This window comes from Nelumbo nucifera, chromosome 5, assembly GCF_055504915.1.
Source record: "Nelumbo nucifera cultivar China Antique chromosome 5, China Antique-T2T, whole genome shotgun sequence".
In the NCBI taxonomy this organism is placed as follows: domain Eukaryota; kingdom Viridiplantae; phylum Streptophyta; class Magnoliopsida; order Proteales; family Nelumbonaceae; genus Nelumbo; species Nelumbo nucifera.
Window position 1 is genome coordinate 57,248,270 of NC_142653.1, and position 135,875 is coordinate 57,384,144.

At 38.5% G+C, this 135,875-nt stretch overlaps 3 protein-coding genes and 1 pseudogene across 4 annotated transcripts; 3 read left to right on the top strand and 1 right to left on the bottom strand.

The window, feature by feature from the left end:
• Nucleotides 1-23,857: 23,857 nt before the first annotated feature.
• LOC104596826 (uncharacterized) lies at nucleotides 23,858-33,248 on the top strand. The gene is made up of 4 exons (XM_010258135.3): nucleotides 23,858-25,525; nucleotides 25,634-25,681; nucleotides 25,848-25,920; nucleotides 32,848-33,248. The coding sequence occupies exons 1-4, from the start codon at nucleotides 24,999-25,001 to the stop codon at nucleotides 33,043-33,045; spliced, it is 846 nt and encodes a 281-aa protein (XP_010256437.1). The 5' UTR covers nucleotides 23,858-24,998; the 3' UTR covers nucleotides 33,046-33,248.
• Nucleotides 33,249-44,656: 11,408 nt separating this feature from the next.
• Nucleotides 44,657-46,084, top strand: LOC104596927 (F-box/kelch-repeat protein At5g15710-like). Its single transcript, XM_010258242.2, has one exon. It carries the CDS (start codon nucleotides 44,657-44,659, stop codon nucleotides 45,755-45,757), a length of 1,101 nt encoding a protein of 366 aa, XP_010256544.1. The 3' UTR covers nucleotides 45,758-46,084.
• A 24,515-nt stretch (nucleotides 46,085-70,599) lies between these two features.
• Nucleotides 70,600-104,899, bottom strand: LOC104596827 (TMV resistance protein N-like). Its single transcript, XM_010258140.3, has 9 exons — nucleotides 103,858-104,899; nucleotides 103,650-103,754; nucleotides 103,357-103,450; nucleotides 102,596-103,227; nucleotides 95,642-96,749; nucleotides 74,303-74,578; nucleotides 73,316-74,215; nucleotides 72,686-73,245; nucleotides 70,600-70,879 (listed from the first exon to the last, which is right to left on the bottom strand). Exons 4-8 carry the CDS (start codon nucleotides 103,138-103,140, stop codon nucleotides 72,712-72,714), a joined length of 3,363 nt encoding a protein of 1,120 aa, XP_010256442.1. The 5' UTR covers nucleotides 103,141-103,227; nucleotides 103,357-103,450; nucleotides 103,650-103,754; nucleotides 103,858-104,899; the 3' UTR covers nucleotides 70,600-70,879; nucleotides 72,686-72,711.
• LOC104596928 (uncharacterized) lies at nucleotides 104,173-105,339 on the top strand (annotated as a pseudogene). The gene is made up of 3 exons (XR_016076315.1): nucleotides 104,173-104,505; nucleotides 104,585-104,770; nucleotides 104,893-105,339. The product of XR_016076315.1 is annotated as an uncharacterized LOC104596928 (transcript).
• The last annotated feature ends 30,536 nt before the right edge of the window (nucleotides 105,340-135,875 follow it).

The following is a 135,875-nucleotide window of genomic DNA, read 5'->3' on the forward strand; positions in this document are numbered from 1 at the left end:
TATCAGTGAAACCATGGCTCTAACTCAGAATCCCCTTTGCATCGCTCTAACTTGAGTTCTTTTACCAAGTGTTACATATGTTAAAAAATCTTAAAGCTTAGTTTGGAAGGAATACAATTAGAATGCAAAACCTTGTATTTTGTGCCAATTGATGGTGGCTCAGTTGGTAGGTTTTCTGACTTGTTGGAGTAGAGACCTGGGATAAAATCCTGCTGGCACCAGGGGTTGGGGGTTAGGGGAAAGGGATGGGCTACCCCTTGTTGTGTGTAGCCCCATGAAGCAAAATTCAATCTTTTGGGACCGTAACATACTACCATGTTTACATAATTGACATCTCAACCATGATTTTGAAAACTGGACTGGACCGGACGGTCAAAGTGGAAAAATCAGGAACCATGGTTTTACCCCAGAACCATTATTTTGCCAAAAACTATTGATTTGGTCAGCAAAAGATTGTGCTTTCCATGATAACTCTCATTTTGGCGGTAAAAAGACCCTCACACTCTAATGACAAGTAGTTCCTTCCCTCTAGCAGTTCCAATCTACTCCAAGTAGCCCTTTCCATAATTTGAACTTGAGACATGGTCATAGATTCTGTTATATATATATATATATACACTGAAAGTCTTAAGACTATTAGAATAGGTAAAGCCCTGTTATTTATTAATTAGAATGGACATCAAAGGTTTCTAGGCATCCCTTATGTTTTCCTTGTTCCTATTCTTAGTTGAGAGTTCAAGGAGTGCCAATGGTATGTCAAGACTAAAAGGAGTCGTGAAATACATTGTGAGAGTTAAGAGTAGATCAAGGGGGACTCATAGTGGAAGAAGCTACATTGAAGAATATATGTGGATGGCTATGTCTAATTTTTATATATAAAATTATAATATTCTTTTATTGTTTACAACTAAATATGATATATGGAATAAAGAGAGTTGGTTTGGTCTTATAACAAACCAACCCTATAAACGTTGGAAGGGCTTTTCACTTAGGGGGTGTTATTTTTTTGGATTTTGAGAGAGGGGAAAGTTGGTCAATGGGATTTTGGTTCCCATTGACCAAGAATCCTATGTTCTTTTTTCATCTTTATGTGAGGATCAGGGAAAATTTATGATGCTGAGAAGAGGGAAGAGATTGAGAGAGTGTTCAGACGATTCGACGTGAATGATGACAGTAAGATATCCTCCAAGGAGCTCGGCGACGTCCTACGAGCCCTCGGCACCGAGGTGCCAGCGGATGAAGTTAAACGCATGATGGAGGAGATGGACACCGATGGAAATGGATTCATCGACCTGAAAGAATCCAACTTCCTGAGCACTTTTAGGCTGTAGCCCAAGGTGGTAACAATCCAGGTTCTCTTTCGACCACGTCAATTAATAAGCGCCAATTCCTCAAGTCCGGCAATCATGGCCGTCCCAAGAGTCTTGAGTCCTTCACCTGTGACAAGGCAGCAACTTTGGAGCCGAAGGCTGACACCATGAAAGTTCTTCGCAACAGCAGAGAGGTGGTCGTTATCGAGGTCGAGAGGCAAACGCAGGTCAAGCTTCTGCAGGGTGGAGCTGCATCGCCTTATAAATTGGTGGAGATCCGCTTACCCAAGAAAGTGATAATCATCTCCTAGGTGGGTAAATAACTTTCCCACATAGGGGAAAAATTGTCAACACTTGAATATGACAAAAAAGCGCCTCTTAATAATGGATTTCTATGGCTAAAATAGCCATTGCTTTATTCACATGGGAAATAAAAGAACATGGGTAAATACACTTACCCGGGTAAGCATTTCCTAGGAAAAACTTGCCCAAGTAATTGCTTTTACTTGGATAAGTTACTTATCGTAAAGCAAATAGGGGCTTAGTGGGCATTCTTTTTTTGGATTTTGAGAAGATGAAAAGTTGGTCAATGGGATTTTGATTGCCATTGACTAAGAAACCCATATTCTTTTTTTCAAATTTATGTGGTGACGAGGGAAAGTTTATTTTTCTGGGTAAGTGGGTAAACAAAAGAACATGGGTAAAGTAAATTTACTTGGATAAGTCTTTCCTGTGAAAAGCCTACCCGGATAAGTAACTTATCGAAAAGCAAATGGAGTCTTAGTAGTGATAAGCTTAGAAAAATATTTTAACATATCTAATAAATTCATAGTGTGTACAAGTAACTTTATAATTAGGAAATAATTGTGTCAAATAAGAGTTGCCCAATGGGACTTCACCTATTTATACCATATGTAGGGATCTCAAGCCTAATCCAAGGCATCCATTAGAAAGGAAACCTACTAAATTAACTGCATTTTTTATCCCCTTGTCCATATTACCCTCTTTTTTCAAGGATCAAGAAAAGAAATTTTATGAAAAATAAAAGAGAGAAATACAACTGAGAGAACTACAGAACACTCAAAGGCTAGTTCAAAAGGAAAACCAAGATTTTCGAACTTCCAAACTGAACCAACCTCCGAAAATACTAAGAAACTGTTAAGTCGGGGGCTCAGTCAAGCACCCAACATCGGCATGACTAGGAGCTAACCTTATCTCTTCCACCTCTCCCCTAAACCCTCACCGACTTCTTCCCTCTAATATCTGCTGACACTGAAGCATCCACGTAAAAATCCACAAGCCTTCGTAGCTTTCAACTCAGACTTGGAACCCTCCGATTTTAATACCCTGCTCCTTCCTCCCCTTCTTCCATCGCCACCCATCAGAAGCCTCTATGGGATATGGAGATTAAAGATTTCAGGCCTTCCACCACAAACAATTCTCCAAAGACCTCCATTATCAATGCCTTAGGGACCTCGTGTGGTGCTTCCGCCAACTCAAACCTGGTCCATTGGCACCTATATATATATTTTTTTTCTATCAATCGATCAGATATTGGCTCAATCCAATATAAATTCATTATGAACGGACCGGGTTCAATCCAATATGTCATATTGGTTCGTCCAGTCCATCCATATTCAATATGTCTTATTGATCCATCCAATCTATCTAAGCGGATTTTGATTTAGATGAAATCCAACCCAAAACCGAAGTCCATTGACACCCTTACTTAAGGTCCCTCTAACTGAGGTTGTCCTCTACAACTCCGGAGAAACCCTTAGTAGTGTTTCCTACTTCCTTGAAAGTTTTGAGACACCAGACATGGGGCAGTAAACCAAAATCTCATACCCTCCATCTCTGGCACTATTTACCGTTGCAATCTCTCTCCAAGCCTGGCGTCCAATTGAACAAAGCCAGATTTCTACCTTCGAATTGGTACGGACTTTATTCTGCTATCTTCATAGCTTCTAATTCCTATTCCAACACGAGTAGAAATTGGCCACCTGAAACAAGCCTGAACTCCGGTTCACCGAATTTGCAATCAGTGGCCCACCGAGCTGAGCTCACCATTCTATTCGGTGGCACACCATAATGAACGGTGGTACACCATTTGCAAACCACCGATTGTGGTTTGCTTAACTATGAAGAAAATTTTTGAAAAACCCCATTATAGTCTTAAGCTCAAGTATAAATAGGGGTCCCCCCTATGTTATTTCATTATATACTCCATTTCATTTCAGTGTATAGTGTATACAGTGTGTTGAGAGGAGTACTGTGTTTGGGTGTATTGAGTGTCGGGTACAGGTGTGATTCCAGTAAGGCTATCTTTGTATTTTCTCCTATTTATATTAAGAATGAAGCTCCGAGTTGCTGCCCGTGGACGTAGGCATTTTGGCCGAATCACGTAAATCTGGTGTTCTCTCTTCTTTCTTTCTTTATTGCTATCTGCTTTTATTTTGTTTCTGTGCACGTACAGATTACATTATTTCCACTGTGCAATTCCAACAATTGGTATCAGAGCCACACGGTTCTGTTCTGGGATTCTACCGAAATCTGTATTTGTTGTTCCGATATTGCAAGTGTTGAATATGGCGAGTTCGAGCTCTACCCGATTCGACATACCAAAATTCAACGGATCCAACTATGCAATTTGGAAGCTGAAGATGCATGCTGTGTTGGTGAAAGAAGATTGTGCAATTGCCTTACAAGCAAAAGAGAATAAGCCTGTTAATATGAAAGACGAAGATTTTGAGAAGAAAAACCAGATAGCCATGGCTGATATTCTTCTTGCTTTAGAAGATTCGGTTCTATTCAACGTGTCTGAGGAAACCACTGCCAAAGGTTTATGGGACAAGTTGCAGAATCTCTACGAGGGGAAATCGATGTCCAACAAAATCTTTCTCCGACGATAACTTTACAATCTGAGGATGAAGGATGGAGCCTCTTTGCAAGTACACTTGAATGGGTTCAACACTCTAGTAAGCAAATTAGCAGCTGTAGAGGTACGTATTGATGACGAAGAAAAGGTTGTTCTTTTGCTTTATTCTATGCCAAACTCTTGGGATAGTTTGATAATAAATCTGAGCAATACTAAAGATCTGTCATTAGAATCTACTATATCTATGTTGCTTACGGAAGAATCTCGTAGAAAATTTGGTGAGAATTCTTCAGGTGACGCAATGATGATACGAGGTAGATCGAATGAAAGAAACGACTCTATCAAAAATCAAACGAGAACCAAGTCAAGAGGCAACAAGAAAGGACTCAAGCGTTGGAATTGTGGTAAGAATGGGCACCTTCGAAAGGATTGTCGGCAACCCAAAGCAAAACAAAATTGGCCCAACTCTGACAAAGATCCGGCTTCAAATAATTCCCAAGGAAACATCGTAGAAGGAAGTGATTCATTAGAAGATGGTGAGATATTGTCTATTGATTCTTGTGAAAATTTAAAGCATAACTGGATATTAGATTCTGATGCTTCTTTCCATATGACGCCATGCAAAGATTGGTTCTACACATACCAATCATGCAATGGTGGGACTGTTTACATGGGCGATAATAGCACATGCAAAATAGTGGGAATTGGAGACGTTAGAATTACTATGTTTGACGGCATCACTCGTACAATATCTGGTGTACGGTATGTTCCTAAACTGCAAAAGAGTCTCTTATCACTGGGAAAGTTTGATGAAGACAGTTACAAGTTTTCTAGAGAAAAGGGCCAATTGAAGATCAGTAAATGAGCTATGGTAATTGCAAAAGGCAAATTACAAGGGAAGTTATACCACTTGATCAGGGATACCATGGTCGGTGATGCCATCGTTGCAAATGTTGTGACCGATTCCGTCATGATTTGGCACAGACGTTTGGGTCATATGAGCAAGCAAGGACTTAAGGTACTTCTTGATAAAAATCTACTTCCTGGTTTAAAATCTACTGATTTGAATTTCTGTGAAGATTGTTTATTTGGGAAACACCACAGAGCTAGTTTTCCCAAGTCTAAAGCTAGGAGTAGAGAGGTATTAAATCTAATACACTCTGATACGTGGGAAGCTACTACGGAATCTCTTGGAGGTTCATTATACTTTGTCTCTTTTATTGATGATTTCTCTAGGAAAGTATGGGTATATTTACTCCAACGGAAAAATGATACTTTTTCCTATTTCAAGAAGTTCAAAGCTCTAGTTGAAAGCCAAAAGGGAAAAAGAATTAAGTGTCTGAGAACCGACAATGGGAAAGAATATACCTTGAAAGAATTTGAAAATTTTTGCAATGAGCATGACATTCTGAGACAGTATACAGTTCCACGAACTCCACAACAAAACAGAGTTGCAGAACGGATGAATCGTACACTTATGGATCGAGCTAGAAGCATGTTGAGTACAGTTGGGCTGGAGCAATACTTTTGGGCAGAGGTAGTCAATACGACATGTTACCTAGTAAATCGCTCTCCCACTACAGCACTTGATTGCAAAATTCAAGAAGAGGTATGGTCAGGAAACCCTGTTGATTATTCTTTCCTACGTACCTTTGGTTGTGGGATCCTACTGCCCACAAGATAGTTGTTAGCCGAGATGTTGTCTTCAATGAAGATTCGATGCAGAAAGAATCAAGCTCTAAGACAAGAGAGAAAATTGAAGTGAAATCTTTTCAAAAGATTCAAGAGCAACAAATTGATACAACTGTTGATGTACCTGAAGAGCACGTTGACAATTTTGAAGGAGAGACTCACGGTGATCAAGGTCGATCGAGGAGAGCTACAAGACCTCCTATCTGGCTTCAGGATTATATAACAACTTATGCTTGCATTACAGAAGAGCACGAGCCTTGTTCATACCAAGATGCATGCAAATGTCTAAATCCTCGTCATTGGCAAATGGCAATGGAGGAAGAAATGGAAGCTTTGAAGAAAAATAAAACTTGGGACTTAGTCAAACTACCTAAGAATCGAAAGGCCATTGGTTGTAGATGGGTGTACAAACTCAAAAAGGACACTAGCGGGAATATCGAAAGATACAAAGATCGACTAGTTGTAAAAGGATATGCTCAGAAATCAAATATCGACTTTAACGAAATATTTTCTCTTGTTGTTTGATTAAGTACTATTCGTATTCTATTAAGTATAGTTGCAGTACTTGACTTGGAGCTGGAGCAGTTAGATGTTAAAACTGCATTCTTGCATGGTAATCTTGAAGAAGAGATTTATATGACTCAACCTGAAGGCTTTGTCAAGGATGACAAAAAGGATCTGGTTTGTCAGCTGACCAAATCACTTTACGGTCTAAAACAGACGCCAAGGTGTTGGTATAGCGATTTGATTCCTTCATTGTGAGCTTGGGCTTTAGCAAACACGAAGCAGATCATTGTGTCTACACATACTTTGGTAATGATCACTTCATCATTTTGCTGTTATATGTTGATGACATGCTAGTTGCAGGTACTGATAAAGGAAGTATCTCAACATTGAAAGCTCGTTTAGCTAGGGAGTTTGACATAAAGGATCTAAGGGCGGTTAATCAGATTCTTTGGATGACAGTATATCGGGACAGAAAGAACAGGAAAGTCTAGATAACTCAAAAGAGTTATGTTCAAAGGGTCTTGTGGTGCTTCAACATGCAAGACTCCAAACCAGTCAGTATCCCATTTTCTGTTGGTTGTAAGTTGTCTTTGGAACAATCACCTAGCACTGAAGCTGAGATGACAGAGATGTCCCACATACCATATTCATCAGCAGTAGGGAGCCTTGTGTTTGCCATGGTGTGCACCAAACCAGACATTGCACAAGCAGTGGGAGCAGTCAGTAAGTTTATGGAAAATCCAGGAAGAGATCATTGGACTACGGTGAAGAGAATCCTTCGGTATTTGAAGGTACTTTTGAAATCTCAATTTATTATAGTAGCCAAAGCTTAAAACTAGTTGGTTATGTGGATGCAGACTATGCAAGAGATCGCGATAATAGAAAATCAACTACTGGTTATGTATTTCCTTTAGCTAATGGTGTAGTGAACTGGGCATCAAAATTGCAATCTGTGGTAGCCTTATCTACAACAGAAGCAAAATATATGTCAACTACACAAGCATGCAAAAAAAGTATTTGGCTAAAGAGGTTGCTTGAAAAATTCCACATCAAGAAAGAAGTGGTGACTATTCATTGTGACAGTCAAAGCGCATTACACTTAGCAAGAAATCTTGTCTTTCATGCATGGACTAAACACATTGATGTACGGTACCACTTTGTTCGTGAGGTAGTTGAAGATGGGTAGATCTCATTACAGAAGATCCACACTAACAACAATGTTGCTGATATATTGACAAAGCCGGTGATGAGAGAGAAGTTCATCTAGTGCAGAACTTCTCTGGGACTTGAAGCCACATAGCAAGAGATGATCGACAACTATTCTCGAGTGAATTTTTCACTATGAAAATTGTCTTCAAGTGGGAGAATGTTGAAAAGCATAAAAGGTGGGCTAGTCGGTGGCTCACCGAATTTGCAATCAGTGGCCCATCGAGCTGAGCCCACCATTCTGTTCAGTGGCACACCATATTGAACGGTGGCACACCATTTGCAAACCACCATTGGTGGTTTGCTTAACTATGAAGAATTTTTTTTAAAAACCCCATTATACCCCTCAACTCAAGTATAAATAGGGGTCCCCCCTATGTTATTTCATTATATTCCATTTCATTTCAGTGTATAAGGTATACAATGTGTTGAGAGGAGTATTGTGTTTGGGTGTATTGAGTGTCGAGTATAGGTGTGATTCCAGTAAGGCCATCTTTGTATTTTTTCCTGTTTATAGTAAGAAGGAAGCTCTAAGTTGCTGCCCGTGGATGTAGGCATTTTGGCCGAACCACGTAAATATGTTGTTATCTCTTCTTTCTTTCTTTATTGCTATCTGCTTTTATTTTGTTTCTGTGCATGTACAGATTACATTATTTTCGGTGTGCAATTCCAACAGAGGGTTATCCAAGGGATTAGTCAAGGTAGCAAGCATGACACGACCCGATTTAAACCTCTATGCATGATTAAAAGTGATCTTATATTGTAATTTTTCTCAGATATATGACAAATGCTAATAAAACAATTTTCCCATGAATAAAGAACAAGAGGATGTATCATAAGAAGTCCTTTTGAATTCCATATTTGTTGATCTTATGTGTTTTGATGATAATAAATTCATTGAAAGTACTAATGTTGAACTAAGATTGTATCTAATCCAAATAAGCTTGAACTCTAATCTTCTTAAACATATCATGACAAAGAAAGTGGGAGATTTACTTGTGATTAGTTGAACATCACCTCTCTATAAGAAAAAGGAAGCTTCAAGGAAGATAAAAGAACCATAAAGAATAAGAAAGAAATGAGCAACCTTTGAAGATTTGTTAGTTGTTACATCAACTCAACAAGAGAAAGAAAGCATTAAGTCCATAAGTTTAAGTGTCTTATTCTTTTTAGGTTCTTAATGCATTTCTTGAAATGCACAACAAATTAAACTCAACAAGACCAAATTCAATTAAACCAATCTTACTGATCAATGGTTAGAATAGGTTTGGTTTACATGTTGGCACTACCCTTGGCTGTCAAGGGTAGTCGACTATAGGTTTTTCAATAGTCAACTAATGATAGTTTAACACTTAGAAACCTTAGAATTTTAGTTCAAAGGTTTTGGGAACTTTCCCTTGACTTTCAAAATTGATTTTCAACATTTTAAATCTAGGAATAATGACTAGTTTCATATTTGATATGCCTTCTATCTTGTTGGGAGTAATTTTGAACATTTCCTATTGTGGATTCAAGTCTTCCCAACGGCTAGAATATAGATCACTTGCACTTTAACCTCTATAAATAAGAGGTTTTAATTTAAAATCAAACAACAAGAACAAGAGCTTTGATTGTATATATTGTATAGTTGTAGAGAGCAATTTCATATTAAGAGTTCCATCTTTTCTTGAAGAGGTTTTTGTGCTTCATTAGTACAAAATAGTGAGAAAAAACTGAGTAATTGGTAGGCTTATATGTTTCTCACTAAACTATTTTGAATCTCTTCACTGAATTGAATTTATGTGTTGAGCAATCTCTTGCATTTAAAATAGTTTTAGCTATATTTGATTTATCTACCTATGTAAGATGAATTTATTGTATTTGAGCTTCATTATAATATCGTTTGTGAATAGGTGGTATTCAAGGTTTCAACACCAACAAAGGTTTTGATTGTGACCTATAAGACTAAACAAGGTTTGGTATAAACCTACAAGGTCTATCAGTTTAGATTGGGCAAACACTTGCAGGTTTTGCCATGGCACTGTAGACACCTAGAAGTCCTATTGTGTTGAACTTTGAAGAGGGTTCTTGAGAAGAGAACATAGGTCGGGATTGTCTGAACCTCTATAAAAATCGTGTATGCATTGTTTATTTTTCTTTCTTTGTGCTTTACTTTCTTTCTGCAGTAGTTATTTGTTTATTCTTGCTACATCTTGTTAATTGCACCAACAAGTACTAGTAAATAGTTGTTTTGCTTTCATTTGCACAAATGGCATACTTGTAGTTGTTTCTTACTTTTTTGTTCATTTACTTTTAATTCTTCAACATATTGTTATTTGAATTTATTTGCTAAACTTACTTGAATCTATTGACCATCTGCTTTATATAAATGCATTATACTATTTTTACAATCACTTTAAAGCAGTTACTTTACTTTCTTGTTTGTTTATATTTCTTAACCAGTTTACATCATTATTTGGATCTTCAGTGTTGTAGTTATTTGATTTACTTGTATATATATTCTTCACTTGACTTCATCTTTTTTAAGATTACTTAGAGCAATTAATTAGTTATAATGGATCGTTGTTGTAGTTATTTGATTTACATTTTGATGAAGGAGAATTTGGCCCGACCTCGTGATAGGGAGACACGTGAACGTGACTCAACACGGGTGATAGCTCAGCATGAGTCAGCTCGCTACAAAACGAGCTCGGGTAAGTTGGTACCCAGAATTAAAGTCACTTCGAACTAAGATCGTCTCGGTAACAAATCGCGAAAAACGAAACCAAGTTCGTTATAGATCATGCCCAGACAGACGGATCACCTCGGTCCCAGGGCACTTCGGCATTCGTATAAGGGCAGACCTAAGGAACACAAGCTCGAGGAGCTCGCTACCAGTCAGCTCGCCATCAAACAGCTCGGTATCCTACAGGCGACTCGCCCACCGTTCAGATCTCCGAATGACAACCTCGAGGAGCACACTACAGTACTCTACGTCCTACAGGGCCGTACCTCATAATGGTCACACTAGTTCAACAACTCCCCAGTTTAGACAGGAATGGACAGTATTACCATTTGACGGGTGGGACAGTATTACCGTTTGACGGCGTGTGACAGTATTACCGTCTGACGGGTGAGACAATATTACCGTTTGACGGCGTTTCGCCCACCTAACACGCAAGCAAGTCCCGTCACAACTGGGATCCGGTGACTATTCCACCAACCCGCATGGACACCAGTATATAAAGACTCTGCCCCCCCCAGGGGCAAGGTACGTTCTATTCTTATTGTTGTGTGTGTAATCTTCGCTCTCTAGCTCTCTCACTGTTATCATCTTCAAGCTCTCTATTACTACTGTGCTCTAACTTAGCCATCGGAGTATTCTCGCCGGGTGAGCCACCCCGGGATCTCTGACTCATCTCTTTCAGGAGCCCAGTCCTCGTCGTTGCTAACAACCAGATCACATCCAACATGGAACAGTCAGATTACGACACATCATTTGGCGCCGTCTGTGGGAACTTGTTACTAAAAGCCTTTTTATCTCCATTTCAAAAACCCCAAAAGCTCAAAATCAAACCTATGGCTTCTTCCAGCAATGCCGGACAGCATAGAGAAGCAAATGCCTTGGGGGGCAACCTCAGTTCCCAACTGTCTACATAGGCCAGTTCATCATACCGCTCCCTGCGGGTGGGATCCCAACACCTGCTATACCTCAACCAATTGAGCCTATGAATGCCCCACTTCCCCCTGTAGTGGGTGCAACCTCCGTTGAACCTTCCTTAGCTCCCCCTGGAGTAGGACAAAACCAACTAAATGACCTGGTATACTGCGTACGGGTTATTCAAGCCCAAATGCAACAGGTCCAGCAGTTCCAACAGTACCAACAACAAGTTCTGCACACATGTACCAGCAGCAGTTCCCACCGCTACAGCAGAACCAGCAACCTACCCCACCTCAGTGTCCAATCACCCCGAGCAAGCCTCGCCACCAAAGCAGCCATCCTGGCCGGGGAGAGATCTCCCAGGTCTCATCTCGTGGCAGGAGAGAAGGACAAGTCCCTCCCATTTCTCAACAAGTAAGTAGGTCGAGAGATATTCGGCCCAACAGAATTAGTTCACCTCGACCTTCGCAACCTGAAGGCACTCTCGCGGGAAACCGGTTTGAGGTCTTAGCTGAGGACTCCAGGCAAGAAATTTTAGTCCGTAGTAGTCGGCAGTCCGAATCACTTCCGACCAAAGCACCACTTGACAGTGCGGAGGTCAGCAGCACCATTGTGGAACCAGTTGAGCAATGGTCAAGGAGGCATGCTGGAGCACCCAAGTGGTATATCCAGGCCAACTCGCGCGACCTAGCCGACCCGAGCAACCTAAACGTAAAATGGAGGTAAGCTCAGGAGTCACAAAAACTACTCCCCTCCTCTCTGTACCCTCTCCACTATCCCCCGAGCTCCTGGCCTCCCCGATGCCGACGAACTTCAGGGTTCCCCCCCTAGACAAGTATGACGGGTCTTTCGACCCAAACGACCACGTAGATTCTTTACAGTCCTAGATGCATCTCGTTGGAGCTGACAAAGCCTGCATGTGCGTTGCCTTCTCCACGACCTTCGAAGGGGTATCCCGCACTTGGTATAGAAACATTACGCCCGGGACAGTTAAAAGTTGGGCGTAGCTCGTACAGTTGTTCACCTCGCACTTCATCACCAGTAAGAAGTGTCCTAGGTCATAAGAAAGCCTTCTCAGTATAGTCCAGAGGGAAGGAGAGTCGATCCGAAGCTACATCAAACGCTTCAACGACACTTGCCTACTGATCCCAGACTTAGACCCGGCCGTGAGACTTGCAGCAGCAACAAAGGGGATCACTCACAGAGAGTTCAAATTGCATGTGGTGGCGAACAAACCCAAAGACATCACAGAATTCCTTAAGCTCGCCGATCAGTTCATCGGGACCGAGGAAGAGATGAACCAGCGGACTGAAGCCCCAGTAGAGGAAAGAAAGAGGGAGGACCACAGCTCGAACAATGGCGACGACAAGAGAAAGAAAAGCAAGTCCCCCACCAGGGGAGGGAACAGGTTAGATTTTCATCTCTGAGCTCCCCCGGTTGAAAGAACGAGCTTCACACCCCTCAACACGAAACGAGGGAAAATTCTCATGGCAATCAAGGACGCTTCCTTCGGGAAGTGGCCACCGTGGATGAGAAGCGACCCGACCCTTAAAAACAAAAATGTATATTGTCACTTTCATAGAGACCACGGCCATAGCACCGAAAACTGTAAAAACCTCCGCGACGAGATTGAAGAGCTCATCCGTCGCGGGTACCTGAGAAACTTTGTACAAAGAAGCAATATAGGCCAGACGGATCAACAAGGGGAGCAAAAGAAAGATGTTCCCGGTGGATCCGTTGTCGCGGGTGGGTCCATTGTCGCACCAGTGGGTCCGTTGTCGGATCAACACGATCACCGGTGGGTTGTTCAACAGCAATGGGAAAAGCTTCAGCTCGCGAACTAGAGCGTGAAGAGCAGAACCCTCCGAAGCGGCCGCGGCTTGAGGACCCTATATTCTTCACCAAGGACAACGCGCGCGGGATTCAGTACCCTCACGACGACGCACTGGTCATAAGAATGAAGATCAACGACTTTGAAGTCAGGTGCATCCTGGTAGATTCAGGGAGTTCGGCTGACATCCTGTTCAAAGGCACCTTCGACAAGCTACAGCTTCGAGAAAGTGACCTCCAGCCCGCAAGTACTCCTCTAGTGGGCTTCAGCGGAGAAGAAGTCAGTCTCCTCGGGCGAATTACTTTACCCGAGGAGGTTGGTACATGGCCCAACATCACGAGGTTTGAGCATACCTTCCTAGTAGTTGCAATGCCTTCCCCATACAATGCCATTGTGGGATGGCCCGTCACTCAAGCGCTTCGCGCGGTGGTATCTACTTACTACCTGGCCATGAAGTTCCCCACGGACTTCGGGATAGGGGTAGCTCGGGGCGACCAGCTCGAGTCTCGAAAGTGTTACGTTGTCGTTCTCAAAGGGAAGGCCAAGTCGGCAGATGACCTCGAGTTAGAGCAACCTGTGGAGTACTTCGAGGAGCGAGCTACGCAAACCGAAGGGACATTCCACATCCCGACCTCAGCAAAAGATCTAGCCAAAACTCTCCATATCGGAGCCACGATCGAAGAGCCTCTCCGCTCTCGACTGGTAAGTTTTCTACTCAAGAATTTAGATTTGTTTGCCTGGTCTACGGCAAAAATGCCGATATAGATGCTAAGGTTATAACTCACAGGTTGAACACCGATCCTTTAGTCAAGGCAGTTAGACAGAAAAAACACAACCCAACCCCGAAACGCTGGAAGATAGTCGATGAGGAGATCGAGAAACTCCTCGCAGCCGATTTCATCAGGGAGGTCCACTACCCGAGCTGGGTGGCTAACCCCGTTCTGGTAAAAAAGGCCAACAGTAAATGGCGCATGTGCGTCGATTACACCGACCTGAATCGAGCTTGCCCGAAAGACTGTTTCCCTCTCCCTAAGATCGACCGTCTAGTGGACGCGACCTCAGGGCACGAGTTGCTGAGTTTTCTGGACGCATACTCAGGCTATAACCAGATCAAGATGGACCCCGCTGACGAGGAAAAAACAACATTCATAATCGAGCTAGGATTGTACTATTACAAGGTTATGCCCTTCAAGCTAAAAAATGTCGAGGCAACCTTTCAAAGACTTGTCAACAAACTTTTTGAGCCGTTGATCGGTGATAAGGTTGAGTGCTATGTAGACGACATGGTCGTCAAAACCCAATTCTTAGACTGTTTAATAAGTGACTTGCAATGTATTTTTGAAATTCTACGCAATTATAGTATGAAGTTAAACCCTAGTAAGTGTGTCTTTGGTGTCACCTCGGGCAAATTCCTGAGTTACATAGTTAACCAGCGTGACATTGAAGCAAACCCCGAAAAAATCAAGGCTATCCTAGAAATGAAGCCACCTTGCAAGTTGAAGGAGGTTCAAAGGCTGAATGGCCGCATGGCTTCCCTAAGCCGCTTCATGTTCAAGTCGACAGATCGCTGCCTGCCCTTTTTAAGGCAATCAAGAAAAGTAAAGACTTCGAGTGGACTGAAGAGTGTTGGCTCGCCTTCGACGAGCTAAAGAAATACCTAGTTAGTATCCCGGTTTTGACCCGACCCGAGGAGGGTGATGTTTTAAAGTTGTACCTCTCCACGAGTGATGAGGTAGTTAGCTCGGTATTGATAAAAGAAGTAGATCGGGTCTAATGACCTATCTACTATGTGAGTAAAGTTTTACAGGATGCAGAAACTAGGTACCCAGAAATTGAGAAGTTGGCGTATGCACTGGTCACGGCAGATCGGAAGCTTCGCCCGTATTTCCAAGCCCACACTATCGTGGTCCTCACAAACCAACCTTTGAGGCAAGTCTTACTCAAGCCTGAGGTATCTGGCAGATTGACGAAATGGTCCATCGAACTCAGCGAATACGACCTCCAGTACAAGCCTCGGATGGCGATTAAGGCCCAAGCCTTAGCCGACTTTGTAGCAAAATGTACCTTCACCACCGCAGCCCTCAAAATGATGGAGCTTGAACACAAAGAAGGAGCTTCAACCAGTACGGCGCCGGTCCCGGTCAAAGCAAGACCAACTTGGGATGAGGAGCCCTGGATCCTCCATGTAGACGGCTCGTCCAATCAACAAGGAAGCGGAGCCGACGCTGTTCTACACGGACAAAGCGGGGTGAAACTGGAGTACGCACTTCGGTTCAAGTTCGTGGCATCCAACAACGAGGTAGAGTATGAGGCACTACTAGCCGGGCTTACATTGGTGAAAGAGGTACGAGCAAAGCACATCATCATCTGTAGTGATTCTCAGCTCGTGGTCAACCAGGTCACCAGCGATTACGAAGCTTGCGACCCCACCATGGCTGCTTATTTAGCCAAGGTCAAGGAAATTCTACAAAGCTTCCAGTCATACTTCATTAGGTAGATACCAAGGTCCGAGAATGCTGAGGTCGATGCCCTGTCCCAGTTAGCCAGCATGAGCAACAACAACATGAGGATTGTGCACATAGAGAACTTGCCTCGGCCCAGCATTCTCAGGGGGGTAGAGCTCCCGTTGCACAAACAGAGCCGAGCTGGATTGACCCACTCGCAAGCTACCTACTTCATGGAACTCGACATACAGATCGCAACGCAGCCAGAAGGGTAGAACGACAGGCAGCCAAGTATGTCATGATAGACGGACGATTGTACAAAAGATCCTACATGTTCCCCTACTTGCGCTGTTTACGACCTTCAGAGGCTGAGCTCGTCCTCCACAACACCCATGAAGGCTTATGCGGCGGACACTTGGGGGGCAGGGCTCTCGCCCAGAAAGTGCTACGGAAAAGATACTACTGGCCCACGATGAAGGCGGACGCACTCGAGCTCGTCAAGAAATGCGACAAATGTTAGAGGTACGCCAACATCCATCACCAACCTGCTATCGATCTGAAGTACCTCACCAGCCCATGGCCCTTCGCACAGTGGGGGATCGACCTCCTTGGACCATTCCCGCCAATGACAAGATAGAGGAAATTCTTAGTAGTACCAGTAGATTACTTTACAAAGTGGGTAGAAGCAGAACCCCTAGCAACAATTACAGCTCGAATCGTGCAGAACTTCTTTTGGAAGAGCTTAATGTGCCACTTTGGACTGCCTCGAGTGCTCATTTCTGACAATGGTAAGCAGTTCAAAGATATCAAGTTCTAGAGTTGGTGTGCTGAGATGGGGATACAACAGAACTTCACTTCGGTAGCACACCCCCAGGCGAACGGATAGACAAAAGGCACAAACAGAGCCATACTCCGTGTACTGAAAGCCCACTTATCCCGAACTAAGGGGCTATGGGTAGAGGAGTTGCTCAGCGTACTATGGGCTTACCGAACTATTGTCAAGACCGCCACAGGAGAAACCCCCTTCAACCTCACCTATGCCACGGAATTGGTAATCCCAACCGAAATCGAGGTACCTACATTACGCTTGGAAGCCTACGACGACGAAGGAAACAGTGACGAGCTCCGCACCAACCTCGACCTATTAGAAGAGGAACGGGACCTCGTGTACATCCAGACTGCAACCTACCAGCAAAGAGTGGCCCGATATTATAATGCTTGAGTCAAGAAGCAACACTTCCGTGTAGGGGACCTGGTCCTCCGGAAAATTATGGTACCTGAACCCGGTGTAGGTAAGCTCGGACCAAACTAGGAGGGTCCCTACCGAGTGAAGCGGATACTTGGGGAAGGTACGTACGAGATCGAAACCCTAGAAGGAGAGCGAGTACCTTAGGCATGGAACATCAGCAATCTAAGGCGATACTACCTCTGATTACGAATTGGAAAGGCGCCAACCCTAGAAACAAGTAAGTGAGCTCTAACTCTCAGATTGTGATTTCTAGCTCACAGTCTACTATGAGAGTACTAACTTAGCCATTGGAGTGACCTCATCGGGTTGGCCACTCCGGGTCCTCTGACATTTAGTTCCTTACAGGTCTTTAAGGAGCAACGAAAGTTTAGGAGCAGACTACGAGTCTCTCCCAAAGCCTAAGGGCCACAAGAAGACCTAGTCACCTCTACGGCATGGGCAAAAGTTAGGAGTGGATTACGGGTCCCTCCCAAAGCCTAAGGGCCACAAGAAGACCCAGTTTCCACTTCGGCGAGGGCGAAGTTCAGGAGTGAACTACGGGTCCCTCCCAAAGCCTAAGGACCAATACTACTGAAAGACCTAGTAGCCTCTACGGCATGGGCAAAAGTTCAGGAGCGGACTACGGGTCCCTCCTAAAGACTAAGGGCCACAAGAAGACCTAGTTGCCACTTCGGCATGGGCAAAATTCAAGAGCAGACTACGGGTCCCTCTCAAAGCCTATGGGCTGAAAATGCCGAACTGACAAGGACCTAGACGCTGCATAAGACCTGGATACCTCGCTGGCATAAGTAAACTACTTCTAACACCTAAGGTAAAGACAACTCAGGTATAAACCCTACGATGTCTATTCCACCTCGGTTACCCTTACTTGTTGCCAAACTCGGTAACTCAATAGTTTGGGGTAACCTACGCAGTTCGGAGCAAAACACAATTTATTCTTTCGGTAATCCCTACTCGTTGCCAACTCGGTAGCTCGGGTAACCTATATTTTAAATTGCCCAGCTCGGAACTCACTTACACTTAGAATTATTTTGCACTCATGATTACTCCGAAAACTGTATATTTCATTAGTAAAAAAGGTTCAAGTACAAAAATTTTAACCCAAGCTCAACGGCCCAAGAGAGTATATCCACAGTTCAAAGAAGAAAAAGATAAAGAACAAGAAGTCATCACGCAGAAGGGTCCACCACTTTGATCTCTTCATCACTCTCCTCCCCTGGAGAGTCGGGCTCCTCATCTGCCGCCTTGGCCACCTCGGAGTCTAAGCTTGTCATCGTGATGCCGCCGAGATCAAGATCGGGGAACTTCTTCCGAACCAAGTACCGGCACAGCTTGAACACAGATCGATAAGAGCCCGAGCCGTACTCGACCTGTAGAGCCTTGAACTCTGAGGACTTTTTGAAGCTCTCGATGTCCTTGTTCCTTTCTTCCGCGATGGAGGCCTTGAGGTTCATGACCTACCGCTCAAGTTGCGCCTTCTCCTCAGTCAGCAAGGAGATCTGCCCTTCCTGGGTCAAGATCAACTCCTTCTGGGCCTCAGCCCCCTTCTTGGCTCTAAGTACCTCGCCCCAAGCCAGGTCTAGATCGTGGTGGAGCTTCTGTGCCTCCATCTTGGCATCATGAGCTTCCTTCGAGTGGATCGCCGCTTGGTAGGCCAGCGCGTGACCAACAGAGTTAGCCTACCAAAAGAAAACTGAGGTCAGTCAGTCAAAAAAAAAAAAAAGGGAAGAGAGGCAGAATTCTTACCACCATATAGTGGCTACCGATTAATCCCAAGAGCCAGCCTATAGACATCTCTGCCCACTTCGCGACTTCATCTTGTAAGATGGCACCCTGGCTCTTGCGCATGGCCAGAACGTGGTCCATGATGCTTTCTTTCACGCTAGGAAGAAAGCCCTCTGGTCCAGCATCCACCCCCATGGGTGTGGACGAACTCTCGGGCTCCTGAGGGCAAGCTCCCTCGTGATGAACCTCGTCCATGACCGCCTCGGGGGCGGCAGATCGGGCCTCTTCCTGGGGAGGTGCAGTGGAGACTGGCTTCACGATTACAACTTCGAAAGAGAGATTGACCTCCTGGCGCGATCTCTTCGCGGTCCTCTTCTTTCTCTTTTGGGAGCTCCTCAAGAGGCTTTCCGCGTTGACCGTCATTGTAGCTGCAAAAACAAAAAGTAAGATTAGCCATGAACTAATCAGAACCTTGAAAAATCAAAAACCCAAGGTGACCTACTAGGACTCAAGCCAGCCTGCACGAACTTGTCTTCAACAAGGTAGTCCGAGCAAAGGAAGCCAAGCTCCGCCCAACACTTGAGTGTCTCCCTTGTCTTCAGGCCCAGTCTAACACCAGGAACCTGAATCGGCGGCCTCCAATGAATTGGGAAAGGCCACCCCTCGGGGCTATGGACCATGAAGTAATCCCGTTTCCAGGTCGGGATCCTATTGGGGAGTTCATGTAACAACTTATAGCCCGGGCGAGGGGACAGGTAATAGGTTCTCCTATGCTCAGGAAGAGCACAAGAAGAGTTTTTCTTTATTGAAAAAATGGTAGAAAAGATATCGAGGTCAAGGGGAAGACAATACTCATAAAAAAGCGAAATGATCCCTACTACGTTGCGGATGGAGTTTGGGTGTAACTGATCTATGGTAATGTCAAAAGACTTCAGGACCTCTACGATTAAGGGATGCAAAGGAAGGCGAAGGCCAGCCACGAGCTGCTCTTCAAAGATCACGATCTCGTTATGATCGTGTTCCCAGGGGAAGTTACCTGAGGGGAGACTGTAGGGGAATTCTCTCGGAAGGTTGCACTGGTGTACTAAGGCCTAGAGCCGGTTCAAGGTCTTCCTCGAAGGGCCAAAGTGGTCTGGCACCCGACCTTAGTGAGAAGTGGATGCCTGACTACCTGAGGCCTCTCGAGTCTCCCGGGGTGCCTGTACCTCGAGAAGGCCACAGACTACCTCTAAACCCAAAGTAGCCCCATCTCGGCTACCGACCTGAGCCGAGGTACCCGCCTCAGCCTCATCTAGAAGACTATCAAAGCTAGAGGAAGACATGAAACTTAACAGAACTGAAAAGAAAGGTGAAGGGAGACTCACCAAAGTGAGACGACCAGATTAGAAGGAAATGGTGAACTAGAAAACCCGAGCTAAAGAAGCTAAGCGCGACCTCAGATCAAAGACTAGTAAGCTTGTGGTGAAGGAAATGAGTCTCGGGTCTCCCTATTTATAGCCACTATACCGGAGAAGCAACGATCAAAATCAAAGCAATCCAACAGCTCCTGAGAAAACCGGTTGCACGACCCTCGAGATCAAAATCAGTTTAGCGCATTTTTTGGCATCCGCAGAGCCTATAGATCGCTTGACATCCGCGCATAAACTGCATGCGACCCATCTGATAGCAGCAAGACTTTGAGCCAAATCTACTTGGCACATCGTGAACTCCTCAAACCAGGTCAAGACCCCTAACTCAAGGAGTGGGGGGCAATTGATGAAGGAGAATTTGGCCTGACCTTGTGATAGGGAGACACGTGGACGTGACTCGCATAAGCGACAACTCGACGTGATCAGATCAGCACGTGGACGTGACTCAACACGGGTGATAGCTCAGCATGAGTAAGCTCGCTACAAAGCGAGCTCGGGTAAGCTGGTACCCAAAATTAAAGTCACTTCGAACTAAGATCGTCTCGGTAACAGATCACGACAAACGAAACCAAGTTCGTTACAGATCATGCCCGGACAGGCGGATCACCTCGGCCCCAAGGAACTTCGGCATTTGTATCAGGGCAGACCTAAGGAGCACAAGCTCGAGGAGCTCGCTACCAGTCAGCTCGCCATCGAATAGCTCGGTATCCTACAAGCGACTCGCCTACCGTTCAGACCTCCGAATGGCAACCTCGAGGAGCGCACTACAGTACTCTGCGTTCTACAGTGCCATACCTCGTAATGGTCACATTAGTTCATCAACTCCCCAGTTCTGACAGGAATGGACAGTATTACCGTTTGACAGCGTGAGATAGTATTACCGTTTGACGGGTGGGACAGTATTACCGTTTGATGGCATGTGACAGTATTACCATCTGACGGGCGGGACAATATTACCGTTTGACGGCGTTTCGCCCACCTAACACGCAAGCAAGTCCCATCACAGCTGGGATCTGGTGACTATTCCACCAAACCGCATGGTCCCCAGTATGTAAAGACTCTGCCCCCCCCCTAGGGGCGAGGTACATTCTATTCTTATTGTTGTGTGTGTAATCTTCGCTCTCTAGCTCTCTCACTGTTATCATCTTCAAACTCTCTATTACTACTGTGCTCTAACTTAACCATCGGAGTATCCTCGCCGAGTGAGCGACCCCGGGATCTCTGACTCATCTCTTTCAAGAGCTTAGTCCTCGTCGTTGCTGGCAGCCAGATCACATCCAGCAGGGAGCAGCCGGATTACGACACATCACATGTATATATTCTTCACTTAATTGCATCTTATTTAAGATTACTTGGTGCAATTGATTAGTTTAGTTGTTAAATTAATCATTTTATAAAACTACTCTTCTTGCACACACACACAAAGTTTCCCATTCCGCTACATTTATTTTCAATGTTTTGAAGAAGGCTTAGATACAATTTTTGGGGAAGTTTTAACACATACTCAATTCACCCCCTCTTGGTATTATTATTATTTTAATAAATACTTCTGAAATAATTTAGGAAAATTATTAAATCTATCCACACCAGTGTAGACCACTTGATTGACTTCAACCATACTTGGTTTTACATTAATTAACATCAAATGATTTACTTTTAATTAAAATTAATGTAATTTGCCATAATCATATTAATTTAATATAATTACATCAATTTTATTAATAGTAAATAATTTACATTAATTCATATTAATTTATTGTTATTGTAAATAACTAATTTAGTATACATTTTTTCCAATCAACAACAATTTCAATAATTTTTGGAAATTATTATAAAATATTATAATTTATTGGTAATTAATTAGTTATAGAAAACTATTATAATTGTAGGGATCGCAATTTTCCCTATAAAACTAGGGCCCTACCTTACCCCACCTCGAATGGGGTAAGTTTTCTCGAATTTTAAATAGGGATGAGGAAGAGACAAGGTGGAGATGGGGAAAATATTTTTGCTCCAAATCATGGACAAGGAAGGGATGGGATTTGCATATAATTCCCTAAATCCGATGGTAAATTAGTAAAATATCAATAGATTTAATATTGATTTTTAAAATATCTCTAAGTTTTCCTCATATTCTTATAATCCTTGGATCCCACAATTTTATTTATAAAATACCCCTTGTTATAATCAAATTCCTAAAATACCCCAGATTCCCATATTGATTTTTAAAATATCTCTAAGTTTTTCTTGTATTCTTATAATCCTAGAATATCACAATTCTATTTATAAAATACTCCCAAATTTCTATAATCCTATTTGTAAAACATTTACAAATTAGATTATTTTAAGGTAGTTGTCTCGAAATGCTTGATTGCTCATACATTTTTCGCAAGGAGCCTGTAAATCTGCAATCTGAAATCAGATTGCTGTTTATATATTTTATGTAAAATACATTGACCAGGTCAACATTTCTTATTATAATCAAGCATTCCGAGAAAACCATTTTTGCTTTCAAGCCCCCTGAGCTGATGCTAAATATTATATATGGGCTGTTGGCAATCAACCATGGCCGATGTCGGTATACTTTTGATTTCTTGCAGCCAGACTTTTAATGGTAACACATTTGCCTGTATGATTTGCCTTGGCTTCACATCAAAACCACCATTTCCATTTATCTTTCCCTCTCTATCTCTCTCCTACCACCTTGATCTGCACGTACCTCCGCTGCCTTCTGTGGTTCTTGCCTGTTGGAACTTAAATCTCACGTCCCATCACCAAACAAAGCCCCAAACCAAAGTCTAAAAGGGGTTCCATATTTTCATCTCATCCCAAGGAGAATACCCACGGAGAGAACTGTTCTCCTCAGCAGGATTCCATCACCATTACTCTAGGGCTTCAACCGAACTAACTCCTCCTGGGGAGGGACGAGAAGAAGAAAAAGAAGGAAACCATCAATTTCGCATGTCACCCAACGTCAATATCAACACTCCATACACAATTCATCTCTCTCTCTCCAACTCTCTGTTACAATCTCCTTCTCTTGTCTCTCATCACAGTCATCCAAAGCAAAGCCTTTGGCTTTGGCTTTGGCTTGTGGTAGGGTTAGCAGATCGCAAGAGTCCTGCCCGAGTCTTAACTCCGTCTAACTCACGTTAATGGTACGGGCAGAGAAAAAGTCACAAACAATCATCATCATTGCACATTTTGACAGCAAGCGTTGCACGCCTTTTCCTTCTCTTCACTTTCCCACCCTCATCCTCACTCCTCGTGTTTCTCTCCTCCGTCACGGTCTTTCTTGTGAAGACGTACGTCCTTGAGAATCCGTAAATCACTCTGTCTGTTTCCTTTCTTTCTCGGAAACGAACATATCTGAAGCTTCTCCATTTATTTTCTTTCCTGTCGGCTCGAACCCCCCCCAACCTTTCCCTTCCATCCATTTTTTTTCTATTCACCCTATTCATGCATGTTTGTCCTTTGAATTTGCCACCTGGCGCTTGTTGGACGTTGCTATCTGTCAACTTTCTATGCATACTTCTTCCTTTTGTGGGACCATCTGTTTTCCAAGTCAAACTGCCCCTTGAGTCAAAGTCTCCCACGTGCCACCAGGTGAGAGGCTGAGAACTTGCATGAAGCATGATCATTTCCCGGCCGATATTTTGAACAAGGATTATCTGAACTCACTTGGGGGTTGGGATTATCATGTGGGATTTTTTTTTATCGTCGAGTGGGGGCCACTCATGTAGCTCGTGGGTCCTACTTCCCTTCACGAGGTCGGAGGTGTTATGATGATGATAATGGGTCCATATGGGTCACCAAGCAACCAAGTGAACTGTGGAGGGAGTACTATGTCCCATGGGGTTGGTGGCTATACGTCTCTGATTGATTTTCTGCAACGCTAGGGTTACGAATTTTTTTTCTCTTTTTACCTCTAGGAGTAGGAGATTCATCTTATAACGTACTACGTCTGGAATATTAAATTACTTCGCAGTGGGTTCCTCAAATATTTTGTTTAATTAGGAGCTGCAACGATGACTATCAATGTTCCAGTTACGTGATGGATAATGCATTTGTAGGGAAAACTGGAAAATATATTCGTGTGCTTAGCTTTACACAAAGATCAAATCATCGACGACTCGATGTGGGAGTGGGTCCCTTGGCTCTTGCATGTTGGCCACATTTACCGGTAAATTGTAGCTGAAGGTTGATTTGGTCCACTAATCGCTTCAACTGACGACTGATGTAGAGAAAAAGCCCTGAACAGAATCAACCATCAGATTTTATCGTTCTTTTTGACCAATTTTATTGATTATATTTCGTAATCTTCAGATGTTTCTGAATCTAAAAGACTACCATGAACCCATCTCATCTGCACAAATATTTCAACGTTATTTCTGTGCTTTTTATAATATTTTGGGACTAAAGAAAGACTAGATGATCTCTGGCTCGTTCTCTTTGCTTTTTTTCCTTTCCCATCTTTCTCTTCTCTTTTCATTCTCTATGTTAAAAAGTGTAAACTTTCTCTGAACTTTCTCTGCATCAACTCTTCTTTTTTTCTTTCATTTTTCGTTTTCAACCTGGGTTCCGAGGACATCAGTCCCGAAGGAAACTAAGGAAGGAATGTCTCGGAATGAATCGATGCAAAGCGATTCGTCCAAATTCAGAACGCCCCACTCTGCTCTTCAGACTCTAGAGGTACTGGGAATCTCTCTCTCTCTCCAAACCGTAGTAAACCCTTATATCTGAACAGTGCAGGTGCAACTGTGCAACGACAACAGCAAACCCACCAAGAAAGAACAAATTAAGCCTCGGAAACCAGCGAAAACTCCCCCAACTCGTCTACAATTCCGTGCTGGTTTTAATCCCAAGACACAAGCCGAGCAAAGCAAATTAGATAAAACGTTACAAATAAATATTTTTATTTTATTATCTGTATTCTGAAATAAATAAAAACTAGAAAAAAAGGACTTTTGTTTTGATTTTATGTGGTTTGGTATGAACAGGAAAGTTTTCTTTTGCCGTTCCATAAAGGGCCAAACCGGACCCAGATCCATCCATCTTTTACCAAGCAGGTGCACAAAGCAGCACCGGCGTAAAGTAGCATGCATCCATGGCCTCTTCATGTCCCAACAACTTCCCCCTCTACCACCACCATCACCAACTCTCAGACCAAGACGCAGAAGCAGCAGCAGAAGAGGACGAGGACAACATGCTCGAGCTCGGTCTCGGGCTTGGCCTGGGCTTGACCCAGTCCCGTACAGAAGACCATATTGGGTCAAGCTCGGCTTCTGCCTCTGCCTCCGCCTCTGCATCTTCTCCTTCACCATCATTTCAGTTAGGGTTAGGGTTAGGGTTTGGGAATGAGGCTGTCAGAAATAGTAGTAATAGTGGTAGTAGCCTAGCTATGCAGCCGGCTTGTAATCATGGTGGATGGTGGAATCAGCCTCATGGTCATGACCATCATCATGATGGGCCATCATTAACGTTGCTAACATCTCCAGCATGGCCATGGCGCCTGGATTCAGACGGATTTCTGCACCCAGAGAACCTGCAGCTGCCTGTTCCCAAGGCCACTCATGATTACCGCCGGAGATCGGAACTGGGGTTGTGGTTTAGCCTCCGTTCTTCTGTTAACCAGTGAGTGGTTCTTAATTTCTTATCATCTTATCATTGTTTATTAGTTTTTCTCTGAGAAAAAACAAAACAAGATAGACTACTTAGCTTGATCATGGTTCACACTAGCAGGGAAGGAGAAACGCTGCCACAGATTCCAAAGGCGTATATTAGAGTCAAGTAAGTTGTGCGAATTAGAATTTTTATTTGTATAATCATGTCTTTGGGTTTTCTCTTTTCTTCTTCTTAATGATGATATTCAGATAATTGAGCTTAAAGCTATCTATTTTTTATTTTATTTTATTTTTTTACTTTTCCTTTTCTTCTTTTCTGGCTGGAATTAAAGGGACGAGAACGTGACTGTTTTCATGGTGAAGACGTACCTGGTTACAAAGCTTGGTCTTACCAACGAAGCTGAGGTAAGAAACCATACAGAGAGACTGGACGCTTCTTCTTTGCTACATGCATGCTTGATGTGTTTAGATCGTTATTATGTTACGTGGGTTGTTTTTAGTCTTTGTTTAGACTTGTTTACACGTGGAATACATGCAGAGGTGGTAGGGTCCATAAATATGAGATCGTAGCCGTTCATTCTACTGCACTCGATGAACTTATAGGGTAGGACTCTGTATAAACACCCAGAGTTATGAAAGAAGGAAAACGAGATGAAACTTCAATGCTGGGAGCAAAAAACCCAGACCCCATTTGTCTCCACCGTGGTTGGTTGAGATATCGAAGTCTAGTTGTGATAATTACAGAAAAGAAAACACAAACTCAAGCAAAGAAATGTAAAAGAAAGAAAAGAAAGCACAACTAACAACAATGATTTTCCTGCACTTGGACTTACTTGGAGAGATGGGTTTAAGTTTTAAGTATTCGTGTTTGATTTGAAAGCTAGAACTCAGTCTAGCTAGTTGGGTGGGTATGATTATCTGCTTAGGTGTGGTGTTTTGGAATCATCGACTCTAGTTGGGTGTGGTTGGTCAGTGGCTGTGGAACCAATAAGATGAGTTCCTGGAGTGTCACCTTTCATACGTTTGTGATAGTTTCTACTCCAAGAAATGTGGTAGTTGGGTGTTTTTGTGATCACAATCTAACTACAGGAAACCTGAATGACTGTATTCGGGTGAGGAACCCACTTGGGATATATTCAGAAGATTAATGTATACTTCACACCATGAACTCTCTCTCTCTCTCTCTCTCTCTCTCTCTCTCCTATACTGGGGTAGAAGGGTTGCAGAAACTTTTACTGTAATGAATGATTCTGATGAAGAGCTTCATCTAATACCCCATATACCTAGAGCTTCATCTAATACCGCTCAGTCTTTTGCATGAGTTTGGTTCCTCTTGAAGCATCATTTTCTCAAAAAATCCATAAATTTTGAGAACTGGCGTTTTTAATATTTCTTAAGCGTGCGTATCAATTGTATATTTGTATACCAAAGGCAAAGCTATAAGATTCAAACCCTGGTTTGAAGAGTAAAAACATGAGATTTCCACCAGTTAACCACCAAGTTTGTTTTATGAATTTTTGTTCTATTTGGCTTTCCTTATTGATACGTACCGTTAATTGTTACTCAGAAACATTTGATGGATAAAAGGGGTCCGACCAATCTAACCATGGAGAGACCTGGGTTCTACCTATAATTGCAACATTCAATTTATCTGTCTGACTTTTAAAATATTTAGTTTGAGCCTTCTGACTCTTATCTAATCATGTATTCTGGCCATTTAGTTCTCATTGGGACTCCTCAGGTTGGACATACACATTTTTGAATAGTTGGTTAGGTCTAGAATTTAGAAAGAGTATAAAACTCTAGAATTTTTCAAAGTAGCATTGCTACTATATAATATTTAAATTAGGTTCATAGTCTTATACTCTTTCTATTTCTCCATATCTAATTCCATTTTTTTATTAGAATTAGAATGACATAAATTAAGTTGGTATTCCTAGTTGGCTTTCTATTTTTTTAATCTCCATAAATCTGCTGTGTTTAGTCCAAAGTAAGTAGGCTTATGTTTCCAAGTGAGATATTTAATAGTGTTAGAGCATGCTTATTGTTTACTTTTTGTTCACTCTTCCTATTAGATAGTACTCCTTTCCATCCTTGTTCTTGGCATTTTATTTTTTTGTTTTACTTGTTATTCCAATTCTATCCTTTATAATCCTTAATGTTAATAACTACCATTATGATGATAACCTGGTTTCTTTTCAGAAGATTCTGTCTAGTTGCTCATCTCAACAAGTTGTTTCTTTCAACAGACTGCTTAACCAAGTGTTCATCACTTGTCCATATATATAATATTAATAATTTCCATATAATATTCATTGTTTATATAATAACCTGAATAGGGTTTTCTCATGCATGTACATATGTTTCATTTACCCAAGTTGTCAAAATTCTCTGAGTCCCTTAGATTCACCTAGGCGCGGTATGGAATTATTGGCCTCAAGCTGACTATTTTGTTTTATAATAATTTAATTTAGTTTTCTCAAGATGGTACTAGTTGTGAGAACTTTTGAAATGGCATAAATATTTTTTTCACCTAACCAAGGTTCAAAGTATCGATACGTATTGGCCCGTATCAACCAATATGTATTGTGCTGATGGCTTTCCGATACGCCCCTCCAGGGGTTGTATCGGTCAGACACTGGTTCAGAGGGTAGTTGGGACTTAAACCAACCCCTCTGAACCAGTTTAGAAAAATAAATAAATAAAACCTAAAAAAGAGTACCGATACCGGCTGATACGCCCTGAGTATCAGGGAAAATGTGACGCTACTTGGTTATTATCTGAATATTCAGTAACTACTTTTCCACATGATTAAAATTTGTGATCTTAAATGAACCTCAGAAGTATCTATTCTCCCTATTGGCTTTGAAGGGTATAGTTTAGGAATGTGTTTTCATGTTATAGAACTTTTGAATTATGTTACTGGATATATAGAAACCATAAAATAAAAAGATATATATCAAGAGAGTCTTGAAAGAAATTGCTTAGAAACGAGAATTTTCCATGATCTAACTAAACATTTATATAGTATATAAATACAAAAAGAAAATAAATGTAAATAATATGAGTACTACCAACAGTCATTGTGAAGATAACAGGAAGTGGCATGATTAGACTATACAGAAAATGTCAAAACCAAACACTAGGAAGTTCTTTTTGTGACAGTGGAGATCACCCTATGAGTATGTTCATGAATAAAATGCTTGTGTTTGTGCCTTTGGCTTTGGTCCAAACATGTAGCAGAATGCTTTGATCATATTGTAATAATAAAGTTTAAGATGAAGTGGAGCTTGTACAAACCACAGTTTTTAGAATTTTATAAAACCTAAAGAAACTCAGGAGCAATGGTGTTCAAGCATAGATCAGTTCTTAGCTACCGCGTGCTTGATATACTAAGGCTTCATTTGGCATTCCTTATTTGAAAGACTTGTCTCCTTTCTGCAGTTAAAAATTCATTGTTCATTAGGGGTGTTTTAACTGCAAAATGGAGATAAGTCCTTAAAATAAGGAATGCCAAATGCAGCCTAAGTACTGAGCTGCTTATAAATAAATTAATGTCCCATGGTGGCTTTTTCTGTCTTGGAGAGACTTGTCTGATGTAAGTAAGGTCCCCATATTAAAAAAGTAGACAAAAGAAGCTGGAATCAGTGAAAATGCCAGGAGCTGGACATGGAGTTGATTGAAACATCTTATGACTGTTAAGAGGGGTTGATTAGAGGTGATCAAATGAGATGAAAAATAATTGTATTTAAGTTGTAATATACCATGATATGAAAGAAAATGTATAAAGATTAAAATCATTGAAAGCAGGAAAAAAAAAATGAGAGTGGGATTCTCCATTAATTAGGGTCTAATTTTTAACATGAAAACCAATAGGAAAGCTTTGTAACACAATACAATAATAGATTAATTAACTATTCAACCCTTAGCATGTGCATCAAAATGTGTCTGAAGAGAATTTTAGAGATTTTTACAGTGTGTTTGGTTCAAAAGAAAAAGTAGGGAAAGGAAGGGAAAGGCAGGGAAACCTATACAAGGTTTGTAAGGGTTTTTCTATCTATCCCTTTCTTTTCCTGGATTTTCTTTCAAGCCAAACACAGCCTTGATAATGAGTTTTCTCCCATTCTTATTGAAAATAATTTACATACCTTTGCTATATATCGACATTTTTTGTAAAATGGTGCTTGTTGGAAAAAGGTAAACCAAAAAAAAGAAGAAAAAGAGGAAAAATGAACAGTTGCTTTGCAAATGAAGACAAATTGCCAGTGTTCTGGGGACAATTTATTCCTGACATTTTCCTTTCACTGAACGTAAATGTAATGGACTGATGAACAGTTGATACAGAAGAGTAATCATTTTGAGTATGACTTCGCTGTCATAAAACAGAAGACAAAGAAAGAAAAAGGAAGGAAGAAAATAGGGGAAAAAAGTAATTGGACTACTCTGTCGAAAATAAGAATTTTCCCGTTTGGTTTCTAGATGTAGCATATTCGATCATTCTATGATACAGGAAATCTATCGAACAAATAAACTTTACCGAGGAAGAACACGAGGAAAAGGTGAAATTCTGTTAAAGCTGTCTTGCTAATTTCCAGCAAATCTGTCATTTTGTACTTGGGGGAAATTTGTCTTAAATGCATTAGTGACTAAATGTTCTCTCTCTTTTATCTTTTTTTCTTTTTCCTCGTTTTTTTTTTTTTTTTTGTTAAAATCAGAATCTTATGACGGGAAAGTATTCACATAGGTGAAAGAACTTGTATGTTTCTTGCAGTTATCCGGTTTCTTATTCTAACCAAAGAGCAAATAAAATTACTACAAGAAAATCAAAATATTTTGTTTATTCAGATGCTGCATAAGCATTTTCAATAACTCCATTTTGAATAGTTCTTTTTATGAGTTATTCGAGCTCAGTTCATGAATAGATTTGGTCTAAACCTTGATTTGAGTTAAGCTTGAACCCTATATATATTCGTGTTTGCTAATTTAGGTAATTAATATTTTTAAAATTTTATATGTATAATAATGAATATTTTTGTGGATAGTTTTTTTTGTTTAATTTTTTATTTTTATATGAAACTTGGTGCCTTGTCAAGCTCAAACTCAAGTTTACTTTTGTCGAACCTCCTGTTCAATGTCAAACTAAGATTCAAAATATCGATATGCCCGATATGCTGATAGAGGTGTATCAGGCTGTATTCTTAGTTTTTTTTTTTTTTTTTTATACACCCTTTGTAAGGGTGAATTGGGAAGTTCTCGTTATGATACATATTTGCCGATATCAGGCAGTATCAGTAGTTTTTTTAATTTTTTTTTTCAAATTATGTTCAGTGGGGCCGGTTTAAGGCTTTTCCACCCCCTGAACCGGTCAAAACCCCGATAAACCCAAGACAGTTGAACCTTGGGTCAAACTGCCTTTATTTCTTTTGTATTTAATAAGAAAAGAGTATATTGAAAGAAAATATAATTACAATCAACCCTAACTCACGAAAAAAAGAATCGGGCAGCAAGGTCAACACACGCAACAAAAGGAATCAGGCTTTATCCACAAAGAAGCCACAGTCAGCCCACTTCACACAACAACCTCCAAACTCGAAAACAAAAAAGAAAAAAAGAAAAAAAAAAACACAGACCCCCTTTAGTCAAGTGAAGTTGTCTACAACCTATTCAATCGTTGGCCTCATTTTTACTGTCTGACTTGCATTTCATTATAATCTATTGTTAAGACTGTGTCACAAATTCTATATATCTGTTTAATTGTTCTGACATTGCTTTTGCTCCTTGCTTTTGTATAAAATCCACGTATGTAAATCACTGTTTTTTAACTTAACACAATTTCTTCCTCACATTTCTGTATTGTACATACACGCGCCTAAATTGTTTTAATAAAATTTTCAACTAGAATGTGAGTAATTAAATAATGTATATCACTATTTGTTTTGTTTTTATATTTCAAAGCGCTTCCTCCATTGGTCATTCGGTCCTTCTTGTCACCATGTGATCATAAAAAATTTCCTGTGCTACAACCGAGGTTTCTATTTTTTTTTTTCTTAACTCATATTTTATGGGGTTCAAATTAGGCCTAGTTTGGAAGGAATACAATACAAATATGTAGAGTACGCAAAATAATATAAAATATAAGGTTTTTCGTTCTACATATTTGTATTTGTTCTCCTTCCAAACGAGTCTAAATGTCATTCAATGATTTCTGTTTTTGAGAAAAAGAAAGAAATTGAAAGGTGTATCTGTGAGCTGTCGATATGATATTATATACCCGATACAGGGTATCTTATTGAAACTTGGAACCTTAACTGGAATTAGGAGAATCAAATGAGCATGCTTTCCCTAGAAGTTCAATTGATCCTTTTACATGGTGAACATAGGGCTCTGGCCCATTGGGAAATTTACGAACTCCAAGTCTAAACTCAACCCGACTCAAATCGCACTCTTAATTAACCATAAGGCTGTGTTTGGTGGCAGTGCAATTTTATTTTCACTAGTATAAATGCATGGAATCAAGGTTCAAAGTATAGATATAGGGTTGGGCATATCGGCCTGTACGGTTCAGAGGGGTTGGTTTAAGGCCGGTCTACCCCCTGAATCACTTGCCCACCTGAAACATCCCTTGTAGGGGGCTATACATACCATCCTGATATCAATACTTGAACCTTTCATAGGAGTGTAAATGAAGGTAATGCAAATTTTGGTTTAATTTTGTTGTGGTGTTGCATTATTTTGGTGTGAGTCTTGCTTTAATTCATTTGTAGTGCAAAATCAAAGAAAATAAGGTAAATTTTGAAATAAATATAAATTATAATTTGCACGTACTGCCATGGTTTTGCATCAGTGCAAATAAATGCACAGTAAAACCAAACACAGCTTGATGGAAATGTAGAAACAGGAATTTAGTAGGAATTAATCTGCCATAATATGATTTCATGTTGAAAGAATTTATTGTAAATCTATTTAATAGCCAATATTTTCAGTGGACATGCAATTTCATGTTTGTAAGTGGTATTTTGGTAACAGCTGCAGTGGTTGAGTTGAATGACTTGTTGCTTTGTCTCTTGACAAATAAATTGTGAGGATGATTTTGAGCTTCTTAATGCATGACTGGAACTGAAATTGAGTTGATTATTATAACATTTGAATATTTTTATTTTATTAGTTGATTACTCTATCCATCAAAAGACATTATCAAACATTTCCCAATTGTCCTTTCGTTCTACTAAGATCCAAACTGACCTCCCATTAATATTTCATGGAGTATTCTTGTATTAAGCTCTGATACAAATTTCCTCATCAATTGAATTGTTATTTCACCCCTGGTGACAGATAGAGATCTCATGTGCTGGGCTGGATTTGCTGCATTCACAAACGTTGAAGAGCGTTCGAGATATTGTATGGCTCCCTAAATTTTTAGATGAAGTGGCGCCCATGAAAGAAAAATCTCACAACTATTTAATGTGTTTGCACTATAGAAAGTGTTGTTCCCTGGAGTACCAGAAATTAATCAATTCCTTCGGTCAATAGCAAGATGTGTGTATCAGGGAGAGAGAATTGTTGATCAGGGTTGGGTTATTCTTGGTCTGCATGGAAATTTCATTCACTATATATACCTGTTGGTGACTTTGGTGAGACGTGAGGGCGTAAACATACTGTGTAGCTATCAGCAGGTAGCAATGTAGAATTGATGCAATGCAAATTTGTATTTCTACGGTGGGTGGCAATGTCAATTCAACAAGGGGTCTTTTTCCCAAGGGAATGTACCAGCCATAGGATCGGTATCAAAAGCTATCATTATTACCATTTGACCTTTCAGTTGGATGATGTTCTAATAAACATCACATCCCTTAATTAACCTGGGATTAGACCTCTTCGCATCCTTTGAAGTTTGAACCCATGGGTACGCCGGAAGCGTGAACCGGCAAAATAAGAATCGGGCATGTCGACATTCAAATTTTGTTCTAATGTTAACGGGCATTAGTAGTTGGAACCTGGTTCTGGACATGGAAGGTAAAAATATCCTTACGGTTAAACTCACTTCTTTGATTTTATTTTGATCTCCTATTTTCCTCTCCTCCAATCCCCAACTCTGAGAAACATCCCATGGGCCATCTCACTACACACTGAATTTTTACTAGCTTTAGTTTGTGGTGGGTCAGATATTGGTGGTTTCATAGGCTTAGGGGTATTTTTCGGTTGTGGTCCTATATGTTCTGCAATTGTGACTACATCTGGTCGTGGAATCGCTGTTTTATCGGGCTTTACGGCCTTGGATGGAGGATCTGTTGGTAGGTGGGTCAGTCTTGGTTGGCTTCTCAATGTTGTACAAATAAAAAATAGAAGGTAGAATGGAACTTATTGGTGAATGCTTTCCAAACCAAAACTCGACAATGTTGTAAAGCTCCACTTGGTCATTCTCCTTAAAATCGTGTTTGCTCTCCTATGGTGTAGTGTAATAAGGTAAATGCAAATCGGATATTAAGATAAAACAACTCATAGGCTATTAGTGGATGTTCACTTGTTTATTAAACCTCTATGAATCACTTAAATATGGATGACTTATAAAGAAGAAATTGTGTTTTGTTCACTATTTTCTATTACTGGGTAGATCAACACTTTATTTATAGAGAGCTTTCGGTCACCCGAACAGATCGTAGATAGAGTGATGTCTTTATCATAGTGCACCTATTCAAAGAGACACAAAGAGGAAGAGGCACAAAGAAGAAAACGTTTAACAAAGAAAATTCAAATTTAAATGGTCAAATCGGTTACAAACAAAACAGTAAAAGAAAAATGATAGAGTGTGGCGCACACGTGCACCCGCACTTGGCTCGGCACAATGCGCGTGTATGAAAAGCACCCCCAACCCCCCCCCCCCCCCCCCCCTCACATGCATGTAGTGATAGTAATATACAATGCTTTCCTCCTATTGGTCTCTACCATAGAGGAAGCAAGATTACTAATGTACTCAACTTTATCTCTTTTCCAAACAATGTGGGACAAGAGCTCTTTACCTATATGAAAGAGAGGAGAAGAGAGAAAAAACAAAAACAAAAAATGCAAAGAGAGAGATGAGATTCTTGAAATTTTGTATCTACGTCTAATAATCCCCCACAAGATTCAAAATTACAAGAATGAACAGATAATCTAAGCATCATTGTGAAATAAGTATTCATGGTGATGTCTTTTTGACTTCAATCAACACTTAGGTTTGACAAATTATTTTAAAGTGTACAGGTAGAGTCACACTCCTTCAACCTTTCTTTTGTCATAACTAGCTAATATACTACCCAACTCAACTCACCATTCCTTAGTGATTCTTTTATTTTGGAATATTTCGGCATTATTCCCTCTTTGGAATCATGAGTGTTTTAGAGAGTCAACCCTTAGAGCTATCATAAAAGTGGTCATACTTCACACTCACTTAGGTCAATTATTTAACTACACTGCACACATTGTTCTTAACCGATTAAAAATCTTAGACTTGCTCTTCTCATTCTGTAGTGAGCACTATCTTCGGCATTTATAATGGGGCACAAATTGATAGTGCTTCCCCAACCAATGATTCGTTCTTATCTATTGAACCTAATTCTAGGGATCTCCTTTCACATAGGTTGAGTGTCCATCAACAATGACTTATGTAACAGGCCCCAACCCCATTCCTATTGATGCCTCATAAACCACTTCAGAAGTCTGTGGTTTGGTTAACAAATCATCAGTGTTCTTTTCAAACCTTACAAAATCCAAAGCGATTGTATTTTCATTAAGGTATTATTTTATGAAGTTGTGTTTTAGGTAGAAGTGTCTTCTCTTACCATTATAAGTTTTATTCTTTGTTCTGACTATCGCTGCTTGACTATCACAATGGAGAGATATAGATGAAACTGGTTGTGGCCAAAATGGTATATCTGTCAATAGGTTCCTTAGCCACTCTTCCTTAGACCCTGTCAATTCTAATGCAATGAATTTGGCCTTCATTGTTGAACATGTATTACAGGATTGTTTTACTGATTTCTACGATACTGCTCCACCTCCTAGGGTAAAAACATATCCATTGATAGAAGTACTATCATTTGAACCTGTAATCCAATTTGCATCAGAAAAGTCTTCTAAAATAAAATGAATACTTGAGTAATATAAACCATGGTTTATGGTCCTTTTAAATATTTTAATAATACTAGAGCTTCCTAGTGTTCATATATAGGATTATGAGTATGTTGACATAGTTTTTCTACAGTTATTGCTATATTCGGTCTTGTGCAAATCATTAGGCTTAGTTTGGAAGGAGTACAAATACAAATATGTAGGGTGCAAAACCTTGTATTTTGTATTGTTTTACATGTATTTGTACTATACATATTTGCATTTATACTCTTTCAAATTGAGCCTTAAGTAGGACACAAAACCAATTATATTTGCATACTCCTTTTGTGAAACAGGTTCCCCTACATGTTTTCTTAAGTAAACATTATAGTCAAATGGTGTCTTAATAGGTTTACAATCATAGTGTCCAACCTTTGTAAATAAAATTTCTACATAGTGTGATTGGAAGAAAATGAAATTTTCTTGTTTATAGATTTTAATCCCTAGGATTACATCAGCCTCACCCATGTTTGTGGTGTCAAATTTAGACATTAAGAAATGTTTTGTTATACTCATTTGTTACTAACAGATCATGTCTCTTTTATCATTCATAAACTTGATATAGACGTATCTATCAGAATCATTTTTGTTATACCCATTTGTTACTAACACATTATCAAACTTTTCATAACATTGTTTTGGATCTTGTTTTAAAATATACAAAGACTTGATTAATTTGCACACTTTGTTTTCTTGTCCTGGTACTATGAAACATTTAGGTTATTTAATATAAATTTCTTCTTCTAATTTTCCATTTAAAAAAGCTATTTTTTACATCCATTTGGTGAGCCACAAGTTTGTATTTGGATGCTAAAGCAAACAAGACTCTAATTATAATTAACCTTGCAAACGAGGAATACGTGTCAAAAAAATCTACATATTTTTTTGTCTAAAACCTTCAAGAACTACTCTAGCTTTAAATTTATCTATTGTACCATTTGACTTTAACTTCTTAAATATCCATTTACAATCTAATGCCTTAGTCCAAATGGAAGATCAACTTATTCCAAATTGTGAGTAGTGATCAAAAAGTCTATTTCACTTTTTATGCGTTTTTTTTCCAAAATACTGCATCAAGGGAGGTTATGGCTTCTTAATAGGTTATTAAGCCATTGTCCACAAGAAATGTGAACATTCCATCACCCCTAGTTTGTTTCTTTCCTTTGTTTTTTATTTCTCTTTAAGTCTGATTCTTAGTTACTAGAATCAACATTTTCTTGACTAAGTTAAATACTTTCATCTTTAGCATTTAACTCTTGTTCTTTGTTTCTATTAAAGACATGGGGTGGTTTCTTATTTATTACTTCATTTTTCAATGGGAGTATATTCTCAAAGAATTATACATCTCGGGACTTAATTATTGTATTGTTTTCTACAACATTCTTTATTGTTTTAATTATAAGAAATCTGTAAGATACATCATTTTGTGCATATCCAATAAATATATAATCATAGGTTTTAGGTCCTAGTTTATTTCTTTTAGGTTCAGGTATTCTAACATTTGCTAAACAACCCCAAACTTTTAAATAGTTTAGGTTGGATTTCCTGTTATGCCAAAGTTTAAACGATATTTGTCCTTTCTTCTTAGAATGTATCATATTGTATAGGTGACAAGTTGTTAGGATTGCTTGCCCCACAAGTTCAAAGGTACACTTGAACTAATTAACATAGCCTTCATCATTTCCCTTAATGTTTTGTTAAGTCTTTCTACAATTCCATTAGATTCAGGTTGGTAAGGGGCTATAGTTTAATGTATAATTCCATTTTTTTCAAAGAATTTTCTGATTGTTTCTCCATCATATTCAGTCCCTCTATTAGTTCTAAATCTTCTTATTTTCTTCCCTAGCTAGTTTTCTACTTCAGTTTTATATGTTATAAAAGCTTGTTCAGTTTGATCCTTTGATTTAATAAGAATACTTTTGCATATCTTGAGAAATCATCTATGAAGGTTATATAATACCTTTTTACTCCTCTAGATTCATGAAATTTAAGATCCCTAAATGACTATGTATAAGTTGTAATAATTTAGTTTCTCTTTCTATACATTTATGAGGGTTTTTTGCTTCTACACTTACTTGGCATTTATCACTTGTAAAATCAATAGGGAACATTCAAAAGTCCTAACTTGTATAATCGTTTTAAATAAGGAGAACTACAATATCCTAGTCTAGTATGCTAAATATCAAAAGATTCAACAATATAAGTAGAAGAAGAATCATTTTTATTCATAATAATGTCATAAATATTTAGTACAAATAATCCCCTAGCATTATATCATTTTCCAACAAATACATTGTTTTTAGTTAACATAGCTCTGCTTCAAATGTGAGCTTCAATCCTATTTTGTTAAGGAGTGCACCTGACACCAAATTTCATCTAATATTTGGTACATGAAGCATATCATTAAGCATTAGAATCTTTCCAAAAGCTAATTTTAGGAGCACATTTCCCTTATCGATGACCTTTGAAGTTTGTGAATTTCCAATGAAAACTTACTCTCCTTCAGTTTGAGTTGTGTACTTATAGAAGGAGCCACAATCCCCACATGTGTGCTTAGTAGCACCAGTGTCCACACCCACTCTTTTAGTTTATCAACTAAGTTTTCCTTGGTTACGTGGCTGCAATAACATACTCAATCAAGTTGATTTTTGGTTTTCTAGAGTCTTTGTTCTTTTGGTGATAACAATTTTTCTTGTAGTGCCTGGGTTTGCCACATACATAGCATTTTTCTTTCTTTTGCTATTTTTTGATTTTTTTTATCATGTTTTACATCCAAGCTCTTTTTGAATTTTGTAGTCACTTCCACCACACTAGATTGGTTTTGAAAATCTGAACTTCATCATTCTCTCTATTCTTTTTCTTTTATTTTGATTCAAACCACTATTTGATCCAAAGTATGCCCTTTTTCTTATGCTTCATATTATTTTGAATTTATTCCATGTATGTGGCAATTTCTGTATGAGAGAACCGGCAACAAATGGTAGTACCAAGCCTTCTTTAGCTAGTTCCCCCACAAGTACTTGAAACTCATTTATTTGGGCAAACACGTCCATGTCTTCCTTAATGGTAAAATGTAGGAAATTAGTAATCACATATTTTTTATTTCTAGCATTTTGTAGAGCATATTTGTTCTCCAAAGCATTCTAAATTTCATAGGAAAAATTGTAAGAATAGTAGACATTATATAGTTCATTAGACAAGCAATTCAAGATGTGGTTCTTGTAGAGGTGGTCAATTGTGAGCCAATGTTTTACAACAACAGAACGGTTTGGTTCCTCCATATTCAATAGGCTTAGTTCTATCAAAGTGGAGGCTATCCCTAACTGTTCTAAGGCAAACATAAGGCATTGTCTCCAACGCTTGTAGTTGGTTCTATTGAAAGGTTTAATCTTAAAGAATTGGGAAATGTTGATAGTATCCGGTTTCCCATAAGAGGGGTAGAAGAGATAGGTTGCATAAATATGGTTTTAAGATTGTTGTACAAATAATAAATAGAAGGTAGAATGGAACTTATTGGTAAAATCTTTCCAAACCGAAACACGATAGTATTGTAGAACTATGGAGATGATACTAAGAATTGTAGTGAAAAAGAGGGTTGAATTGTGCCACTTGGTCACTTTCCTTAAAACCGCATTTACCCCCTATGGTGCAGCCAAGTGAATGCAAATCAATTTCCAAGATAAAATAGGCCGCAAGCTACTAGTAAATGTGCACTTGTTTACCAGACTTCCGTGAACCACTCAAAGGTGATGCTCAGATATGGATGATTGACAAAGAAGGGACCTTTCTGCCTATTTTCAGATAGAATGATGATGTGCTTCTCTAGAGTAGTGCACTTTCTCGAAGAGACACAAAGGAAGAGATACGAAGAAGAAAATGTTTAAAAAAGAAAATTAAAATTTAAGGTGTGTGGCGTGCGCATATAATCCTGGCCCGGCCCAACCCATCTCAACGCATGCATATGTGAAAAGCACCCCAAAGCATAGATGCTAACATGACCAACGAAATACTGATACAGGTCAAATTGTAAAAGCTAACATGACCAAGGAATACAAACACGAGTCAAAGCACAAAGGTTTACATGACAAGTAGAATATAGATGGGAGTCAAAGCATAAAGTCTTACATGACCAATGGAATACTGACATGGGTCAAAGCATAAAGGTTGACATGACCAACAGAATACTGACGTGGGTCAAAGTGTAGAGGTTGACATAACCAGTAGAATACAGAAACAGGTCAAAACATAAAGGCTAATAAGACCATTGGAATATAGACGCTAGTCAAAGCATAGAGGCTGACATGATCAATGAAATATTATTATGGTCAAGCATAGAAGCTAACATGATCAATGAAATACCGACATGGGTCAAAGCATAGAAACTGACATGTCCTACGGAAATACAAACATGAGTCAAAGCATAGATGCTAACATGACCAATGGAAAACTGGCACGAACCAAAACATAGATGCTGTCATAACTAGCAGAATATAAACGGGAGTTAAGGCATACAGGCTGAATGACCAATGGGAAATATTAATGTGGGTCAAGGCATAGATGCTAACATGTCCTATAGAAATACAAATGTGGGTCAAAGCATATAGGCTAGTATGACCAATGAAAAAGTAACGCGGGTTAAAGCATAGAGGCTGAAATGACCAGCAGAATATAGATGTGGATTTAGGCATAGAGCTTGGCATGCCTAGATGTCAACATGATTAATAGAATACAGACGTGAGTTAAGGCGTAGGGGCCAACATGACCAATGGAAAACTAGCGTGGGTTAAAGCATAAAGTCTGACGTAACCAATGGAAAACTAACACAGGTCAAAGCATATAGGCTGACATGGCTAACAGAAAATTAACATGAATATCATCAATGATGTTGGGATTCAATTACTTTAATCGAAAATATTTAACCAAGTTAATTGTTTGGGGATCCTTTGAGAACACCAGAATGTGACAAAAACACTCGAAGGGATTTTAAAAAAATGAGACAATGGTTTGAACAAAAAAGTTCAGAAGATCCAAATTATATAATCAATTAAAGGATATGATGCGATGGTAAAGCCACAATATAATTTGAGAATGCACTAGAATGGTCAAAACATCTTCTCAAACTATGATACACAAGGGAGTATTCAATTATTAGACAATGCACAAGAACATGAAATGCAGAAATGGTAACAAGGAAAAGCTTCAAAATTTAAGGGTATAAGAGCTTTCAACTTCAACTCATATGAGAGTAATTATGTTTAAGTGAGACACACCTAGCCTACATTAAATGAAAGCATGTATTCTTTGAAAGTAGGGAGTGGTTAGGCTAGGGAGTGGTCTCCCTGAAGGACAAAGGAGGGCCGGGAGTAGGGACTCGACTCAGAGGTTAGGGTAAGAGGAGTAGAAAGATGGTTGAGGAAGTTTGGTGATGGGGTTGATTGGGGACTGAATGCCTCATTTTCATCATGAGAGGAATCCCTATTTAAAGGGAAGGATCCTGAGATTCTGAAAGGAAGTAGCCAAAAGCATTTATTTTTTTACTAGGAAGGAGAGTATTAGATTCGTTATTGATCATTAAGAAGCATTGCTTAGGTTTCGCCACGTGTTCTTATGAGATCTTTTGAAGGTTAACTTTCATTTCTCCTAAAGATCCCCATAACTCACGTGTATTATTACCTTTTGCTTCTGATTTAACTGACGTGGCATTAGTGATGTCATCGCCTAACGAATGGTGTTTTATTAAGCCTACGTGACTCCTGGTCACGCGTGCAACCAATACTCAGTTCCGATTTTAGTGAACCACGGCTCCATAACGACCCAGGATTTATCACGTGGTCGGATACGTGTCAATCCCTTTGCGGGCTCAACTTGTATTTGCTTTGAGCTTGAGCTGGGAATGGGTTCATTGCAGACCTGCGATGCACCATAGGTTCATCGTAGACTTGCGATGCACCATAGGTGTAGGTAGGGTAAGGCTTGGATGGGGAATGGTCTCTTTGAAAGTTAGAGAAAGGCTAGGAAGTAGGGAGATTGGCTTTCGGGTTAAGGGTGCCAGGAGTAGAAGCCAAAGGGTGTTCAAGTGCTAGATGCTGAATGTTGAATGCCGAATGAATTCCAATACAGAGAGGATATCTATTTATGGGGGAGATCCCAAGATCCTAAAAGGTAGGAGATAAGGTGCTTGTCTCCTATAGGGAAAGGGAATATTGGATTTGCTATCAATCATTAAGTGCACCACAGGGGTTTCGCCACGTGTCTCATGAGGATCTTTCTGAGGATCGGCTTTCCTTGCCCTCAAGATCCCTCATTATTTACGTGTGCTACTACCTCTTGTGTGCTTAATTTAATTGACATGGCATTTAGTGACATCACTGCCTAGTGGGTGATATCTTGTTAACCTTATGTGGTGTCCCACCACATCTTTTGATGGTGTAGGTTCCTCATGGATTTGGGTACGTACGGGCCTCGTCATGGGCTTAGCCCGAGTTTCTTTTGGTTTGGGTCACGAATAGGGTCATAAGCCGTGGGTTCATTGCCCGTTTAACGGGTTGTAAGTTTTATCTCATGTTCGAACAAGTGTAGGGCCCTGTTGCAGGTTTGGCCATGGTTTCCTTTGGTTTGGGCACCGAGTGGGCTCGATGAACCACAGGTTTATTGCGGTTCTGTGATGCGCTTTGTGAGTTCATCGTAGAACTTGTGGTGTGTTACGGGTTCATCACATCAAGAAGGTTGATTGTGGGTTACTCACATGCACCCTTGTGGTGATAAATTTAGTGTTTGATGTTCTCTGAAGGTCTGAGTGAACACTATATACCTATATTAGCCCCCCTGCTTATCGGTAAGTGAGAGCTTATCAATAAGCACATTGTCCTCTCATTTTCGGGTTTTGTAGTGAGTTCGCTTGTGTGCATTGGGTATGGGGATTTTCCTTGTTTTGTAGCTTTGTATAGATCCTGCATGCCTTGTGTTCGCAGTGGTAGTTTCTTACATTCCACAACTTAGCTCCCCTGTCTTTTGGTAATTTGCTTCTTATCAATGGTCAATGCCATTATCTATCTGTGTATTTTAGCCCCCTTGATCGTTGATAGGAAGAAAATTGGCAAGAGACATTGGAAGGAGGAAAAAAGAACTGTTTCTAATCAATTCCCTTTACTAATGGTGGCACTCATGTTCGGTTTGTGAAGTTAAACTTGCTTGGTCATTTGCCGAGTGATGTTTGTTGGAATGTCAAGCCCCCTTGACTATCGTCAACGAGAAAGGGACTGTGGGATGGTTCTGTTTGTGTGACGGTGCGTAGACCATTCGATCGATGAAGGGGTTTTTGAACTACTAACGTGTTATGTTAACGATGGGGTTGGGATGGCCATTGGGTGATGCCCACGTGGCGGGCATGATTAGTGATCTCTTCGTTAGTTAAGCGGTAATTAATGTGGCCTGACTGCTCATATGGCATTGTTTCATTACCTGGTATTTAAAATGACGGTAGCACACGTGGCACCAGGTTTGAATGAATGCGTCGTCTTATCCTGCCTTTTAAAGGGTGTTTATGTAAATTACCTGGGTTACTTTTCCGCTAAGCATCATTTCGGGGAACCGCATTGGCTCTCCTTTTTCCTCTTGCTATTGTCTTCGTAGAGTTCCTTGTGCCCTAGGTTGTTCCACAAAACACTTTTCAGTTTTCTTTCCTTGTCTCTTGTTTCTTTGTTCTTCATCTGTTTCTTGCCCCTCATGGGTCATGGCTACTTGTTAGGGAAAATTAGATTGTCCTTTTGTTGACTTCGTTAGGGAAGTCGATACTGCTGAGTTGTTAGCGGAGAAAGAGGCGGCCCTAGCGGTCGATGATGGGAGGGGTTTCTAGCCTCCCATGCCGATGTCCAGGGGTAAGGGTGGCTCTTTTGATATTGTCATCGGCACAGAACTAACATGTCTCTGTGACCGTTCCGAAGTGTCCAATAATTATCATTAATTATTATTAAAAATTAATCATTATAATAATTTTTAATATTGTTTCTTTATTAAATTACACAAACAAACAAAAATTCTCATATGTAGAATTAAAATGGATATTTGACAATTTTTAGAATTCTGAAATCAGAGTTTAAAGTTCAAAAGAAAAAATAATTCACCAATACCAACATACCTCTTAATGTAATCATTACACTTTCAGAGATTAGACAAGCAAACAAACATGCCCTAGTCTAACCAGGTTATGAGGCCATCTCCACCACCATCCACAACTCAAGTGAGTCATTTGCATTGTTTTGGGTTTGTTGCCTGACTAGACTTTTCTTGTGAGGACCAAATCCGAATTAGATGTGAAGCTGGATAGTATTCGGCCAGTGAGTCATTTGAATGGGTCATTAGTTCATTTCATCAGGACCTTGTTTTTATCGAAGGGGATACCTTGAAGCTTTGCGAGGGCATTTTGATCAGCTTTAGTTGGGTCCCTTAGAAGGCAAATGTGGTACTTCATAACTAGTCTAAACTGGTTTTTCTGTGGTGTTTTGGTTGGAGGATTCCTTTCCTTTTTGGTTTTCTTCAATAGTTGCTAGGTCTGTTTATCCAGTAGTGGTAGTTTATTTTTTTATTCTTCTTCTCTACTGTTGTTCCGTTGCTGTTGGTGTCTTGCTGGTCGTTCTTAGCTTTTGTTTGGATCGATGGTTGTTGCCTCCGTTTGGAAGGAGTACGAATATAAATTTGTAGCAACCCGATCCAACCCAAGGCCCAACCCGAGTATGTTAGGGTTTAGCTCGGGATTCTAGGGCTGGGCCTGAGCTGCCAACTTCGGATTTGACCTCCTGGGCTAATGACCCTATTCTTATGGTTGGGCCTGGGTTGAGCCTAAGCCCGATCCAATCCGCCCGAGTTGCATCCTACTAATCGCATCATATGACGGGTGGTTGTGTGAACGTTAAGGCTTCGATGAGACCGTGAGAGCGACGAGCAGCAGATTGTTCTTAACAAGCTCCAACTCCCTCGAAATCACCAAGAAATAGCCATGGAAAACGAGTCTTCGCTGAAGAAACCAGAGGGAGATAGAGAGAATTTTGAGTTTGGTTTTGCATGGCATGTTCTTCCATTCCATATCTGGGAAACTATTCTATTATTTCTTCCGATTTCAAACTTGCTGAGGATGAAATCCGTTTGCAAAGCATGGAGATCCTTAATCGAATCCCAACCCTTTATTGCAGCTTACCGACTGGTGAGTCACAACGATCTCTACTTCGTTCTTTTTGCTGATTTCGTCAATCGAAACGTAGCTGCTGCTTATAACCCAACAGAAGACAAATGGGTTTTGATTTCTCTGTCGCATATATCATCTTCTTGTCCCAGCACTTGCTGTAAGCTCCGCCGAGCCCTCATCTCTGATGGAAGCCTCGTTGTAGCGGAAGACCGAAAGGGTTCAATTGTTGTATCAAATATTTTCACCAGAGCTTACCGGGTTTTGCCCCCGATGTTGCCTTCAATTTGGCCTTATGCTTTGGCAGTGATTGAAGGGAATTCGTCCTATCAGGTTGTTTCCGTTAGTACAGCGGATAGAGTGTTTTCGCAGGTTTACGATTCAAGAACTGAGCGTTGGGAGGAGAAGGGTGAGTTTGATGGGAGGTTTGCCATGTTGGGTAATGCTGCTTATTTGGATGGGTTCTTGTTTTGCTTGACTCATTCCCCTGATAAGCTTTTAGCCTTTGAGTTGGAGAGAGGTAGGTGGAATCTTGTTGATGTGGTGATGCCTCCACTGGTCTGTTCTTATATCTTTGTGCATCAAGGGGCGTTGACCTTGGTTGGGGGTGTTGAGGAGCTTGGAGTCCTAAAGAAGATAGGGTTTTGGGAGTTGGACAGATTGGCAAAGCAATGGCATCCTATTTGTTTCATGCCAGATCATTTATTCTATAAGTTTGGTAATGGTAATCTTAACCATTTTACCACCGTGGATCGATGCGGCAAGATTTGCTTTTGTAGGAGCATGTCGTCTCTTGTTCTCATGTATGATTTGTCAGAGAATAGATGGTGGTGGCTTCCTCCTTGTCCACTAGGGAGTTGCTTGAAGCATGAATGGTTTGGCCAGGCACTTGAACCTCGCATTAATGTGCTTGTGTGATGTAATAATCTGAATTGGTCACCTTTGCATTACTAGCCGCCACTGGATAATTGTGCTCAGGATATACATTTAGTCGTAGGCAGATCATGATTGTTTCCTGAAAAGGTATTTTCTGTTCCATGTGAAAATGATCCATTTATCAACCAATTCGAAGTTTATTTGTATAGGTTTGTTTTTCACAGTTGTAAAATAAAAAAAAATTGTTCAGAATTGTACTTATAAGTTATAAAGACTGATCAGAGTATTGCATACATTGATACTACCAAGCTTCTGTTTAATCTTCTTTGTACTTCAGTGTCTTAATATATTCAATTTTTTTGTTATTAATTCCTTTTTTAGTTTCTATTTCATTTGCTTTCATCAATTTGGAACCCATTATATAGTTTATATCTCCCACAACCCCACATCTATGTGCTCAATTTTATTCATTTGGGACTTTTGTTCAGTTTTCTTGTCTGTCATTCCTATCATCAAATTTGGTGTATTGATTATTAACAAAATGAATAGTTGTTCTTTTTGCTATGTTATAAATGGGGTTCGTACTCACACAAGCAAAGAAGCATGTAAGTATAATAATGTTCCCACTTCCCATACATATCATGCACACATATGTATATATCCAACACCGATCCTTGCTATCATCTGTCTTGGGAGAAGTGGAATGGGTACAGAAATATTTGCCTTTTTTATTTTTCTTTTTTGTTTTTGGCACAAAGTGGCCATTTCGGACTTGAATCCACATTCTTATGCATGTTAGCTTGAGGCTTTACCATTGCACTAAGCAATGACCCTAATTTGGATATAGGACCATTTTTTATCTTTAGGTCCGAGGATTGTTTTTTGGTTAACTATAGAAAGCCACCAGATTGAAGAATAGTATGAACTATGAAATTGGAAACATGGTTTGTAATTTTGATATTGTAGAGTTGGAGAAATTTCGGAGATATTTCACTAATTTTGCTATGATATTTGGAAAATCTAAAATATCAGTAAAGTTTTCTAAAAACATAGAATTAGTTAATAAACCCTCAAGAGATCATTAGAATGAATACGATTGAACATTTAAGGCTCAAAAAAAATAGCAAAGAACTATATAAATTATATAGGAAAAATTAAGAGACTGTAATATGTATATTCCTTGTTTTCTCCCTTTTGGTCTTTAGCCATCTTTTCTTCTTTATATATGTCATTTATTTGCCATTTTATCTTTTGCCTCTATTGTTGCTATATGTTTTGATTAGACTGATAATACTTTTTTGTAGTTATATGCATTTATATTTTTCTTTTGAATTATAGTGACTTAGGGGGTGTTCTGTATTGTGGATGAGAAATTGGTCGGTGTGGGCTGGTCCACACCACACCTTGTGGCAATGACCAATCCACACCACACCACTGTCCACAGTATTTCTGAGCTGTTAACAGAAACTGTCCACACCCACAGGGGTGTTCTGTAAGTGTTGTGTGGACCAGTCCACACCCCACCTATTGATTCTATACATCTCACATACAGTTTGTGAGATAACACAGTTGATCATGAATGAAGATGAAACCATAATTTAAGCCAATAATTTGAAATAATAATGGATAAAATAAAACACCAATACATAATTACCAATAAATATAAAATAACTATATTTGCCATTTATGTCAATTATTAGAAGTTAAAATGTATATAATATGAATTTAATAGTAATAAACCAATTTCATGAGCAAAAAAATGGTGATAAAAATAATTAAAAATGGTTCAATGTTTAGAAAAATCATTATAATATTATCTTCAGCAGTAAACAATTTAAAAATAAATGAAAATCTGTTAAAAGATTAACAAAATGAGGGTGGTTGGGCTAGTGTAACACAAGTGCACTACGCCAAATCCTTCTCACAAACTGTCCATGCCATGGTGTGGAGCATCCACGATAAAATACTGTTGCTGATAAATTGAGGTGTGGCCTGTCCTTGTCCACACTATTTTGTGGACAGTGATGGTCCACACAAAACTGAACACCCCATTCTATCGTGGATGGGACCAAAACGGTCACATCCACGATATATTCATAGTACCGAGTACCCCCTTAATAAGTGAATCATATCAAAGTAGTAAGCCAATTATCTAATCACCAATTCCCTATTGGTTCCTTTAGGAAAATATTTTTTATGAGTTTTTAGGAAAATATTTAAAAAAATTATTATGGTTTTAATGAAATATTGAAAATTTTTAATAATATTCTAAAATTTTAATTTTAAATATATAGTCTATCAACGAAATCTGAAATATCACTGACGTGTCGGAAAAATAGTCTCCTAGAAGATTTTGTATTGCCACCTAGCAAATGGAGATATTTCAGGGATATATTGCTAAATATCATCAATATTGTGAGCCACGTTTGGCAATAAAATTGTAGATATGTGGAATAAAGGTATTATTTTCTGCTAGTGGCCTAGTGGGCACGATTACCACTTCGAGCCAAGCTCAAAATTCCTTTTAAACATGAAGTTAAATCTTAGTTTTTATTTGTGCAAAAGATTATTTGGCTGATCTATTAGAATCATATGCATTTTCTATGAGTTTGAATTTTTCTTCAATTTACTCTATCATGTAGTTTACAGGACAACTTCACAACATATTATTTTCTCTACTAACCTTAGTTTCTTAGTTTTGTTTAATAGTTGAGAGCAAGACAATATTTAAAAGGGTGTACCTATGCTTCTTTTGTTATTTCATAAAATATCATTCTATACTTATGCATATTTCAACAGTGCTTTCACCATGTCTATGAATTTTACATTATTTCCATTCGACATTTTCAACATGTTTCTTATATTCTGATGACCAATATTTCAACTGACACCAACATTTTAAACCTTTCTAGACATATTGTTTGCTTGCTGAATCAAGCTGAATCAGGTGCAAAATGACAATAAAATGACCCCCAAAACTGTAATTGCACATTTTCCAGATAAGCCTCAAATTCAACTTGTTTTTTTTTTTGATAAGTAGCCTCAGATTCAACCTTCTATAAGTCCTTTTTTTGCATGGGACATTCCTGTGTTAGTTAAAAAACATTGGTTGTAGAAATTGGTTACAAATTGTGCTTCTTAAGTCTTAAGAGCAGAGTGTAACTGGAAGTCCTTTTCCTAAACAAAAAGGGAAGTGCTCTCTTGTAGCCTTCTGTTGAGTGGTGAAGCTAGTTATTAGATAAAAAGATGGTTACCTTTCCAACAGTTGTGCCACTTCTATAATATGAAGGTCAGCTTCCTTTTTTGTTCAATGCAGGACATTTTTAGTGCCTGCAGAGCATATCCTCACTTTCCCTAAATAATATAACCCCCATGAAGTAATACTGCATAAAACAAGATAGAGATGGCACCATAGGTTTCAGAAAGCTTCATTATTGAAGTAATTTAGAGTGTCTCATCTTCTTTTGCTGAAGTGAGACAAATTTAAAATTTACTACTAGATATTTCAGATTTTATTTTGAAGGGATTAACCCTGGCCCTGCCAATTCCTATTGTCTTCTGTAGAGAACACTGATGTGGGCCCCACAGCAGTGGTCCCCACTGTGTTCGTAGGACAGCATGTGTAGTTATTTGTTTCAGTTATAGTAGTGTTAGTTTGGGTCAGTTTGTTAATTCAGTTATTATTTATTTCAGTTTTATTTACTTTATTTATCATGTAAAGTACTAAGGGCAGATCTGTCATTTCCATTATGTATTGAACATAACCTATAAATAATAAGAGAGTGGCGGTGGCAGATCAGTTAGAATCTGTCCCTCCTTTCAACCTCTTGTGTTCTCCTGTTTCTCTTCTTCTATTCCTTCTCCTTTCTCTCACTTTTCTTCTGTTTTGTAAACCTAAAACCTATTAGGATTCAAGACTGATTACAGTCTTGATCTTCTACTTGGTATCAGAGCCTATTTAGGGCTTCTCATGTGTGTCTAGTCCAGCCGACCACATGAGGACTAGCTAGGGCTGGAAGCTTATGAAGAAGTATTCGGCAGCTGAATCTTGGGGATTACCAGGAGAGGTTCGCAGTAGTTGAGGACTTGCCGCGGCTTGCAGAGAGCTGGTAATCAGGAAGAAGCAGCGATTAGGGTTCAGGTAACCCTGGAAGGCAGTAAACCGACATCCATAAGTAAGTCTTTTTTTAGTTTCAGAGACTGCAATCAGTCGAGATAGGTTGGACCTATCTAGGAGAGGCCGAACTGTTTTAAGTTTGTTTCTAGGGTTTGACTGTTGGGCCGAACCCCCTCTCAGAGGTGATCAGTTTTTAGGGTTTCATATTGACCCTAAGACAAGTCCCACTTGTGCGAACTGCTTGGAGAGTGCAGCTGAGCATTTTTTTTCAGACCTACAGTTGAAACCCTAATTCTGCTCTTGCAGCAGTGGGCCCCATAGTAGTGATTTCAGAAAATAGCACCTCAGATTGCTCTTCTAGAGGATAAAACCTTGACAGGCTGCTTGGTATTGTGCATGCCGATTGATTTCAGATCAGATTTGAGTTGATTTCTTGCATATACTGTGATAGGCGATTGATTTCAGATCAGATTTGGGTTAGTTTCAGATCAGATTTCAGATCAGATCAGATTTCAGATAAGATTTGTGTTGGTTTCAGATCAGATTTGTGTTGGTTTTAGATCAGATTTCAGACTTGCTTGATTTCACTTTGTTTTCTGGTATAGTGGTTCTAACAGTTTGTAGCCACTGATTCTTGATCAAAGATGGAGTTTAAGGGTCAGGGAGAAAGTAGTTTTGGAAACAACAGTTATGGTAGTGTATCTGAAACAGGGTTTCAGATTACAACTATGAGATTTGATGGGTCAAATTACTTGGAGTGGGCTCAATCAGCCATGATGGCTATTGGTGGAAGAGGAAAACTGGGTTACCTCTTGGGAGATGTGAAAGAACCTTCCAAGGAGGACCCAACATACACCAAGTGGGTTCAAGAGAACTATTTGGTTATGGCATGGCTGTGTAATTCTATGCAGTCACATATTAGCCGAAATTACTTGTGGGCAAAGACAGCCAAAGAGATATGGGATGTTGTGAAAGAAACCTATTCCCAACTCCTTAATGTTGCCAGAGCCTATGAACTGAAGTGTGAGGTGAACAACCTTAAGCAAGGAGAGAAGCCAGTTTCTGTCTACTTCTCTACCTTGAAATCCTTGTGGCATGAGATTTGACCATCTAGAGACACTTGAGTGGGAGAGTCCCAAAGATGCACAGACTCACAGAAAGCAAATCGAGACGAATAGGGTATTTGAGTTCCTGGCTGGTTTGAATTCAGAATATGACATTGTGCGACAATAGATATTGACAAGAGATAGTGTGACCCTTTCTCAAGCATACTCCCTGGTGCATAGTGAAGGGACTAGGAGGAAAGTCATGATGTAGCCTCAGCCCCCTTTCCCAACCCTGACAGCTATTAAACCTAAGTTAGGGGGTGATCTAGAGAGGGACCGGAAGAAAGAAGATAAACGGGATCTGGTATATGAACATTGCAAGAAACCCAAACACACAAAAGATACCTGTTGGAAGCTACATCCTCACTTAGTCCCAGCAAAACTGAGAAATAAGAAGGGTAATGCTCATGTGGCCGTGAACACTGATTCAGCATCCTCATCAGGCACATTCCTAGAGGCTTTAGCTGCTGTTCGGGCTGCCCTCATACAGTTGGAAAAGGAAGTTGGGAGTTCAGCTCAGTCATCTCAGTCATCATCAGCTCCTGCCACATCTGCGTTTGCACATTCAGGTACTCGAGCCTCAGCTTACCATGCTTCAGCTCCAGGTAATACTGACCACTACTGGGTAATAGATTCAGGTGCATCCGACAATATGACTAGCTTGCCATCATTGTTCACTTCTTATCACTTGTCCTCTGGCCGAGATAGAGTATCCATTGCTGATGGCTCTCTTGTTCCCGTTTTAGGCAAGGGGGACATCAAGCTATTGGATACTATCTCTTTATCTTCTGTCTTGCATGTTCCTAAGCTTGATACTAACTTGCTTTCAGTTAGTAGTATTACCAAACACATGAACTGTTCAGTAACCTTTTTCCCTGACCGATGTGTTTTTCAGGACTTGGAGACGAGGAAGGTGATTGGGACTGGCCGTGAGACGAACGGGATCTATCTGCTTGGAGAGAGTTCTCGTCGGGAGGAGTCAGTGGATAAGAAGTCTTTTGTTTCCCAGTCTGTGAGTCCGGTTATGCTTTGGCATAATCGATTAGGTCATTTGTCTTTTAAGTCTTTGAAGAGTTTGTTTCCTGCTTTGAGTCTGTTGAGTTATCAAAGTTGAGGTGTGAGAGTTGTGAGTTTGCCAAACATTGTAGAACCTCTTATTCTTTAAGCAATCAAAGGAGTAATTCCTCTTTTGGTATTGTGCATACTGATGTTTGGGGGCCATATCATATCTCTTCTATGGGTGGGTACAGATATTTTTTACTGTTTGTTGATGACCATACCCGCTTTTTTTGGGTCTATCTCATGCGTTCTCGGGATGAGGTTCCTGCTTTGACCCAAAACTTCCATCAGATGATTCTCACTCAGTTTGGGGCCAAAATCAAAGTCTTTAGATCTGATAATGCAAAGGAATACTTTGCTCAGTCATTGACCTCCTACCTGCTTAGCCATGGAGTTATTCACCAGAGCACTTGCCCTTATACACCACAACAGAACGACATTGCCGAAAGGAAGAATAGGCATATCTTGGAGGTAGCTAGAAGCATTATGTTTACCTCCAATGTACCTATTTGCTTCTGGGGTGATGCTATCCTCACGACAGTTTATCTCATTAATCGAGTTCCTTCCCGGGTTCTTGATATGAAAACCCCTTTTTCCCTTCTATACCCAGTCGAGGAGTTGTTCATTGTTCCACTCAAAACCTTTGGTTGTACTTGTTTCGTTCAACTTCTCGGGCCTCATCATTCCAAGTTTGAACCTAAGGCCTCCAAATGCATTTTCCTCAGTTATGCACAAATTCAAAAGGGCTATTGCTGCTATGATCCGGTTTCAGGGAAAAGGTTTGTCTCCATGGATGTCACCTTCTTTGAGGAGATACCCTATTATCCTCGGGTTTCTCCTCAGGGGGAGAGCAGTGAGAGTGGGGCTGTTTTGAGTTTCTTTCCTCAGGGGGAGAGCAGTGAGGGTGGAAGTGGGGCTGTTCCTTTACCTATTCCATTGGGTAATGAAGGCTGTAGTGGTGAGGGTGGTCAGAGGGAGCAGGAGTTGAGAGTTTATCACAGGCGATGCAGGTAGGTTGATCCTAGTCATCGGCAGTCCCGGCCAGCTCCAGTTCCTTCTGCGGCTCCAAATCCAGAGCCTACTGAGACACCTCCCACTGTTGCCACTTCCCCCCTTGTTGATGACCTTGATCTCCCTATTGCCATTCGCAAAGGGAAACGACATTGCACCACTTCTACAGCTCACAGCATCTCACAGTTCTTATCTTATGACCGTTTATCTCCCTCTTACCGGTCCTATCTCACTTCCATTGCCGATGTCCCTATTCCAAGAACAGTGCAAGAAGTCTTATCAGTTCTAGAATGGAAAGATGCAATGTAAGTCGAAATGGATGCCCTGTTGAAGAATAATACTTGGGCACTGGTTGACCCACCAAAAGGAAAGAAACCGGTGGGGTGCAGATGGGTGTTCACTGTGAAGCATAATGCTGATGGCTCTATTGAAAGGTACAAAGCCCAGCTGGTCGCAAAGGGGTTCACTCAGACTTATGGTATAGACTACTTGGAGACCTTTGCCCCAGTAGCCAAGATGACCACCATCCGAGTTCTGTTATCCCTTGCAGCAAATCATTCTTGGCCCTTGTTCCAGATGGATGTCAAGAATGCCTTTCTGAATGGAGACTTACAGGAAGAGGTCTACATGCAGTTGTCTCCTGGATTCTATGATATAGAGACAGGTAAGAAGGTTTGCCGATTGAACAAGGCATTGTATGGTTTGAAGCAGTCACCTAGAGCCTGGTTTGATAGGTTCAGATTAGCCCTTGGAAAGTTTGGTTATGTACAGGCCCAGTCAGATCATACACTATTCATCAAGAGGGTGGAGTCCTCTCTGACACTACTTGCAGTATATGTTGATGACATTGTGGTGACAGGAAATGACAACCATGAGATCGAGTCCCTCAAACAACTCCTTCATCAAGAGTTTGAGGTGAAAGATCTTGTTTGACTACGGTACTTTTTGGGTATTGAGGTTGCTAGATCCAAGCAAGGGATTTTTATCTCTCAGAGAAAATATGTTCTAGATCTGTTGGCGGAAACTGGAAAGTTGGGTGTTAAGCCTGCTGATATACCCATTGAACAAAATCACAAGATTAATGCAGAGGGCGGGGAGCCTCTTGAAGACAAAGTTATGTTCCAACGGTTGGTTGGAAAGCTCCTATATCTCTGCCTCACTTGGCCAGATATCAGCTATGCAGTTAGTGTTGTTAGCCAGTACATGCACTCCCCTAGAACTTCTCATCTTCTTGCGGTAGAGAGAATATTAGCATACTTGAAGAGATGCCCGGGTCGAGGTATACTGCTCAAGAACAATAATCACATGAGGGTGGAGGTCTATACAGATGCCGATTGGGCTGGGAGTGTTGATGACAGAAGGTCTACCTCTGGATATTGTGCCCTTGTGGGAGGTAACCTTGTCTCTTGGAGGAGTAAGAAGCAGAGTGTTGTTTCCCGCTCCAGTGCTGAAGCAGAATACAGATCCATGGCTAACGGAGTGGCTGAAATCTTGTGGCTTAGGTCACTACTTGAAGAGTTGGGTATTGACTATGAAAAGCCCTTAATGCTGTATTGTGATAATCAGGCAGCTATTAATATAGCCTACAACCCAGTGCAGCATGACAGAACTAAACATATCGAAGTTGATCGACATTTTGTGCGAGAGAGGGTCACATCACAAGAAGTGTGTCTTCTGTATATCACATCTAATATGCAGCTTGCGGATATCCTCACCAAGGCTGTACCAAGGAAGAAGTTAGAGACAGACCTATCCAAGTTGGGAATGATAGATATCTACTCCCAACTTGAGGGGGAGTGTAGAGAACACTGATGTGGGCCCCACAGCAGTGGTCCCCACTGTGTTCGTAGGACAGCATGTGTAGTTATTTGTTTTAGTTATAGTAGTGTCAGTTTGTTAATTCAGTTATTATTTATTTCAGTTTTATTTACTTTATTTATCATGTAAAGTACTAAGGGCAGATCTGTCCTTTCCATTATGTATTGAATATAACCTATAAATAATAAGAGAGTGGCAGCGGCAGATCAGTTAGAATCTGTCCCTCCTTTCAACCTCTTGTGTTCTGCTGTTTCTCTTCTTCTATTCTTTCTCCTTTCTCTCACTTTTCTTCTGTTTTGTAAACCTAAAACCTATTAGGATTCAAGACTGATTACAGTCTTGATCTTCTACTTCTTCAATAACCTTGTTGCCTGAAAGTGAGACTGTGAGAGTGATGGTGTTGGACCTCCTCAGTGGAGCTGCTTAGATGATGACTGGTTGGTCTCTGAATTTAGGAGAATGATTTCAGACCTATACAATTCTTTGGTTAGTAAGATTGACTGGATTTTCCTTAAACTTGTAGAAGTTGTATTGACTGAATACTACGACCATCAAAAATTAAATGGTCATGGAACATTGAGCTATTTATGGCTTTTGCATAGAAGTTGAGGCTTGTGTTAACCTCCAAGTTCACTTTGATGTTAGGCTTATCCCAGTAATGGTTGTTTGACGATTCCTTGAAGTCACAGTTTTTTACCTTTTGAACTTCTCCAATCCATCCTTTTGAAGCTAATATGTCATTTGCTCAAATGACGTTCAGTTTGGTTTAATGTCCCAATAAAGAATGGTCCCATCACATGTTTGGCTTTCGTGTGATTATACACATAAACAGACATGATCCTTGTAGCAGGTGAATAGGAACTCATTTGAGAACTTAGGTAAAAATTGATGATCTTAATCTTCCAAAGAGACTACAGAAAACAGAAATCAAATGCTGTAAATGACTGAGAAGAACCTAAATCTCTATCCTAAAGGTGTCAATTGCATTGTAAAAATGAATGCCCAATATGGTGTATATTCTTCAAATTGGGTACCCGACTTGCACCCCTATTCATAAGAAGTTCATGGCTGAAGAGGAGATTCTAAATGAGGGGAATTTTGAGGACGTTGAGAGGAAGGGGAGGGGTAATGAAGGGAAAAAGTGAAGGGCTCTGAAACAGACATTGCGGAAAAACCAGAAGTGACAGATGTTAAGGAGGGAACTGAAACTAGTAAGGGTTGTCAGGGGGAACTGGAGACAGAGGATGGAAAGGGTGTTGGAGAGGAGGGGCGGTGAAGGAAGGATGATTTTTGAGAACTCTTGTTGAAATTTTTGTACAAGAAAAAAGGAATTACAGAACTAAGGCATTGAAAGGCAATGAGGTAGTTGAGGCTAATTCTGAGGATGAGGAAGAAAATGATTCAAGTGAGGATGATATTATTCTTGATGGAACTCATGAAATTGAAAAAAACAATTGGTTTGGAGACAGTGGTGAACAAAGATGTGGAGGTAAGTAAGATTTGGGGCTTATATTTTGCTGTGGGGGAGGAAGGAATTTGCAAGGAAAGCTTTTAAGGAGTTGGAAGAAAAGTCTTGTAAACCTTAGAAGAAGGGGGATAATGACAATTTGGTTCCTATGGCAGAAGATCTAATGTTATGAATGAAAATGAGCAAGATAGGTTGAGATCTTCTAGAGCTACAGGGGATAGCTTCAAAGAGGGTGTTAATATGGCAGCAGAGCAGCACTTTGAAAAGAATGTGACCTTGAAGTCATAGAAAGAATCAATCTGATTCGCAAGAATCCTCAAGTTTTCGAGAAGCTTCCTAATGCAGTTAGGCATTTCAGGAGCAAGAAAGACCATATAACCAACTGTTCAGGTGTTGACAGATCGAAGGGGGTTTATTTTTTTTATTTTTGGAGTGGGGAGGGGGGCGCATTAAGAAGGTGAAGAAAATAAAACAGCAAATAAGAGAAGCAACGAATATCCTGTTTATATTGATGGATAAAATGAAGTAATCAGGCAGAACAATTGTACAGGGTTAAGTTGATGTTCACATATTGGTGGGTCTTTTCAAGAGTGGGAAGGTTTTGATTTGTTTGTTTAAGGGTTAGGCTGTTGTCTGGTGGATGGTTTGGTTGTTTGGTTTGGGTGTGTTCCTATTTTCTGCCAGGGTTGGAAAAGGTTGTAATCTAAGGCTAAGGGGCGAGTTTGATCTTTCTTTGGGTGGGTGATTTCTTATCACCATTCTTGTACTTTTCCTCTTCATAATAATTTTTTATTATGAAGAGGATGGGATGTGATAGTAGATGGGCAAGAAGTGTATGGAGAGAGAGGGAGATTATGGAGGGATAGTGACATTGTGGAAAGAAGATGTGTTGGAAGGGATTGAGGAATTAATAGACAATTATTCATTCTCTCTGAAATTTAGGCAGGTGGATGATAGATTTGAATGGGTGCTAACAAATGTATATGGCCCCAATGATTACAAGGAGAGAAAGAAAATGTGGGAAGAATTGGGAGAGATCAGGGGTTTGTGGGAAGGACCATGGTGTGTGGGAGGGGATTTTAATGCAATCAGGTTCTCAAAAGAAACCAACAACCCTAGGCTATGAGGAAACTTAACCAATTTGTGGATGCTCCTCATGCACAATCATTTTTCTTGGTCCAATCTCTAATCAAATCCAATATGCTCTAAGTTGGACATGTTTCTCCTTTCAACTGATTGGGAAGAACATTGGGGGACTATAACTTCTAAGACACCCCCTAGACTCACCTCAGATTATTGTCCCATAATGATATGTAAGGAAAGTTTAAGGAGTGATGAGCCTGCTCCCTTTAGATTTAAGAACATGTGGTTGCTCCATTTGGGCTTTACCAAGAAGATCAAAGAATGGTGAGAGCAATGTAACCCCTCAATGGATTGGGAAGGAATGTAACCCCCCGATGGCTTTACAAGATCAAAGAATGGTGAGAGCAATGTAACCCCTCAGTGGATTGGGAAGGAATGAAATTTCATAAAAACTCCAATATTTGAAACTTAGAATTAAAGAGTGGAATCTATTGGAGTTTGGCAGATTAGAAAGAAAACAAAATCTGATTGAGAATATTGAGGAGTTGGATTTGAAGGAAGAGAGGGGTTCTTTTGGAGAAGGGAACAAGGAGCAAAGATGGAGTTTGAGGAAACAATTGGAGGATCACTTGCATAAGGAGAAAATTAGTTGGAAACAAAAATGTCATTGTTAATGGTTAAAGGAGGGGGATGGTAATATACTAGATTCTTCCATACTGTGGCAAATGGTAAAAGAAGAAAAATTTTTATATCCAGATAGCAGGGGCCTTTGTAGACTACATCAAATCTATATTTAGAAGGCCATTAAATGAGAGGGTGTCTTTAGAGGGATTGGAGTGGCCAAATTTGGGGTTAGAATATAGGGAGTGGCTAAAAGGAAGTTTGAACCTTGATGAAATAAAGGAGGTAAGGTTTTCAATGGATAAAACAAAGTCTCTAGGTCTAGATGGGTTCACAATGGCATTCTATTAGGATTATTGGGAAATCTTAGAAAAGGATCTAGTGTTAGTGTGATAAAAAGGGAGTAACACAGGTCTGAATTCTACATTTATTGCTTTGGTCCTAAAGAAGAGAGATGCCATACAACAAAAAAACCTTTAACCCAATCAACTTGGTCAGTAGTTTGTATAAAATAATTGCAGAAGTGTTGTCAGTCTGGATTAAGCAAATTCTTCCTTGCACCTAACCAAGGAGCCTTTGTGAAGGGAAGACAGATTTCTAATTGAATCTTAACTGCGAATGAGAGTGTATAGAATTTCAAGAAGACTAAAAAGAAGGGAGTGGTGTGCAAACTGGATTTAGAAAAGGCTTATGACTTGGTTGATTGGTCCTTGTTGCAAGTAATGGTTAACATTGGTTTTAGGGACAGATGGTTTAAATGGGTGTGGGAATGTTTGAGTAGCTGTCATTACTTAGTGCTAGTAAATGGGATAGTGGTGGATTTTTTCCTAGCATTGAGAGAGACCCATTTCCCCCCCTTTTTGTTTACCTTGATTGCAAATGTTTTAGGGAGATTGATCCCATAATTGTCAAGGTGTTGCCTAAGTGACTAGGTGCCTTGCCTAAATGCCTTGACTTTTAGCAAATAGGCGCCCTTCTAGGTGACTAGGCACCTACTTAGGCGACTAAGTGCCCGCCTAGGCGACAAAAATGAAAAGGTGGACGCCTTTTATAATATCATTTATATTGGTGTGTGTTATTAATGTACGAGTTAAAAGATTTTATTATATGCTATATATCAATTATACCGTATTTTAATATTTTATTATTGAAATTTAAAAGATCAAAGGGTTTTGAGGAGAGAAAAAGAAAGAAAGAAATAAAAAAAAAGAAAGAGGAAAGAGGAAAGAAAGAATAGAATTATAAAGAGTTTTTTTTTTCCTTCTATTCTCTCTCTCTAATTAAATAAAACAGAAACTCCATCCTTGTTTTTCTATTTTACTTTCTATCTTGAATATTTATTGTTTTTTTTTTTTGAAAAAAGGTAAGGTAAATTTATTAACTAAAACAGAATCATACAAGTAAACCCCAAAAGAGGAGCAAACACTGAGAACAAACTCCCAGTTTACATTACAACTCAAAAATACTTCTGGACCTCAACTGAGCTCCAAAAATCCTAGGCTGGAAGCCTTTTACACCTGTAGTCCAAGACACTAATTTTCCCACAGCGTAGGAGATAAGACGGTCTACATTCTTAGCTTTATTTTGGAATATTCTTCTGTTTCTCTCCAATCAAATGGAACTGATCACAGCTGCAGGGATGGCCCACTAGACATTTCTAGCCTGCTTAGAGAGGCCTTGCAGGTCCCAGCTCCATAGCAGATCCGAAATTTGCTTTGGCGTGAGGAAAGACCTTCAGAAAGGAAGTGATCCCAAAATGCCTGCTGAAACAGGACAATGGATGAAAAGGTGATTATTATCCTCTTCTGCTTGACCACACAGCTCACACATCATGTTCTGAATCAGGATTCCTCTTCTAGCCAGATTTTATTTAGATATATTTCTATCCAAAACTACAGTCCAAAGCAGAGCACTCACTTTGAAGGGGGGAATCTGGTTCCAAATTTTAATAGCAGGAAAATTTTCAATTCCTCCACCTGCTAACCTTCTGGCAAAGGAATTCACAGTGAAGCTTCCATCTGCATTCCACTTCCAGATCCAAGAGTCTTCTTCCAAGGGGTTCAACATCTGGTTGGAGAGCAAGCCCATCAGCTCCACTACTTGATCCACTTCCAGTCTTGAAAAGGTCTTTTAAAAGCAGGAATCCAGGCAAATCTATTTCCAATCACTTACACAACAACCTGCCACCCTTACCTCTTTGTTTTCTGCAAGTTGAAAAAGCTGGGGGAACAGCTCTTAAAGGGACCTGCAGAAATTCAAGCTCTTCTAGATGGAAGCAACTTAGAGCGAAGGAATTCAAGGGTTAATAATAAGAAAATAATAAAATAACAAAATATTAATAAATTAATAATAACAAACAATGATATTAATTATTAAGTATAATATCAAAAAGTATAAATAAAATATTAACACAATATAATAATAATAATAATAATAATAATAATAATAATAATAATAATAATAATAATAATAATAATAATAATAATAATAATAATAATAATAATAATAATAATAATAGTAAAATATTCATAAAATAATAATAATAAGCAATGATATTATTTATTAAATAATAATCATAATAATAATTAAGTACAAGTAATATATCAATATGATATAATTAAAGTAATAATAAAATAACAATATCTTTGCTTTTTATTAAATAATAAAAGGAATATTAATAAACAAAAATAAAAGAATATTAATAAACTAATACGAAAATAATAATTAAAATATAATAATATAATGATATGTTAATAAAATATTTATAAATTAATGATAAATACTAAGATATTAATTATTAAATAGTAATAAAATAATAATAACAAAGTGATAATAAAAAGAAAAACTTTTATTTAATAATGAAAATATTAATAATTATAATAATCATTAAGTACAAATAAAAATATTAATTATTCAATAATAAATTAATGATAATTGATAAATGATAATAAACCAATAGGAAATAATAATAAAATATAGTAAAAAAATATTATTAATGTAATTATATATTAATAAAATATTCATAAATTAATGATGAATACTAATATATTAATTTTTAAACACATAAAATAATAATTATATATTCATAAAATATTAATAAAGTAATAATAAAATAATAAATAGAATGATACAAAATTAAAAATTTTCAATTGATTCCAATTCTAACTTTCAATGAACCAAATAGCAATAATCGGAATTAATTTTTAAATAAAAATAAAATAATAATTATATATTCATAAAATATTAATAAACTAAGAATAAAATAATAAATAGACTAATACAGAATTGAAAATTTTTTATTTGATTCCAATTCTAACTTTCAATGAACCAAATAGCAACAATCGGAATCCGATTTTGATTATTGATTAAACCAAATAGGCGTCAGGAATAGGTGATTCCAATTCTAATTCCGAGGGATTTCAATTCTGATTCCAATTCTGGTTTGTCTGCAAACCAAATGGACCTTAAGTTATTTTGTTCCCCATTAGTTTGTTCCTTTTTTTTGTTAATAAGTGCCATATAAATTTGAAAAATGATTTTATCCTCTTTTCTATTTAAAAGTAGTTTTATGGTAATGAATTCATTGTTTTTTCTATATGAAAAATTATCCATGTAATAATTTTATTTGGATAAATTTGTCTTTTGGGTAAGCTTTTTATATAAAAAGATAATGTTTAGTGTGTGTGTGTATGTGTGTGTGAGGGAGAGAGAGAGAGGTTTCAGCTTGTTAATTGCAGCAAAGCATATAGATCTAAAAAGTTGGAAAGCCTAAGGGTAAGGAAATTGGAGGAGGGTAATACAAGCTAAGTATGGGACAAGAAATAGAGGTTGGGATCTCGATGAAGTAAATCAGCCAGCAAGTTATTCTGTTTGAAAATGTGTTGAACAGATTCACCAACAATTTATAAAAGGTACAAGGTTTGAGATTGGAGATGGTCAAGGAGTAAAGAAAGATTTGGACATGGGAACAAAAACATCCCACTTGGGCTTTCTTTGTGTCGAGTGCAAATCTGAACAAGATTCTCACAAGAGACATCTTAATGAAGAGAGGTGTAAATGTTCCAAATGATGGTTGTGTGTTGTGCGTTGTGTGCATCTTTCTCCGATATGGCTGATCACGTGTTATTACATTGTAGCTTTTCATATTCATTAGATTGAAATCCTTGGCCTTTTTCCTATTAAATGATACTACCCAAATTCAATCATGAATTTCTAGAGAAGTTGGAGATTGGAGGGCCTAAGCAAGAGTGAAAAATTTGTATGGGAGATTGTTGTAAAAATAGCAATGAGAAGGGAGAATGGAGCTTATCATTCCATGTTTTTTAAACATGGAGTGTAATAGTGTTTCAAAACTAGTACCAAAAGCTTGACAATAAACTGAGAAATTGCAAACTTAAATAGGCTGAGTCGTGCTACTTAATCACTCTTCTTAAAACTACATTTTCCCCTTATGGTGCAACTGAGTAATTGCAAATTGGTCTCCAAAATGAAATAGCCTAGAGGCTTTTAGTAGACATGTTCACTTACCAATCCTCCATGAATCACTAATAAAAGATGCTCAAATATTTGATAGACAATGGACGGAGAAGAAAGTGGTGTGTGTTGTGTTTTGTACCACTGGATTGATCAACACCCTATTTATAGAGTGCTTTTAGTCACCCGAATAGACACAGAGGAGTCCTTATAGAAAGATGTCTCTCTAGAATGGTGTTGCAGGCCACCCATTCGAAAAGACACAAATAGGAAGAGAGACAAGGACATGAAGAGACACCAAAATGTAATCATTCAAAATTAAAGGGTAAACGATCAAAACTATTAAGTTAAATAAGTTCGAAACAAATGGTCAAGACCAAAAGAAGATATAGTGTAGTGTGCGTATACACCCATGCCCACGCCTTGACCCGACCCAGCCTAGTCTGGCTCGACGTGTGCAAGTGAAAAGCACCCCCTAAGCATGTGAATAGTGTATAGTGTATCTTCCTCCTATGGATCCCTACCCATAGGGATAGTAAGTTCAGAAACATAACTTAAGTCCACATCTTTTCCCAAACAATGTGGGACAAGATGTATTCACATGTTTAAGAGGCTACAAGAGTGCAATATCAAATAAAGACAAAAGACAATAAATGGAGGAAATAAAAAATTCTTGTCTTATGAATCTTCCATCCAAAAAACAAGAATCCAACAATCCCCCACAAGATTCAAAATACTAGAATAAAATTTGAGCATTGAGGTAAGAGAAGTATTCATGTAGATGCCTTTTGGACTTCAATTAACATTTAATTATGACAAATTATGCAAAGTATGTGTAGAGTCAGGCTCCTTTAACCTTTCACCTTTAACATAACTAACTAATCTGCCAACCAACCTACATCACTAGTTTTTTAGTGATTCTTTTATTTTGGAGCATTGTCTTGTTCCCCTCTTGGAACCATGATTGTTTTAAAGAGTTAGCCGTTATATCTCTCATGGAAGTGGCCACACTTTATACTCACTTCGGTCGGTTAGTCAATGTGCTCTGCAACACACTTTATGTATGAATCAATTAAGAGTCTTACACTCAACCTCCACATTTTGCAGTTAACACTATCTTACTTCAACATCTGTAATGGGGCACAAAATGATAGTGTTTTTCTAAGTCATCCATTGACTCGTTTTTCCCATTAAACCTAATTCCAAGGATCTTTCACATAGGTTGGGTGTCCATCACTAATGACTTGTATAACGAGATTCAACCATATTTTGCCGATGCCTCATAAACCACTTTAGAAGTCTATGGTTTAGTTAATGAATCTGCAAGGTTCTGTTTAGATCTTATAGAGTCCACAACAATTGTTCCTTCACTAAGGTATTATCTTACCAAATTGTGTCTTAGGTGTATGTGCCTTTTTTTACCATTATAGGTTTTTTTTCTTAGCTTTGGTTATGGCATATTGGTTGTCAAAATGGAGAAACAAATGGAATGGTTGTGGCCATAATGGTATATCTGTCAGTAAGTTCCTTAGCCACTTTGCCTCAACCCCTATCAATTCCAATTAGAGGTGTAAAATGGGTCGTGTCGTGTTGACCCATGGGTCGTCATGGGCTGTGCCACCCTGGTGGAAATTTTGGGGGTCGGTCCAACACGACCCACGGCCCATGCACGTGCCATGCCGTGCCGTGCTGCGGGCCTAGGCCAGGCCAAGCTGCAGGCCATGCCATGGGCTTGGGTCGTGCCGGACTGGGCCACAGGGCGGGCCTTGGGCCTTGGCCGAACCGGGCTACATTGTTTTTTTTTTTTTATTTTGGGAATTGGGAACTATTTAAAAAATTAAGAAATGAGAAATCTAAGTTATCTAACACACAAATGAAAAAAAATACTTGATCAAATTGAAATAAGAATGATGGAATAACAAATTGGAATAAAAATAAGAATTTTATTTCATTTAAATTTGAATGGTACAAATTACAAATAAATGATTGGATCATTGGATACTTGGATGAATGAAATATGAAAATGGAATAAATTAATAAAATATAAAAAATACAATATAGTTACAAATTGAAAATACAAACTTATATTGTTAAAAAATAAAAAAAATTAAATAAGATTAAAAAATATACAATAATTTGAAAAAATAAAAAATTCTATACAAGTAGTAAACTTCATGAATCATGACTTTCATCATCTGCTTCAGGTGAAATATCTGATGCAGTATCATGCCCTCTTTTGTCTTGTAGTCTATCTTCTGCATCTAGCCAATCCTTGAAGCAGATGCATATCTCTATGCTTTCATCATTCATGCAGCTTTTCTTGTCATCTAGTACCCTGATACTTGCACTAAAACAAGACTTCGATGGAACTGTAGACACCGGAGGGGTTAGTAGATCACATGTCATGGCAGCGAGAACTGAATAATGTTTCGAATGTTCACTTCACCAGGTTAAAATATCAAAATTATTTGATCCTTCACTTAAATTAGAAAAATTTGCTTGTAAATAAAAATTAAGTTCAATAAATGAACTTATTGTAGAAATGGCAGATTTTTGCCTTTTACTTATTAAATAAAAAAGTTTTTCTCTTCTACTATTGGGCTCAAGGTCAGAAGTAGAAGATGCTGTACAAGTTGTAGGAATATAAACTGTACATTTCAAATAACAAATTATTAATTTATTCTTCTTTTATTTCCTATATGAATATTCATATTTTCACAATATGATTCAAGTAAAATATCTAAACCATCTTTCCTAATCCTAGGGTCTAATATTGTAGCTAAACAATAAAGGGGAGAAATGTTCTCCCAATATTTTTTTAAATTTATTTTCCATTATTTCAACAATACATTGAAATTGTGGATTATTTCTATTTTTTGCAAAACAATCATTAATTACCATTAATTGGTAAGGTAAATTACAACTAGTTGGATAATAAATTCCTAATAATTCATTCATTGCATCATAAAAATGTTTTAAAAAATCCTTTATACAGACTGCCATTTCCCACTCTTCCTCAAATATCATATCATTAGGCATTTTTGAATTATAAAAATCAGTAAGAATTTGTTTATGAGAAATACAACTTTCTAACATAGCATAGGTAGATTTCACCTATGTTTTACATCTAATATAAAATGTTTATATTTTAAACCATAATTTTGACATAAATATTTAAATTCTTGTTTTCTTGCCCCTAAACTTTTAATATATATAATACAATTTCTAATTTAGAAATATGAGTAGAAATAATATTCAAGGCATCTTGAATACATAAATTTAAGATGTGACATGCACATCTAAAATGAAATAATTTACTATTTAAGCATGGTCTTAATTGAGATTTTAAAATATTTATTGTAGATTCATTATTGCTGGCATTATCAAAACTAATAGAAAATAATCTATTCCATAAACATGCAAAGTATTTAAAATACTTGCAACAATAGCTGGGCCAGTATGTGGCCATTCAAGCCTAATAAAACTTAAAATTCTTTTATTCAAAAGCCAATTTTCATCAATGAAATGGCTGGTAACATAAATATAACTTATATTAAATTTGGATGTCTAAATATCTGAAGTAATTGCAACTTTAGAATTAAGATATGATAACAAAGAAATTAAATTTTGTTGATATGAATAAAAAATTTTTAAAGCATCCGACCTAATAGTATTCCTAGAAACTTTTTTATATTGTGGGTTTATAGAATTACGCAACCATTTTTCAAGCTTTGGATCTTTAGCTAATATAAATGGTTGTTCTGCATGTACAAAATACTTAGATAATTCTTGTCTCATTTTTTCTTTTGAATATTTAAAAGTACCAGAAGTACTCCCCCTCCCAATTTGTGTTTGAGTTATTTCTCTCCCTTCTCATGTGTGAGAAGATGTTTGGTCAAATGACCCGTACCACCCTTGATATAATAACTAAAGTCCTTCCTACATTTTTGACAAACTGCCCTTTTCCCCTTCCCCTCAATATCCTCTACTTTGAAAATTTTCCAAACCAGGCTACTCAACTTAGAGGCCCTCCTTTTTCCCCTAGTATCAGTACCGAGGGTGAGTTCCACTTCCATTGATATCAATCGCATCAGTGCTAACACTATCATGATGTGATTGAATATCGTCAATGGTGAATATGTTGGGGAATCGGTTTTCGGAAGAGCAACCATTTTTTTTAATTCTAAAATGATAAAAATTAATTTACCCGGATTGTCGGTTCAAAATCCCAACTTGATTACAACGGTTAAAGCCTTTCAACGTCCAAGCTTCCCAAATTGAGATACTTGAGTCGGTTGAGCAAGCCTTCTTGTTGAAAGTTGAAACTTCAGTAAAGTTGAGACTTGAGAATTGGAGAATGCAAAATCAGACAATCAGCTAATCAAAACTACTCAGATTGTAGAGAATTGAGAATGTATGAGTATGAGAGAGGTATAGAAGAGATTAAGACAATTGTTGAATTGGTGTGAAGATATTGGTGGAGGATAAGGCTATTTATAGGAATTGAACATAATTCAATTGCCCAAAATACCTAAAAAACTAGCTGGTATTTAATTGTTGGGAAGGGTATTTTGGTCATTGTAAAGTTATTTATTACTTTACCCAAAAAGCCCCCTTAAACTAGTTGTTTATAGCTGTTGGGGGGGCATTTGTGTCATTTTTTCAATCCCTCATAAGCAAAATACACAAATACCCCCCCAATATGGCTGTTTATAGTTGTAAACTAGCCGTTGGGGGGGGGGGGGGGGAGGGGGGCAATGTCTATATTCTGGACGGGATGCTTTCGACTCGCTATGGGCCTTGCGGGCCGTGTCATGTCTGCCCATGACGGGTTGTGCTATGGGACATGAACAGTCATGTCATGCCAGCCCGTGGACCTCGAACCCTTGGCCTAGCATTGCACGGACCTTCGTGTCGGACTTGACATGGCCCGTGGGCCATCGTGCTGTGCCAGGCCGGGTCGGACCACGGCCTGATTTATACCTCTAATTCCAACGTAATAAACTCAACCTCCATTGTTGAATTTGTATTACAAGATTGTTTTATTGATTTCCAAGAGATTGCTACCCTCCTAGGGTAAGGACATATCCACTAGTAGACGTACTATCCTTTGAATTTGAAATCAATTTGCATTAGTAAAGCTTTCTAAGATAGGAAAAAAACTTGAATAGAGCAAGTCATAGTTCATGATGCCCTTTAAATATTTTAGTAGTCTTATCAAAGCTTTTAGTGTTCATATCTGTGGTTATGAGTATCTTGACTTGATTTTCTAACAACTATTGCTATATTAGGTCTTGTACAATTCATTAAATAAGAAACAAATCCAATTATACTTGCATACTCCTTTTGCGAAACAGGTTCTCCTACATTCTTTTTAAAATAGATACTACAATCAAGTGTTGTCTTGACTGGTTTACAATCATAATGTCCACTTTTTAAGTATGTTTTTTACATAATGAGATTGTGAAAGGATGATGTTTGTTTGTAGATTTTAATTCCTAAAATTACATTAGCTTCACCCATGTCTTTAGTGTCGAATTTGGACATTAAAAATTGTTTTATTTCTTATCCTATATCAAGACTTGTTCTCATTTTTAACATATCATCAACATACAAGCAAAAAATGACTCTTTTTATCATCTACATGTTGTAGACACATTTATTGGAATCATTTCTAGCATACCCATTTTTCACTAATACATTATCAAAATTTTCATGCCATTGTTTAGGAACTTGTTTTAAGCCATATAAAGACTTAATTAGTTTACACACTCTGTTTTCCTGTCTTTGTACTATAAAGCCTTCAAGTTTTTTAATGTAAATTTCTTCATCCAATTCCCCATTTAATAAAGCTATTTTTACATCCATTTGGTGAATTACAAGTTTGTATATGCATGCTATAGCAAACAATACTCTAATTGTAGTTAATTTTACTACTAGGGAATATGTGTCAAAGAAGTCTATATCTTTCTTTTGTATGTATTCTTTAGCAACTAATCTAGTCTTTAATTTATTTATTGTACCATTTGGGTTTAACTTCTTCTTAAATATCCATTTACAAACTAGTGCCTTAATTCTAGGTGGAAGTTCCACAAGTTCCCAAGTATAATTAGTGATCAAGGAATCTATTTCACTCTTCTTTCCAAAATACTGCATCAAGGAAAATTACTACTTCTTGATATGTTACTAGATCTTTGTGCACTAAAAATGTGAGCATTCCGTCACCCAAAGTATAAATAGAATTTGTCCATTCTTTTTGGGAGGTATTTTATTGTATATATAACAAGTTAGGATTGCTTCCCCTCTCAAATTCAAAGGTACACTTAAACTAATTAGCATATCATTCATCATTTCTTTTAAAGTTCTATTAAGTCTTCCTACAATTCCATTTGATTCATATTGGTAAGGGTTGTAGTTTCATGTATAATTCCATTTTCTTCAAAGAATTTTCTAATTGTTTCTTCATCATATTCAATCCATTTATCAGTTATAAGTCTTTTTATTTTTTTTTTCCTGACTAATTTTCTATTTCAATTTTATATGCTATAAAAGCTTGTTCAGCCTCATCCTTTGATATAAGTAAACAACTTTTCCATATCTAGAATAGTCATCTATGAATGTCATATAATATATTTCTCTTATAGCTTTATAAAATTTAAGATCACCTAAATCACTATGTATAAGTTGTAATAACTCCAATTAAATTTCTATACTTTTATATGATTTTTTAGTGAACTTTGCTTTTACACATACTTGGCATTTTTCACTTGTACCTTTTATAGGAACATTCAGAACTCATAATTTACATAACCTTTTTATATAAGAAGCACTACAATGTCCTAATCTAACAAATATCAAATGATTCAACTATATAAGCAAAAGAGGAAGCATTGTTATTGATAATAGTAACAAAAATGTTTAGTACAAACATACCACTAGCATTATATAATTTTCTAATGAATACATATTTTTAGTCAACACAATCTTATTTGCTTCAAATGTAAGTTCCAGTCCTACTTTGTTAAGATCATTTATCATTACATCATTACATCATTATTTTTGGCACATGTATTACATCATTTAGCATTAAGATCTTCCTTGAAGTTAATTTCAGAAGTATATTTTTTTATCGATGGCCTTCGAAATTTATGAATTTCTTATAAAGACTTATTCTCCTTCTATCAAAATTGTGTACTCATAAAAGGAGTTGTGGTCCCTACATATGTGCTTAGTAGCACCAATGTCCAACACCCATTCCTTCAGTTTTTCAACCAAGTTTGCCTCAATTGCCAAGGCTACAATAACATTTGCCTTAGTTGACTTTTGGTTTCCTAAAGTCATTTTGGTAACGACATTCATTCTTGTTATACTCGGGTTTATCACATGCATAATATTGTCCTTTCTTTTGTTGCTTCTTAAACTTCTTGTCATTTTTCACATTCACATTCAAATTCTTTTTGAATATTGCAGTTATTTCCTCCACCAATTGGTTTTGGAAATCTATTTTTTTCTACATGATCCTTCTTTCTATTCTTTTCTTCTATTATGATCCGAACCACCACTTGATCCAAAGTAGTGACTTTTCTTTTATGCTTTATACTTATTTTGAAATCATTCAATGTATGTGGCAACTACTCTATGAGAGAGCTGACAATAAATTCATTGGGTAGTATCATTCCTTCCTTTGCTAGTTCCACCACAAGCACTTGAAACTCATCTATTTGAGCAGACACGTCAATGTCTTCTTTCATGGTAAAATGCAAGAAATTGATAATAACATATTTCTTATTTTCAGCATCTTCTAGAGCATATTTTTCTAAGGCATCCCAAATTTCATAGTTAAATTTGTATAAAAAATAGACATTGTAAAGTTCATTGGATAGGCAATTCAGGATATGGTTGTTGCATAGGTGATCAGCCGTGAACCAGTTCTACAACAGAATAGGCTAGTTCCTCCATGTTTATTAGGTTTGGTTCAACCAAAGCAAAAGCTACCCCAACTATTCTAAGGCAAAAAGAAGGCATTGTCTTAATGCTTGTAGTTGGTTTTATTAATTGGTTCAGTCTTAGAAAAATCAAGAACTATTAATAGCCTCAGATTTCCCATGATAAGGGAAGAGGAAATAAGTTCCACAAATGCAGTTTTAAGATTGTTATAAAAATAATAATGAGAAGGGAGAATGGAACTTATTGTTCTGTGTTTTCCAAACCCGAAGTGCAGTAGTGTTGCATAACTAGTACTGGAAAATTGACAACAAAATGAGAAATTGTAGACTTAAATAGGCTGAGTTGTGCCATTTTGGTCATTCTCCTTAAAACCACAATTGCGCCTTACAGTGCAGCCAAGTAATTGCAAATCAGATTCCAAAATGAAACAATCCATGGGCTTTGGTGGCTGTACCAGTCCTCTACAAATCATCAATGGAAGATGCTTAGATATTTGATAGATTGTGGACAAAGAAGAAAGTGGTGTGTGTTGTGTCCTTACAGAGAGATATGTCTCTCCAGAACGGTGTTGTAGGCCACTTGCTCGAAGAGACACAGATAGGAAGACAAAAGGGTAAACAGTCAAAACGCTTAAGTCAAACAAGTTTGAAATAAATGATCAAGACCAAAATAGACATGGTGTGGTGCACATACACACCCACACCCTACCTTAATCCAGCCCATTGTGCACGTGGGTGAAAAGCACCCCAACCCCAATCCCCCACAAGCATGTGAATAGTGTATAATGTATCTTCCTCCCAGGATAGCAAATTTAGAAATATACTCAAGTCCACATATTTTACTAAGCAATGTGGGACAAGAGGTATTCACATGTTTAAGAGGCTACAAGAGTGCAAAAGACAATATCAAATAAAGACAAAAAACAACAAAGTGAGGGAACAAAATATTCTTGTCCTTTGATTCTTCCCCCTAAAAAATAAGAATCCAACAGCTGTGTTTTGGGTATTATGACAAGAGAGTAATGGCAGGATCTTCCAAAAGCTTAGTAGACTCAATGGTACAAAAGATAGTGAGAAATCTACATTCATGGTTGGCGGTTCATAAACTATTAAGGCTGCAAGCTGGGTCGAGTTAGGTCAGGTTGAGGCCAACCTTAGCCCAATCCTAAGTTCTAAACCCCTAACCCTACCTGACATTCAACCCAATCTATCCAACCCTAACTAAATTCCTTCAACTTTAACCCAACCCAACCCAAAGTCTTTGGATTGGGTTGAGTTCATGTTGGGCCCAACCTAACCTTCTTCCCATCCCTTAAAATCTCGTAGAACTTCTCAATCTAATATCTTAACTCAACTTTCGCTACATATATTAGTCCTATGTTCTATTAGTATTTGTTTGTTGATGTTTTTATTGGTTCTTTTAGTTCAATATTCAGAAAAATAAGTGTTTGAAATGACTATAGTTTATTATGAGTTATGACTTATGATAGATATTTTATAAGCATCAAGCTATGGGTGGCAAACAACAAAGAGAAGATGAAGAATAAAATATTCAAAAAAACATAAAATATGTTATTAGGGTTTTAAAATTTCCTAGGATTAAGTGAAGTAATTATCTTAAAGAAAGACATGATAGTATGTGGTGGAGCTTTACAGCTAGCTGTCATGCATATAAACAAATCAATATATATATATATATATATATGATATGTACTATAGAGTCGAGTTGAAGTTGGGTCGGGCTGCCCGATGGGTCAACCCTAACCTAACCCAAAATAAAGTTGGGTACGTTCATGAATTTCAACCCTAAATCTATCCTGAGCACCAACCTGGCCCAACCCAACTTTGGGTCAATTAACCTCGCCCAAGTTGCAGCCTTAAGACTATATATAGGAAGAAACTACAGCTTCTTTTTTGATTTTTTTGATAAGTCATCTCTTTATTCGACCTGAAAACATCGAATAATAATTATGCAGAAAACCAATCACGCTTCCTTACAATAATTATATGTAGTTTATTCTAGCTTTCTGATAAGCTCGTGCACAAGTAATATCATTCTAGCTTTATCCCCTGAAAATGTCTTACGAATGACAGTTAAATGTTTCTTCCCTAGAGGGTATAGAGGGGATGGGAGTCGATATTTATCAATGTTGAAGTTGGTAGGGCTTCTTAACATATATATACACTCTCTCATCAATATATACTTTATATTTATCTAAAGGGAAAAGATAGTTCAGTAAGGAAAAGCTAATTATAACATCCTCCTACCTGTTTTTAATCTGGATGCACTTGAATCAGGTCAGTCTCAACCTTTTGCTGTCACAGTTAGATCTAGCATCGTAGTCATTATGTCTCTTTTTCCAGGTGTACTGCACCATTCTTTGGTCTTTTAACTGGGAATCCTCTTCATGATCTGTGTTATACACTAGATGAACTCCACACTTCTTCACCCAAAGTGGAATCCCTATTTTTACTTTGACAATCAACCGATCACCAACTTCAAACACATTCTCAAACACAGTTCTTGGAATCCTACACATCCACACTTGATCTTGGGAGGTAGTTGAAACGAAATAAATTGTTGACTCATAACTCCATTTAAGACCACTGGTTTCATTAATGATTTTAATGCGAGGACCAAAAACATTCTCATTGGTAGCTCTGTCACCTGTATAAACAGCCAATACAAGAAACTCTTGAAGCCTACAATCCGAAAGTGCAGGCACCTCAAGATAAATTGAAGACCCGATATTTTGATTGCTGAACCACTCAGGAACATCACTTCCAGGGAGAAAGATATCGAATATACCACTGTGTGAAGACAGCCACTGCGTTCATGGAAATTATAAATGGTTAGCAATAAGAGAGAGAGAGAGAGAGAGAGAGAGAGAGAGAGACCTGGATCTCAACTAGCTTGTTGCAATTAGCAAGAGTCAAGACGGAGATGTTCTGCAAATGTGATAGATTTGACAATGTCTCCAAAGATGTGCAACCATCCACATACAAGCTCTTCAAAGCTGATGGAAGGAATAGTAGAGATTGAATCCTTGTGCAATTTCTTAACCAAAGCTCCTGAAGTTGAGAAAGGTGACTGATGTCAACTGGTAGGGTGTGGATATTAGTTCTACTTAGACTTAACCCTTCCAGTGAGGATAGGTTCCCCATATTCGACAATCTTTCCAATGATGTGCAATCATCAGCATTGAAGACCCTTAAACTTGATGGCAGCTCAGGTAATGATTGAAGCCTCTTGCAATTTTGTAAGAAAAGGACCTTGAGTTTAAAAAGGCAATTGATGCTGGCTGGTAGGCTAGAAAAGTTATTTTTGCTCAGATCCAACAATAGCAGTGAGGATAAGTTCCCAATGTCATTTGGAATTGATCCTTCTGATAGATTGCAGTTACGGAGATTCAGTGTTTTTAAGGAGCACAAACCAGATAAAGAAGCTGGTAGTAGTTTGGTGGAATTAGAATGTTTACTAAGTGAACCCCAAGGCCAGAAGAAGAATGAATGCCATGATTTTGGTGGTGACTGTACAGATCTTGAGCAGCCTGACAGAATAAGGTTCTCAAGAGATCTCAACTTACAAATGCTACTTGGAAGACTTCTAAGTTTACTGCAGTCTTTCAGATTCAAGTAAATCAATCTGTCAAGAGCTCCAATGGAATCATGGACCTCAACTAAATTTAAACAATCTTCAAGAATCAATCTCTCAAGGTTGGGAATTCCTGAGAAGTTAGGAGTTCTGATCAAGTCATGTGAATGACTGAGGTTAAGAACTTTCAACTTTTCAAGCAACTGTCAAAAAGAAAAAGGAGAAAGAGGATATCATTTCTTCTGAAATATACAACCCACTGAAAAATAAACATAAAATTTATGCCATACCTTGGTTTCTGTCCAAACTTTTTTTATTCTGCTATATTGCATGTCAAGGACAACAAGGTTTTGTAGATTGAACTCCATTGGTATAGATCTCAAAGGGAATCCAAACCAGTATAGCCATCTCAACTCCTTGGGAAGATATTCAAATCCTCCTTCAATGTTTACATAATTGACCTTCAACAGCCTTAGGTTGTGCATCTTTGCAAATGCTTTAGCACCTACATGTGTCTCTTCCCATTTTGGGAAGTTCAAGGCAAGACCTTCAACTTTTCTTGTTCCCTGATAGAACAAGGACGTTAAATAGGTTATAAGCATATACATGTATTTCACAGTAATTTGCCACATGTCAAATTAGATGATCAGGATACACCATTGAATAAGCTCCATGTATAACAACAGAAAGGATCATCTTAAACGGGTGAATATTTTTTCATATTCAATTCAAACGTTCTAGCCAATTAGTATAAACAGGGACTTTTTTTGGTAAAAGTATAAACAGGGGCTTAGGCTCATGACTCTTTTGCAAGTTTAGACTATGAAAATAATCCAATCCTAGTTGTATCCTAACATCGTTGCAAGGGCAGATTGAAACATCTATTAGTTTATTAGCATCTATCAACATCTCTTGCAGGTCAAGACATCCTGGATTAACATTGTTGTTATCTGTTGCGAGTGTGAAGAATAAGCTTATTTGAATCAGGGGTATTTTTGTCTCTTTATGTGAGTTTCTAATTTCTCCACTAATTAAAGGTACTTTTGTAATTTTATCTATTATTATATAAGCTAATTCATGGGGTGTTCGTCACTTTTTCTGCCCTTAACACTCATTTCTTCTCTTTTTTTTCCCTACTTCTCACTTCCTCTTTTCTTCCTTTCGTCTCTTCATTTTATTCATTTTTAGTTAAATCCTTTTTCACTACTTGATATTAGAGTAGGGGGAGCACATTTTTCTGACCTTTTGGAGGATCTTGACTAGGGATGATGTCATCATGTCCATGCAATGACTTCAGCAAACTCTATGGAGGCCTTAGATGTGAATTTAGGGTTTTGAATAATCTAGATTTTATAAATGTTTTAGTGGTGGTCTCACTTCAATCCGAGTTCATTTGATATTTTTTATTGATTCTATTCAAAGAAAATCGTGGAAAATGCAGATATGATATTCTAATTCGTTGAGGCTGATGTGGAAACATTCTAGTTGCGCTGACTGGAATCATTAAATTGGTATCACTTTTCAAAATCATTACAAATTGTTACAGTCCTAAATGGTTAAAGTGTTTAGCTGCGCACAGTTCTATCAGTCTTAAGGCTTTAGGCATATTGGTCAAGCACACAACATTTAGTATTAGAACCTATGACAATGTCTTAATTTCGAATCACAGAAAGGGCTATTTAAAGTAGAGTGAAAGCAATCATGAAAAGGGCTATCCAGAATAGAGTGAAAGCTGTCATGGAAAGGACTACTTGGAACAGAGTGAAAGTCGTTTGCTATCAATGGCTCATAACATTCCCTTCCCATTAGCTGCAGCTTTGTTCTCAAGGTTGACGTTATGAATCTTACGGTATTTGGCTTCCCACCTCTCCCAAGCACATTTGCTGTTGGGACATGCAATCATAATATTTAGAGAGACGTGTGCAACGATGATAGATCAAACTCCATTCTGGTTTTTGTTAACCCTTTCCCCTGTAAATATCTGGAAGAGACGTGTCCCTGAATTCTACAAACAGCTGCATCTCCACCCTTACCATAAGTTCAATTATCACCAACCTTGGTCCATAGTAATGTCCATATACACATTGCTCAGTGAAAGCCATGGCATGATATACCCCCACAGTTAAAATCTCTCCAGAGCCCTTTCGGATTGTTGGAATAAGGTATGGTGGTATTGCTTGGCCAATAATTATATTCAGGAAATTCAGCCATCTTGCAAGACTCATGATCCTACCCACAAAGTTGTTGTACAACCCTTTTAGTTCGACATAGAGTCCAATTGCAGCAGCATAGAAAGAAACCTCGTGGTAGTAATTAATACCAATTCCAAGAAATAAATCTTTTTGGCTATCTCTACATATAATAGGCTCAGTTTGGAAAGAGTATAAATACAAATATGTAGAGTGCAAAACCTTATATTTTATATTAATTTGCATGTATTTTTACTATACATATTTGTATTTGTACTCTTTCCAAAATTGAGTCATAGTACCAAATCCTGTTTATCTCAAAAGGGTCTTTTCTCTGACTTTGATTGCCACCAATTTGGGATCATTTGGATCAAGGTGAACATATTCTTCCCATGGAACCTCCACCTGTTTGGACTCACAACTAGGGTTGTAATCGGATTGAATTTGGATTGGATGCAGCAAAATCTACATTTGATCTGATTACTAAGAGCCTACATCTAAATTTGATCCAAAATCCGATTGGGTTTAAAGACTTGGATTCAAATTCGAATCCTAACAGACTCGGATCGGATTCAGATTTAATCCAACTCCACTTTAAATTCTCTAAAATATCAGAAAAATAAAAAAAATTATTTATTTATTTAACTTTTATATATAATAAATTAATATAAATATAACATACTAAAATTGTATATATAAGTTCATATATAATATAATATATAAAACATGTTTTTATAATTGTAAATATATTTATATAAAACTTATATATTAAAACTAATAAATATTATAATATAATCAGATCAGATGTCGGATCGGGCCTCAGATTTTCAGGGATCATTGATAATCCTACTTACAACGGGATGTAAGTCATCAAAGTGAAGGATACTTGACAATTCAACAACCAACCACTTCGACCTTAAAAGCTTATAACCTTTCTTCTCTAGCCGATCTAGATTACAAAATTGATGAAAAACCCAATTCCATGTTACTAAACCTCTAGTAAGCAATTCATCAAACAACCATAGAATCACCGGTGCAGGCCCGACAAATAGGTTTGAGTTGCACTCAAGTAAAATCACTTCATAGTGAAGGCCTACCCTGCTGAATTTGAGTTGCACTCAAGTAAAATCACTTCGTAGTGAAGTCCACTATATAAGAACATGTGGACTGGTTTTCTCTAGGGCTTCGAGAAACCACTTCTTGAAAGGGATCAAGGGTTTTGCTTTCTTTTGCTGGAGAAAATAAGTAACAACTGAAGTACCATGGCGAGTGATGGCTTCAACCTTGTAGTTCATCAAACAAATAGTAGATCTATCTCTAAACTTAAACATGTGATCCCACATGATGTAATTCAAACCCATACAACCATCAAACTTATGTCTAGTGTCACAGATGGGAAGAGGGCTCTTCTGCATTTGGTATCAGTGGTATGATGACCCCTTGATGTCATAGAGGGAAGTGGGTTATGGTTGTTGTTTTGTCACCACCAGCTGTCCTTTTGTCACATTGTTGGTAGTTGTTTAAGGTGAAGCCTAAAAACAAAGGAAGAAGAAGAGAAAGGAGGAGAAGAAGGGAAAAGATGAGAAAAAGAAATGTTAGGAATGTGTGTCTCGAGTTACTGTTCACACTAGAGACCAAAAATTTATAATGTTGCTGAAAGTACAAGTTTGTCCTTATTTAGGCGCCCAAAACAAAGAGGAAATAAAAAACCCAAAAAACCCTTTCATCATATTACATATTCTCAACACTCCCCCTTAAGCCGAGCTTAGATATCTATCTTGCCCAACTTGCCTAGGTTACTATTGAACTTTGGCTTGTGAACTCCTTTACTAAAGCAGTCAACAAGTTGATCATCGAATCTTACAAAGGGCAAATAAATTTCTCCACTATCAATTTTCTCTCGGATGAAATGCTATCCACTTTAATATGTTTTTGTACGATCATACCGAATAGGATTATGAGCAATGTTTATATATATATATATATATATATATATATATATATATATATATATATATATTTATCAATAACACTTTCATTACTTCATCAGTAGAAAATTTACAAGTGGAAGACAAACACACTCATTTTCCAAGAATCACAAAGAATTTCAAAAAGGAAAAAAGGAAAAGACAAAGACACTAAAGTTACAGCTTAGCCCAAAACAATGAATCCCTTTCTGCCCCTTGGTTAGCTAAACCGTCAGCTAGGGAATTAGCCAATCTTTTAATCCAACATGTCTTAACTTCCATCTCCCGCACCAGCCACTTGAATTACCTCTTCTCATTATTGTACTTCCATAAATCATTTTGATCTTTACTCACCACCCTATCACCACCTCTGAATCCCCTTCAATTATGAGTTTCTTGATGTTCAATTCCTTAGCTTTCCGGACTCCTTCCATAATTGCAAAGATCGCAGCTCTAAGGGAACCACCCACTCCAATTGGGCCTGAGAACATAATAGAGATGACCCCATTTTCATCCCTAAAAACACCCCCGATCCCCGATTGTCCCGGGTTTCCCCTACTACACCCATCAAAGTTTAATTTTAAGAATCCACTAGGTGGGGGGTTCCAAGCCACTCTCATTACTGACTTGGTCTGCATGCAATTTGCAATTTCACCCCACTTCCTCAACATGTCATCCACAGTGTAATCTGTGAATAATTCCAAAGATTTCAGCCACTGTACCGCCCTAATATGTATGATAGCCCTCAGATATGCTGCTCCTCTCTGAGTTTCTAAGAATATCCTAGAGTTTCTTTCTTCCCACAGTGTCCAACATACTGCTGCCCTTATTCCTCTCCACATTGTCCTTCCCCTTTTTAATCGTCACCTGAAAAAGGAAGGGGAGAAAAGGCCCTGCATGTCTGATGGGGGATTCCAACTGCATCCAAATAAGGAGAATGCCCAATCCCAAATTGACCTTGCAAAGTGGCAAGACACCAGTAGGTGAAAACTAGTCTCCCCATCTGTTTTACACAGAACACACCACTGAGGTGACAAGAAAGTATTGGGTCTCTTCTTTAGGAGTAGATCACTAGTGTTGATTCTTTCCAGATAGGCTTCCCAACAAAAACTACTAACCCTACGGGGTATAGCTCTGCACCAAACCTCACCAACAGGGAAGGGGGAAAGGGTAGGACTGGTGGAATGACTTAAGACTTTGAAGAACGAAGCACAAGAGAAAATAACATTGGGGGTAGGTGTCAAAATTCTAGAATCCGCCCTAGTGGGGTCTAAGACAACGTTATCAAGAATTGCAATAAGGCTCAAAATACTGTTGAAGTCTGAGTCTCTCAAATCCCTTCTTAGACCCAAAATCCACCCAATCCTAGAAGTGGAAGAGGACTGGGTGGTGAAAGACGAGATCAACTCATTTTTCAAAACAGAAAGAGCATACAAAGACGGAAACCGATCCTTTAGAGGGGCGTTCCCCACCCAGGTTTGTTCCCAAAATTTTATAGAGTTTCTGGAATTCAGGTCATACCTGATATTAGGGAAGAAAACTGGTAGCATTTCCTAAATGGCTTTCCAAGGAGAATTGCTTGTGGTCCTAACTCTGATTCCAGCGTCCCATCCATTGTGCTCCAACCCAAGTATCCTTGCCACTATTCTATCCCATAGCTTCTCCTTCTCCAAAGGAAACCTCCACAACCACTTCCCCAACAGAGTCATATTCCTTCTCCTAATACTCCCAAGCCCCAAACCACCACACGACTTACTCCTACATACTATTTCCTAGCTAACTCTACGGTCCCTATTCTCCTCTCCCGGCTCCCACAGGAAATCTCTCATTATCTTCTTTAATCTGTTAGCAATCTTCACTGGGATTTTAAACACCGACATGAAAAAGATGGGTAAGTTAGAAAGTGTGGCCTTAATTAGTATAATTCTCCCACCAAGATAGAGGTAGTTCTTTTTCCAGGATATCAGTCTCTTTTCAAACATTTCCATCACTGGGTTCCAAAAACTCTCTCTCTTGGGATAATCACCTAATGGTAACCCTAAGTAGTTCAAAGGCCACCCCGAAATTTCACACCCCAGCACTTCAGCAATCTCCATAATCTCTCCCTCCTCCAAATTCACCCCCACTACACAACTTTTTCCAAGGTTAACCTTCAAATTGGACATTTGCTTAAACAGTTGTATCACCGATTTTAAGTTCCTGATAAGCCTCACATTACCTCATTCACAAAACAGAATCGTGTCATCAGTAAACTGTAAGTGAGTGAGGGGGGTTTCCACCCTCCCAACTCTCTAGCCTCTAATGAGCCCCCTAGAATCTGCTCTGTGAATCAGTTTCCCCAAAACCTCCGCAATTAGAATGAACAAGAAAGGAGAAAGGGGGTCACCTTGTCTTATACCCCTATTGGCAAGAAAGAAATCTACCACTGTCCCATTCACTAGCACGGAATAATAACAACTCTGGACACAGCCCATGGTCCAGTTACACCATCTAGCCCCAAACCCGAATTTAGTTAAAACTTTCCACAAGAAATCCCAGTCCACCAAATCATAAGCCTTTTCCAAGTCCAGCTTACAGACCACTCCCTTCTTCTTATCCTTCAAAAAGTTCTCTAATATCAATTTTCTCTCGAATGAAATGCTATCCACTTTAATATTTTTTTGTATGATCATATTGAATAGGATTATGAGCAATGTTTATAGTTTTTTTTTTTTTTTTTTTTTTTTTTTTTTTTTTATCAATAACACTTTCATTACTTCATCAGTAGAAAATTTACAAGTGGAAGACTAACACACTTATCTTCCAAGAATCACAAAGAGCTTCAAAAAGGAAAAATGGAAAAGGCAAAGACACTAAAGTTACAGCTTAGCCCAAAACAATGAATCCCCTTCTGCCCCTTGTTTAGCTAAATTGCCAGTTAAGCAATTAGCTGATCTTTTAATCCAACATGTCTTAACTTCCATCTCCCGCACCAGCCACTTGAATTTCCTCTTCTCAATATTGTACTTCCATAAATCATTTTGATCTTTAGTCAGTCATCCTATCACCACCTCTGAATCCCCTTCAATTATGAGTTTCTTGATGTTCAATTCCTTAGTTTTCCGGACTCCTACCATAACTGCAAAGATCTCAACTCTAGGGAGTCACCCACTCCAATTGGGCTTGAGAACATAGCAGAGATGACCCATTTTCATCCCTAAAAACACCCCCGATCCCCGATTGTCCCGGGTTTCCCGTACTACACCCATCAATGTTTAATTTTAAGAATCACTATGTGGGGGGGTCCAAGCCACTCTCATTACTGACATGGTCTGTGTGCAATTTGCAATTTCACCCCACTTCCTCAACATGTCATCCACAGTGTAATCTATGAATAATTCCAATGATTTTAGCCATTGTACCGCCCTAATTTGTATGATAGCCCTCAGATCTGCTGCTCCTCTCTGAGTTTCTAAGAATATCCTGGAGTTTCTTTCTTCCCACAGTGTCCAACATACTGTTGCCCTTAGTCCTCTCCACATTGTCCTTCCCCTTTTTAACCACCACCTGAAAAAAGAAGGGGAGAAAAGGCCATGCATGTCAGATGGGAGATTCCAACTGCATCCCAATAAAGATAAGGCCCAATCCCAAATTGACCTTGCGAAATGGCAAGACACCAGTAGGTGAAAACTAGTCTCCCCATTTGCTTTACAGAGAACACACCACTGAGGTGACAAGCAAGTATTGGGTCTCTTCTTTTGGGGTAGATCACTAGTGTTGATTCTTTCCAGATAGGCTTCCCAACAAAAACAATTAACCCTAAGGGGTATAGCTCTGCACCAAACCTCACCAACAGGGAAAGGGGAAAGGGTAGGACAAGTGGACTGACTTAAGACTTTGAAGAACGAAGCACAAGAGAAAATGCCATTGGGGGTAGGTGTCCAAATTCTAGAATCCGCCCTAGTGGAGTCTAAGACAACATTATCAAAAATTGCAATAAGGCTCGAAATACTGTTGAAGTCCGAGTCCCTCAAATCCCTTCTTAGACCCAAGTTCCACCCAATCCCAAAAGTGGAAGAGGACTGGGTGGTGAAAGACGAGATCGACTCATTTTTCAAAACAGAAAGAGCATACAAAGATAGAATCTGATCCTTTAGAGGGGCGTTCCCCACCCAGGTTTGTTCCCAAATTCTATGGAGTTACCGGAATTCAAGTCATACCTGATATTAGGGAAGAAAACTGGTAGCATGTCATGAATGGTTTCCAAGGAGAATTGCTTGTGATCCCAGCTCTAGTTCCAGCGTCCCATCCATTGTGCTCAAGCCCATGTATGCTTGCCACTATTCTATCCCATAGCTTCTCCTTCTCTAAAGGAAACCTCCACAACCACTTCCCCAATAGAGTCATATTCCTTCTCCTAATACTCCCAAGCCTCAAACCACCACACGACTTACTCCTACACACTATTTCCCAGCTAACTCTATGGTCCCTCTTCTCCTCTCCCGGCTCCCGCAAGAAATCTCTCATTATCTTTTCTAATCTGTTAGCAATCTTCACTGGGATTTTAAACAACGACATGAAAAAGATGGGTAAGTTAGCAAGCGTGGCCTTAATTGGTGTAATTCTCCCACCAAGAGAGGGGTAGTTCTTTTTCCAGGATATCAGTCTTTTTTCAAACATTTCCATCTTTGGATTCCAAAAACTCTCTCTCTTGGGATTATCACCTAATGGTAACCCTAAGAAGTTCAAAGGCCACCCGAAATTTCACACCTCAGCACTTCAGCACTCTCCCTAATCTCTCCCTCCTCCAAATTCACCCCCACCACATAGCTTTTCCCAAGGTTAACCTTCAAATTGGACATTTGCTCAAACAATTGTATCACCGACTTTAAGTTCCTAATAAGCCTCACATTACCTCCTCCACAAAACACAATCGTGTCTTCAACAAACTGTAAGTGAGTGAGGGGGTTTCCACCCTTCCAACTCTCTAGCCTCTAATGAGCCCCTTAGAATATGCTCTGTGAATCAGTTTCCTCAAAACCCCACAATTAGAATGAACAAGAAAGGAGAAAGGGGGTCTCCTTGTCTTATACCCCTACTGGCTGGAAAGAAATCTACCACTGTCCCATTCACTAACATTGAATAATGACAATTCCGAACACAGCCCATGGTCCATTTACACCATTTAGCCCCAAACCCGAATTTAGTTAAAACATTCCTCAAGAAATCCTAGTTCACCAAGTCATAAGCCTTTTCCAAGTCCAGCTTACAGAACACTCCCTTCTTCTTATCCCTCTTAAAGTTCTCAACTATCAATTTTCTCTCAGATGAAATGCTCTCCACTTTAATATGTTTTTGTACGATCATACTGAATAGGATTATGAGCAATGTTTATAGTTTTATTTTATTTTTTATCAATAACACTTTCATTACTTCATCAGTAGAAAATTTACAAGTGGAAGACAAATACACTTATCTTCCAAGAATCACATAGAACATCAAAAAGGAAAAAAGGAAAAAAGGAAAAGACAAAGACACTAAAGTTACAGCTTAGCCCAAAACAATGAATCCCCTTCTGCCCCTTGTTTAGCTAAACACTCAGTTAGGGAATTAGCCGATATTTTAATCCAACTGCATCCAAATAATGAAGGGGAGAAAAGGCCCTGCATGTCTGATGGGGGATTCCAACTTCATCCAAATAAGGAGAAGGCTCAATCCCAAATTGACCTTGCGAAGTGGCAAGACAGCAGTAGGTGAATACCAGTCTCGCCATATGCTTTACACAGAACACACCATTGAGGTGACAAGCAAGTATTGGGTCTCTTCTTTTGGAGTAGATCACCAGTGTTGATTCTTTCCTGATAGGCTTCCCAACAAAAACTATTAACCCTAGGGGGTATAATTCTACACCAAACCTCGCCAACAAGGAAAGGGCAAAGGGTAGGACTGGTGGACTGACTTAATACTTTGAAGAACGAAGCACAAGAGAAAATGCCATTGGGGGTAGGTGTCCAAATTCCAGAATCCGCCCTACTCGGGTCGAAGACAACGTTATCAAGAATTGCAATAAGGCTCGAAATACTATTGAAGTCTGAGTCCCTCAAATCCTTTCTTAGACCAAAATTCCACCCAATCCCAGAAGTGGAAGATGAGGGTGGTGAAAGACAAAATCGACTCATTTTTCAAAACAGAAAGAGCATACAAAGACGGAAACTGATCCTTTAGAGGGGCATTCCCCACCCAGGTTTGTTCCCAAATTTTTATGGAGTTATCGGAATTCAAGTCGTACATGATATTAGGGAAGAAAACTGGTAGCATGTCATGAATGACTTTCCAAAGAGAATTGCTTGTGGTCCTAGCTCTGATTCCAGCGTCCCTTCCATTGTGCTCCAGCCCATGTTTGCTTGCCACTATTCTATCCCATAGTTTCTCCTTCTCCAAAGGAAACCTCCACAACCACTTCCCCAACGGAGTCATATTCCTTCTCCTAATACTCCCAAGCCCCAAACCACCACACGACTTACTCCTACCCACTATTTCCCAACTAATTCTATTGTCCCTATTCTCCTCTCCCGGCTCCCATAGAAAATCTCTCATTATCTTCTCTAATCTGTTAGCAATTTTCACTAGGATTTTAAACAGCGACATGAAAAAGATGGGTAAATTAGCAAGCATGGCCTTAATTAGTGTAATTCTCCCACCAAGAGAAAGATGGTTCTTTTTCCAGGATATCAGTCTTTGTTCAAACATTTCCATCACAGGTTTCCAAAAACTCTCTCTCTTGGGATTATCACCTAATGGTAACCCTAAGAAGTTCAAAGGCCACCCCGAAATTTCACACCCCAGCATTTCAGCACTCTCCCTAATCTCTCCCTCTTCCAAATTCACCTCCACCACACAGCTTTTCCCAAGGTTAACTTTCGAATTGGACATTTGCTCAAACAGTTGTATCACCGACTTTAAGTTCCTGATAAACCTTACATTACCTCATTCACAAAACAGAATCGTGTCATCAGCAAATTGTAAGTGAGTGAGGGGGGTTTCCACCCTCCCAACTCTCTAGCCTCTAATGAGCCCCTAGAATATGTCGTATGAATCAGTTTCCCCAAAACCTCCGCAATTAGAATGAACAAGAAAGGAGAAAGGGGGTCTCCTTGTCATATACCCCTACTGGTTGGAAAGAAATCTACCACTGTCCCATTCACTAGCACTGAAAAATGACAATTCTGGACACAGCCCATTGTCCACTTACACCATCTAGCACCAAACTCAAATTTAGTTAAAACTTTCCTCAAGAAATCCCAGTCCACCTAGTCATAAGCCTTTTCCTAGTCCAGCTTACAGACCACCCCCTTCTTCTTATCCCTCTTAAAGTTCTCCACTATCAATTTTCTCTCGGATGAAATGCTATCCACTTTAATATGTTTTTGTACGATCATACTGAATAGGATTATGAGCAATGTTTATAGTTTTTTTTTTTTTTATCAATAACACTTTCATTACTTCATCAGTAGAAAATTTACAAGTGGAAGACAAACACACTCATCTTCCAAGAATCACAAAGAACTTCAAAAAGGAAAAAAGGAAAAGACAAAGACACTAAAGTTACAGCTTAGCCCAAAACAATGAATCCCTTTCTGCCCCTTGTTTAGCTAAACCGTCAGCTAGGGAATTAGCCGATCTTTTAATCCAACATGTCTTAACTTCCATCTCCCGCACCAGCCACTTGAATTACCTCTTCTCATTATTGTACTTCCATAAATCATTTTGATCTTTAGTCACCACCCTATCACCACCTCTGAATCCCCTTCAATTATGAGTTTCTTGATGTTTAATTCCTTAGCTTTCCGGACTGCAAAGATCTCAGCTCTAAGGGAACCATCCACTCCAATTGGGCCTGAGAACATAGCAGAGATGACCCCATTTTCATCCCTAAAAACACCCCCGATCCCCGATTGTCCCGGGTTTCCCCTATTACACCCATCAAAGTTTAATTTTAAGAATCCACTAGGTGGGGGGTCCAAGCCACTCTCATTACTAACTTGGTCTGCGTGCAATTTGCAATTTCACCCCACTTCCTCAACATGTCATCCACAATGTAATCTGTGAATAATTCCAAAGATTTCAGCCACTGTACCGCCCTAATATGTAAGATAGCCTCAAATCTGCTGCTCCTCTCTGAGTTTCTAAGAATATCTTGGAGTTTCTTTCTTCCCACAGTGTCCAACATACTGCTATCCTTATTCCTCTCCACATTGTCCTTCCCCTTTTTAACCGCCACCTGAAAAAGGAAGGGGAGAAAAGGCCCTGCATGTCTGATGGGGGATTCCAACTGCATCCAAATAAGGAGAAGGCCCAATCCCAAATTGACCTTGCGAAGTGGCAAGACACCAGTAGGTGAAAACCAGTCTCCCCATCTGCTTTACATAGAACACACCATTGAGGTGACAAACAAGTATTGGGTCTCTTCTTTTGGAGTAGATCACCAGTGTTGATTCTTTCCAGATAGGCTTCCCAACAAAAACAATTAACCCTAGGGGGATAGCTCTGCACCAAACCTCACCAATAGGGAAAGGGGAAAGGGTAGGACTGGTGGAATGACTTAAGACTTTGAAGAACGAAGCACAAGAGAAATTGCCATTGGGGGTAGGTGTCCAAATTCTAAATCCTTCCTAGTGGAGTCTAAGACAACGTTATCAAGAATTGCAATAAGGCTCGAAATACTGTTGAAGTCTGAGTCCCTCAAATCCCTTCTTAGACCCAAGTTCCACCCAATCCCAAAAGTGGAAGAGGACTGGGTGGTGAAAGGCGAGATCGAGTCATTTTTCAAAACAGAAAGAGCATACAAAGACAGAAACTGATCCTTTAGAGGGGCGTTCCCCACCTAGGTTTGTTCTCAAAATTTATGGAGTTACCAGAATTCAAGTCATACCTGATATTAGGGAAGAAAACTGGTAGCATGTCATGAATGTCTTTGTAAGGAGAATTGCTTGTGGTCCTAGCTCTGATTCCAGCGTCCCATCCATTGTGCTCCAACCCATGTATGTTTGCCACTATTCTATCCCATAGCTTCTCCTTCTCCAAAGGAAACCTCCACAACCACTTCCCCAACATAGTGATATTCTTTCTCCTAATACTCCCAAGCCCCAAACCACCACACAACTTACTCCAACACATTATTTCTTAGCTACTCTATTGTCCCTCTTCTCCTCTCCCGGCTCCCACAAGAAATCTCTCATTATCTTCTCTAATCTGTTAGCCATATTCACTGGGATTTTAAACACCGACATGAAAAATATGTGTAAGTTAGCGAGCGTGGACTTAATTAGTGTAATTTTCCCACCAAGAGAGAGGTAGTTATTTTTCCAGGATATCAGTCTTTTTTCAAACATTTCCATCACTGGGTTCCAAAAACTCTCTCTCTCTTAGGATTATCACCTAATGGTAACCCTAAGTAGTTCAAAGGCCACCCTGAAATTTCACACCCCAGCACTTCAACACTCTCCCTAATCTCTCCCACCTCCAAATTCAGCCCCACTGCACAGCTTTTCCCAAGCTTAACCTTCAAATTGGACATTTGATCAAACAGTTGTATCACCGACTTTAAGTTCCTGATAAGCCTCACATTACCACCTTCACAAAACAGAATCGTGTCATCAGCAAACTGTAAGTGAGTGAGGGGGGTTTCCACCCTCCCAACTCTCTAGCCTCTAATGAGCCCCCTAGAATCTGCTCTGTGAATCAGTTTCCCCAAAACCTCCGCAATTAGAATGAACAAGAAAGGAGAAAGGGGGTCACCTTGTCTTATACCCCTATTGGCAAGAAAGAAATATACCATTGTCCCATTCACTAGCACGGAATAATGACAATTCCGGACACAGCCCATGGTCCAGTTACAACATCTAGCCCCAAACCCGAATTTAGTTAAAACTTTCCTCAAGAAATCCCAGTCCACCAAGTAATAAGCCTTTTCCTAGTCCAGCTGACAGACCACTCCTTTCTTCTTATCCCTCTTAAAGTTCTCCACTATCAATTTTCTCTCGGATGAAATGCTATCCACTTTAATATGTTTTGGTACGATCATACTGAATAGGATTATGAGCAATGTTTATAGTTTTATTTATTTTTTATCAATAACACTTTCATTACTTCATCAATAGAAAATTTACAAGTGGAAGACAAACACACTTATCTTCCAAGAATCACAAAGAGCTTCAAAAAGGAAAAAAGGAAAAGACAAAGACACTAATGTTATAGCTTAGCCCGAAACAATGAATCCCCTTCTACCCCTTGTTTAGCTAAACCGTCAGTTAGGGAATTAGCCGATCTTTTAATCCAACATGTCTTAACTTCCATCTCCCGCACTAGCCACTTGAATTTCCTCTTCTCTTTATTGTACTTCCATAAATCATTTTGATCTTTAGTCAGCCATCCTATCACCACCTCTGAATCCCTTCATTTATGAGTTTCTTAATGTTCAATTCCTTAGCTTTATGGACTCCTTCCATAACTACAAAGTTCTTTGCTCTAAGGGAGTCACCCACTCCAATTGGGCCTGGGAACATAGTAGAGATGACCCCATTTTCATCCCTAAAAACACCCCCGATCTCCGATTGTCCGGGTTTCCCCTACTACACCCATCAAAGTTTAATTTTAAGAATCCACTAAGTGGGGGGGGGGGGTCCAAACCACTCTCATTACTGACTTGGTCTACGTGCAATTTGCAATTTCACCCCACTTCCTCAACATGTCATCCATAGTGTAATCTGTGAATAATTCCAAAGATTTCAGCCACTGAACCGCCCTAATATGTATGATAGCCCTCAGATCTGCTGCTCCTCTCTGAATTTCTAAGAATATCCTGGAGTTTCTTTCTTCCCACAGTGTCCAACATACTGCTGCCCTTAGTCCTCTCCACATTGTCCTTCCCCTTTTTAACTGCCACCTGAAAAAGGAAGGGGAGAAAAGGCCCTGCATGTCTGATGGGGGATTCCAACTGCATCCAAATAAGGAGAAGGCCCAATCCCAAATTGACCTTGCGAAGTGGCAAGACACCAGTAGGTGAAAACCAGTCTCCCCATCTGTTTTACACAGAACACACCACTGAGGTGACAAGCAAGTATTGGGTTTCTTCTTTTGGAGTAGATCACTAGTGTTGATTCTTTCCAGATAGACTTCTCAACAAAAACTACTAACCTTAGGGGAAAGGGTAGGACTGGTGGACTGACTTAAGACTTTGAAAAACGAAGCACAAGAGAAAATGCCTTTGGGGGTAGGTGTCCAAATTTTAGAATCCGCCCTAGTGGGGTCTATGACAACGTTATCAAGAATTGCAATAAGGCTCGAAATACTGTTGAAGTCTTAGTCCCTCAAATCCCTTCTTAGACCCATGTTCCACCCAAACCCAGAAGTGGAAGAGGACTGGGTGGTGAAAGACGAGATCGACTGATTTTTCAAAACAGAAAGGGCATACAAAGACAGAAAATGATCCTTTAGAGGGGCGTTCCCCACCCAGGTTTGTTCCCAAAATTTTTTGGAGTTATCGGAATTCAAGTCATACCTGATATTAGGGAAGAAAACTGGTAGCATGTCATGAATGGCTTTTTAAGGAGAATTGCTTGTGGTCCTAGCTCTGATTCCAGCGTCCCATCCATTGTGCTCTAGCCCATGTATGCTTGCCATTATTCTATCCTATAGCTTCTCATTCTCCAAAGGAAACCTCCACAACCACTTCCCCAACAAAGTCATATTCTTCTCCTAATACTCCCAAGCCCCAAACCACTACACGACTTACTTCTACACACTATTTCCCAGCTAACTCTATGGTCCCTCTTCTCCTCTCCCGGCTCCCACCTAAAATCTCTCATTATTTTCTCTAATCTGTTAGCAATCTTCACTGGGATTTTAAACACCGATATGAAAAAGATGTGTAAGTTAGCGAGCGTGGCCTTAATTAGTGTAATTCTCCCACCAAGAGAGAGGTAGTTATTTTTCCAGGATATCAGTCTTTTTTCAAACATTTCCATCACTGGGTTCCAAAAACTCTCTCTCTCTTAGGATTATCACCTAATGGTAACCCTAAGTAGTTCAAAGGCCACCCCGAAATTTCACACCCCAGCACTTCAACACTCTCCCTAATCTCTCCCTCCTCCAAATTCACCCCCACTGCACAGTTTTTCCCAAGCTTAACCTTCAAATTGGACATTTGCTCAAACAGTTGTATCACCGATTTTATGTTCCTGATAAGCCTCACATTACCACCTTCACAAAACAGAATCGTGTCATCAGCAAACTGTAAGTGAGTGAGGGGGGTTTCCACCCTCCCAACTCTCTAGCCTCTAATGAGCCCCCTAGAATTTGCTCTGTGAATCAGTTTCCCCAAAATCCCCGCCATTAGAATGAACAAGAAAGGAGAAAGGGGGTCTCCTTGTCTTATACCTCTACTGGCTGGAAAGAAATCTACCACTGTTCAATTCACTAGCACGGAATAATGACAAATCGGGACACAACCCATGATCCACTTACACCATCTAGCCCCTAACCCGAATTTAGTTAAAACTTTCCTCAAGAAATCCCAGTCCACCAAGTCATAAGCCTTTTCCAAGTCCAGCTTACAGACCATTCCCTTCTTCTTATCCCTCTTAAAGTTCTCCACACTCTCATTAGCAATTAAAATCTGATCTGTAATTTGTCTTCCACTCACAAAAGCTCATTGATAGTGTGAAATGATGTCTAGCAATACCTCTTCAACCTCAAAGACAACACTTTTGCAATGATTTTATACTAGCTGTTAACCAAGCTTGTTGGCCTAAAATCCTTCGGGTGGGATGCATCTTTCTTTTTTGGAATTAAGGCTATAAATGTAGAGTTTACACCCAGATTGACAATTCCTCTCTTGAAAAACTCCTCAAACACCCGCAAGAGATCATCTTTCAAGATATACCAACAATCCTGATTAAAAGCCATTGTGAACCCATCCGGCCCTGGAGCTTTTGTTCTATCCATAGAAAACACAGCCTCCTTGATCTCGTCTAGATTAAAACTTCTTTCCAACCTTCTCCTGTTCTCCACCCCTACATCTGGCTAGTCCAGACCTTCTACCCACACCCTTCTACTCACAGGCCTTCTTTGAATAGATTTGAAGTGCTCCACACAAGCCCTGACAATCTCCTCTTGCTGTACTAACTCAACTCCATCTACTACCAATTTAGAAATAAAGTTCTTCTCCTGCCATCTACTAGAGAGTGGAAATACCTAGTGTTTCTGTCTCCCTCTTGCAACCATTTACACTGAGATTTTTGCCTCCAGCTAATTTCCTCATTGTGCAGGCAGTCCTCTAACTATTTTCTCAATTCTCTCCTGAGATCATTGTCTTCCTCTCCAAATTCTCTCCTTTCCTCTTTAGAGTCAAGGCTTTCAATCTTATACATCAAGTCTCCCTTTCTTTCTTCTAACCTCCCGAACTCCATAAAATTCCACTCCTTGATTATTGCTTTCAAGAATTGTAGTTTCTTATGGAATCTCATCCCCTCCCACTCCACCAGCAGGTTACACTCATGCCACCTCTCCCTCACTTTGTTAGGAAACCCTGGATGAAGTAACCACATATTTTCAAATCTAAAGGGGGGTAGGACCTCCACACCTTCTTTCCTCCTTACATAACACTATGGGCTAGTGATCCGAGATCACCCTTGGGAGAGCTCTAGAAGCCAAGGGTCTCCAATGTTCTTCCCAATCCAAAGAGAACAGGAATCTACCCAGCTTAGAGCACATGGGTCTAGATTGGAGATTTGACCATGTAAAAGCCTTATGTGCTAGGGGAATCTCTTTAAGCTCAAATGCATCAACAAAACTATTAAACTTCCTCATGCTTTTTGTCACCCTCTAGTTAACCTTATTGGACTCCTCCGAGAATGTAATCACATTGAAATCCCCACCCATGCACCAAGGCCCATCCCACAACCCTCTAACATCAGCCAGTTCCTCCCATAGCTCCTTTTTCTCTCTGTAGTCATTCGGTCCGTAAACATTTGTGAGCACCCACATATAATCATCCTCTTGCTGCTTAAACTTCATGGAAACTGAGTACTTTCCGATCAACTCCTCCTGACCTTCAACCACATCTCTCTTTCACATTGTTACAATCCCCCCGAAAGCACTCCACGATGGAGCCGCCACCCAACTAATCCCCCTGGCTTTCCATACACTCCTTGCCCACTTGTCATTAAACTCCATTCTCTTAGACTCTTGCAACAGCACAATGTCTAGGTCATACCGTCTTCTTACCTCTTTTATTGTTGCTCTCTTCTTTGCACTCCCAATTCCCCTCACATTCCAACTAAGAATCTTCATTCTGCTTCTTTTTTAAAACCCCTTGCCACCTACCCACTACTTTCCCCCTTTCCTTCTATCTCCTTTTACCCCGAGCTTCTTGTCTCCTTCTATATCTCTCTTTAATCTCTCTATGTTTATAGTTGCCTAATTGTCACAATAATATCTCATAGGACTTTTTGTTGGAATTCCCATTTTTGTTAACAAGATCTTCAATCATAGCAAATCTAGAATCCCATGAGTCATTGCCATGTATTCTGCCTTTGCACTAGAGTGAGCAACAATAGATTACTTCTTGCTCCTCCGAGATATCACATTGCCCCCAACTAACAGCCTACCAATCTTTGATAGACCTCTCTATGTAGAAGAACATCTCCATCTGTGGCATTCAACTTGTGGTTAGGGTTAATTGGGGTTCCAACTAGTTTTCACCCTAATTTTCCAACATCTTATAGCAAGTTAACAACATATTTTCTTTGAGAAATGAAAATACCCTTCATTAATCTTGTTACCTCAATTCTTAAAAAGTATTTAAGATCACCAAGGTCCTTAATTTCAAATTCAAAGGCAAGAAAAGATTTCAACTGAGAGATTCCAAAGATGACATATCCAATCAAAACAATATCATTTACATATACTATCAGCATAGTCACCCGATTATCATGCCTTCATATGAACAAAGTATGGTTAGCCTAAGATTGAGATAACCCAACTGTCAGGATTGTTTTTCTGAATCCATCTACCCAAGCTCTAGGAGATTGTTTGAGTCCATACAGGGTTTTTTTTAAGCAACAAATCTTTCCCTCACTATTAGGAAGGCTCATTCCTGGTGGTAGGTCCATATAAACTTCCTCCCGTAGATCTCTATTAATAAAGACATTTTTCACATCTATTTGATATAAAGGCCAAGAGAAGTGTGCTGCAAGAGACAAAATCACGTGAATATAACTCATTGAGCAAACATTTCCTGATAATCAATGCCATAAGTCTGAGTATACCCTTTAGCTACCAAGCGTGCCTTATACACCCAGTTACGTCCAACTATAGATTTATCCTTAAGAAGAGATACAAGCTTCCAACTTGCTATTCATTATTGATGACCTCTATATCAAATGGATGTAGAGAAAATATTTCTAATGGGGACCTCCACATGGAAGTATAAATAGAGTTACCTTCAGGTGTTGATATTCCAAACAGTAATGAGAAAGTGTGCAAATTGAAAAAGTTGTTTTATGGTTTTAAATAATTCCCTAGAGTTAGTTTTATAGGCTTAAAGGATCTATTATGAAGATTGGCTCGAACAATCTCAAATTGATCACACTTACTTCGTTAAGAGGATAGAAGATTCTGTAATTATGTTGATTGTGTATGTTGGTAATATTATTATCATAAGGAGTGACTCTAAATTAATTACCAACTTAAAGCCAACAACCTATTGAATAAATGAGCATGGTCAAAATTTGAATGTTGAGATGCATGAATGGAAAAATAAGTTAGACCAAGATTAGAAATTTACTCATTGGAATGAACCTAGGAGTAGCTCTTATAGGTAATAAAATGACAAAAAGTTTACTAAAAGATAGTTTGGTCATGTATAGAGAATACCATCTACAACACCTATATGTAAAATGATCTATTACAAGTTAAAGGGATTTGAAGATCTAGGAGTAGATAAAAAAGTTAAAAAAAACAAAACAAAACAAAACATGTTGAAGTAATAGGATTTATGTAGACGATCCCATAAAATTGGAACAAAGCTTAGAAGATTATGAAGATAATTTTATTATCCATATCTAGAAAAGAAAGCATCATTAACAAAAGAAAGGAAAGGCAAACTAGGTTATAATTTACAGCAAGTTAACTAAAGCCTCATAACATAGTAGTATTTGCATTTTATTAGGCTCAAGGGGCCAAGCCGGGTTTAACACCAATGATAAGGGCTTTAAGGTAGGCCTGGCCCTACACGGGCCCAAGTTGGGTTTACAGGATTTTTAGGCCTAATGAGTAATGACATGGGGATTTGACATCAAATAATAAAAATTTAATTATCTAAATGAAATAACGTATAATACATACAAAAATTTACATAATCCAAAGTTAAGTTGGGTTTGGCTAGGCTTTAGGCCAATGGCACAAAAAAATAAGGCATGGACCAGCCTCATTTAATTATTAAGCTTGATTTGGCTCGGCTTACCTAATAAAGGCAATGCTTTCATTCCCATTCTTCAACAATGTTAGATTTGAAACAACACGAAATAGTTATTGCAACCATTGAGTGTTTTCCCAAGTTCCACATTGCTTAGGGAATGAAAATGAAGACCTTGCCTTCATCCCATACAAGGCCTATGGACAATTTTCATACTGGAATTGACTTAAGTATTGACACATGCCAATTCATAAATATTTATTTATATGGTAAAATTAAAGTTAAAACTTTTAAATTTTATATAAAATAATAAACATTTAATATAAAATAAAATATACTTATGTATATATACTATATAAATTATAATACATATTATAATATATGAAAATATGTATATCATATATTATATTTAAAAGTATATATTATATTATATTGTGAACTGGGTTTGAAGTATTGGGCCCAAGCCCAGCCTAGAATTTTCTAGGCTTGATGTAGGCCCGGACTAGGCCTGCACACAAAAACCTAGGCCCAGGCTCATAAATTGGTGGGTTGGGTCGGGCCAGGCCAAGAATGATCATCCCTATACATACATGTACGTATATACATATATGCATACATACATATATATATACATGCATGATACATACATATATACATGTGTGTGTGTTTAATATTTGTTTTAACTGTATTGGTCACATTAGATAATAATTAATTATGTCCGGTGCATACCTAATTAACCAGAATTTGCATTCTTTTCCTTTGCACTCTCATGCATTTGTACTAGTGCAAATAAAATTGCACTGCAACCAAACAAAGCCTTAATATTCAAGAATGCTATTAATTTTGATTTGTACTTCAAGTTCATATTTTCCATGCTAAATCATGCTAAATTCTTTTTTACCTTTCAGTAACCATGCATGAATAGCTTTATCCCAATACTAAATTACAATAGCAACAAAATCAAAATTGTTCAACAATGGAAAAAGAGAAAAATTAAAGAAATACTGAAGTTCATACCGTGTGCTTTGTTAATACTTGGAAGGCATCCTCGTGATACCACAATCTACTACGTTCTTCAGGCTCCTTTGGTGCTTCTTCACGAACAATTTCCCTCCCCATGTCTCGAACTAGATCATGCATTCTCAGTTCATTTTTTTCATCAATTATTAGGAGAGACCTACGGGCCAGAACACTAATTCCAATCTCTGAGAAGAATCCACAACTGTCAAGTACTGTAACTACATCTTCTTTCTCAATTCTAATAAAGAAACAAGCAATATCAAGAAATATGTCCTTCTCATTTTCATCTAATGCATCAAAGCTTAGTCTAAGTTGCTTCTGAATGTCTTTATTAGGTATTCTCTTTAACTTCTCCAATGCACTTCTCCACTCAGGTATGCTTCTATATTCACCCAAGAAAGAGCCTAAAACCTGAAGAGCTAATGGAAGGCCCCCAAGGCAAGACACTATGTTTCTGGCGAGCTCCTCATATTCACTTATAGGGTGATCTTTTCTAAAGGTATGCCAGCTAAAAAGTTCAAGAGATTCCTCCTTGTCCAACTTTCTAACCTTATATACAGTGTCCACTCGAAGCTCATTTAATAAATGCTCGTCTCTAGTTGTTATAATGACTCTACTTCCCATACCAAACCAATCGCGTGCTCTTGCTAGTGCATCCAATTGGTTTAATTGATCCACATTATCAAGAACAACGAGAACCCTTTTACAGCTGAGCTTTTCTTTGATCAAATTGACTCCTCTATCGAGAGTACTTATCCTTATATTTTCCTTTGAAACCATTAGGATATCAGAAAGAAGTTGCTCCTGCAGTCGAACTAAACCGTTGGGCTCTTCTGAAATGTCTCTGATATCATGAAGGAAACTGCAACCTTCAAACCTGTGAAAGATTAGGCTGTAGATGGCTTTTGCTATTGTTGTCTTACCTATTCCACCCATACCCCAGATCCCCACAAAACGAACATCGTGTGATCCAACACTTAACAAAGAAGTCATTTTTTCTACACGGGAATCCAATCCAACTAAGTGGGTGGCAACCTTCATTTGCATTTGAATCAGTTTAGTGAAAACCTCTTCAACAATTTTATGGACAAACTTGGCTTCGTGCCTGCCAATTGTGATCCAAATAATAGAGTAAAAATATTGATAATGCAAAAAAAATCAAGTAAATATATCAGTCAAGAAGCAGAACCAAGAAGTGAATTTCTTGCTGATAGCTAGATTCTGGACATTGCTAATTATGTGCATGCATGAGCAACCAAGGCAACCAAGGCCATCTATATCTATAACATTTTCAAAAATGCAGTCCATATCAGCTTAATCTCTTTTGCTTTCAAAAACGCAGTTGTCCATATCAACATAATCTCTTTTGCTTTCAAACTCCTTAGAATTTTGTGGTTTTTATTAAAAGATGAAAGAAAAATCAATTAGGGGCTCCTTACAACGGAGTCAATTTTCTTTTATTATGAAATTGAATGTAATGATTCCCCATTAATAGGGGCATCTCTTAACACTACTCTGAATCTTAACGCTGTATTTGGTTGCATTGCAAATTTATTTGCACTAGTACAAATGCATGGGAGTGCAAACGGTTTGAGTGTAAATTCTTACCTATTTTTGTTTCAAATTTTAGTTTATTTTGTTTGTTGCAATTCAAATGAAGTAAATTAAGGCATGAAGCAGAATAAAGTAAAATTCCAAAATAAAATTAAACAAGAATTTGCTTTTTTTTATATTTGCACTTCTTAGTATATCTCTCTTGAAACTCCTCCTAATCTATTTCACGATTCTAAATAATACTCTCCAGAATTTTCTCCTAAGGCTGCGTTTGGTTGTAAAGCAAACAAATTTGTACTGATGCAAAACTATGACAATGCAATTTCTGACCTTTTTTCTTTTAAATTTTAGCTTATTTTATTTGATTGCAATGCAAATAAAGTAAATTAAGACATAAAGCAGAATAAATAAAACCCAAAACAAAGTTGTACCAAATTTTACATTATTTCATTTGTACTCTCAGCATTTGTACTAGTGCAAAATAAAATTGCACTGCAACCAAACGCGGCCTAAAACTCATTATATCTCTCGCATGTGTTTATTTCTCCATTAGGGGAACGACATTGGAGCACCTTAGCAAGAACTCAAGCCCTATGTGATTTGTTGTGTATGAGATTTTCACAGGATCGGTGCTCTACAGTCTACACGGGCTGCGTGATACACAATGCCCGTTTCTTTCAACTTTGACCCACATTGCACACAGGTACCATGATTTATGTTGCTTTTTTGTCAAGCACTTAGATAGATTTGTATTATACGCAGGCCTATACAATCTGTACTGTACATGGTATTATGCATGCCTTTACTTGTTATTTACACAAATCCTAGAGTAAGGTTAGAATGTTAATCTAATTTAACTCTGTGTGCACATGTGTAAATAAAGGTCAAGTTAATATTATATAATATATCAAGTTTAACTTAATGACCTACACCAAAACTAAGATAAGTATCTAATTTATATAATATAGATATTAATTATTAATTACAATTAAAATTAATTGAAACTAAGAAAAACTAATGATAATCAATAAATTAATTAAATGAATAAAAAGATCAATAAAAATTGTTTTATTCATGGAAATTTATTAATTTTACATTTAATTTTTTAATTTAAATTTAACTTTAAAATAATACATAATTTCGTCACTCTCATGAAGAGTGCACTTCAATTGTATTTTGATCTCATAAACATATTCAAAAAATACTGTTAGGGTTAGACTTGGACTGGCTTTGCTTAATTAAGAATATCAAAGGGATCCTTTGTCCTTTTTCAGTAGAATTCTTTTCCTTCAATTTCGTTTAGCAAACTTGTGAACTGGAAGTCCCAACTAGAATATACTAAAACAAGGATGCCAATGTAAGCACTTAGCAACACTCTATTTCCTTCCCATTTCATTGTTCAAAAATTGAACACAATAATTCAAGTAGCTAATTACTTGTAAGACTTTTCCATAATCTCTCCTGATTAACTTGCTACTTACTCTCTCTCTCTCCTCTTTCTCATTAGCTACTCTCATTGTCTCTCCTCATTAAACACGCCATTAATCCTCTCTCCTTCAATAACTCATGCCATTAAGTATCTTTCCTCACAATCAACGTTTTTGAATCGCCATTGACCTAGACGGTTGGACCGTTCAGCTTGGAAACCGTCCAGACAATTGGTTCCGTTTTATCCAAAACCCGGAATCTACTCAAAAACTGTTGAAAAAGTCAACAAACCATTGACCCAGGTGGTCGAACCGTCGATCCATCAACCCATTCAATGATTTTTGACTGCTTTTTTATTTTTAATTATTTTTAAAATTTTTTATTTTGTTGTCAGAACGGACCGTCTGTTCGAACCGGATGATCGGACCATTGACCCCAAAACCGGTGCCCAGAACAGTTCCATTTCCAGGTCATTTTTTAAAACGTTGCTCACAACTGCTCCATTCCTATGACCACACCATTTGGGGTGATCATTTCTTAGCGTGGCCTAAAAATCCAGCCTGGCCCAACCAGCAAATTTCTGGGCCAAGGTCCATTATGTGTTAATGTCATATGATATAAAATATATTGTATATCCCATCAAGTTTAATCAGTGATTTAGGCACAAAGCCTGGCCTAGCCTGCCTGACCCTGGCTATGCTCGAGCTTACATTTCACGAACCCAACTTGTCCCATGATCACCCCATGCGTAATGGTGCAACTCAGGTTGGCAAGTTAGCATTTTATATTGCTTTAGGCTCAGGCCTTTGGTTCAGGTACATTCAAAGTTTGATAAAAGCCCAAACCAAGCCCACCCAAATTACTCTCCTACCCACACATCATGCTTCAACCACCTATTATATTTATCCAAGTCCTACATTTTACCTTAGATTTTTTTTCTATACATGCCAATCAACAAATATTAAACAATTAATAATTAAAATTTATAAATTTTAAGCATTAACAATAATTATATTGTCTTTCTAAGAGATCAAGCATAATACTTTAGATATATCTAGAAGGATCAATGTTCCACCGCTGGGTGATGAGAATAACCAAAATTTGTATTAATTTTTAGTATTCTAAATTGAACTGAAATTAATACAATTAATTATTTTTATTATTTTTAAAAGAAATTTTAATTGACTTTAATTATTTTTTAATAATTTTTGTTGATAAAAATTTACAATTAGTATTAGAAGTTTTATTCATGTAATTATTTGTAAGTAGAAAATAAGTGGATTTTAAGTGAGCAAATATTAAATTTAAAATCAATTAATTTCATTAATAAAACTAAGTTAGTACTTTTGTTCATTTTGATTAATTTATTAATTTTTATTATTTCTTTTTTAGTTTAATTACTTAGAATGGAATTTAAATGGGAATTTTGAATTATAATTTTTATTAGTGAAACAATTATTATTTATTATAAAATTTATAATTAATTATATTTAAAAGATTTTGTAATTACTATTAATTTTATTAGTTATTATAATTTTACAGTTATTATTATCTTTATTTATCTTTCTAGATATCAGTTTTTACTCTTCTTATTTTAATATTCTTAAATATTAATGTTTTATATTTTAATTTGTTTTTAATTATAATTTATTAATATCAAATTAAACTGAAATTCTAACTTAAATAATACAAGATTTGTATATAATTAGGTTGTCACCAAATGAAGCGTAGGCACTAAAAAGAATATGGATCTCATGTATAGTATTAGATTGTACAAAGCCTATGTACAATATAAACCTAACAAAATCCTTGACACTAGCACTATAAATCATATGGTACCTGCGTATATTATGGGTTGAAGTCAAGATAAACGTGCATCTTAGGTAAGATTGTTTAAGAGAGGTTTTATGAAAAGATATCTTAGTGAAGAAACTATTTCTTAGGGGTGCAAATTGGATCCGATCCTATTTGGTCAAATTCGGATCACCTCTGGTCAGATTTTTGGATCGGACTCAGATCCCCTCATCTGATCTGAGAAGATTAGATGGATCCGATGTGTTATATATTTATAAATATAAATATATAATACATTTATTTATTTATTATTTACATTGTATTTTTATAAATTTATTATATTATTTACTTTTATAAAAAAACATGTATGTATGATGAAAATAATTAAAAAATACTCGTATTTTTTGTTTTTTCTTTATTTAAATTAGTATATTTTATTTTTTCTTAATAATTTATTAATTAAAAAAACAAGTCAGATCAAATCAGATCCGAAGATTCGATAGGATTTGAATTCAGATAAAGTCCTATCAGATCTGATCGAATTGGATCTAGCATGAACAGTGTCAGATCGGATTCGAATATACCCTGATTCGAATCCGATCCAATCTGTTTGCATTCCAAATATTTCTTATGTTTGGTTCTTGAAAAAAATCTAAAAATTCTCATTTTAGACAAATGAATTAAATGATAGAGAGTATGTTTGTTTTTTTCTTTTTTGTAAATAGGTATAATCAAATTTAGGGTAAATTGTTGAAACTTGAAACCTCCCCTAATGTGTTCCACAATTGCTGAAACCTCTATGAAGTTTGGTAATTGCAAGCATCTCCCCTAAACTTTATGACACAATTGCAAGTAGACCTCCTTTGTTAAAATCCTTTAGCAAGAGGCACGAAAATGTCAAAATTTTGGTTGGATTGGGGAATTGGTCAATTGAAACAACCGACCATTAGCAAAAACCAGAGTTGTATTAGTTTGCAACAATTCTCAATTTGGTCAATCAGTTCAAAAGATTTAAATTTAAAAAATTGCAATAATATTTTAAAAAAATACATTGACAATGTAAAATATTTTAGGAGATATGGAAAATTTTCCACTTTCCTATATTAAAAAAATAAATTTAGAATATAAAATATTAATATGTATCAATTGGTTAACTTGAATTGATTTTGGTTAGTTTACACAGACAAACCAAAGCCAACCCAACCACTTATGTTAACATAATTGTTTAATTCAAACTAAATGAAAATATTAAAAGAAAACCAACTAACTCGGATCGAATTGGTTGGATTGGTTAATATGGTAAATTTCATCAATTATAAACAACTCTCTAGTTGCTAGTTATTATGCTTGTATTTATGTAACGAGTTAGGCAAGAAAAATATATTTACGAAGCAAGTTAAATTAATTGTTTGATTAAAAATATTTTGTGATTGTATACATTTGAGTGTCTTATCTGTTTATTAATCTACTCCATTTTATTATAGAAAATAACAAATTAAGCAATGAGAAGAAAAACTGAAATGTCACCTTACAAAATAACCCGTGGTTGGTGGTTCTATGTGACACCCAATAAAATAAGAAAACGCCAGTATTTTATCTGACACCCGTTGATGTGATGCACTGATCTTTTGTTTTTGTTTAGGGAGAATGACTAATCAGCCCATATCAGAATTTTATAGCCCCAAACGAATTGATGCCAAATTCATGTGCTTTATAGTGGAGAGAGGGGGGCAATGCAAACTGGTCATAGTATACGAAGGTGGAAGGCTAACAGAAGAAGACAGCCAAAGACTCCGACTTCAATAATTCAATGACAAAACGTGACAGGCACGGCTAAATTTAAAAGTGCTTATTTAAAAAATAAGTGTTTATGAGTATGTGGGGTGAAAAATACTTATTTTAAATAGGGTATAGTATAGGTATTTCAAAAATGATATAACCGATTAAAATAGGAGATAAAGAAAATAAATATATAAAAATAAGCTTAAAATTTGAGATTTTCAAATAGATAGTAAATATTTATTTTAGTCTTATTTTCCAAATGCAAATAATTACTTATTACTGTGGTCCGGTCCAAAATAAGTGATTATTGGAATAAACTCCCCCATTTTCACCTTTAAGACTGCAGAATTAAAAAAGGAAAGGATTTCAGTAAAGCTGAGAAGATTAGGTTACCCTTTAGCAAGATATCGGAGATCCCAACCGGACAAGTTGGCCGCTTCAGTGAGAGCCGATCTCCACCTCTTCACCTTCTCCATCATCTCTGTATTGAACTCAAAACGCTTTTCGTGGCTCGCAAATGCCTCGGCGAAGCTCCCAGTCTGTTTTCGAACATCCGACGGATCGATGTCATAGAAAACGGGCATGACAATTGTCCGGCCAATCTTTCTCTTCTTGCCGCGGCACTCGAGAATTTTGCAGAGTTCATCGAGACACCATCTGGAAGAAGCATAGTTCTTGGAGAAAATGATGATACAAATCCTTGACTCTTCGATTGCTTTCAGCAGCGCTGGGGAGATCTCCTCGCCTCTCTGGAGCTCTTTGTCGTCTCTGAATGTGTGAATGCCTTTCTTGACCAAAGCCGTGTAGAGATATTCGGTGAAGTTCTTACGCGTATCCTCACCTCTGAAACTCAAGAAGACATCATAATTCCATTCATCTGATGAAGAGGAAGTAGAAGAAGAAGAAGAAGAAGAAGAAGAGTCTTCTTCGGTCCCCATGGAAGTAGCGATCTCAAGGCAGCTGGTTAGGACTCAAGTCTATATAGTTGGCCGAGTGGCGTGGGGACGACGCAGGTGGCAGGATATCTGATGAAGAATAGCATAACATGGTTTATCAATGGCCGCGGAAAAACAGATCCTCCGAAATTCCTCCATAAAACAACAAATATTAAGTATGAAAAGGAAAGAGAAAAAAAAAAAGGAATTCATGCTTACTCGTAGGTTGAATCTGAAATCCATTAAACACAATATTAGCTCAGAACTGAAATCCATCGATAAATTGTTCTGGTCTCTGAGTGTAGAAGCATGTCTAACAAGGAAACACAAAATTATATAAATGACGATCGATCAGAGGCAATCACGGTGGTTATACCAGTTTGGGCTTGGTCTTGGAGCTAAAACAATACTAAAAACAAAAATACTAGAAACAACTAAAAAATGCCATGAGAACTTTTAGATCTGGTGTTAGCTTCACCATAAATGACGAGAAGAAGCTTGAATGTACTGACCTTTTGAGCTGCATATGGGTGGTAGTGGAAGTGGCGGAGAAGGCAACCCTCTCTTCACAAACAATTCAGTCAATTCTGATATTTTCTAAGGGCAACTTTACGGCCCTAATATCAATAAAAATAATACTTTTAAAAAAATAAAAAAATAATAATTTTTCAAAAATAATATCAATTAAGGTAGAATTTCTGTTCATCTTTTCCCTCTTACAATCTATTCACCGGTGCCGCCGCCTGCCGCCGTTCGCCGCCGCCTCTGGCGGAATCATCCTCTTTGGAGCCTTGCATTCTCTGTCTCTCTCTCTCTAATTTTTGGGGTCCTAATTAGCTAGCTTCAGAGTTGGACGAAGTGAAGATCTGGAAAGAAAATGCACGCAAGACAGATTCAAAGGTGACGAGTCTCGCCCCATCTTCTCCGACGAGATCCCCTCAGAGGCCCGTCTACTACGTGCAGAGCCCATCACGAGACTCCCACGATGGCGAGAAGACAACAACATATTTCCATTCGACGTCGGTACTCAGCCCCATGGGCTCACCCCCCCACTCCCACTCCTCCGTCGGTCGCCATTCTCGTGAGTCCTCCAGCAGCCAGTTCTCCGGATCCCTCAAGCCTGGTTCACGCAAGATCACGCCCAACGATAGATCTCGAGGGGGTCCCCACCGCAAGGGACAGAAGTCATGGAAGGAATGCTCCGTGATTGAAGAGGAGGGGCTTCTGGAAGATGAGACAGCCGAAAGGAGTCTACCTCGTCGCTGTTATTACCTCGCTTTCGTTCTTGGCTTCATCTTACTTTTCTCTCTCTTTTCCTTAATCTTGTGGGGAGCCAGTCAACCTCAGAAGCCTACAATCACCATGAAGGTATAATTGAATTTTTGTTTGTTACTCAAAAACCCATCCTTCCCTTTTCTCTTCTCTGAAATGAATTTTTAATTTGCAGAGCATTACATTTGAGCAAATCATGATTCAATCAGGTACTGATGCTACCGGAGTGGCGACTGACATAGTCTCCCTCAATTCCACTGTAAAGCTAGTTTTTCGTAACACTGCTACGTTTTTCGGAGTACATGTAACGTCAACATCTGTTGATCTCTCCTAGTCTCAACTAAGTGTGGCCAGTGGCACCGTAAGCAACAAAACCCATCTCATGTTATGTTTCTCTGAGAAAATAAAGATGATTCAATCAAACTCCTTCTCTGTGGTGGTTTTAACCTTTTATTTCCTTCCCTCCTTGGGATGACATTGCAGATAAAGAAGTTCTATCAGTCGAGGAAGAGCCAAAGAACGATGACGGTAGTAATGATGGGGAATAAAATCCTTCTAGGAAGTGGGGAGGGTTTGAGCAGTTCAACAGGCACCTTAACGGTGCCGGTGCCTCTGAAACTGAGTTTCATGGTTCGATCGAGGGCATACGTCCTGGGAAAACTGGTCAAACCAAAAGACGATTGAGTGCTCCATGGTTCATGATCCTAAGAAACTCAACGTCCCCATTTCTCTGAAGAATTCATGCTAAGTAAAATCAGATTCATGGTCGGACGCCGCGGCGAACAGCGGCGGGCGGCAGCAATGGTGAATAGATTGAAGAGGGAAAATATGAAAGTAATTCTATCTTAATTGATATTATTTTAAAAAAGTTAACTTTTTTTTGAAATTTTTTAAAAATGCCGCTTTTATTGATATTAAGGCCCTAAAATTGACCTTATCTATTATAACCCCTATTTTCTTCCCTCAACTTTCGGTCGACACGCTGCTTTTAGGCAACACCACATCCCAACTTTTTTACTTGTTTATTCCGCTATAAAACGAGTGCCCATCTGCGCCCCACAATGTCCTATAGTACATGCCCACCTTCTTTTGGAACATCTCTCATCTCACAAGGTGAGGATGTGATGTGTGGCATTGTGGGATGCAGATGTGAACTCTTATAAAACATAAAAAAGTGATAGGAATAATCGTATCCGATAATTGCAGTCACACATCTCTCATAAGAATAATTTACCTTTCTGATACTTTTCCATCAAAACAAATGGAGACTGAATCTACTCTTTACACCGGGCGCCTCACAGGCAGTTCACACGCATATCCTATCGTGCATTGGGAATATCTGCCGTATTTATTAGTTATTATTCATGAAAGATGTTCTCAATGTATGATGGATGTGCCTGTGAGGCGCCCATTTGTGAGAAACAGATCCCGTCACAATCAAATGAAATGTACAATTTGGATTTTGTTCCCACAAAACCTCGTACAGATTCCAATCCACACCTGCAATGGAGATCAAATCAGGGCCTCACAACGCATCCCTGCCGTGTATTGGAAACATCTCCAGATGATGATACCAGAAATGATGATGTCATCATCTGGAGATATTGACAATGCACAGCGGGGATGTGTTGTGAGACGTTGTGGGGGCAATTTGGTAGGGGCTGATTTGAACTTCCTGCAATGGGCTATGTAACCAAAAATCTTGGTTCCTTCCATTACCTGAGATCAAATCAGCCCCCCACAATGTCCCACAGCACATCCCTGCCGTATATTGGGAATATTTTCCAATGATAATACCAGAAATGATGATATCATCATTTTATTGGGAGATGTTCCCAATACACTGGGGATGTGCTATGAGACGTTGTGGGGGGCAACCTTGTGGGAGGCTGATTTGAACTCCCATTACCCATACTTTTATCTTGTCATTCATGGAATCATGGGAGACATTTCTGATGGAGATCAAATCAGGACCCCACAACGCATCCCCGTCATGTATTGGGAACATCTCCCGATGATGATACCAGAAATGATGATGTCATCATCAGGAGATATTAACAATACACAGCGGGGATGTGTTGTGAGACGTGGGGGCAATTTAGTAGGGGCTGATTTGAACTTCCTGCAATGGGCTATGTAACCAAAAATCTTGGTTCCCTCCATTACCTGAGATCAAATCAGCCCCCCACAACGTCTCACAACACATCCCTGTGTATATTAGGAATATCTCCCAATGATAATACCAGAAATGATGATATCATCATTATATCGGGAGATGTTCCCAATACACAGTGGGGATGTGCTATGAGACGTTGTGAGGGGCAATTACCCATACTTTTATGTTGTCATTCATGGAATAATGGGAGACATTTCTGATGGATCATAATTTTAAAACGCATTCACATGTTTCAGCTCATACGTATCATATCAATGAGCCACCAATACATGAAATACAAGGAGTTTCAGGGTAAGACTTCTTACCCTCTTTCAAGGGGTAGTTAGGACTTATACAGATCCCCTAAACCTAAAAGCTAAATAAATAAATAAATGCATGTGATGTTGTTTGGTTTGAAGGAAAAGGTAGGGAAGCACATATAACGTTTGTATAGGTGTTCCTACTTTTCCCTTCCTTTTTTACCTTTTGCTTCAAATCAAGCACAGCCTTATAGTCCAATATGCCATGTCTGATGTATCAAACTATATCAATACTTCAAACCTTGTTCTTAGATATGGAAATTTGACCCATCCTTGCTCCCACCCCAGTCAATGCAGATTTTTTTACCATTAATCAGGATTCAGGGCAGGTTACAGGGAAACCCAAAACCCTAGGGACCAGGGACAGGGCAGGGCAAATTCGAGGATCTCCATTCCCCACAAGGATGGAGATGGGGTTAGGATTTTAGCCCCAGTGGGGTTCAAGGGCGAGGACAGGGTGGGGTATTTGAGTTTAAAGTCAAGGACGAGGCATATAAAACCCATCCCCACCCCACTCCATTGCTATTCCTACTTGTTTTGACAATGAGCTTTAGTTCCCAATTAATAGCATGTTAGCAAGGTTTTGCAAACCATAGACCTAAACTCTTCACTACCACACAAATCCATTTATTTTGGTGCCTTCTCCTCCAATGCCACTACCTCTATTTGCACCACAATGTGTCTTTCTCTTCCAAAGGAGATGTAAATGAGATCAATAATTTCCTTATTGTCTCCACATGAATCCCATTATTTTTTGCCACCATTACTTGGCTGATCAATATGTCAAAAGCCTTAATACTATTACAACGCATTAGGCCAATAACATAATCTCTACAACTGTAACAACCACAAATCTATTTAACGAGCAAGAGGTGAGTGAAGCAAAAAGTAAACATTTGAATAAATGGTGTGTCTGAGTGTGTAGCATCTTTAATAAGTTCTATTGTGCTTTATTAGGATAAAAGCTAGATTGCTACATATAATCAAGTGGAAGCTCTGTTGAGTGGCTGTCTGTGCTTCAATGTAAAACTACACTATCATTATCATCTCTAGATAAAGAAGATCTAAGAAAATCAAGCATTAGGGTTGTTCATGAATTTAAAGGCTTTGGAGCTATTGAAGTTTGACATGCTTCTATGTGAAACTACACTGTCATCATCCTCTCTAGATAAAGAAGATCCAAGAAAATCAAGACTTAGGGTTGTTCATGAATCTAAAGGCTTTGGAACTGTTGATGTTTGACCGGCTTCTACAACTCAACAAGGAGTCAAAAAGTCTACATTAAGTTGTATTTATTTGTTTTTATGTACAATTTTAGAATCTTGATGTAAATCGGTTGTATGATACACCTTATAAATGCTCAATAAGGCTGAACTTCGTCATCCTTAGAAACCATAATCCTATTGAAGTTCAATTTGCTACTAGCCTACTAGAATTCAATAAGACTGAATTTAAGTCATCCTTAAAAATCATAATCCAAGACAATCAAGCATCAAGGCTGTTCATGAACTTAAAGGCTTTGGAGTTGTTGAGGTTTGATATGCTACTACAACTCAATAAGGAGTCAACAAGTCTACATCAATTTATATTTATTTATTTTTATCTTTTCAGAATCTTGATCTAAATCAGTTGTATGATGCACCTGATAGATGCCTAATAAGACTAAACATGGCTTTCTTGAGCTTAATCATATCATAAAAGTCAAGAAAATACGTAATGAAAGCCAATGGAAATGTTTCCAAACCTCTAGGCAAAATGTGCCATAGTTTCTAAGTGTTTGGGTTATCTATCAGGCAAATTAGACCTGACTATCAAAAATAATCGACTATCTAGATTCATGTGTCGACTAATTTTTATAGCCAATGTATGCAAAATGTAGAGTCTAAAATGATGTTTCCACTACTCAATAAACATGTGTTGACTACTTAGGTTGACTAAGTTCACAACCTTACTAGTCGATTGATAAAGAGAAACCAATCGAACCAATCGACTGAGGGAGAAAAAGATTCTTCCCTTCATGTTGCAATCAACTATCAGAATAGTGCAATCATTTACCATGAAGAAACTTAATTGTTTCAAGGCTCCAACGATTGCTACTAAATTTGAAAAGACTTCTCACAAGTTGAAAGAAATTTGAATCATTTCATAAAAGAGTAAAATCTTTCAAATGGTTAGAAAATAGTCACTTACTCTTAAAACCTCTATAATTAGAAAGCTTTAGCTTGATTCAAAATATAAGAGAGCAAGAGCAAATTTTAAATCAAGCTTATGAAAAATAACTTATGCATTTCTTGTACATATTCTATGTAGATGTTTTTTAGAGAAAGCAAGCTAGAGCTAAAGCCTTCTTGGAAGAGAACCTTGAGCTTCATCAATATTAGATGTGAGCTTTGTTAAGCTTTGAGCTCGTTTCTCACCCATCTGTTGGGACCCTCCTCCTTTAAGCATCTGTAAATACTTTAGCAATTGTTCAATTTGAGTTGTAATTGTTTATAGCTACATAGTAAGAGGCTATTCTTGTATGTAAACCTACTCTTGTATTGTAATAGTGAAGGGTATTTGAGTAGGCAGGTGTTTAGATTGCTGAATACTATTTAAAGTATTGTTGACACTTGTGTTAAGTCCAACTACAAGATATTGCAGGCACCCAGTATAGGTATGGCAATGTAAAGATGGTCCAAATTCTAGAGGTAGAGTGTAGGATATTGGGAAGAATAATGAACGGAACTTTTCATAAAGAAAGAACAGAATGATGCTAGTGTGAGAATGCTCAATTACTCAGATTAATAGAACAATTAGAGTTGAGAGAACAAGAAATATTGAATGTCTAGGGTATGATCTAAATGGCAAATAATCCCTTTTCACATACATCATGAACCCTTCTATTTATAGACGAAGGGAGGGCTCTCTTTGTACATAGGCATGAATTCTAGAATATTCCCTATTTGGTTAAGGGCTCTCTTCATGCATGGGCAGCAAGGATCAAGAATTACAGAGTATTCTTTGGGTGGTTAAGGGCTCTAGTCTCTAGGTTGCTCTGATGAGGACACATGTCAAGCTATTGTGTAGGGAATACATTTGCTTTGATTCCCATGCCCGTAGGTTCTTATTACGTGTCATCTCAAGTGAGACAAGATATGTTCGTATAAATAGTTTCTTTTTAGTTATTTGCTCTCTAGATTGCAATTCACTTTATTTGCTTTGTATTACATCCCACAAAAAGTATTTGTGATTTAGGTTTAAGTGTGAAGAGTATCTGCAACTAGCCTCTACAGGGAGAGTCCACAGTCCTCCTTAGACAAATATTACTAATCAAATGACCATGGAACTTGCAGTCCTACTATTGTTGTTATTCTATAGTGATATTTCAGTATTATATAAGTTTATCCCTTTACACCCATAAGTCCTTCTAGTTTAAGCCTTGTTGGCATCTAGTGTAAAGTTAACCGGTACATGTACTATAGGCACCTATAAAGTCTTACTAGTTGTAAAGACTTAACTGGTGCCATGAAGTCCAATCAGTTAGCAGAAATCCTCAGTGGTGGTCTAAGGTAGAGGATATGGGTAGGGTTGGTCAAGCCTCTATAAAAATCTATATGTACCTCTATTTTGTTTCTTTTTCTTTCAAGTTTTGTAGTTTGTTTTTCTTGTTAACTTATATAACTGCATTAACTTGAATACTTGGCATTAGGGGTGGCCACGAGTCGAGCTTCTCATGAGCTATTCAAGCTAAGCTCGTAAAAAGCTCAGCTCGGCTCAGTTTAAATCGAGCTTCGAGCTTAGCTCGAGCATGATATATAAGCTTAAGTTTCTAGCTCGAATATGCATTAACTTGCATATTCTTTTCTTCATTTTGTTTCTTATTATTTATCTGCAAGATGCAAGTTTTATCAGTACAGCTATAAGAGCTACTAACTCTACTAACATTATCAACTAAACTAACTTACTAACTACCTCACTTCTACTACTCTAACATTTACATTTATTGTTCATTTACATTTCCAGCAATGTTTACATTTCAGCAGTTAGTTTTGTGAGTTTGGTAGCTAGTTCATATCTTATCTATCTCTATATAGCAGATCCTATTCTTTGCTATGGTTGATCCTCTCTCTCTAACTACCAAGGCACACACCACTAGATGCAATTAACATTTACTTTGTGATTATTTATATTCAACTACTCCTTACTTTTCTATAATTGTTCATTTTCATTGGTATTATTATCTTATTAATTATAGTTCCACTGACCTAATAACAAGTTGCAGTTCTATATTATTCATTTTATTTATCAATTGCTATCTATCTGTTAGCAATCTTATTACTATTGTGCTTAACTATTGATTGCTAACCCCTACAACTCCTGCTATTATATCTATCTATTTATTTTATAGTTGTAAGTTATCTTCTTCAACAATTTGTTTAATCAAAGAGTATATACTTGATTAACTATTGAACCTAACTAAGCTTTCAGTCTCCCACTGCATGTTGAACAGGATCCTATTACCTATTAGATAGCTTTCTCATTGGAATTCTTATTTGAAGATGGAAGTTGCTCATTTTCACTAGTTTTTGATACAAAACTCCCTAATAGTAAAATTTGATGGATTCGTAATTGCTTTTCATGTGACAATCACACATCCAATAATTATCCCCATTCTTTCTAGATGGCAACAACTAGGGGTGTTCATGGGTTGGTTAGGTTTGGCTCCAAGCTGTTTGGCCAATAACTGACCTAGTTAGGTTGGGAAGTTGGTCACCTGAAACCAACTAACCAATGGTGAAATCGGGCAACTCAAATTGTATTGGTTTGGGTTGGTTTTCAGTTTTATTGTATGGTTCAAAAGATTCAAATTTAAAAATTAAATTTAAATTTAAAGAATTGCAATGGTATTTTTAAAAAACCTAAGTTAAAAAATAAAATAAAATTTATAAATATGAAATATTTTAAACTAGGATATATGAAAGATTTCCCACTTTCCAATATTAAAAATATAAATTTCAAATATAAAATATTAATATGTATCTATGGTCGAGTTGGGTCTTTTTTGGTTGATTTACAAATAGCCAAACCAAAACACCTAGCATAAAAACTAAACCAAAACCCAAGGATTAAAGTATTGATATCGGGTATTGCATCAAACAATTTGGATATGGATACTCTTTGGAAATGCATGGATACATACGAAAATATATGGAAACACATGGATATGCTAGATAAATACATATAAAATTCATAAATACATTAATAACACTAAGTTTAAGATCAAGATAACCACAAATAGTATATAAATACATAGAAAATGTAAATTTTAATGATATATATGAAGAAATATATTACAATTAATATACCGAGATGCATAGACATCAAAAAAATTTATTTACAATGCATCAATCAATAGTCCAAGAACTAAACATATGTACCTATTATATGTTAATTATTATATCAATTATTTTTATTTTACTATTTTAATTTTTTAACGTTAACAAAAATTAACTAAATATTAAATTTTCAAGTGCAAATTAAAATATTGATTAATAATTTATAAAAATATTATCTTAACTTAAAGTATATCAAATTTGTTAACATTTCTAAGGTACATATCGGTGGTGCTCAAATCGCCCATGTTCTTGTTGGATGACAGCTCAAACAAAGTGATGTTGAGGTTGGCAAACCAATTTGAAAGATAAATGAAGTCAAAGTACACGGGTGTTTGGACCTAGGCTGGGTACTTTGATGCTTAAGTTAGTTGAGCTGATTACAAGAAGGTAGAGAATCTGATAGCAAGAAAGTAATCTCTGTTTGCACTTAATCGTGAGCACCTTGTGAAGGAATAGAGGAATCTTTATATAGGTTTCGAGGTCCAAGAGCCATGTCCAAGATATTCAGCATTGCACCATTGTTGGCGACAATCGTCATCTAGTTTCCCCAAAGCGTGTGAGGACCGGGGTCATCCTTTCCAAGTGGGCAACATGTCACTGTTGGTTTTGGAACCGATAGGTATGCTAACCAGATAAGGACAAATCTCCATGTAAGTCGGTACCCCAGAGGTCGATTGGATACTCAAGTCATTGGTTACCTAGGTTGGGAATGTCAAGCCAGCACTTGAAGTCATCAGCTTGTTCTCCTGAGGTGATGTGCTTCGTTTAGCTAAGGGTTGACCAGTTGTTCTTTCTTAGGTCAAGATGCAGGTCGGGTTAGTTGGTTTAAGCTGACTTGTCCCCATGTGGTGCTGAGATGTCAATAAATGGTTTGGATTAGCAAGGTGTCCCATCGTGATTGGTTGTCCAAATCACCCCTCATCAATTTCACCCACTCCCAAGACCGATGTGCCAAGCACGGCAAAGGGAGTAGCCCATTTCAGCGTGATTACGGCCTAATTCTTGACATCGGGTTGCGGTTCAAGATTAAACCAAATTTCCTAGTTTGGGCCATCTAACAAGTCATGTCTCGGGCACACATGGATGCCACACAAAGATTAGGTTCCATAGACATAAAAAATGTGCTAAACTCATTTCTCCTCGGAATACGAATTGTCATGCCCCTTTGAGTCATTGGATCAGATCGATCTCAGGCTTTCTTAAGTTGGGTTCCTTGTTTATAAATAGGGGCCCTTGAGAGGTCCCATTTGCACTTGTCTTGGAGTCTAAGTGAATATAGAGAACCATGAGGTCGAGGTGGTCGGTTAGTAGCCTCTTCTTGGTGAGTCTTCATTCCTTTCCTTTTTATTTTCTTTCTGTCTTTTGAATTATGTTTGGTAGTGAGTTCAAGGGGGAGGAGGATCATGTCATCCATGCCAAGGAGGGGTCCTAAGTTCAAGAATGATGAGGTTTCCATAAAGGGGCCTCAACCTCTCGATATCCACCCAAAACCAGGTCAGAGTTCGGTCCAACGGATTTAACAGTCTAGGATGTCCTCAAGCTCATAGCCCCGAATAGGATACCCAACCAATTTGGCTACTTCCTCTTGGTCAGTACCCATAGGAACATGAAAAGGAGGAGGTCTATGTATTTGAGGAGGCTTTAAAGGCCAGACTCATATTCATCCTTCACTCCCAAGGTCTTAAGCTATTAGGATATCTCATTGACTCAGCTTCACCCAAACTCCATCAAGACCCTGATTGGTACCATCTCATTTTTTAATGAGGTTAACTTCCCCTTAACCATCTAGAACTTTTTCGGCCTCTACCAGTTAAATAGTAAACCCACAAAAAATATAGTTTTTACTTGTCCTACTACTCTGGCTGTAAGCTGTTAGGCGGCTTTCCTTCCAAGGTGCCAGCCTGGAAGAGGAAATACTTCTTCCTAGAAGCTGCTGGCGGGTGGCCTTCACCTCGAAGTGGAGGACGGGCCTTAGGAACGTTGGTGAGGAGACTTTGAGTGAGTGTGTGCGGTTGAGGGTACAGGTCCTAGTTAGTAGGAGGTCGAATGTCGGTGCGTTTCTATCTAAAGAAAAGCTTATCCAAGTCAGGTTGAGTCCTTCGGGTAGGTCATCATGCCAAACTTAGGTACTTTTTCTATTAATTTTTCATTTTGGTAGTTTGGCTCACTTCAATTCACTCGTGTAGAAGACATGTTGGCAGTATCAACTTCGGGGCTCTTCTAGGCCATGAAAAGGAAGAAGAGGAAGGTAGCCCCCAGTGAGGCTCCTCAAGTTGCGACCGACAAGTAGGTCGGACAAGTTTCTATTGAGGTCATTAACCTCATTGAGGATGAGCAACAAGGGGTCCTAGCAAGGCTCCTTAGGTCTGAGCTCCCAAGGAGAGTTACCCACCTCCCAAAGCCGAGGAGATCAACACTTCTGAGGCCAGCTCTAGAGTGAAGTGCTTGAACTTGGACCCAGTGATAGTGTTGGAAATGAGTAAGGCCAACATCATCCCAGAAGAGGTGGAAGCATAGGCTATGTGGAGGCTTGCTTAGGTCAGTGACAAGATACTTTGCCACTTCATGGCGGTAAGTACTCTTAATACCCTAATGTTCATCGCATGACTTTCGCCTTCTTCTAATCCTCGTGGGATTTTCTTTGTAAGCAAACTCATTGGCACATGCATTAATGGGTTGGCCAAGTCGAGTTGCCAGTAGTGAGAAGGTTTCAAGAAGGACCTGGAAAACTCATGAGGTCATCTTAGAGTAGGGTTCCAAACTCATTCTGGAGCTAAATAATGACATGGTGGAGGAGAAAGCGAAGGTGGCTGAGCTGGCGAAGAAGGTTGATAAGAAGGCCACCGAGCTGGAGTAGATGGAAACCAAGCTCGTAGAGCAAAGGTCAAAGTTCTCCAAGGAGATCTGTTCCGCAAAGGCCGAAGGCGTCATTGATTATCGTGCCTATCGACAATTTCATAAGGAGAAGGAGGACTTCAGCATTGCTTCCTTCTGCCAAGGCTTCAAGTTGTTCCATATGCTTATAGCATCTCTGAGCCTAGAGTTTGACTTGGAGAACTTGAGGAGCTTGACTTGCACTACCGAGAAGATGGATCGGGTCAACTAAGAGCTTGATTCCAAGGAGGAAGAAGGAGAAGGTGGCGGAAATTAGAAAGTTGTTGACGTCAAGGAGATGGAGACTAGGGTGACGACATTCCCTGAAATGATGAATGAAAATTTCCTCTTTTCTTGGAATGGGTCGTCATTCACTTTTGATTTTGTGGGTTGATGATCAGGGGAAATGACATGCCTACATAAAGTCGGCTTTTGAATTTATGAACCAAGACGCTTGGAGTGTGTCGGCATTCACTTCTAATGAACCGAAGTGCTTAAAGCGGGTCGGTCAGACCTAATAGCATGAGTGGCTGGTCGCGTAAGGCAGCTCGATAAGTCGAGTTGCTAGCTACAAACACTTAGAAAAGTTGTGAGCCTTAGGAGCTCGGAACCATTTCAAATGTAGTATTTCCTTAGGTTGCCGACATTCCATGTCCGATGGACCTACCTCTCCTTAAGGGTTTCAAGCTCATAAGTCCTTGGCTAGATCACCTTAGTTACCTTAAAGGGACCTTTCCAGTTTGGGCCAAGCTTATTGGAGCCCGTCTCGGGTACCATGACTTTTCTTAACATAGGGTCCCTAGCTTGAAAGCAATGCTTCTTCACCTTAACGTTGTGGTGTCAGCACCCGGCTTTTTCTCGGGCCTCTCTCTAACCCGCTTCTCACATTCCAAATGCCCAATTGAACCTTACCAACATATTTAGAATATGATAAAATCCTAGGAAACCAAATTTCAACTTAAATACCCTCAAATCCACCGTTAAATATATAAGATTCCTTTTTGATGGCCATGATTGCACCACATCACCACACCCAGCATACGATCATACTCCATCACATGAAACAAAACCTTTTAGCATCCAATCACACCAAATTTCCACCCTAAATTCCTTGATTTCACCGCTCATCCATCAGAGATTCCATGTAATGCATCCGACCCTATGACACTTCTCGAGCCAAAAACTTGCGATCCATATGACCTTGACACGATCAAATCCTTCCAACAGCCTTGTAATTCAAATACATGTAATTTCACTAAAGTCCAACATAAAATCCCCTCATTTAACCATTCATCAAGCCAAGATTCCATTTTGAACCCCCTCATTATCCAAGATACCCGCTACCCAAATTCCTACGATTTCAACACCTATAAAGATATCAAACATACCCATTAGACTCCAAATATCTCGATAAACCACCCATCGAATTTCAGATCCAAAAATACCCATTTTGCCCTTCATTGAAAATAATTTCAAATAAACTACTCTCATTGTTCGTTACTCTCAAAATTTTAAATCTCGATATAGGCTGATAAGCATCCATAGCGGTCTATTTATGGTGTATCCCATGTCATCATTAACCAATACAAATACCATAAACCCCGTATTGGACATATCATATCGATTTGAAATCATTTGATGAACAACCTTAGCAACATAACTCTAAATATCCTACCCATAAACTCTTTCATCATCCCTACCTACTAGACACTACCACCGTCTATTAGAAAGATCTCCCACGAATGATAAGGGAGATATTCCTAATGTACAATTGTAATGTCTTATGGGTAGGGGTGTGAGAAGAGTTTGTGGGTAAGAGATCCAAGGTCTCACAAACAAGTACCTATCATTATGTTATAATGTTTAACAAACATGAACTAGTGAAAACTTCAATATTTCTTAATAAAGTTAATTTTTACTATAAACTAGCAGAAGAGCACGTGCTGCGCACATGTATCTAATGTAAAAATATATATAATATTAAAAATGATGTAATATGAAAAATAATTTCTTAAAATAGAATCAAGAAGAAAATAAAACTATGAAAAATTAGAATTTTTTTGTAACCATAATACAATATATACAAGGAGAAAATAGAAATGTTGTTTCTCTAGGAAATTAACAATATAGCAAAGATTATTTGGGAAGGCAACTTTCCTTGGGGCCCCTGATCCTCACCCCTTGGAGATCCCTACTTTTTGTATGTATATATGTATGCATGCATCTACATATGTATGTATATTAATATTATCAAAAATATGGTTGAATATGTTTGAATATATTTGGATATTTTTTATTAAGAGATTATAAATTTTAATTATTTTAATTTAATATTTTATAAATTTTAACTATTTTATTTTTATTTTTATGAAATAAAAAATGAAATCCAAAATGATTGACAGCATAGAAAAAGCATGAGAGTGGGGATCCTCATGGGGACAAGGATGGGGATAACCTTGTCCCCACTAGCCAGGATGGGGATAGAGTAATAATTTGTTAGTAAATTATTTCTAAACAAATAAATAATTTAGTAAGTTAAATAAATAAAATCTTATAGATAATGATTTATTTAATATAATAAAATAAATAAATTAATAAATAAAAGTTTATTAGGATAGGACTCATACATGCTATCTTGAACCAGACCTAATCCATTGATAGCCCTAAACATTAGGCTAAGAATAATTTGTAAATAAATTATTTCTAAATAAACAAATAATTTAGTAATTAAATAAATAAATTTTTATAAATAATAATTTATTTGATTTAAGAAAATAAATAAAGTTTATTGGGACAGGATTGGTACAAGCTATCCCAAACCAAGCCTGACCCATTAACAATCCTAAATATTAGGCTGAGGGGAATAGAGAGAGAATTCAGAGGAAAAAAAGTAAGGGGAAAGATGACTTTCATTGTTTTTGTTTTATCTAGTGGCATGACCTTAAATAGTATTATTTCTAAATACATAAATAATTTAGTAAATTAAATAAATAATAATTTATTTAATTTAATAAAATAAATAAATGAATAAATAAAAGTTTATTGGGACATAACTCGCACAAGTTATTCCAAACTAAACTTGACCCGATGATTAGAGTTGTCAATGGTTTGGGTTCGACCCAATGGACCTAGTGGGCAAATTAGTTGAATTAATTTTGGTTCTAGGAACTAGAGCCAATGGGTTAGTTCTAGTTCTTGATATATTGTCTTGATTCTTATCGAGTCATAACTAGTTCCACCCAATCTTGAACTGATATATTAAATGTATAATATTATATATAATATTTTCAATAGGTTTATTATAATTGGGTCCATCAGGTCAGACCTGATTGTTTCGAGAACCAATCAATTCAGTTCTAGGTCTAAAATTATAGACCCTATCGGATCTGGTTCAGTTCTAGGTCCATGATAATTCTTGTTGGGTCATTCCAGTTCTACGTGGACCCAAACTACACCTGACTCATTGATAGCCCTACCAATGATAGCCATAAATATTGGACTAATAATAATTTGTTAGTAAATTATGTCTAAATAAATAAATAATAAGTTAATAAATAAATTTTTCTAAATAATAATTTATTTAATTAAATAAAATAAATAAATAAATAGTTTATTGGGATGGGACTGTTATATACTATCCTAAACCAAAACCAACCCATGGACAATCTTAAATATTAGGCAAGAGAGTGAGAGAGGAAGAGAGGTAAAAGGCTAAACAAGTACAAACTATCCCAAACTAGACTCGACCCATTGACAACCCAAAGTATTGGGTTAATAATAACTTTCTAGTAAATTATTTCTAAATAAATAAATTTTTATAGATAATTTATATAACTTAGTCAAATAAATAAGTGAATAAATAAAGTTTATTGAAATGAAACTAGTACAGGCTAGGGGAACCGAACCGTGGGTTATTTTGAACCGAACCAACCTTATCGTTTTTTTTAAATCCGAAACAAAACCGAACCGATCAACCGGTTAACTACGGTTCAGTTTTTCGGTTTTCTATGCACTAAAAATTAAAAAAAAGGAAAAAACCTTCCCTCTATCAAAATCAATTTAAAAATTAAAATAAATAAACAAAAGTGTATGGCTATATCAATATAAATCATAAATTGATTTAAATTTATACTCTTTTTTTTCACTTTTCTTTTATTGAATGTTCCAATAGGTAATTTTCAATGGTGAAAATATTTTCCTTGTCTTTCTAGTTACCCAATTCTAGGGATTATTAATAATAGGTTTTTTGAGTCATATATTTGAAGTGATTCCTATAAGTGTTACTAATCCATTTACATAACAATTAATCCATGGGAATTTCAAGTTGGCCGTTTGAGGACCAATACATTCTTCAGACTAAATTAAGATTCATTTACTATGGAGAGGATTAAGAATCAAACATAACCCTAACAATGAATTAGACTCAGTCACACTAAGAAGATCATGTTATGTAAATCATTTGACAACAGAATGAATGAAGGAATAAACAAAGAGAGTAACTAACCATGTTATGAAAATAATCCTCGCAAATAACATTCTTCCCTCCTTTCAAGAACTGTAAGGTCAAACAACTTCGGGTAAACAATCGTACCAAACAACTTTATTTGACCCTAAAATAGTAAAATTCACAAGGTCAACATATAAAACCAAAATCCACCCTTCAGAAACCCCATAATTCAAAAGTAACAAGAATAAAATTGTATTAAATCAAAACAAACAATGTACAAAGGACAGTTATCCCTAAGATTGAGATGGCCTTATCAGTGTATTTTTACATCATGGAGTTGATGTTGTCCGATCTGAGGTGTCTCGAATCAAGATCGTAGTCAGATAGTCCTGCCAACTGGTAAAGCCAATGTGGAAGGACGATGCCGCGCACCAAGATCTGAAATCAAGAAAAAGGATCACAAGCCCGAGGAGTTGTTCCCCGAGTAAACACTCCAATGCTCAAGTCAGTGGTGTGAAAGTTAGGTGGTCGGGCCGAGTAGTTTAGAATAATGCTAGTCTGAGTAGAAGAGGCAAAGTAGCAGTATTAAGAGTCAAAAAGTTCCTTACCCTGAGCGAAGGTTACCTATTTAGCCAAAGATCTGTGTCCAACTTGGATGAGGTATCCGGATTGTCGGGATGAAGTTACCCGTCGAGATCTTCGGGATAAGTCCACATCCCTGGTGGAGTAGCCTCTCGTGTCTGTGCATGACTCTCCTTGGTCGTGCTTATCTGTCCCATATGGTGCTAATGTGGCTGAAGAGATAAGGCAACCACGGAGGCTACAACGTGGCGCCCACAACTAACTCAACCACAACCCAAACACCACCCCCTAGTTCCAAAGTTGTGGAGTGCAGTGCTTGACCGCAGTGTGGCGTGGAAGAACTCTATGGTTCTTGGTTAAGGAACTTTAACTTCGGTTGAGCATGTTTTTCCAAGTTGAGCGACTTAGGATGAAACTGGTCTATTGAGTGGACCGGCCGATTCGATGCCCATACCATTTTCGAGACGGGTCAACAGGTGAGTCATTTTGCTTCCCTAAGGCTACGCATGTCTGGATAGCAGAGGCATCGCTTCGTCTTCCGAGATGTTAGAGGGCGCAGTTGAATCGACGACGTTGATTTGTCTTGATCTGGGTCATTGGGAGTCCTATAAAAGGGGAGTGAAGAGCATTTTCACTTTGTCATTTGCGAAGAGTGTTCTTTGGACCTCGGCGAGAAGTAGTCCTTGGATGGTGCTTCGGTTTTCTGTGATATAGTCTTCATTTCGGTAAAATATCTTCTTCCTTGTCCTCTGATTCTTCTTGTTTGTCTTCTTCTTTTGGATCAAGTAACGAGTCCAAGCAGGGGTCTCTTGTCGAGGTTACCATGTTCATGATTCGTGAGGCCAATGGCCAGGGGGCCGAGGTTGACGGATTCGAGGGTGAGGCCGTGGAGCTGGAAGAGGTCATGATCTGGGGGCCGAGGACGATGAAGTTGAGGTCAAGGTAATGTTTGGGGAGGGGCCCAACGTCCCTCCGCAGCATAGCAATCGCTTTGGGTCTACTCCTTGCTACTTGACCCCCGGGGAGCTCTATGTTTGGTGAGCGAGCCACCTCGGCTCAGCCTGGTGAGCTCTATGTCTACGAGCACAACCTGATGGCCGAGCTAAGGTTTCTATTGAGTGAGGGTATAGCTGCGGTATTAAGGTGGTACCACATCCAGCTGATCCAATTGATGCCCAACTCCTTTATGTACTTAGTCAGCCTTCTCTACTACTGTTCGGTCCACAACCTAGAAGTTACCCTGCCAATGTTTGTCCATTTTCTACAACTGAACAAGCACCAGCAAGGCTACTATTATTTCTCGGCTTGGCATCATAACAAGGTGCTTGTTGGGGCTCCGTCTTCAATAAAGCACTGGAAGGAGGGATTCTTCTTCATGCGTTGCTCTGGAGGCTGGTCATTTCCTGCCAAGCTTCCTAAGATGAAGATTAAGGCAGAAATAGGGCGCCAACTGAGGTTGAGCTTTCCGAGGAGAAGTTGGCATCTATAAGGTGGATAGAGAGGATAAATATGCTCGAGTACACATGATTCTCTATGTTGATCCATGTCGGGCTGATGAGCGGTACAACTGAGCAATACCAGTTTGGTTTGTGGGCCATGCTAGGTCTTCTTCTTTGCTTTTAGAGATCTTTTCCTTATTCTGATTTCAGGTTGGCCTGTGTAGGTACTAAGATGGTTGGTTTTGAGGAGATGGCCTGGTGCATGAGGGTCGCTACGGAGAGGAGGGCGCAGTCAACTAGGACTCTAGGGATGCAACCCCGGACCACTAAGCAGCACGGGCGGTCGGTAGAGCATATGCCTCGATAGGCAAAGGGGTTGAGGCTTCTAGAGGAGGTAGTGGTTGTTGATCCGGAGGAGACCTCACCTTAGTTCGGTGGTCCGTTGCCGCCAAGGGAGAGCATGCCGGAGCGCTCTGTGACAAAGAGCATGGTGGACGTATACGTGTTGCAGTGGAGTGTTCGACCAAAGGATGGGCTGGAAATGGAGGGAGTCCCCGAGTAGATCGTTCGAGGTCTGATGACACCCATCATTAGGTAGGAGATCAACAATACGACCAGCAATTCTCTAGAGATCGTGGCCCTGCTCTAGATAGTGGCAGTAAGTCCTTTCCCCTTCTCTTCAGTTGTTTATTACTTCTTTCATCGTACTAATGGTCGATTGTTTTGTAGTTTGCCTGCTCGGTCATCAGCCTTGTTGAATGTCTTCGCATGCTACGACACCTTTGTGAGACGCGGGAGGTGGAATTTGAGCAGGTGAAAGCGGAGAACGTCAAGCTGTCCGAGATAAAGCACGATGTCGAAGAAAGAGGTGACATTGTTCATAAACAGAAGGGCCACGTCCACGAGTTGAAGGAGGCGTGGGACGCACTGAAGAAGGATGCTGAGGTGAGGATTGCTCGGGCGGAGGAAGAGGGGGTCTCCAAGTGCAAGGCTTCGGAGGCCTACCAAAATGAGTTGGATGACTTTGCCACTAAGTCTTGGCAGCAGGGATTTGCCCTTTGTCAGCAGAGGATAGTGCGTTGTTTTCTAGAAATGGCTATGGTCGTTCAAGGGTTCAGCCCATTCGATCCTCTTATGCCTAGTGGGGAAGACACCACTACAAAAATCCAAGAGCAAGTTGGGGGGAGCCACCTGCTGAAGACTGAAGTGCTTTTCCTTTTACTACTTTCTTTTTTTTTTCCATGTATGTAGCTCGGTATGCCGAGCCTTAAGCCTTGTAATTATTTTGGTAATTAATGAAAGTTCAGTTTTTCTGCCCCGAGCATTGTGTTAGTCTTTTCCATACTATTGTGCTTAGTAAATGGGTCGATCATAGGCCTTGGTCTTGCCTTGGCTAAGGTGTTAGGTAGCCAAGGTCTTGGAATTCACTTATTGGCCAAGGTACTTCTGAGCTCTTGACGTCTTGGGGATGCTCAGTGGCACTTGGTCTTGGGGAGCCTTATGCTCTCTTTGGGCTAGCCGTGTTCCTCGGTTGGCTCTGCTCTAAAGTTTTGTCAGTTAGGTGCATGGAGTTCAGTGGTCACCCTCTCTCCCTTGGAGGCAAAAGCGTCATTCCCGCTTCGTGCTTCAGCCGTTCAAGGTCGACTGAGTCTGTTGGTCACTTTTAAATCGGCTTTGCGTTGCCGAGGTGTGAAGGTGTGTGTAGTGACGCATGCATGCTGTGTGTGGACACCGCAACCATTAGAGTTCGGCTGGGTGGTGTGTGCCTGTGTGGTGTTCTTAGGCACCTCAGCCATTAGACTTCGACTAAGCGGTGTGTTCGGTGTGCGCTGGCTAGTTGGACGAAAAAATAGAGCAATTTATTAACATCGCTATTGATAGTACATCCTTAGGTTCCCTTTGTTCTAGCTCCTTTGGATGGGCCTTCCGTCAAGGTATTCTAGCCTGTAAGTCCTCGGGCCGAGGACCTTGGTTACTCAGTATGACCCCTCCCAATTTGGTCTGAGCTTCCCTTCTCTTGGCATAGGTACTATGACTTTGTGAAGGATGAGGTCACCAGTCTTGAACTCCCTTCTCCGAACTTTAGAGTTGTAGTACTTGGCCATTCAGTGCTGCTGCATTGCCATTCTGAGTTATGCTCAGTTGCAGGTTTCTTACACTAGGTCAATCTCTGCACGAAGATCTTCACTGATCTACTCGTCATCATAGAGCTCGATTCGAAGAGTAGGAGAGCTGATTTCTACGGGAATCATTGCTTCGACCTCGTATGCTAGGCTGAACGGTGTCTCTCTGGTAGTTGTCCGTGGTGTGTTCCTGTATGCCCAGAGGATGCTCGGCAGCTCTTTGACCCACCTTCCCTTGGCCTTGTCAAGTCTTGTCTTCAGGCCGTGGAGTAGGGTTCGGTTGATCACTTTGGTCTGTCCATTGCTCTGTGGTCGGTGAACAACCGTAGTCTGGTGGTTTATCTTTAGCTCGACACAAAAGGCTTCAAATTTCCGATCGATGAACTAGGGTTGTTGTCAGTGATGAGGACCTGAGGAATACTGAAACAAAAAATGGTGCTCTTCCATAAGAAATTTCTGGCATTTTGCATGGTGATGAGTGCCAAGGGCTCAGCCTCCACCCACTTGGTAAAATACTCTACCATGACGAGGAGGAACTTCTTGTACCCGATCATAGTAGGGAAGGGCTTGAGGATGTCCATTCCCCATTGGGCAAAGGGCCATAAATTGGTAATGGGCGTCAGGGGATCTACTGGCTAGTGGTGGTGATTCGAGTGTCTCTGACAGCGGTTACACTTACTAACGAGCAGAGTTGTATCCTGCTTCATGGTGGGCCAAAATTACCCCTGCCGAAGTGCCTTGTGAGCTAAGGTTCGGGTGCCGGGATGGTCTTCGCGAATACCCTCGTGTATCTCCCTGAGGACGTAGTAGGCCTCGGCTGGAGGGAGACACCTTAGGTAGGGGAGAGTATGTAACCGACAATAGAGCTATCCTTAGATGAGGCAATATTGGGCTAACCTATGTACGAGCCTCTTTGCTTCGGTTCAATCGGCTGGTAGGGTGTCATCCTGTAGGTATTGAGCTTTGGGGTCCATCCTTGAGGGCTCTTGCTACCTCTGAAATGCTTGGTTGTGCTAAGGTATCCATCAGATGTCGGGTCGAGGTCTATATGTGGCGAGCTAGCGAGCTTTGATACTGCATCAGCTCGTATGTTCTCGGCTTGAGGGATTTGCTGTGTAGTGAAGTGTTCGAGCTGTTTGATGTGCTCTTGCACCCTTTGCAGGTAGCTCGCCATGGTTGGTGCTCTTGCTTCAAATTGGTCGAGGATTTGGTTAACTACCAGTTGAGAGTTATTGAACACCTCGACTCGCCTAGCATCGAGGTCTAGGGCGAGCCAAAGTCTAGTGATCAGAGCTTTGTACTCAGCTTCGTTATTGGACGCTTTGAATTTGAACCTGAGGGTGTGCTCTAGTACGGTGTCATCCGGGCTGAGGAGGATGAGTCCAACTCCGCTATCCTGCTGGTTAAACGAGCAATCCACATGGAGGGTCCAAACTAGTGGGGTCTCGACTAGATCTTTCCCTGAGAAGGTGCACTTGGATAGGAAGTTGGCCAATGCTTGGGCTTTGATGGCGGGCTGAGGTACGTAGTTGATGTCGAACTCACTCAGCTCCACACTCCATTTGACTAGGCGGCCAGATGCCTCTGGCCTTTGTAGGACTTGCTTAAGAGGTTGGTCGGTGAGCACTCAGACGATGTGTGCTTGGAAGTATGGCCTGAGCTTTCTTGCCAAGATGACTAGAGCCAGGGCGACCTTCTCCAGGTTTGAGTATCGAGTCTCTACACCTGTGAGGACCTTCCGAAACTGATTTGTTGGGGAGGAAAAAGAAATATTTCTTATTGGATAGAAGCAAAGCTCAAAGATTGGTGAATCCTCAATCCTTAATACTTGTTTGGTCTCAATGTATTAAACTCAACATCATTCTCAATATGGTTACATATTACATACTTGTGCATATGCCAAAAGCTGTAACATTGTTGGAAACTTAGAACATGTAGATATCTTAAGGGATTTCTGCTTAAAGCAAAATATCAAGTACTTCTGTGACATCAAGGATGTCAGTAACTTCAAGGTGAATCCAGATTATAAAGGGGTATAAGCATAAGGCGCTTTTTGGATAGACTTATATACTTTTACACTTTTAAAATACCAAAGTATAAAGTATATAAAATACTTTTACTTTGGTATTTTTGCTTAGAAAATCGTTTGGATAAAAAGTTTTGAAAAGTATGTTTTCCAGAAAAGAAGTATGTTTTCCAAAAAAGAAGTACAATTTTTTGTTAGACAAAAACACATTCGTTCGTGCTTCTATGATGATTTCCGGTGGTTTTGTGGTCTAAGACCGACGACGGTGGTCCGATTCTAGTAGTGGTGAGCAGAAATAGGGTCAAGAATTTTATCGAAGGGTGGTCACACATGGCCCACCATTCGCACAAAACAAAGGTATTATTTCCCCAAAAACATAAAGTATGAAAAACCATTTTGATATTTTTCATACTTTCAAAAAGCATGAAAGTGAAAATATAAAATATATGAAACAAATGCTATATCATATTTTTTGTACTTTCAATAGTATGAAAGAACTTTATAAAAATCTAGCAGTTTGCTACGGAATTGGCGGCATGACTTAAACCATTGGTAATGTATGTCATAATGACTGCACTACCAAGGGAGTGTTTGTTTTGGTATAGTGGAATTGTATTACTATTGTGATCAATACAAATTTATGAAAAATATGTACTACATGTCATATATGATTGTGTTTTGACAATTATAAAAACCTCCCCTATAGTTTCATCTTAACAAAAACCTCCCCTGAATTTTTGAGAAACTCGGCAAAAACCTCCCTTTTGTCACCTTCCTAGATGGAAAATGTTATGACTGATGCACCGATTTTTTCCAAATACCCATTTTACTCTTTTATAAATTATTTTACATACAAAATTACTGAAATACTCTGTTTTAACTTGACAAAAACCTCCTTTAACAGCCATCTTCTAACATTTTTGTTGAGTTAAAACAGGATTATTTCAGTAATTTTGTATGTAAAATAATTTATAAAAGAATAGAATGGGTATTTGAAAAAAAAAAAAACTGATTCATCAATCTAACGTTTTCCATCTAGGAAGGTGACGAAAGAAAGATTCTTGTCGAGTTTCTTAGAAATTTAGGAGAGATATTTGTTGAAATGAAACTATAGGGGAGATTCTTATGATTGCCAAAAACTTTAGGGGAAATTTTTGCATTTCACCCTTCATTTTAATTAGAAAATTGCAAATACATAAGAAACATCAAACTCAACGTTTTAGCTAAATAGAAATAGGAATTCGTATTAATCAATTCAAAATGTTTTCAATTCAAACATTTAAATCTCTTTCACACAAATTTGTATTTATCAAACCAAAATACCCCAACGACCCAACATGTACACCACTGTATCAAATACCTCCTAAAATTATGTTGGGCCTTAAAAAACAAATACAAACAAAAATTTTGTTTGGAAACCGGGGACAAGGGGATTAATGCGAAGTCTTCAGTTATTTTTAGTGGTTCTGTTTCTGTTGGAACTTCTACATGGTAGTTTCTTTATTTGTTGAATTTCTAGCTAGGGGTAATGTATTTGGGGTATATTAGACATTTTCTTCTTGAGATAACGGTTTCTATAATGTTTGTTACTACGAATCCGAATTCACACTAGTCTCCACTATTGAAACGTCATTTCCTGAAAGGCGTCCCACCGTTTTTAATTTTCAAAGCCATAAAACAAACAACGCCCTAAAAACCACTTAGATGGCAAAGGAACAAACCATAGAATGGAAGAGAGAAATAAAAAGGAAATAGAAGAATGCTAAGATTACGAGTTCGAACTTAGGAACCCCATTAGATTTAAGTAATTCTTGATCTTGGGTGCAATCAATAAGTAGATTCAATCAATGTTTTAAAGAATTGAAACCACTTTAGCCATCGAATTCTAGGTCAGAAGTTCAACCATTTAGTTTGAATGGACGTTCATTTCAATTTAAAAAATAAAATATTTAATTAAAATAAAAATGGCCAAAACCAAAACTATTGTTCAGGTCGATGGTTCAATCAAGGTTTGTAAAATTGAACTGGACAATGAATCGGTTAGGGGTTCGGTTCCCAGGTCAAATGGTCTGATTAATCGAACCAAATGAATAGCCCGTTCTGACAAAAAATAAAAAATTAAAAAATAATAAGAAACGGCCAAACTGTTGGACAGTTCAAACGGTTTGATTGCCCGGGTCAACGGTTTACTGAGACCAAGTTAATGATTTTTGGTGAAATAACGGTTCTGGGGAAAAACGAAACTGATCACCTGACCGATTCCTGATTTTCCAGTACCCATTTGAATCAATGATTGTTAACCAAGTCAACAGTTTTAGCCAAAAAATGAAAATGTAAAAGAGAATCCATTGCCTGAATGGTTCTCAGACCAAACGGTTCAATCATGTGGGTCAAAGACGGTTCAAAAAACCAATCGAGCAATTCATTCAAAAAATCTAGAACTACTTTTTTTTTATGTTTTCCATCTGAAGATTCCAATTATAATCTATAAAACAAGTGGCATGTGGAGGTCACTATAAGTTTAAATAGTGGGGTGCAAAGAATATTCCTTAGTCTTAAAGTAATATTCCATCCTCTCTTTATTTGTTGGATTAGTTTATGATTTCTTCATTTTATGGTAAAAGTTCCTCATTAGTCTATTTTCAATGCATGAATCAAGAAACCAAGCTATAAATGGGTTGTCAGAGAGAGTGTGTGTGTAGAGATGGAGAAGAAAGAAGATCGAATTAATGGAGGGATCGACACAGATATCTTTGCTTCCTTCCCTTCTTGAATCAATTTATCTTCTCGAAGATGGAAACTGATTCATGAAGTGAAGGAAATAAAGGTGTCTGCGTCTTGCCACAACAGAAGAGAAGCATGAAGCATGGCTTATTTGTTTCTGCAGAAAGAATCCAATCTGTATGGTTTCTGCACAAGATCCACAGCCATGGATGCAGATTGCCAGGTCTATTCCCTCCCATTTAGTTCTGTATTTAGGATGTTTAGGACTGTAACGTACAAGGGCTAACCTTACTCATTTGAAGATTCGTTCTTTTGGGTTGTTGGTCTCGCACTGCATTCATTATCAGTTGTCACTGGACCTTTTCTTGTTCTTTTTGTTCTTCTTCGTTTCTGTTAACAGATCGTTCTAGTTCATAAACTACTTGTATAGAAGGGAGAGTAGTGGATTCTATGTACTGTATTATTCTTTTGCTTACAAACTAATGCTCTGAAGACAAACTGTTCTTGTTTCTGCAAGAATGCTGGTTCAATGAGATCCCCACGTACTACACTCTCCAAGAAGGCCCAAACTAGAAGACTGAATCTAGCTGGTACTATGTTTCTTTCAGAATTGAAGAAAGCTATCCATATCTGACGGTTACAAATCACCTCTTGATTTGTGTACGGTGTAACAGTGGTGGGTCATGATCCTATAGAGAGAGAGAGATATCCATAGTCTTCAATCCACCACTCCAACCCTAAACTTTATGTTTTTATTTAAGGCAAAAGGCCATCCAGCAAGGTAATGGAGGCAATTCATTAACGAATCTGCTCAGAATTACAATCAGATAACAAGGTCTCAAGCAGAAAATCAGGAAGAGTTGTTTGGCCAAACTGTGGTGTACAGATAGATTTATTGCAATTACGAGAGACCATTGTGTGAGCTGATGAGTTTGCAATCAGCAATAATTGTTCTGAATTCTGATACGCCAAGGAGAAAAGGAATTAGAGTCCAACAAACTCTTAGGCTGCGTTTGGAAATGATGCAAATAAGTGTGAATGCAAATATGTAGAGTGTAAAACAGTTCATATAAATTATAAAATTGGGTTAGTTTTGTACTGGCAAATTTACCTTCTTACCAAATAGATTTTTAGCTGCAAGGATGCAAACATGAATTCCAATAAAACATATGCTTATTTTTATCAAAAGCCCACTTGAATGCAAATTTACTTTTTTTTTATTGATGTATTTTTATATCTTGTTATCAATGCAAATATGCATTGATCTGTCATTTGTCAATGTATAAATGTAATGTTGTCAAAACATAGGCAAAAGTGAACCAGAGTGCAAATTTACCCTGAATCGGGATTTACACTCCATTTGCATCGTTTCCAAACACAGCATTAATGACAGTGTAAGAATCGCCCTCTAATATAAGAGAAGAAACTCCAATATCCATAGCAAATTTGAGAGCCTCCCGGGCTGCCCTTGCTTCAACTTCCAACGGAGTGCCCAAAAAATATTTCAAAGCTCTCCCAAAATTTAGATCATCTATAAAAAAAGGGATCGAATGGTTATTGGACCTAATCTAATGCTCACATCCTGTGGGACAAGTTATTGCATGAGAGTATCTGAATAACCACACAATAACCTTAATTAAGGGGCTGAATTTAAGGCTTTGCATATAACCATGATACTCTTACCTGATTCAAAATTTGCATATTGTCCAATTGTATGGCTGTGCAAAATTTGCATGTCAAAAATTGATGCAAAATTTGCACCACCTTCCTCCAAACTTAATTCTATTAGAAAAATGGGGATTTACTTCTTATTTTAATCTTTTCATACAAAAGACTTTGATCTTGCCTTCATTCTCTTTAAAACATTTAAATAAAGTAAAAAAAAAAAGTAAGAATCATATATTTTACTTTTCATTTTACTCCTAACAAACAAACAAATAAGACAAAATCAAACTTGAAAAAAAAATTTGCACTCCCATGAATTAATACCAATGCAAATTTCATATGCTGTAAACAAACTAAGCCTAAGAGATTGAGATTGAACTTTCTATGTATATATGCTAAAAATGTCATTTCGATGGAAAAGATGGACATTGACATAACAACTAAAGTGTAGAATTCTAGACAGGAATGTTGGATATTTATGATTTTGATGGTAAATTGGTTGACAAAGAACCCACCAACAGCAATATTGCAATATCACGCCGAGGATTGCAATTGCTATCCTTTATTATTGTGAAGAAAAGAAAATTAAGGCCCTTTTAGTTTGCAGGAATAAGGGTTTGGAATCGTAATCGGAATGGATTATTCCGATTCCAACTGTTTGATTGGTTTGGATTGGAATTCCATTCCCTTTCCTGCTAGAATTGCATTTTCCATTTGAGGAAATAGTCATTCCCTGCCCCTCTCTCTTATTCTTGTTAATTTCAATTCTTATTCTTATTTTTATCTGAACCAAACAACCTATGGAAATAGACTATTCAGATTCCGACTCCAAAGGATTTCAATTCCAACTGTAATGCAAACACACCCTAAGATGTCCTCAACATTCTTGTTAATGTGAGGTATTAGTTTTGTGAACGAATCCGTTTAAGTAATGAGCCTATGTCAGGCCACAATTAGGGCTGTTCATAAGAAGACCCAACCCGACCAAACCGACCAACCCGGACCGATCCAACCCGAGTCGGCCGGGTTTTCATCAGCAGGGGTCGGTTTTGGGTTGTGCAAATTCCTAAACCGATGATTCGGGCCGGTTTCAGTTTTCATACAAGAAAACCGAAACCAACCCGACCCGAACCGACTTAGTTCTTAATTCAAACATGAAGTTCCAAAGCCCATTAGCCCACCTAGTTTTTGAATGGTTGCAAGAAACTTTGGATTAGTGAATAGTGATTAATGAGCAACTTTTGTGATTAACTTTTCATTTAAATTTTATCATAGGAGATGGCTGAAATGATGTTCAATTTATGATTGTTTTTAAAATTAGCAAGATTTTATCACAGGGATGAACATAGAATCGAAACCGACTCAAACCGACCCAACCCGACTCAAACCGACCAGGTTGGTTTTGCTTAACACTGGGTCGGTTTTGGTTTCTATGTCAGGTAACCCGACCAGGTTGGACCGGTTGGAAAAACCGCATTAAACCGACCCAACCCGACCTGTGAACAGCCCTAGCCACAATCAAAGAACATCAAGTCTTAAATAGTCAGCTAGACTCAAATCATCAGTGAACACTAGAAACTCTTCTTCTTGGGCTGGAGAGGTGGCCCTAAAACTGCCCCACCATACAAAATAAGTATTTCCAGTTCTCTCTTAAAAGTCTCCTGAGGAAGCACAGGGCCCAAAATTGACACTTTGTCTGAGACAAATAGTAGAAAAATTAAATTTTTTTTGGCTCAGTCTGGAAGGAGTACGAATACGTACAATGCAAATGCATACAAAATAGTATAAAATACAAGGTTTTGCACTACATATTTGTATTTGTACTCCTTCCAAAATGAGCCTTTGGAACGATTGGTTTTCACATTGTGCCATCAAACGGCCTAACGGGAGATGTTTGGAATGGCTGGGAGAAGAGACTCCAGATCTCCTACCCACGAGAACCCTGCCCATGTTTATGGCAGACTGAATATTGACATTTTGCACTTGCCAATTAATCTTGTTATTAACAGAGAGTAACAAATTAAATTGGCCTGCCCACATGCACTAGAACCTTCTATGTGTTTTTTTTCACCCTAGTAAGACCTGTGAAACTGATTTTTGGAATACTATATATTATTATCGTCCCATTTGGTTCATGGGAATAAGGGTCTAGAATTGGAATCGGAATTAATGGGCTATTTTAATTCCAAATGTTCGGTTGGACAGAATCAGAATCCCATTTCTATTTATGGCATTCTCCATTTAATTCCAATTCCCATTTCCATTCCTACATGTTTGAACCAAACAGATTATGGGAGTACCATTTTGAAAAGAACTGGTTCAATGTATATGATGGATTCTATGATGAGTATGCCCATGTGAAAAGCAGCACTAATTCAGTATTTAGAAAGATTTCTAACGAAGTTCAAATGGTTCTTATCTTCTTATCACTAAAATAAATGTGCTTGAGGAGAGAAGAATCATTAGAACTTGAGTTAGAAGAACTTTTAAGAAAGCCAGAGGTTCAATTGTATTCAAACTCAAATTGTGAACTCCACTAGATTTACAAGACTAGAAACTTTATATAGACTTGCTTGGAATCACTGTTTTTAAAATCAGACCGGACCGGACGGTCAGACCGAAAAAACTGGGAACTGGTCATCTGACTGGTTCCGTTTTCCTCCAAAACCGTTTTTCCCCCAAAATTATTGATTTTGATCAGTAAACCGCTGAACCGGCTGGTTAACCGTTTGAATGATTTTGACCGTTTTCCAATTTTTTAAATTTTTTATTTTTTTTGTCAGACGGGCCAGCTGTTCAAATCAAATAATTGAACCATTCGAACCGATAACCGGACCCCTGACCGGTTTGTCACTGGTTCGTTTTTAAAAACCATGCTTGGAATAACCCTGCAATGAATCACAATTAATACGATTCATGAACTATTTTAGAAAACTCGGACTTAGGAAGTGGAGAAGGCATAGAAACATTCAAAAGACTCGAAATTAATGCACATTAAGAATTATTAGAGCAACCAAGAAAGCTCCAAATTCAGTTCCATTTGAAGCCTTGAAAAGCAGACCTTTAGATCTTTTTGTCTAGATATGCAAAATGTTTATCTTCAATGCAATACACCTGCAAAATTGACTGTGAAATGTAACCCAAGTCTGTGACCACTTCTTCCAAATGAGATTTGAATTCAAACACAATTTTGGCTAAGTTTTATTCTTCCCAATGTGAGCGCTCCTGTGTCAAGTTTGGGATCTGATTGTTTAAAGAGGGAAAATGCATCACCGATTTTTCTCATGTGATGTTTCAAATAGAAAATGCTACTACACTTTTGTACATGCTTTTCGAATCACTGTTGATCTAGATGGTCGGACCGTTCGGCCCAGGAACTGTCTAGGCAATTGGTTCCGCTTTACCTCAAATCCGATTATTGACTAAAAATCGTTAAATCAGTCAATGATCCATTGATCCGGGTGACTGAATCATTGACCCATTCAACAATTTTTAGCTTTTTTATTTTTAATTTTTTTTATTTATTTATTTTTTTGTCAGAATGGACCATCCATTCAAACCGGACGATTAAGCCATCAACTCAGAAACGAGTGGCCAAAACGGTCCCACTTCCCGAGTCGTTTTTTAAAACCAAGCGTTTGTGTCAAGTTTGGGACTTGATTGCCTAAAGACAGAAAACGCAACATGCAGTTTTTCCCATTATGCTTCAAACAGAAAATTCCACAGCAATGTCCACTTACTCCACTAGTTGGGGGGAAAATAGGTGGTGCTTGAACCTCTTCTATACTAAAATGACTAAATGAGTATCATTGATAATCAAGGTTTGGCGTATCGGCCTGTATATTTCGCCTTTTACTTATTTTTTATTTTTATTTTTCTTTTTCAGATTTTCTTTGAAACTAGTTGAGAGGGGTCGGTTTAAGTCCGGTTTACCCCTGAACTAGGCCAAACCCCGAAACACCCCCTATAGGAGCATATCAGGAAGCCTCCAATATGATACACTCTGATATGTAGTGATATTTTAATCCTTGTTGACAACTACTTTGAAGATTTGTTTACTAATACCCAAACACATCTTTCGGATTTTCAGATGATGGGCTGAATCCCCCTGCTGTTTCTAATGAATATAATGCCTCCCTTTATTGCATTCAAGATGAAGAAACAGGCAATGGCTCTGATGGTGTTCAGGCTATGATGTAACAAAAGTGTTTGGTATATCATTAAAGAGGAATTACCTAACTAATGCAATCAATATATACAAGATATGTTCTAAGAAACACTGAGAATCAAAGAAGTAAACCTAACTTTGCTTTACCCATAGAGCTAATCGCATTGAGGAGGCCATAGATTTCTAACCTTTGGCCCTCTGCAATGAATGTGATTTATAAGATAATTGCAAAGATTTTTTTTTTATCTTTTATACTATTGGTCTATAGAAAAATGCTTTCACCCCAAGCCAATACATCTATGATAGTAGTATAGTACTACTATTGCTCAAGAGGTTATCTACATGATAAATTGCCACAAAGGCCGACATGGATATTTCATGCTATGATAAAGGCGGTGTTTGGCATTGATGCTGTTTTCTTAGCAAACGGCGCCATATTGGTGTCATGTCAGAAAAAGCGGTGTTTTAGAAAATGGTTTTTTATTTGGCATTTTTTCCAGGAAAAAAAATATTACTCTAGACCATGCCTTAGAAATCAGGAAAGTGTGGTCTGAGGAAATGTCAAATTCAATATTTTCTCAAAAAACGGCCTATTGCTGCTAATGGTGAAATGACATGGCATCACCTTCGGCGTTGGATAATGTAAACCAATGCTGAAAACAGTTACACAGCACTGGTTAGCCTATGTGGAAGCATCGATGCCAAACAAAAAAAGTCATCTTCTGAGAAAACGATGCAACAGACCCTCATGCATACAGCACCATTTTCTCAGAAAGCATCTCTGAAACAACCGGCATCGATGCCAGACACTTACAAAGTTAGCTGGTGAGTCCTCAAAACTTTGAAAATTCTAGGACTCTCTAGCTCAATTTGTGACTTTAAAGATGCATCTCAACAACTCAAATTTCTTTCTTTTGAATGGGAATGCATGTAATGCTTTCTACCCTAGTAAGACTCCAACAAGGATGTCCACTATAACCTTATCTTTTCTTATTTTGCACTGAAGTCTTATCTTCTCTTCTATCATCCAAACTAGATTCTAGTGATTTCTTGGGCATTAAGTTTGGTCGGTCGAGCTTAATGCTGAATACCTTTTTTTGTCGATGACTTATTAATCTTTGACAAATGCCCTGCCATTGCGGCTTCTTGTATTAAAGATCAACCGAACCTATTTTGCCAAAGGTCCGAACGGGAGATGTTCGTTGACAAGTGCTGGCCAATCTTCTTCAAGCTCAAATTGTTAATAATGATTGGAAAGAGCACAATTGTGCAAATATAGATAATAATGTACAGTATAGAATCACAGGTTTTCGGGTTGACAGTTTGACTGTTCGATTTAAATAAATAACCCATTCTAATAAAATAATTTAAAATAAAAAGAGGCCAAAAACTGTTAAACGGGTTAATGGGTGGACCACCCAGGTCAATGAATCACTAACTGATTCAAAAGCTTTTGGTCAAAGACCAGGTTTGAAAAAAACAGAATCACTTGCATGGACGATTCCTGGGTCAAACGATCCAACCAACAAAGTCAACGGTGGTTCAAAAACCATGACATAAATATG

What these genes read in the sequence shown, in the direction of transcription:
- LOC104596826 (XM_010258135.3), top strand. Translation starts at nt 24,999, where the DNA reads ATGGCCTCTTCATGTCCCAACAACTTCCCCCTCTACCACCACCATCAC. An exon ending in CTCCGTTCTTCTGTTAACCA is followed by an intron (nt 25,526 to 25,633) that starts GTGAGTGGTTCT and finishes TCACACTAGCAG; the next exon opens with GGAAGGAGAAACGCTGCCAC. An exon ending in AAGGCGTATATTAGAGTCAA is followed by an intron (nt 25,682 to 25,847) that starts GTAAGTTGTGCG and finishes CTGGAATTAAAG; the next exon opens with GGACGAGAACGTGACTGTTT.
- LOC104596927 (XM_010258242.2), top strand. Translation starts at nt 44,657, where the DNA reads ATGGAAAACGAGTCTTCGCTGAAGAAACCAGAGGGAGATAGAGAGAAT.
- LOC104596827 (XM_010258140.3), bottom strand. Translation starts at nt 103,140, where the DNA reads ATGGGGACCGAAGAAGACTCTTCTTCTTCTTCTTCTTCTTCTTCTACT. An exon ending in AAGTTTGGACAGAAACCAAG is followed by an intron (nt 74,216 to 74,302) that starts GTATGGCATAAA and finishes TCTTTTTGACAG; the next exon opens with TTGCTTGAAAAGTTGAAAGT. An exon ending in ACAAGCTAGTTGAGATCCAG is followed by an intron (nt 73,246 to 73,315) that starts GTCTCTCTCTCT and finishes CCATGAACGCAG; the next exon opens with TGGCTGTCTTCACACAGTGG.